Raw genomic sequence first — 144,179 nt, 5'->3', positions numbered from 1 at the left:
GCATTCCCTATCATGGAGTCCCCAGGACCTGGGGGCACAGGGACCCCCAGCAGGAGATCATGGCCACTGCACCTAGAGAGCCCCAAACTGGAGAGGGGTGCATGCAGGGCACAAAGAGGAAGTCCTCAGTAACACAAAGCAAGGGAGCTATGCAGCCCAAAAGAACAGGATCTGTGCAAGCTGGCACCCCAGGTTTCCACAGGAAACAGTTGCTGGCAGCTACAAAACATTTACAGCTTCTTATCTGAAAGAAAAAAACATTTAATTAATTGAAATTTAATAGCCAAATGTGGCTAGTGCTTACACTAGTGAACACCAAAGACCTGGGATCTTGGATGAGGCAATTAAAAGCAATGAAATTTTTCTTTCATGTAAAAGTTGCATGTTTGAAATGTCTGCAGGTGGGTCCCACTATTGGATGGATTAGTTGGTGAATATATATTACAAAATAAGATCAGGGAGGATGTGGGGCTGCTGGAGAGGGAGATGCTTCCCAAAACGGGTTCTGTTCAGACATGGCCCATGCCTGCCCCTTCCCTGGCTTCACCCACACCTGCCAGGTAAGGGCTGACTATGTAAAGGGAACCAAATTATCTTGATAGTGCCTGTCTGTAGAGGGTGATTTTCATAATCTCCCCACCCCAGGCACCAAAGAATCAAACCACAGCCAGGGCTGCAGCACTGAGCCATGGAATGTGGCAACTCCTAGAGCCAAGAGGTGTCTTTTCAAGAGCAACAGGTGGGTAATCTCCTCAGCCATCAGTTAATGAACACATACTGCTTCTCACTCACCATCCTCCTGCAGTGAGGATGGTCTCCTGCCCCATCTGGGGTCTGCTCTGCTAGCAGTGGGCATTTCTGCTCAGACCACCACAAGCTCCTGGGATGGGGGGCCCAGCAGGCCAGGTGCCCTGGTGCTCTATGGGTGGGCACATGGGCTGTCCTGAACTAAGGAAAGGTCTGCAGCCTCCCCCACTGCTCCCTCCAGCTTATGGCTGATGATGACCTGTGGACAGACCTGATGACAGATGTGAACCTGCCTCCTGAACAGGTGCGAGTGGGCTATATTTTGGAAGTTAAAGGTAGCATTAGTATTTGCCTGTGCTACAGAGGAAGACACCTAGGGCTTCTCAGAAACAGAGAGAAACTTAGTTTGCACAAAGCTAGGGCCCTGTGTGCACAGTGGCACTTTGCATACATGCACATGCAGGCAAATGCACGCACAGTGGCATTCAGCAGAGGGGGGCAAAGATGGGAGGCAGGATGGGAAGGAAGAGAAAAAGCCTGAAATGAAGGAAATCACAAAAAAGCAATGAAATAAACTAACACCCCCCAGAGACAACACTGTGAGTAAACCAGCAACTCTACACACACTCTTTAATAAAGTGACACATTCTGGTCCACAGCTGGCAGGATGTACCAGAGAGGCATTCACCTGACATTTCACAGGTCTCCTCCCCTCCATATACAGTAAAAACAAAAGAGCAGGGAAAAGGGCCCACATTTTCTCCTTGATAAAACCTGGTTGAAAACCCATAATGGACTCAAAGTCACAAGGTTGTCTCTTTTAAAAAAAATCTGCTAGTGAAACATGTCTTGGATTGTCCATCTCAGCAGGGAGTGATTTTTAATAAGGATGGAAAGAGCATCTGCTCTTGAAGATGCTTCCCTAGAGGAGAAAGAAACTCTGTGGAGCAGGAAGAGAGCCACAACCTGTCCTCCAGGAGGTGCCTCTGCCCTCTGCACCCCAAGGGCCTCTGGGGGTCCTCCAGGGATGCTCCTGCCTGAGGGGAGCTGCCAGCACTGGCACGAAGGCCTGATGAGCCAGAGGAGGAGCTGACCTGGTCTCACCAGGTGGGGCAAAGCGGGAGGGAGGCCCCAAGCCTGGAGGGAACAGCAATGGCCTTTCAAGCACCCAGCGAGCAGCAAGAGCAACAGAGGGAGCTGCGAACCCCACCCAGGACAGGAAGCTCCTCCACTCTCCTCTCTCTGAATTAACACACCCAAAAGCTACTGCTGCCAGCTCAGGAAAGTTAAGACTCTCTTCCTCCGTCCTCCTCAGGGCACACAGGCATAAGAAGGGACACAAATGGAGCCCTGTAGGAAGGCCTCCCTGACCAGAGGCAGGTGCTGCCTTTACCCACAGCTGACAGGGGGCTGGGAAGGAGGCGGAGGTGTGTACCAGGTCTGGAGAACTTCAAAGGGAGCCCTAGAAATCAACAGCCCCAGGGAGTGCTTCCTACCATCCGTGAGCCTCAGGATGGCTGGTGTGGGTCAGGAGCAGAGCTCTGCGCCCTGAGAGGTGCTGGAGGGAGGGTGATGATGACAACCAGGATGTCAGACCTGCTGAGTGTCACACTACAGAGTGGGGGGATCTCACACATTGGGGTGCACAGAGCAATTTTAAATAGGATGTCAGAGAGGTCTAATGGGGAAGGGGTCCTGAATACAGAAGTGGGAAGGAGGTGGGGGTTGTGGGTAGCAGCCTGTTTGGGGTGCAACAGGAGAGAAGAGGCCCTGAGGACCAACTCAGGGGCTTGTTGGGAGGGAAGGGAGGAACCAGGTGCAGCCACGTGTCCAGGCCCAACGACTGCCACATAACCCCTGCATCCCAAGGTTTTTACCTGAGAGAAATGAGATCAAATGTGCTGCCTCCACTAATGTGTCCCTGGGTCATAGCAGCTTTATCTGCAAAGGCCCAAAGTTGGAGCCAACCCAGAGGCCTGACAGGGTATAGCATGAGCCACATGTGGTCTATCCACACTGTGGAATCCTACTTAGCAGTAAGGATACACACCCCATGATGGATCTCCAAATAATTATGCTGGGTTAATGAAGGCAGGCCAAGGGGGCAGGGAGAGAAGAGAGAGAGAGCAGTGCTGTGCAAATCCCTCCCATGCAATTCTAGAAGGTGCAGGGGAATCCATTGTGAAAGGAAGCACAGCAGTGATCCCTGGATAGGGGGCAGGGAATGAGGGTAGAGAACGGGCAAGTGGGGACTCCAGCGGTGGACATGTTCATTATTTTAGTCTTGGCTTCATAGGTGGACACGTGTCAACACAAACCATAACAGCTGTAGCCTCTAGACTTGCAGTTTAAGTAGGTCAGTATGCCCCCTAAGGAGGAGGTTTTTTTTTGTCTTTATTTTTTTAATGTTACATTAAAAAAATGAGGTCCTATATCCCCCCTCTCCCTTTATCCCACTCCTCCCCCCATAACAACAACCTCCATCATCATGAGACATTCATTGCATTTGGCAAATACATCTCTGAGCACCACTGCACCTCATGGTCAATGTCCATGTCATAGCCCACACTCTCCCACAGTCCACCCAGTGGGCCATGGGAGGACATACAATATCCAGTAACTGTCCCTGCAGCACCACCCAAGACAACTCCAAGTCCCAAAAACACCCCCACCTCACATCTTTTCCTCCCACTCCCTACCCCCAGCAGCCACCATGGCCACTTTCTCCACACCAATGCCACATTTTCTTCTATTACTAATCACAATAGTTCATGAATAGAGTATCAGTAAGTCCACTCTAATCCATACTCTATTCCTCCATCCTGTGGACCTTGGAATGGTTGTGTCCACTCCACATCTATATCAAGAGGGGGCTTAGATTCCACATGGATGCTGGATGCAATTCTCCTGCTTTCAGTTGTAGGCACACTTGGTTCCCTGGTGTGGTGGTTGACCTTCTTCACTTCCATGTTAGCTGAGTGGGGTAAGTCCAATAAACCAGAGTGTAGAAGTTGCAAGTCTGTTGAGTCTCAGGGCCTGGCTATCACATGGTCAATCCAGAGATTCAGGTCCCCTGGGTATACATTAAACCCCAGCACCAACTATAGTTCTGGTAAAAGTAACAGGAGAGGCTTGTGGACAAAGATCAGATCTGAGTCCAGCTCCATCACACAGAAACACAAACTCCAAAGTAGAGCCAACTGACATGGCACTGAGCTCCATCTGCCATGACCATAGAACCTGTGAGTCTCTGTAGCCCTCAGAAGAACCAATACCTGGGGTTTTATCTACTTTATCTGTCTCTGGGACTCTGCTGAGGCGTGTATAAGGGCAACCCCTCTGATAACCTCCTGTCTCTTTTTGGAGACTCATAGCCCATATAAATTCATTTGTCCTTTCCATTTCCCCCTTTTATTCAGGTCAAAAAGCATTTTTAACTCCTGGTATTATATGTAGACTGAGATATTCTGCTGGTCCGAGTTGACCCTTTTATTCAAGGTCATTTTCTAGTTACATCATCAGCTGGTACTTGGTAGTAATCCCTTGGCAACCGGAAGGCTCATCCTCAGGGGTCATGTCCCACGCTGGGGGGAAGGCAACACATCTACACGCTGAGTTTGGCTTTGAGACTGGCCACATTTGTGCAACACAGAGGCTCTTATGAGGTAACTCTTAGACACCCTGCAGCTCTAGGCCTTGTTCTTATTTCAGGTGCACAGTTTCACAGGCATAGTCATTAGTATCAAGAGCTCATTGTTGGACCTTCCTTCTTTTTTGGTCTTTACTCTTCACTTGGGGGATTGTTGCTGTTCCTTTAGGGACTGTGATAGAGCTCCCCTGGCTAGGAACTCAGCACTCCCTCATTGTTGTTTTTAATTGTAGCCACTATGAAAATATCCAACCATATTTATGTACCCTGGATATATGCCCTGTAGAACGCCCTACCAACTATGTGTCCCCTGTCAATAACATCCCATACCAGTATTCAAAGAAGGAGTTTTTAACAGAAATAAACAAGGTCATCAAGTAAGAGTGGGGGGAGGAAGCTAGGGGCTCTGAGGAATAAGAGGAGGTAAGGGTGGGTGCAGAGCACATGCAGGAATTGTCCACAGGACATGGGGCCCAGAGAGGCTGATGGGGACAGGTGAGGGGAGTGCAGGCCACAGGGTCCTGCTGGTCCCACAAATGGTTGCTCTTATCAAGAGCTTGTGATTTGGGGCCCACCCTCTCCCTCTCATGTCCCATCATCCTGCCCTCCCAGGGCAGTGCCCAGCAGTGGGGTCTTTGGTTCCACATTAGGGAGACCCTGCTCCTGGGGGACCTGGTCCTGCTGGCACCTGATGTGACCACAGGATGTGGTGTCCACTGTGGTTTGGGAGATGGGGCAAGGTCCCCAGCAGAGCCCCTTGGCACTCTCAGCCCTCGGTGCCCTCTCCTCTGTCTCTCCTGCCTCCTGCCATGACCCCCAGCCCTGGGATCTTTGGTTATCTCCTCTCCATTTCCTACACCATCAACAACAAACTGTCACTTGGAATGTGCAAGACCCTCCAGAGCCTTTCAAACTACAAATGGGAATGTAAAATAAGGAGGTCATGCTGCTTAGGAACCCTGGGAGCAATTTATCTTGTGTAAAGAAAATGCCAGATAGAAGCTTCAGGGATTCAGGGTGATCGCAGGGAAGAGAAAACTCTTGAGCTTAGTTCCCAGTTCTGGTTCAAACATAGAAGAATGTATTGTATCTATTCCTTCCAAGAGAAAGCAAGCACACAGCCATGAACCCACAACTGAGAGGTGAGGTGTGAGATGAGCAGCAGGTGGGAGATGTCCGCAGTTCTGTAGACTCAGGAAGCAAGCGGAAGGGCCATGGCCAATGGGCATCTGAAATAGAGCTTCAGGACAGGGCAGGGGACAGGTTGGGGCAAGAGTGGGGTAACTGGCTTTTGTGGTTTGGAGATACATTCACCAGAAAAGCATGTTCTTAAACCTAATCCATCATGTGGGTCTACTGACAAGGTTACACCAGCTGAGGCCTGGTCCAGCTAAAGCAGGATGGGTCTCAATCCTGTTATTGAAGGTCTTATAGGGAAGATCACGTGGAAAGAGAAAGCCAGGAGCAGCCAAAGGTGAAAGTCAACAAAACCTGGAATAACAGAAATAAATCAGCAGAGGCTGCCATGTGCACTGGGATATGACAGAAGAGCTAGGACCAAGGGTCCCTGGCTACCAGCTCCAGGGTGCTTCAGTTTCTGGGAGAAAGCATCACTCTCATGACACTCTTGATTTTGGTATTCTCCTTGAAAAAACTATGAGTAAATAAATTCCCACTGTTCAAGCCAATCCACTGTTCAGCAGCCAGGAAACAGCCATTGTCCAAGGGTCCTTATTTATCACAGCGCTTGGGCAGTCAGCAGGAACACCTGGGCAGGGAATTCTACAAACCTGGCAAAAATAATATTGGAAGAACAAGAAAGCTACTGGTTTACCAGTGAAATCCCTCCTCACACTTGCTGGTCCCTGGCAGGTGGTAACAGGTGAGGCCAGATGGCCCTGGAGGGGTAAGTAGAGAGGCAGCAGCTCTTTCCTTTCATTTTAGTTCTTTCTACACTGCCTTACTCTTTAGCAATGTGCATATTTTCTGTCCAAAATAAATAAAATCTATTGGTAATAACTGTGGGAAGAGTGTCTGTTTCAGTGGCATAGGTTCTGGGTCTAATCAGATGACAATGGGGGAAGGTAAACATCCTGGTCCTTCCATCCTTCTGCCCCCTCAACAAAGAGGTGAGGAGGCCATGGCATCTGGTACAGAACTAATCACCCTGTTGAGAGGAGACCCACCTGTAGGGCTGGGATTGTCCAAGGCAATGATGGACACAGCTGCTTTGGCATCGAGATGGATCCAGATGGGGCATCATGAATTCCAGCTCCTGAGTGGAGACCAGCTGCCCACTTCCATGGATGACACCAGGACATAAGCCATGATCCTGATGTGGCCAGTGTGGGTCCACCAGGTTGCTGCCAGCTGTCAGTGGGCAGACGCCAGGCCCAGGCCAGATGGGGGTCCAGGAGGCAGCATGGAGGCCAGAACCCTCCACCAACATATTGGTGCCCTGAAGAGACTTGAAGGACAAGCAAACCCCACCCCTCAGTGGGCAGAGGCTCCTGCAGGCAGGGGCCTGGGAAGGGACTCCAGTTACTTTGGGAATCTGGGTTCCCATCTGGGCTCAGCCCTGACCACCTGTGGGACCCATGCAGGAGTCACACTCCCCTGTCCTCCTGCACATGTGAGATGAGGGGGCTAGAGGCTGGGCCTGAGGGGCTGGCCCCAGGGATACCTAATTGCAATTCATTAGCAGTTGTGTTTACAGTGGCTGCAATGGAAACCGGGTTCAAGACTGAAAACTGAAAAGGCTGAGCAAGGGCCTCAGAGTGGATCATGGCTTCCCACATCAAATAGTGGTGCACTGAAGGAACACCAGGCAGCAGTAACTAGTAATTTACAAATTAATATTCATCATACTTTCAGTGTCTCTCAGACTGAGCTCTGAGCCTTTGGTTAACCCCAGATAATCTCTGCAGCAACTCAACATGAAAGTCCTATCACTAGCCCCACTTCACAGATGGGAAAACTGAGGCACAGAGAGGTCAGGAGAACCTGCCCAGGGTCACACAGCAATGTGGGGCCAGGCCTGGAAGTGAACCAGCTGGGAGCCATGAGAGATTCGATGTCTGATCATTTAAAGGACAAGGAGGGACAGGTGCACTCAGGGTCAAGGGCAGGCCAGGATGGGCCTTGGCCCTGGCTTGGGCCCCAGCCCTGCCCCAGCCAGCCACATGGGCACCAGCAGCGTCCTTACAGCTCCAGGGGCTGTGAAGTTGAGAGGAGAAGCAGAGTGGCAGGGGCAGTGCTTAGAACAGCACCTGGGGCAGAGGAGGGACTCAGAAGGGGTTGGTTTAAGCAACCCAATGACATTTGAAAACTCAAAGTACTACAAAGAGATGAAGGGGACAGCAGCACATTATATTTCTAAGTCTGCCTCTCCTGCTGCCAGAAGGAAGCTGCCCCCACCTGTGGCCACGGGGGCTCCTTCCATCCCAGGACAGCTGTCTCTGCTCTCAGCCTCCAAGGACCACCCTCTCCAAGCCCCACTCTTTTGCCCTGAGAACAGAGCTGGGGCTAAACTGCTGATTGGTCACATTAGCCATCGAGATGACAGGACCTGGGCTCCAGTGGCTTTGAAAGGTTCTCATCTCCAGGAAATTCCAGGACCAGGGCCAGTGGTTCCCACAGTCCTTGAGTGGCCTCTGGGGACCACAGAGGGTCAGTTCCTTGACTTCCTGCTGAAAGCAGGGCAGAGTCAGAAGGAGAGGAGACTAGAAGCTCCATGGCCCTGCCTCTTTTCCCTGGCAGAGTTAGGTCATCTGAGCAGGGAAGAGCATCCACTGGTTGGAAAAGGGCGTTGCCACTGCTTCAATCCACTGTCCTTTACTGCTTGGTCTCTCTTCAGTCTTAACCAACAACCAGAATTATGAATCCTAGACACCCAAAACTAGGACCCATGGTTCACCAGCTCCCTACCTCTGACCACATGATGGCCCTTTTTCCACTTGACTCCCGGCCCTGGCTGCACATTAACCTCTAACCACAGAGTGGTTGCCACAGCCCCACCTGGCCAATACTTGGCCACATAGGAGCCTCAAAGCCCAATATCTTGCCAGCCTCAGCTGCATCATTCTCATTCCCTGATAACAAACTGACCCCACAACACCTGAGGGTGAGCTCTAGCCACCAGGAGAAGCTCTGAACCTGCAAATGGCACACTGCCCCTGCCTAACCAGAAGGGTGCAGGTGAATGTGAAGCTTACTGGAGGCCAGCAGCCACCCCAAGCCATAAGGAGTCTGGGCCCTCACACCACTCACCTGACAGCACAGGCCTGTCCCCAAACTGGGCATGAGCTTGGGTGCTGCCTGATGGCCCTGGCAGGCCTTGCATGGAACTCAGGAGGAGAGACCTTCAGCACCCCTGGAAGCTGGCACAACAGTTGTAGACATTTGACTGCCCAGCTCATCTCCAATGCCACATGCTCCTGCCCAGGAAAACAAGCCCCCCAGTCAGTCCAAGTCCACCCTCATCTCTCCAAGCATAGTCATGGATTATTCTGTGGTTAAGGTTTCAAATTTTGCTCATGACAGAGACAGAGTAGTGCCAAGTTGCTCAAGCAAGTACATCAAACACCCAGTTAAGTACAAAAAATATGCTTCAGAGTTAAGAACTGGATCATACAAAGCTCAGGATGTACTGAAAATTGCCAAAGAAAAGGCACAAAAGAAACAAATTGAGACCTGACTCTTCCAGTGTATCAGTTGTAGCACTGATTTGAAATCAACCCATGCAGACTCTAGTTCTCCTGAAAGCTTTGATTTTCCTCCAGGAAGCATGCATTCATCTGCTGCCTCCAGCAGGAATACTTGAAGGAAGTATTCTCTTCAAAGGGAGAGAAAAAGCTCAGGAATTCCTTGATAATGAAAGCCTGTTCCAAAATCATCTCTGAATCTTTCACACCAGATGGCAGGATCATATGTGTAGGGAACATTGTTTGCATCCAGATTTACAGCTTCCATTGGCCATTATTCATATCATAACTGTGGGACAGAAATTTATAATGGCCTTTCAATCCAACGGGAGACCCATATTTCATGGTTTGAGTCTCCAACATCTTTCCTTGCTCTCTTGCAACCCTCCCCCTTTATAGAAAACTTCCAGTAACACTTTAGTAAGAGAAAGGGCCTGTGTCACAAACCTGTCACAAAGGCAGCTAAGACTGCCAAGCAGCCAACCCCTGAAATGTGGGCTATGTTGGTGCAGTTTGAAATATGAACATGGACAGTAAGGTAGGTGAGAAAAATTGGAAAGCACTGCAGATTTTCTAATCTAGTTAGCAATGACTTCCACAAATTGCCTGTTCAAATTGTAGAGAGAAATTGTACTGAATTGGCTGGTTTATTTGTTTGTATGTTTTGGTTGGGCTTGGTTTTTTACTTCCATATAGCCATTTTTTGACTGGGCAACTTATTGAACAAGCAATGAAATTTTGTCTTAAGGAAGTGAAATGTTAGTAGTATTTTTCAGTTGTGAAGTAAAAAAACCCCAAGGCATAGGAACCAAAGCCTCAATTGAAAGTGAATTTTTGCACTTAAAAATTTTCTTCTTTATTTTCTTTTAAATGTTACATTAAAAAAATGAGGTCCCCATATACCCCTCACCCCACCCACCCCACCCCTTCCATATCAACAGACTCATTGTGGCACATCCACTGCACTCGGCGAATACATTCTGGAGAACCACTGCAGCACATGGACAGTGGTCTAGATTGTAGTCCATACTCTTCCCCAGTCCACACAGTGGGCCACGACAGGACACACAATGTCCAGCATCCATCCCTGCAGCACCACCTAGGACAACTCCAAATCCTGAAAATTCCCCCACACCATATCTCTTCTTTCCTCTCCCAACCATCAGCAGCCACCGTGGCCACCCTCTCCACGTCACTACTACAGTTTTTTTCCCTTACTTATCACAATAGTTCCCCAGCAGAACACCAGTACGTCCACTCTAATCCATACTCTGTTCCTGTGTCTTGTGGACCTGGGATGGCTATGTCCAGTCCCCTCTACCTCAAGAGGAGGTTTAGATTCCACATGGATGATGGATGCAATTCTCCTGCTTGCAGCTGTAGGCACTCTTGGCTCCCTGGTGTGGTGGTTGACCCTCTTTACCTCCCTGTCAGCTGGCTAGGGTAAGTCCAAGAAACCAGAGGGTAGGAGCTGCAAGTCTCCTGAGGCCCAGGGCCTGGCCATCACATGGACAGTTCAGAGTTTCAGGTCTCCTGAGTATACACCAACCCAAGTCCCAACCACAGGTCCAGTAAAAGTAACAGAAGAGGCATGAGTAGAAAGGTTATATCTGAGTCCAACTCCATCACACTCAGGAACACAAACTCCAAAGTCAGGCCAACTAACATGGTCCTGAACTCCAGAGCCATCTGCCTTGACCATAGAACTGTGAGTTGCTGCAGCTCTCAGGAGAACCAGCACCTGGGTTTCCATCTACCTTGGCTGTCTCTGGTACCCTGCTGAGGCATGCATAAGCATCACCCCCGATGACCTCCTGACTCTTTTTTGGAGACTCTTAGCCATATAAACTCACTTGTCCTTTCCATTCCCCCCTTTTTTATCCAAAGTAAAAAAGCAGTTTTTAACACCTGATATTACATGTAGGCTGAGATATTCTGCCGGTCTGAGTTGACCTCTTTGTTCAAGGTCTTTTGGTAGTTACATCATCAGCTGGTGCTTGGTAGTAACCCCTCAATGCCAGGGAGCCTCATCCCCAGGAGTCATGTCCCATGCTGGGGGGAAGGCAATGCATCTACATGCTGAGTTTGGCTTACAGAGTGGCCACATCTGAGCAACATGGAGGCTCTCAGGAGGTAACTCTTAGGTACCCCACAGCTATAGTTCTAGTTCATATTTCAGGCACATAGGCTCATAGTCAGAGCCATCAGTATCAAGGGCTCATCGTTGGACCTTCCATCTTTATTGGTCTTTGCCATTGCACTTGGGGGATTGTTTTTGTTCCACTGGGGAGTGTGATAGAGCTCCCCTGGTCAGAAAGTCAGCACTCTCTCATCTGTAGTTTCCAACTGAAACCACTATGAAAATATCCAAACCTTTCTATGTACCCTGTAGACATGCCCTGGAGAACTCCCTCCCAACTGTGTGCAGCGCTCCAGTGACACCCCGCATGAATGCTCCTCTCCCACCATAGTTGAACCTCTCTGTATTCTAAAACTTATTCAAAAAGGAAGCCCAATATATTGCCAGGCTCCATTAATAAGAAAATGGAATATAGTGATGGGCTTAAAGGTTAGGTATAGAATATATAGAAATTTAGAAAAATTAAATAAAGGAAAAATAAATTGGGGCATCAAAAAAATGAAAAAGCTTTGTTTTTGACATTTTGCCTTTCATCACTGCTATAGCTGTTACCTTGTATGTACAGTGGCAAGGCAATTTCCTCCATTTCTTCCTCAGTATCTACCTCCTTTTTTTTTTTTCCTGATTATTAATTTTCTCTTGATGTAAGTTTTAGGTCACAGTAATTCACATATACAATATATGGTAACCCACATATCCAACGTCAAACCCTTTGTCCTTCCTCAACAGTGATCTTTTTACAAGTTCATATTATATTTGCTGCAGCTAATGTACAGATATTGAAATGAGAGCTTTCAAACATGGTTTCATTTGGGTTTACATCATGGTTTATATTTTAGACTATACACTTTCCTAAATTTTTAGTTATCTTATGTTTTACATTATGGTTTACATTTTAGCCTATAGACTTTTATACATTTTTGGTATAATTTAACATGACCTATATCCATCATGGCATGATCTTGTGGAACACTTCCATTGCCCCACAGTTACCCTGATTCCATGTATTCAACACCTCTTTCCCCCTCCCCTTAGGGCCCACCATGACAACCAATCTTCATTACTTGAGGGACCATATTCAGAGATACATGCAAAAATGTTGAGGGCTTGATCTACTTGACTGCCCTAACCTATTGGGAGCCACCGATTCTCTCAAGAGTTACAATTCCCTTTGTTTGAGAACATCAGTCCTCCCCAGGATGTGGGTATACCTTCACTCTCATTGTATGGGTCTCCACCCAATGATATAATCCACTATGACAAAATGTACACTCACACACTCCCCAGAAGCTTGCCCTGTGTCAGATGCCCCCTGCCCTTAAGCATCCAAAACAGGCAACCTTCCATATTACATTCTCTAAAGAGTTTTCTCTGCACCACAATTTCAACTACATACCTGACAATCTCCCATGATCAAATGTTCCCCTCACCCTCTGCCCAATTTCTTGGGCAATCTGACCCATCCTCCCATCCCTAGTGCCTCTAAAGCCCATGCAGCACCACCCTAAGTTACCCCTATGCCCCCATTTTATCCCTTCCCTGTACAAATACTTACCTCCAGCTTATCATAGATTTCACCCAAGTAGCTGTCAGCTCAAAACCTTCCTCTACCCTCCAACTACCTTAAAGTTTATCATCCAGTCTCTAGCTCTCTGAGACAGCTTGGTTTACTTATTTCATATCAGAGAGGTCATGTAGTATTTGTCCTTCAATGCCTGGGTTGCTTCACTCAACATAAGGTTCTCAGGATTCATCCATGTTATCACGTGTTTGTACTCTATTTGTTCTTATAGCTGAGTAGTATTCCATTGTATGTATATACCACATTTTATTTATCCATTCATCTGTTGATGGGCATTTGGGTTGATTCCAACTTTTGGCAGTAGTGAACAATGCTGCTATGAACATTGATGTGCATATATCGGTTTGTGTCCTTGTTTTCATATCTTCTGGGTATATACCCAGCAGTGGAATTTCTGGGTCATATGGCAAATCCATAGCTAGTTTTTAGAGAAACCACCAAACTGTCCTCCAGAATGGCTGGATCCTTCTGCATTCCCACCAGCAGTGGATGAGTGTTCCTATTCCTCCACATCCTCTCCAACAATTGTAGTTTTCTGATTTTTTGATAGCTGCCAGTCTTATGGGGGTAAGATGGTATCTCATTGTTGTTTTGATTTGCATTTCCCTAATAGCTAGGGATTTTGAGCATTTTTTCATGTGTTTTTTAGCCATTTGTATATCATCTTTGGAAAAGTGTCTGTTCAAATCTTTTTCCCATTTTTTAAATGGGCTGTTTGTCTTTTCATTTTCAAGATATAGGAGTTCTTTATATATGCAAGATATAAGTCTCCTATCAGATATATGGTTACCAAATATTTTCTCCCATTGTGTAGGCTCTCTTTTCACTTTCCTGAAAAACTCCTTTGAGATGCAGAGGAAGTCCCATTTATTTATTTGTTCTTTTGCTGCGTGTGCTTTTGGTGTGAAGTTCATAAAGCCCTTTCCTATTACAATATCCTGTAGATGCTTTCCAATTGCAGAGAGTTTTAATAGCCAGTTTGTACATAGTATCTTTGTGTGCATGTGTACACATACATACTCACAGGTAACATAAATATATGTAATAGAAAATGTAGCTTGTCACTAAGTGACACATGTTGCAGACTTGGAATTGCAGATGAGCTGGAAGAATAGTACAGACATTTAATGAATTTTTGTTTTGCTTTTTAATTAATGATCACTTAACCTTTCTATGCACCCAATAGTGTAAGAGTTTGATACATGGGGTCAGACAAACTGAGATGCTCATTATTCAGTGGCAGACTGGAAATAGCCTAGTATTTGGGATTAGCACTGTTAAGGCTGGATATAGGTTTAAATGATCACTTCCTATCTTCCAATGTGGATTTAACAAAAAGTTTCAAGCTTCTTGTTTGGAAGATTAGTTAGGTTTGTTTTTAAATATATAAATAGCTGATTGCTAAATTTGGTCAGAATTTTCCTGATTGCCAAATTTAGTCAGATTTCTACTGATTGGCTGCTCTAAATTCTTAGTACATGTCCTAGTAAATTCCACTTTGTGAATTGTCTTATATGTAGTTGTTGCATTTTGGAAATACCTAATTTGTAATATTAAAAAAATATATTTCCACATAAGGTATCTGTTTGCAGGTCAGAAAATGAAAAAAAAAGTAATTGTGTGATGCTCTGTAAGGTGTAAGAACAAAAATGGTGAAATAAAATGGACTAAATCTAACCAAAAAACTCTAAATGCTTACATTTAAAATTGGCATGAAGCTGTAAATGCTTATATTAAAAATGAGGAAAGATTTTGTATTAGAGACTTAACCTCAAACCTGGAAGAACCAGAGAAAAAGAAGATCAAGCTAAACCAAAGCAAGTCGAAGGAAGTATATAACAAGGTTTAGAGCAGAGATTAATGAAATAGAATACAATAAAACAATAGAATCAGTGAAACTAAAACTTGGGTCTTTGAAAAGGTTAATAAAACAGGCACACCTTTCTTTCAGCTTCTGACTACTCCATCTTTGGCTGTTCTCTCTGCTGGGCATTGGTTTTAGCTTCTGGAGTCATTTCCCTGTCTCTGCAGTTTTTTCCTCCATCAGTGACCTTTTATTCCTCCATATATAAAGGACTCCAGTAGGAGGATTAAGACACACCCTGGGTCACACAATCTAATCAAAGGCCCTTAATGGAGTAATTTAATCAAAAGATCCCACCAACAATTGGTTTCCACACAGGGAATTAATTAGCTCTAAGGACATGATTTTCTAGGGTTTAAAAATTCTCAAACTACCATGCCCCATAGTCCAACTATTAGATATAAATCCAAATGAATGGAATTGCACAATGATATTCATAGCAGCATTATGCAAAATTGCAAAAAGTTGGAAGTAACCCAAGTGTCCATCAACTGGTGAATGGAAAAAAAATGTGATATATTCATACCATGGAATATTATTCAGTCATAAAAAGAAATGCAGATTTGATACATGCATTGTGAAGATTTGAAGCTGTACATACCTCAGAAAAAGAAGCTCTTAAAAGCAATCTGTTCCTATGGATGCATATCCATAGTAAGTAGGGCCTTTTGATGAGGTTCTTTCAGTTAACGGTGTGATGCATCTCTATCAGGGTGGAACTTACTCCTATTTCTGCAGTCCATTCTAAACAGAACACATTATGGAGAGAAAAAAAGCCATGGTAGGAAGAAGCTGGAGTCATGAAACCTAGAAGAAAAAGAAGAGATTGGGAGAGGCCACCATATGCCTTTCCATGGGTAGAGGAGCCAAGAATCACTGTAGTAGTCTTAATGAAGAAATCATAGCCTTGATGGATTACATGAGTTGAACATATTCCTATAACCATGAACAAATAGATTCCCATTGTTTAAGCCAAACCCACTTCATGATATTTGCACTAAGTAGTCTAGGAAAATAAAACAGATTTTTGTACCAGGATAGTGGAGTGCTGCTATTGGAAGCTCTAAAAATGTGGAAATGGCATTGGAATTGAGTAATGGTTAGAGGCTCATACAACTGTGCAGCACTTGCTAGAAAAAGTTTAAAGATTACTTTCTAGTGTCTGTTCCTAGAAATATGGACACTAAATACACTTCCATTGAGGCCTTAGATGGAAATTTGAAAATGTTATTAGAAACTGGAGTTATAGTGATCCTTGTTCAAAATGGCCAAGAACTTGGCAAAATTAAGTTCTGATGTTGGTGGAAGGCAGAACTTGAAAGTACTGAGCTGGGATATTTAGCTGAAGAGTTTTCCAAGGTAACTATAGAAAGGACAGTTTACCCTTCATTGCAGCTTATAGTAAAATATAAGAGGAAATGGAAAAGCTAATAACCAAATTCTTAAGCATAAAGGAACCAGAAATTGATGGCTTGGAAAAGCCTGGGCTTCCATAAAGCAAGTCCCTAGAGAACAGAGTCCATGTGAGGGTTTAACTGAACATGAATCCAATTAGACAGACATTCCAGGGCAAGTCAGGACTTGCAGTGTAGTTACTCGGGAAAAAACTGTGAAAAGACTTGTTTGATGGATTCAACCCTGTTTACTACATGCAGACCAGCAAGATTTTTTGCAAGATCTGTATAAGTGGAGCCACTGCCAGCCTGGATTAAAAGGGAGACATTGAAGACTAAAATCACTTCAAGGGCAGAACCATGGAAGCTGAGTTCTGGACCAAACACAATTCAGGCCAAGAGTGTGGACACACCATGTGTGCAGAAAATGTGCATCTGCCACAGCATTGGAGAGGGCAGGCCTTCCAGCCCACTGTTCAGGAAAAGTGTTATCGCCCCAGTGTTCTAGGAAGTTGGAACCTATGTCCCAAGATTGCTGACAGCCTAGATGCCATCTCAGTGGTGGAGAGGGTGGTGTCTTCACCACTAGTATTTGGGTAGAGCATTTTCACTGCGCACACACTTGGAAGGGTTGTCCTCCACTCCATCAGGCCCATAGAACAAGACATCTTTCCATAGAGGACTCTCAGAGTGTGCCCTTCAGGGTTTCATAATTGCTTGGAAACTCTAATCCCTATTTTCCTTCCAACTTCTCCCTGTGGGAGTGGGAATGTTTATCCTATGCCTGTCTCTCAATTGTATATTGGAAGCAGATAACTTTTTAATTAGGATTCCCAGGTCAACTGAAGGAGGGGAACTGTGCCATAGGACAGACCACACCCAGAACCAATTCTGATGAGACTTTGTAATAAGCATTGTTTCTGAAATGATTTCAAGTCTTTGGGATATTGGGATGGAATAAATGTATTTTGCATATGGGGAGAACATGTCTTTAGCAGATCCAGAGGATGGGCTGTGGTGGTGCAATGCTGTATATGCCCCTGAAAAACACATTCTTAAATCTAATTCACTCCTGTGGGTGTGAGCCCACTGTAATTATGGATTTGTGTTAAGGTTACTTCATTTAGGGTGTCACCAACATCAATCAGGATGGGTATTAATGAACAGAATGAATACAGAGAGAGAGAGAGAAAGCCATGGAAGCAAAAAGCTGAAATCAACAAAAACTGGAAGAAGGGAGAGACCAGCAGATGCCACCATATTCCATGTGGTAGAGGAGTCAATGATTGCCAGAAGCTGCTCTTCAGGAAGAAAGCATCACCTTGATGATGCCTTGATTCAGACATTTTTCTGAACTCTAACCATGAGTGAATAAGTTCCCATTGTTTAAGCAAACTCATTTCATGGTATTTGGTTTGAGCAGTCTAGGGAACTAAAACATGAGACAGTGTGGATGAAGCTTGAAGACATGTTAAATGAAATAAACCAGACAGAAAAGGGCAAATGTTGTATGATTTCATGGATATGAAACTAGAATAAGTAAACTTACAGAGTCAGAATCTAGAATATAGGATACCAGAAGATGAGGTGTGGAGAGGGAATGGGAAATTGTGGGTTAAAATGTACATGGCTCTTATTTGGAAATGATATAACTGTTTTGGTGGTGGATGGTGTTGATGGTGGCACAACATTGTGAAGGTAATTAAGAACCCTGAAATAGCCATCTGAATGTGGCTAGAAGAAGAAATGTAAAGTTTTGTATATGGTAAAAAAATAAAACTTTTACAAAACTCCAGGGAACTGCACTACATAAACAACAAACCCGACCTTAAACCATAGACTATAGTTCATAGTACAATTACAAAAATGTGCTCTTATCAATTGTAATATATTTTCCACACCAATGCTTGGTGTTAATATTTGGATGGTATATGGGAATCTTGTATATCATGTATGATTTCTCTGTAAACCCACAACTTCTCTCAGAAAGAAAAATAAAATGGTATTGACATCTGATAGAAGAAAAATTTGTAATGAAAAAATATTAATTAATTTTAAAAGTAGCCCCAATAGGATGATCATGTCTTTTTTAAATATAATTTTTAGATTAAATTGTCTATTTTTAAAAGACACATAGATCACAGAAAATGTTACATTAAAAAATGTAAGAGCTTCCCATAACCCCCCACATACACGCTCCTCCCACACCAACAACCTCTTCCATCATCGTGGCACATTCATTGAATTTGGTGAATACATTTTGGAGCACTGCTGCACCACATGAATAGTGGTTTACATTGTAGTTCATACTCTCCCCCAGTACCTTCAGTGGGTTATGGCCCATGGTTCCTGGCTTCCTCCTTCAAGATAATCCCTCTCCCACTTCCTGTCTTGGGCCCTGTCTCCAAAAGGTTTGCAGACTCAAGCTGGAATTACCTTGCATGCTCTTCTCTGTCTTCCTCCCTTGATGATGTCATGGGGTCCAGAACAGGTCACTGCACCCACTTGTAAATAAGCCAGCCTAAGGGACAATGGGGCAGGGGAGTGGAGGTAGGGGTGGTAAGGGTGTGGGGGACATATTTTTGCTGCATCCCATGACACGAGCAGCCCCATGAAGCTTTGGTGTAGGACTTTTATGTGGTGCAGTAAACTCACTAGGGCCCAAACAGACTCCCAGGACTGATGGTTTCTGAAGTTCTGCAGATAAAAGGCAAAACACTACAGTGATGCTTTGTAGCATGATTTGCAGGCTTCAGAGACTATCTTTCAGCTTTCCCCAAAGCAAGAGTTCTTTACAGATATATGTGCACTCTTTCTCCTCCTATCAGGGAGAAGTCCAAGGAGTTTTCACCCTTTCTTTGGACCTCAATGTTGAGCTCCACCAACACTGTGCACCACTAGAGCTACTCCTCACTGCAGGTGAGCAGCGGACTGCCACCCCATAAATACAGGCGTGGGCAGATGCAGCCTCATAGCCTCAAGGACAAGCTTCAAGAAATGCTCTGAATTGCTGGACTACTGAGATTAAGCATGTTTAGGGTGCCCAAGGGTATTACTTAATCTCAACCAGGTGTTATGGAGAAGAGAGGAAAAATAAAGTGGGAGGCACATGATTTGTCACTGTGGCCATGTATGTGTGTGAGAGAGAAACAGGGACAGAAGTGGGTGTAATGGAGTCACAGGTCACAGATTCCCTTCAGCACAGTGTGCTGGCCACTGCTCTGGCTTTGGAAGGCACCACACATCAAGGGGTAGATGGGTTACATGACAAGGACACAGGAGTCTAAGAGGTGGATCTAGGACTGTTTTCTCCATGATCTTTTCAATTTTTCTGTTTGAAATTTTCCATAATGAAATGATGGGAGAATTCCTGTGTGTGGAAAACAGATGGGTAGTAAAGACAGTGTATGTGAATGTGAGCAGCTGAATTTTAAGTCATGGGGTGTGACCAGTTGCCCCACAGAGGGACAAATGAGAAGGGTCCCAGGTGGAACCCGAGGCAGGATGATGGTTAGGGTAGGAGAAGCAGATGACAGTAGAGACCTGGGGAGCGGACAGCAGACAGTTACCTCAGGCCTAAGGTCCCATGGGAGACCCAGGTCTAGGTGCTCCCTCTGAAGTGATCTCTTGGCCAGGCTGAAGCTGCAGATCTTGAGCAAGATTCCCTTCAGGCACTGGGGCCTGGGTGTAGCTTCTCCAGCAACAGATCTGAATTCTTCTGAATCATGAAATCATGTATCTCTTTATTGTGGACCTCTTTTAATTTCCCTTATTAAAGTATTACATTTTTTTACCTTCGATCTTGCACACCTGCGGTTAGATTGATCTGTTGTGTCATTAGGATATAGAAAAACATAATTTTCTATATTATTCTTTCATTCAACTACCTTGTATCTCATACTTTTCCTGTAGATTTTTTTCATGGTTCTATGTAAATCAACAAATAATATACAAGCAATTTTATTTTTTCCTTTCTAAATCTTATGCCCTTAAATTCTTTTTCTCATATTTTTTGCAAATATAATGTTGACTAGAAGCGTTAGTGAGTATTCTATTCTCATCCTTGTCCCCCATTTTAAGGAGAATATGTTCAATGTTTTAGGAAGATGTTTCCATAGGTATGGCTTTTGGGGAGAGCGTGACCATCAGCCAGTGTTCTGACAGCACTGATCCTGTGCTCTGGGATTGCAGTGTCTGGACACAACCATGATGCTTCAAGTGTGTAGCCTCCTCCCCAGTGTTTGGGGAGAGCATGGGAAAGGGTGGGACTGCTGCTCCATTAGGCCCAGAGGCCAAACATCATTCCATAGAAAACCCTCAGACCACAAAATCTGATGAAGGAGTCCCTGCTGTGTCTCAGAATTGTTTGGGACCCATGAACCCTGTGTTTTCCTTCCAGTTTCTCCCTGTGGGAATAGGAATGCATATCCTATGCCTGTCCTTCCATTGTGTACTGGAAGCAGATACCTTGTTCTCAGATTCACAGGTCCACAGACAGAGAATTATGCCCCAGGACAGAACACACCTATAACTGATTTTTTTTAAACAAGGCAATTTTATGGATAAAGCAACAATTCATCCAGTGTACAAGCAATGGTATTTGATATAATAACAGGTGTGCATTCATCACCTCAATCGTCACTAGAGCATTTTCATTCTTTCGATAATGATAATAAACAAAAGACAAACTAACAAATTCTTCACCCCTTTATCTCTCTATGCTTCCCCTGTTGTGTACATAGCTGCTATTTCTGGTTATTCTTGCACAATTAATTATTTATTAAGCAGCTATAACCAGTTTTGATGAGACTTTGTACTTAATGCTGACACTGAAATGACTAAAGGCCTTGGGGATATTTTGATGAAATGGATGTATTTTGCATATGGAAAATAACATCTTTGGGGGCCCTAAGGGTGGGGTGTGGTGTTTTGAAGCTGTATGTACCCCAGAAAAACATGTTCTTTAATCTGCATCATTGATACGGAGGTAAACCCATTGTAAGTAGGATCTTTTGAGGAGACTGCTTTAATTAAGACATTCATTCAGGATCAGGCTTAATCCTATTATTGGAGTCCTTTATAAGAGAATGAAATTCAGACAAAGAGAGAAAGCCATGGAAACAAGAAGCTGAAATCAATGAAACCTAGCAAAGAAGGGAGAGACTGGCAGATGCACCGTGGGCCTTGCCAAGTGGCAGAGGAGCCAAAGATTGCTGGCAGCAGGTCTTCAGAGGAAAGCATCACTTTGAGATACTTGGATTTGGATATTGTCTCAGGCTCAAAACTGTAATCTAATTCCCACTGATGAAGTCTAAACCATTTCATGGTATAAGCTTTAAGTAGCTTAGGAACCTAAAGCAATGTTCTTTTCTACTACAATCATATTGTTATGTTTAGGTTGCAAAGTATATTATGCTTGAAGGTTCATTTGTAAATGTTTTGGGGAAAGGAACTCCTTTTCATGGCAGATCATTTGCTTTTGGCAGTTTTTAATTCCAAAGATGGATTGCTTTTCTGGCAGGTCACTGTCCCTTTGTCTTTTTTACAAACATATTCCAAATCAATTATTTTTCACTGTTGACTATGAATTTAGAATTGCTTTGCTTTGATTCTATAGGATGTTGTATCTTGGAAATAATTCAATTCTGTAGGCTGAAGGGAATTCTTTCATGAGAAAGTCTCAAAGAGAACAATCTATAATGTCTTAAGACCAGTGGAAATGAATGGTTTAAAAAGCAGTAGCTTCCTCTTAAATTTGCATTTATTCCTTGAATCCAATTCTGTTAAGGTACAAATGTCTATTTATCCCTTCAAATCTGTCAGTATTTGCTTTATATATTATGGGGCTCTGCCATTAGATGCATATATATATGATTATGTCTCTTTGTTGATTATGCCTCCTTGTTAATTGCCCCCTTTATCAGTATATAATGGCTGTCTTTGTCCCTCTTAACAGTTGTTCACTTTAAGTCTATTTTACAGGCAATTAGTTTGACAACTCCCAGCTGTCTTTTGGTTACTATGCAGATGTAGGAGAACTTCTAGGAAAGTAAATGTCCATGAAGCCATTTTAAGTTCATGTTCCAAACTTTAAGGTGATAATGTGATGTGAGGTGGTGATCTGTAGTAGGATGCATGAAATCGGTATTGGGGAGAGACTGCAGCTACCAATGAGAGGATTTGAGAGAGGATCATGCAATGCCTGGCTGCAGAGTGTGGAGACAAGATCACAGGAGGAGAAGAGTAAAGAATTGAGAGGACAGTGTATTGGCCAGTTGAGATGTGAGGGGTATTGGAGAGAGTAACAGAGTGTCAGTACTGGAAACTCAGAAATGAGGGGGAAGCAGATTTAGCTCAACTGATAGAGCATCTGCCTACCACTTGGGAGGTCCAGCATTCAAACCAGGGCCTCCTGGCCTGTGTGATGAGCTGGCCCATGTGCAGTGCTGATGCATGCAAAGAGTGCTGTACCAAGCACATAGGGGAGCTCCATGCACAAAGAGTGTACCCCTCAAGGAGAGCTGCCCCATGCAAAAAAGGCACAGCCTGCCCAGGAGTGGTGCCACACACACCAAGGGCTGATGTAGCAAGATGTTGCAATAAAAAATGACATAGATTCCCAGTGCCACTGACAAGAATGTAAGCAGACAAAGAAGAACACACAGCGAATGGACACAGAGCGCAGACAATGGGGGGGGCAGGTGGAAAGGGGGAAAGAAATAAAAAATGAGGGGCCTACAGTCAACAGCAAGTGAGGGCAGTGTATGATATCATCTGGTGACATGAGATTCAAACATTGGTCTGTGCCTCTGTTTAGGAAATAGGAAAGAATAATTATCTGAAAAGAACAAGGTGGATAACCCCCCACTCTAGGCCAGAGGTAAGGGGTGTATGCAGAAACAGCAGCCATCCTTGTGGTGGATGCTTGGACAAGAGGGAGAGTTGGGTTTCCCATACAGCAGGCTTTTTCACTCTCAGCACTGTTGGCACCCTGAACCAGAAAATTCCTGGTTGTGGGGCATGTGCAGAGTGCTTTAGGGTGTTTCCTGGCATCCCTGACCTCTGACCACCCACTAGATGCCAGTAGTAGCTCCTCCCACCAGCCCAGCATTATGTCAACTAAAAGTGCCTCCACAAATGGCTAAATGGCCCCTGGGGGGGCCAAAAATTGTTGAGAACCACTACATTAGAACACTATGGTGATGGAACTTTCAAAGGAGCAGTTGAAGATACAGCATATTTTGCTGTTGATGCACCACAAATCCAGGGGACTCCAATCTGTGCCATGATATGAACAGTGTTGGGAAACACTATATTAAGACTGCAGTCATTGGGAGAATGAGAAAGACAGAGCAAAACCCAGGAAGTGAGGAACAAAGGAATTGAGAATAAAGGAATATCAGGATCCTAAGCTCATGTGGTTCTGACCTGCAGATTGCTGCCACTCCTTCATTATCAAAAAGACTGGGCCAAGAGCCTGGCAGAGATCAGACTACAGTTACAGGCCAAGTACAGCAGGTTTCCAAATAAAGAAAAGAACTGGTCAGAACATTACATCAAGAGAAATATATGTCATTGCAAGCAGAATGAGTTAACTCTGACCTGAAAATGTCTGTTTTTATTTACAGCATTTGAAAGCAGACAATTCAGTCAATATTCTCTGATTTCAGAGAACTGCCTATACAATTCCTGTTAATGAGATATTGACTAAGGGAGACAAATTTAATGTAATCAGGGCAAGTACACTGAAAGGTCATTTGCACCAAACAGAGAAGTGAGAAAGAGCACAATGTGAAATAGAGGTAGATGAAAAATATAGCAGTTTTAGAGTGAAACTGATAGTAATAATAAAATGTGTATGTGTTATGAACTCTTGAGTGACCAAAATAATGGGGAAAGAACCACAGATTACCCAATTTAATCATAACAGATTAATGCAATATATACTTAAATTCTGCACAAAATTTAACTCAAAGGATCATTGAGCTAAACATGAAACAAAAACATAAAATGCAAAAAAATATATGAAATAACTAGGTGAAACATGATTGGAAATATGTGTTTTTTGGCTTTTTGTTCATTTAAATTTTTATTTAGATAAGTAGGTTGTCAGAAAAATCATGTAACAAATACAGTCTTCCCTTATACCCCCTCTATTATTAGCACATTGCATTAGTGTGGTACTTTGTTACAATTGATAGAAGAGTATTATAACTGTAGTATTAACAATAGTCCATATTTTATATTAGAGTTTTTTTTTTCCAGTATATCACCCTCTTTTTAACACCTTGCATTTGGGTGTATATGTACATGCCACATTTTGTTTATCCATACATTGGTTGATGGACAGTTGGTTGATAGCATCATCTGGCAATTGTGAACACACTAGTGTGAAGATATCAGTTTGAGTCCCTGCTTTCAATACTGTTGCATATATGCCTATTGGAGGGATTGCTGGGTCATACTGTAATTCTATACTTAAAAACTGATAAGGACCAGACACTAAGAGATTCATTTGTTCCACCTCCCCTCCCGACACCCTCCACTGGACTCAGTGAAAGTAGTTGCTTTTTGTGAGCAATCTCAGTAAGTATTCTATTGATTGGTGAACTCTGTTTTAAAGGATATAAATTGTAGGTCATTTGTAAATGGCATGTCTAGGTAACAATTACAGTGTCCATTTATCCACTATAATCTTAGGTAGTATAGCAGTTTGATATTGTTTATGAATTTAAAAAATAGATATTGGATTATGTTTGTGAACTGGTCTGTTTCTCTAGGCATATTAGATTGGATTGGATTCAGAGGTTTTGCTGTTACTTGATTAAGTAATAATTAAGGCTTTGATTGTCAGTACAACATTGAGTCCCACCCTCTTGGTGGGTAGGGACTCACAGAGAAAATGACATGGCAGAAGAGAAAGTTGGAGTTTTGAGCTGGAGCCTGGGAAGTAAGCACACAGAAGAGTAGAGCAGCTGAGCCCAGAGAGAAATGAGCCCAGGAAGAGAGGAACCCAGGAAGCCTGAACCCTGGCAGATGTCAGCAGCCTTCTTGCTCCAACATGTGGGAATAGACTTTGGTGAGGGAAGTAACTTATGCTGACAATTCCTAAAATGCTCAGTCAGTACCACCTATATTCTCCCATTGAGGAAGCTGACACAACAGGATGAAGAGGTTTCAAAATCAGTGGAACTAACATCTGAATCCTAAAATTATCTCCTATTACTTGGTTTAATGTTGTAGAAATTCCTGAACAAAGGCAATGTCAGAAGGTCCAGGAAAGCATGCAAGGATGGGATCTTAAGCACCAGGGCTCCCTGAAGGGCCCTTTCCAATCTGAAATGCTGATTCTTCTCCCAGCATTTATTTTTAGGCCAGTAAAAAGAATTTATTGGGAGATTGGGGGAAAAAAGAGAACTTGCTGAGAAATGGGAGAGAAGGATGGAAATACATCAAGCTTTGGTGTGGGCTCCTCTTAGGAAGAGAGCCTCCTGGACTTTTGAGGAAGCCTGCCCTCTCCTTCTCCATGGGGCTGAGTAGCTGCACACTGAGGAGCACCACACACCCATGAAGAATTGGAAGCCCTTGTAATCCTGTCACTTCAGCATGTGAAAACTCACCCATATGTGCACCTGGCTGCCTGCCCAGAGAGCACAGAAACATCCTTGGGCTCAGGGTCTCCTGTACCACTATCAGGAGCAACTCAGAGTGATGCATTCAGGAGGCACTGAGGAGCAAGCTGAAACCTGACTGCCTGGATTCAAGTCCCAGCTCCTACACCCACTAGCCATGTGACCTTGAATGACTTACAACTCCTGTGCCTCAATTTCCTCAACCACAAAGTGACAGGAGTAGAGTAAGCACACACTAAATGATGGATAGCTACTATTGTTGTTGCTATTGTTCAGAAAGCTTTGTCCAATCCAGGGCACTTCTCCTTCTCACAATGTCCTTACATCACAGTGTATATGAAAGTATTCTCCTTCTTCACTCCAATTATAAAACTATGCTTTCCACCAAGCTCATAAAAATAAAAATAAGAAACTAGACTTCTCAAACCAAAGTACTTACATTAACTATTTCCTACCATGATGATGGGAGCAAAAAATCAATAAGCTCTCACAGAATTCATACTCATGAATAGGAGGAAGCTAATTTAAATAAGAAGTTTAAATGAACTCATTTCCACACACAAAATATGTATTCTTATTGTTTGACATAAGCATGGTAAACATTCTCCCAAATATGAGATAGGCATGGGTTTCACTTTTTAAAGATATAATTTATGCAATTCCACTGATTAGTTTCATAATATTTCAGATTAGTTTTACTGTCAAAAAACATCCCATTTAAAATATTTCAACTTTTAAATCATTAGGGAGCAAATTATCATTGATTTAAATATACATTCATGATTGGGGATTTTCACCAAATTTCTTTAGAGACAGAGAATATTAATTAGCAATAGGGATAGCTAATATTTATTACACACCAATTAAGTATTTAAGAAGCTAGATGCTATTTTTATATGCTAGCTCATCCTCTTCATCCTTTGATGGAGGTTGTTAGAGAAAAAATGGTGCTCAGTGAGACATGAAGACTGAAAGGATTGCAGGCAGGAAGTTGATTGGGAAGCTCTCCCAATGGAGGGGACTGGAGAGAGACTTCAGCCTGCATTTGGCAGAGGGTGTCATGAATCTCTGCAGTACATCTATAGGCAGGAACATGTTTAGCCAATGGGAGGGGTGGGGCTTGGGTAAGACCGAGGGCCAATAGGGATGGCCAGGGGTGTGGTGTGCTAGTGGTAGTGAATTCTAGGAGTGTGGGAGGGGTTGGTGGTGTTACGTGGCTCCTTTGTCTATTCTGGTGGGTAATTGAACTGTATCTGAACACGTAGGCTCTGGATGGGGGCTGTTCTAGGTCACAGGAATTGAAGTCACTGTTAACCATTGTAAACAGTGTGATCAGTTCATTATTAAACACCTTGTAAGGGAGAAATCTCTAACAGAGGTTCAGGCCCCTTTTATACAAAAATCTCAGCCTTGAGGTGGATTGTTAAATGCTTCTGGGGGCTGATGGATAGCACCCATGTGAGATTTTTAGCACAAAAACATAGAGGACTGTGCTTCTCAAATTTTAATGTGCACGTGAATCATGTAGGGGTCCCTGAAGTAATGTGCGGGGCTCAAGCCACGTTGTGAGGGAGGATCAATGTGTGCAGAGAGGTGGGGGTGTGGTCAAACATGTCTGTACCTGCAAGGAAGCAGAAAGGAACTGATGTTCTGATAAGAAGGAACTCTAAGAATAATACCCTCCTCAAAGAACTTCGTGCCTGATAGCCCCTCCTCTGAGAACAATGGCCTAGTTAACTGCTTTATTATTTTTTAAAAGATTTATTTATTTTATTTTATTTCTCTCCCCTTCGTCCCCCACCCCAGTTGTCTGTTCTCTATGTCTATTTGCTGCTTGTTCTCCTTTGTCCGCTTCTGTTGTTGTCAGCAGCACAGGAATCTGTGTTTCTTTTTGTTGTGTCATCTTGTGTCAGCTCTCTGTGTGTGCAGTGCAGTTCCTGGGCAGGCTGAACTTTCTTTTGCACTGGGCAGCTCTCCTTACAGGGTGCACTCCTTGCATGTGGGGCTCCCCTATGCAGGGACATCCCTGCATGCCACGGCACTCCTTGCACGCATCACCACTACACATGGGCCAGCTCCATATGGGTCAAGGAGGGCCAGGGTTTGAACCGTGGACCTCCCATGTGGTAGATGCATTCCCTAACCACTGGGCCAAGTTTGCTTCCCTTAACTGCTTTAAATAAAGCTTGTGGTGCCAGCTCAGGTCCTTGACTTTGCCATCAGCTAGCCATGGCCCACCTGATCTCCTCTAATCTTGTCTTTGTCTCTATGTCTCTTTCTTCAGCTCCTGTTGCCTGCCCTCAGATTCTCAGTTCACCCACACAGGTTGCAGCAAATCACCTGGGGAAACTTCCTATTATGATTCAAAAGTCTGGGGTGAGGTGTTTCTACAATCTCTCAGAACTTGGTGAGGCTTCTGGTCTATGGAACACATTGTGAACAAGGATCAACTGGTTGTAATAGGCCACAAGTCATATGTGCAAAAAATCTTTTTAAAAATTCAAATTTTAAATATTAAGAGTTTTCAAAAAATCACAGGATTAGAATTAGAAATATTCATATTTCTTGTTGGGATTCTGAAATATATAACACCATAGAACAATTTTATAGCAACTTTTTGTTTTCTTTTCCAGTTTAAATTTAGAATCCAATTTCTTGCTGTTTTCCTGGGGGTGGGGGTGGGGTGTCCCCTAAAGCCCTGATTTTTATCAAGGCTGAAAGGCCAAGTACATGCTGCCATACCCTGATACAGGTCCCTTTTCTTCTCTCACCCATGCATAACAGCTCACTTTTAAAGTTCTAGAGATTAGACAACTGGCAGAGTCAGGTTGTATCTAAGGAGCTGGGCCTAGAAGTTCTCCCAGATGAAAGGGAAGCTCTACAACAAAACAATACCTTACCAAAAGGCAAGAATAAAACCACTGGCTTCCATCCCTGACCTTAGGTGACACACTCCCAGCAATAAGATGATAACATTTGGTTGTACAATATTTTGCATGATAGTTTGGTTCAACTTTGCCAGTGCCAGGTTCAATTTACTTTTAAAAGGCCACTGGCTAAACAAAGCAAGTTTACTGAAGGACCTGTGGTCCACCTGGGCCCCTCATCCACATTCTTTTTGCTAACAGCAACACCTAACTACCAAAGCAATACACAGTTAAGAGCATTCCAACTTATTGTAAAGGGTCAGTTAAAAATTTACACCTGCCCTTTTGTCTTTCCTCAGAGTCCTTCAAAACTACTCTCCAGTCACTGGCAGAACAAGACTTTCACCCAGGAAAGAGATAAAACGTCTATGATTCTGCAAGCTACAAATCCTGAGATCTTTATTTAAAAGGTGTTGGTGCATCACATTATTCCCAAGGATTGTTCATTTGTGCACTCACATCAGCTGTTGATGGCCTACCTGTGAGTTGGAACATAGGGGCACTTTTTTTTTTTTTAAGTTTAAGGTAGGTATTCATCACAATTCATTTGAAGATTCCTCTTTAGATGTGGCAAAATGGAGTCAGGCTGGCCCTTAAGCCACAAGACTGGAGTCCTTACAAGCAAAGGAAACTCAGACACAGAAGATCAGTAGAAGCCCCAAATCAGGGAAGCCAGAAGTCACAAAAGAGAAAAGGTGGAACCATGTGATAGAGGCAGAGATTCCAGATAAGGAACCCCACGTACTGCAGCAAGCAGCAGCAGAATATTGCAATGTCAGGGAGAAGGTGTGTTCTGTTGAGATCTTTATTTTGGAAATCTAGCTTCCAAACCTGAGGCAGTAAGTTTACAATCCTTAAAACAATCAGTTTTGAAGTATTTATAGTATCAGCCTTGGCATATTTGATACCAGAAAGTGCTGTGCCTTTGTTACAGATACCTAAAACTGTGGAAGTTATTTAGGAATTCAGTAACTGATAGATCCTGAATTTTTCACAAGTTGTGGGTTTATAGAACCATCATGAATAAAATAAAGGATTCCCCATTCTGTGTTCCCTTATTCTAATTATTTCATATTAGTAAGATCATATAAGATTTGTCCACCTGTTTCTGGCTTAATTCTCTCAACATGCTGTCTTCAAGGTTCTCTCTGCTGTCACATGCATCAGGACTTTTTTTTTTTTATGACGGAATAATAGTCCATTTGATGTTTTCTTTTTTTTTTTTAATTTGTTTCTCTCTCCTTCCCCCCCCCAGTTGTCTGTTCTCTGTGTCTGTTTGCTGCATATTCTTCGTCTGCTTCTGTTGTCAGTGGCACAGGAATCTGTGTCTCTTTTTGTTGTGTCATCTTGCTGCATCAGTTCTCCATGTGTGTGGTGCCATTTCTGAGCAGGCTGCACTTTTCTTTCACACTGGGTGACTCTCCTTACAGGGCACACTCCTTGCACATGGGGTGCTCTCCTTGTGCATGGGGCTCCCCTACATGGGGCGGCACCCCTGCATGGCAGGGCACTCCTTGCACACATCAGCACTGCATGTGGGCCAGCTCCACATGGGTCAAGGAGGCCCAGGGTTTGAACTGCCGACCTCCCATGTGGTAGATGGATGCCCTATCCATTGGGCCAAGTCTGCTTCCCTATATTCAACTTCTTTAGGAACTGCCAAGCAGTCCTCCACAGTGACTGTACCACTCTGTATTCCCACTGATGAATAAGTGTTCCTATCTTCACATCCTCTCCATGACTTTAGTTCTTTGTCTTTTTAATACTGGCCATTCTGATAGGTGTGAAATGATACCTTATTGTAGTTTTTAGTTGCATTTTCCTAATTATTAGTGACGTTGAGCATTTTTTCATGTGTGTGTGGTTTTTTTTTTTGCCATTTGTATTTCTTTTTTGGACACATGTCAATTCAAATCTTTTGCCCATTTTTTAATTGGGTCATTTGTCTTTTAATTGTTGAGTTGTAACACCTCTTTATATATCCTGGAGACTAAATGCTTATCAGACATATGATTTCCAAATATTTTCTCCCATTAAGTCAGCTGCCTTTTCACCCTTTTGACAAAGTGCTTTGAGGTGCAAAAGTGTTTAATGTTGAGGAGGTCCTATTTATCTATGATTTCTTTTGTTTGTGTGCTTTGGATGTGAGGTCCAAGAAACTACCACTGATCACTAGGTCTTGAAGATGTTTCCTTACATTTTCTTCTAGTAGTTTTATGGTCCTATCTTTTATATTTAGGTCTTTAATCCATTTTGAGTTGATTCTTGTATAGGGAGTGAGATAGGTGTCCTCTTTCATTCTTTTCATTATAGATTTCCAGTTCTCCCAGCATCATTTGTTGCTGAGACTGTTTTGTTTCATTAACATGGATTTGGTAGGTTTGTCAAAAACCATTTGGCCATAGAGATGATGGTTTATTTCTGGACTTTCAATTCTATTCCACTGATTGATGTGTCTACCTTTAAGCCAGTATCATGCTGTTTGACAACTGTAGCTCTGTAATGTTTCAAGGTCAAGCAGAGTAATTCCTCCCTGTCTCTCTTCTTTTTTAGAATGCTTTTGGTTTCTCACATATACTTTCCCTTCAAATTGAATTAGGTAATTGCCTTTTCTAGTTCTGTAAAGTAGGCTGTTGGAATTTTGATTGGTATTGAATGAACAATGGACTAAAATAGACTCATTATTATTCTAAGACTTATTATTCTAGCAATTGAAGAACTGTTTTCATTGATGTAAAGGCAATGGCCACCAAAGGTTCTGAAGAGGGGAGAGGGAAGAATAGGTGGAATTTAGGGGCATTTTTGGGACATTGGTATTATCCTACATGGCATTGCAGTGATGAATACAGGCCATTGTATATTTTGTCATAACCTACAAAATTATGCAGGACAAAGTGTAAACTATATTGTAAACTTCAGCGCATGGTTAGCAGCAATTCTTCAGTATGGGTTCATCAATTTTAACAAATGTACCACACTAGTGAAGGATGCTGTTAATGTGGGAAAATATGGGAGGTGAACAGAGTGGGGCATATTGGAATTCCTTACATTTTTATGTAACATTTATGTAATCTAAAGCTTCTTTAAAAACTAAAAAAAAATTATAAAGAAATAGTCCCTGTGCATAAAAAATGTTTCAGATTTCTGTGGAATTAGGGACATCTCACTAACATAGAATAATTGAATAATGTTGACGATGACCCAAACTGAATCTGAAAACACTGCTACGATATACTGAACACGGCTGTGTTTTGTCATGTGACAATGAATATGGGGAAGTAAGTCAAAACTTTTTCTCCTTTCTTCTCTGTTCACATAGTCATTTTACCATGTAACACTCTTTATCCAAAATCTATGCTAACCAGCACTGCTTCTGAAACACAGTTGGTTCCCTCTGAGTTAGGGCTTCAGTATGGCTTATGGCTCCTTGGCTTTAAGGCTGCACATGTGGCAATCTGAGGCAGTCTAGTGAAACAGGGAATTAATAGTGGATCTGGAACCTGGAAGAAAGCTGCCACCATTAAACACGTGTCCTTCGGTGCCCCCAAAATGGCTGCTGGAAGACCCTGGCTAGAAACTCCCATTCAGAACGAGATTTCCTCTGGAAGCCAGGAGAAGCCCCAGTAATTCACCTCTTTGGCTGACTAATACTGTGGGTATGTGCATACTTAAAGAAAGTACCAAGAAGGACTGCGGGCAGTGGTGTGAACCACATCTGCACACCTATATTCATAGAGGCATTATCCAAACTTGCCAGAAGTTGGAAACAAACCCAATATCTATCTACCTATGAATGGCTAAAGAAACTGTGGTATATACACACGATGGAATATTATGCAGCTGCAAGGAGAAATGAAGTTATAAAATATTTGACAACATGGAGGAACCTGGAGGACATGTTGAGTGTAGCATGCCAGACACAAAAGGACAAATACTGTATGATTGCATTATTAAGAACTAAATACATCGTGTAACATATTATATGATTCAAAAAAAATTTATATGTATTCAGGACACTTGAGAAAATTATGCTTTTATTCAAATGTACTTTCTTTTAATTATTTATTGTTTATATTTTCAATTATTAAATGTACAAAATAAAGGTAAAAAGATATTTCATGATTCCATTGATATAAAATGTAAATATAAATCAATTTATAAAGGTGACCTTTGATTAGTGGTTATGGATGGCTAGGGAAGGTATGCTAAGGGGTGTGGAGTAATGAAATAATTCTAAAAGTTTTTGTGATGATGAATGCACAACATTGGGATTATACTAAAAGCCACTTACTCTACACTTAAGATAGATGTTATGGTATGTGAGTATGTCTGAATAAAACGACTAAATAAATAAATAATTGTGCTAGAATGGCCAGAAATAGCAGCTCTGTAAGGCAGGGGAACAGAGAGAGTGAGGGGTGAAGAAGTTTGTTTCTTTTTAGCTTATTCTTATTGATATAATGATAATGCACTCCCAATGATGAAATGATGCCCGCACAACTCTGATATACCAAATACCGTTGCTTGTATTCTTTGGATGTATTGTATGATTTATTAACATGTACGAATAAAATAAATTTGGGAAATAAATTCTCCCCAGAACGCAGGCCAGGGGCCAGCACTCCTCAAGCTCCTCAGAGGAGCCAGCCCCCAGCTCCGGGAGAAAGGAGCAGGGACGACAGCCTCGCTCGGGGCCGGGCTCGGCTGCACCGGGCCAGAGGCCCCTCACACCGCGCTTCCAGCAGCTCCAAGCAGCCGGCCTCGGTGACCCACGCCCGGGCCCAGGCCGCCTCTGGTGCACTGTGGGTGGGGACACCCCCACTTCCGGGGATCCCCTGCCCAGCAGTCAGGAGCCGCCCTCACGGCGTAGGGGGAGATCGCCCTCCTTAGCGCCAGTCGGACCGCGCGTCCACTGGCTGCTGGGCGCTGTCCGTCAGGGAGACGGCCACGCCCCCTCGGGGGCGGAGTCGGGGAACCGGTCCAGACCTGATTGGCCCTCGGGCTCTCAGGCTCTCTAGTCCCGCCCGCCCCCGCGCGGCGGCCCCTTTAACAGCTGGCGGCGGTTGGGAGCGCGCCCCGCGGACCTGCTGCGCGCTCCCGCGGCACCCCTGCGAGCCCGAGGGCAGGAGGGACGCGGTGTCGGGGCGCACGGGGCGCTGCGGGGAGCGCTCGCCCGCCCTCGGGACCCCCGTGTCCCGCCCGCGCAGCGGTAAGTCTGGGCCCCACGTGGCGTCGGGCGGGCGCAGGCGGGGCCCCTAGGCGCAGACGAGGGCGAGCGAGCCCCCTTGCCGCGTGAGGGGCGCCCGTCCCGCGCCCACGGAGGTCCTGCTGCCTCGCCTGCGGGGGGCGGGGTCCTTCGGGGCCGGGGGGGACCAGACGGGCGGGCCGTGTGGGGGCTGTTTCCGCGGGCGGCGCGGGGCGGGCGGGGGCCTTTCGGGGGTCCACCGCGGCGGGACTGGGGGGGGGCCGAGTCAGAATAAGAGTCCCGCGGCCCAGGGGGTAGGCGGCCCATACTTCCCCCACGGGCCCTCCTCCCCCTCTTTCCCTACCCCCATGGTCCCTCCCCCCCCACTATTCCTTCCCCCAGGGGCCCTCTGTCCCCATGGCCCCTCCCCCTCACTATTCCTCCCCCCAGGGGCCCTCTGCCCACGGTCCCTCCTCCCCCCAAACGGACCTGTCCCCAGTCTTGGTCCCTTCCCACCCCCCACTATCCCCCCAACACGTTTCCTCATCCCCTTCAAAATTTACCCCCCCACTGTCCCTCCTCCCCCATCCTTTGCCCCAGGGTCCCTCCCCCCGCAGTCCCTCCTTCCCACCATGGTCCCTCCCCCATGGCCCCTCCCCCTCAGTCCCGCCTCCTCCTGGTCCCTCCTTCCACACTATCCCTTTCCTCCCCATCCCTCTTCCCCCCATGGCCCCTCCTCTGCCCACAGCCCCCCTCCCTCCCCACAACCCCCCTCCCTCCCCACATTCCCCTTGTTTCCCCGTGTCCAACCTGCAGCCCTGCCCCCTGCCCTCCCTGCCTACCCTCCCAGGTTCCTGGGGGCCTCCCCTTTCAGCTCTCCCTTCCCAGGCCCTCCACTTCACATTTGCCTCCAGGCCCAGGCTGCTTCTCTTTCTTCTCCGCCCCGCCCCCCTTCCGGAATAGGGCCAGCTGGTGCCTGCCCACAGCGTGATATTTACAGGGGAACTGATCTGCCTCCCTGGGGAGGGGCCCTGGGAAGGCCCAGGGGGCGGGGAGCAGGGCTGACACCAGGTGTGTGCCCTCAGGGAGCACAAGGAATGGGCCCTCTCCTGGGAGGGGCTTGGGGGCAGGTTTCTGCCCAGCCCGGGAGTTTTGCAGGGACCTCAACAGTTTACTACTAAAAGTGTGAATCCAACCCAGAGGTCTGCGGGTGGCGCCCTTCCTCATCATAGGCTTTTGCATTCTTTGGATCCAAGCCCTGGTGAGCCACTTGAGACTTTCATTTTCTCTCTTCCTCCCGTTTTACTCCTTTCTGCTTTCCGGGAGTACACGCGGCAGGCGAGGTCTGTGGTCTAGGAGCCCACTTCCACCGCACCCCTCCTGGCTGTGCTGCCCTGGACGCCCTGGGACAGCCTGAGCCAGGGCCTTCCTCAGAGCTCCATATGGCCCCAGGGAGGCTTTTCCTTTTGGTAGTGGTTAAAGCTTTTCTTAAAACTTTCATTTGTTGGAGTGATGCTGGGTGGAAATGGTTTGTGTGTCTTGCTAAGATGCTAGCTTGCGAGGGCCGGAGGAGGTTGGCTGGCCAACAGGGGCCACCGGATTTGGGTGCCTGCTAGGGTGCACTGCACAGAGTGGGAAAGGGCACCTACTAGGGGCTGCTGAGGGAGCCCAGGGCTGTGCTGAGCATTTCAGGAGCTCCAGGGCACCTCTGCTTGGCAGAGGGGGTGACCCAGGTGCCTTGGGGACACCATTCTAGCCCTGCTGTGTCTGCCAAGAGCCGTCACCCAGCTGACCTTAAAGGAGCCGGCTGCAGAGGAAGCCTCTGCGCTTACTGTTCTCAGCCTCTTAGAAGAGTTGGTTCCATTCCAGGGAAGCAGTTCAGAGCTGGGGAGCAGCTGCTCTAGTTAAGACAGATGTGCTGGACCTCCTCACCCCCACCCCCTTCTTTTGACCCCTGCGCTTCCCCCTGAGCTTCTGAAGGTGGTTTTCACAGGATTGCCACCCTGGAAGGGGGAAAGCCAGACAGAGCTGCTGGGCACAGATGACTGTGCCATTCTCCTAACGCACTGTCACTCAGCCGATCCTAAGTGTGACGAGGAGGAATACAATGTTGCTCAGTGGAAAAATCTGGGGAGGTTTTATATCAAAACCTTAACAATGAAATCTTTGGATGAGGATTAGAAGTGTTTTTCTTTTTTAAAAAAAAACAAATTAATTTTATTGATACATGCTTATATGTTTTTAACAAATCAACTTTATTGGTATACATTAATAAAACAACAATTCGTTTTAAAATGTACAACCAAAAAAAGTGCACAACCAGTGGTATTTGGTATAATCACATAGTTGTGTATTCATTACCTCAACCATCATTAGAATATTTTCATTATTTGAATAATAATAAATAAAAATTAATTAATAAGGAAATTCCTCACCCCTTGATCTTTGTTTCCCCTGCTGAACCGCTGCTATTTTTTTTTTGCTGTTCTTACACAATTATCTACTTAAGTTTTACTGAGATATATTCATATACCATACTATCTATCTGAAGTGTATAATCAGTGACTTTTAGTATTATCACAATATTATGCATTCCTCACCATCAAAAATTTTAGAACATTTCCAGTACTCTAGAAAAAATGCATACCCCTTAGCAGTCCTCCCCAGCCCTATATAACTACTAACTGAACTTCAACTTTATAAATTAATTTATATTCACCTTTTATATAAATGGGATCACAATATGTAGTACTTTGTGTCAGGCTTCTTCACTTAGCATAAGTGATATTATATTACCATCTTTTGTTAACATACATTTGTTCAATTTCAAAGAAAATAGGCATATATTCAACTTTATCCATATTCATATATTTCACACACGGTTTTATTATGCTAAAAAAAGCTTGGTTTCTATGTCTCTTTTTTTTGGTGTTTATTTTTCTTGAGTAAAGGATCACATTTTAAAGTCTCTGATTTTCAACTCTTAGTGTAACCTCACTTTTTTAAAAACTTTATTTTGTACATTTAATAATTGAATATGTAAACAATAATTTAAAAAGAAAAAGAAAACACTGTTGGATAAAGATACCATTTCTCAAATAAATGTACTGGATACATATAAATTTTTTTGAATCAAACAATATGTTACACAATATAGTTGGTTCATAGTCACACAATCATACAGTATTTGTCCTTTTGTGTCTGGCTTGCTTCACTCAACATAATGTCCTCTAGATTCATGCTTGTCATATGCTTTACAACTTCACTTTTTACAGCTATGTAATATTCCATTATGTGAATACACCACAATTTATTTACCCATTCATCAGTTGATGGACGCTTGGGTTTTTCCCAACTTTTGGAATCGTGAATACTGCTGTAGTGAACTTTGGTGTACAGAAGTCTGTTGGTGTTAGTGCTCTTAGTTTTTCTGGATATATACCTAGTAGTGATATTGCAGGGTCATGTAGCAAGTTTATATTCAACTTCTTTAGGAACTGCCAAGTGGTCCTCCACAGGGGCTGTACCATTCTGCATTCCCACCAACAGTGAATAACTAACTGTTCATTTCTCTCTACTTCCTGTCCAGCAGTTGTGGTTTTCTATCTGTGGCAGGGGGTGATCATTTGTATGGGGTGTCAGCGATGGGGAATAAATAGGAGGAAGCTCACCTGGGCATACATAAAAGGCATATAAATGTGTTCAGATGTTCATGGGGCATTGCCATGGTGGGTGGAGACTCATATAATTGAAGGAATATCCAATTCCCATCCTGGGGAGCTCTGCCACATTCTCTAATAGGAAAGCAAGAATCCCCCAAATACAGGGGCAATGACTAGTGAAGGAAGATGGTCTACTTATGGGTCTTTGATATTGATGACTGTAAGAACCTTTACTCTTTTTCTTTTTTTTTTTAAGATTTATTTATTTATTTATTTCTCTCCCCTCCCCCCCACCCCAATTGTCTCTTTTCTGTGTCTGTTTACTGCGTCTTGTTTCTTTGTCCACTTCTGTTGAGAGCGGCACTGGAATCTGTGTCTCTTTTTGTTGTGTCATCTTGTTGTGTCAGCTCTCTGTGTAGGTGGTGCCATTCTTAGACAGACTGCACTTTCTTTCATGCTGGGTGGCTCTCCTTACTACGCGGGGGGACACCCTTGCGTGGCACAGCACTCCTTGCTCGCATCAGCACTGCTCATGGGCCAGCTCCACATGGGTTAAGGAGGCCCAGGGTTTGAACCATGGACCTCCCATGTGGTAGATGGATGCCCTAACCACTGGGCCAAGTCCAGAACCTTTACTCTTAAAATTGAAACCTAGCCTAGTATTATAGGGTACTAAGAGTTGCCTTCTGGGAGCTTCCTTTTTGCTCAAATGTGGCCTCTCTCTAAGCCAAATTCAGTGTATAAATACATTATTTTCCCCCAGTGTAGGACATGAATCCTGGGGATGAGCCTGTCTGGCACCAAGGGATTATTACCAAGCACCAACTAGCAATGCAACTGGAAAAAGCCCTTGACCAAAAGGGGGTAAAGGTCAAGACAAATGAGTTTATAAAGCTAAGAAACTTCAAAGTGAGTTTCTGCACATCTCAGCAGGATCTTACTGCCTGCCAAAGTAGGTACTATCCCAAATTTCAGGGCTCCTGAGGATTCTGGAGATATCCAGACACTATAGTCATCATTAGAGCATTTTCATTATCTCAGTGATAATAATAAAAAACAAACAAAAAAATCCACCACCCCTCAATCTTTCTGTGCTTTCTTTGTTGTCCGCAGCTCCCCTTTCTGGCTTATTTTGCACAAATACTTTTTTTTTTCATCTATAAATTGATTTCTATTTACATTTTATATAAATGGAATCATACACTATATTACACAATACTTTAGTTCATTGTAATGCAATTTTCCTGTATTTGTCCTTTTCTGTCTGGCTTGCTTCACTCAACATACTGTCCTCCAGGTTCATCAATGTTGTCAATGTTATGACTTCATTTCTTCTTACAGATGCGTAATGTTCCATTGTGTGAATATACCACAGTTCGATTATCCATTTATCAGTTGATAAGTAAAGCTGGTTGTTTCCAGCTTCTGGCAATTGTGAATAATACCACTGTGAACATAGATGTGCAGATGTCTCTTCATGCCACTGCTCTCACAGCTCTCAGTTCCTCTGTGTATATACCCCATAGTGGTATTGCAAGGTCATGTGGGAAATATATATTCAACTTCTTTAGGAACTGCTGAACTCCACAGTGGCTCTACATTCTGCATTGCCAACAACAGTGAATAAGTGTTTCTATCCACATTCTTTCCAACATTTAGTTCTCTGACATTGAATACTTTTTCATATGTTTTTTTGCCATTTGTATTTCTTCTTTGGGCAAGTGTCTATTCATGTCTTTGGCCCATTTTTAATTGGGTCATTTGTCTTTATATATATATATTTTATTCATTTAAAAAAATATTACATTCAAAAAATATGAGGTCCCCATTCACCCCTACCACCCCCACCCCACCACTCCCCCCACAGCAACACTCTCCCCCATCATCATGACACATCCATTGCATTTGGTGAGTACATCTCTGGGCATCGCTGCACCTCATGGTCAATGGTCCACATCATAGCCCACACTCTCCCACGTTTCATCCTGTGGGCCATGGGAGGACATACAATGTCCGGTAATTTTCCCTGCAGCACCACCAAGAACAACTTCAAGTCCCGAAATGCCTCCACGTCTCATCTCTTCCTCCATTCCCCCACACCCAGCAGCCACCATGGCCACTTTCTCCACACCAATGCCACATTTTCTTTGATTCCTTATCACAATAGTTCATGAATAGATTATCAGTAAGTCCACTTTAATCCATATTCTATTCCTTCATCCTGTGGACCTTGGATTGGTTGTGTCCATTCCACATCTATATCAAGAGGGGGCTTAGATTCCACATGGATGCTGGATGCAATCCTGCTTTCAGTTGCAGGCACTCTTGGCTCTATGGTGTGGTGGTCGACCTTCTTCAACTCCATTTTGGCTGAGTGGGGTAAGTCCAATAAACCAGAGTGTAGGAGCTAAAGTCTGTTGAGGCTCAGGGCCTGGCTATCATATGGTCAGTCCAGAGATTCAGATCCTCCGGGTATATATTAAACCCCAGCACCAACTACAGTTCTGGTAAACATAACAGGAAAGACTTGTGAAAAAAGATCACACCTTAGTCTAGCTCCATCACATAGAAACACCAACTCCAAAGAAGGGCCCACTAACATGGCACTGAACTCCATCTGCCATGACCATAGAACCTGTGGGTCTCTGTCATCCTCAGAAGAACCAGTACCTGGGGTTATATCTACTTTATCTGTCTCTGGGACTCTGCTCAGGTGTGCATAAGGGCAAACCCTCTGATAACCTCCCAGCTCTTTTTTGGAGACTCATAGCCATGTAAACTCATTTGTCCTTTCCATTTCCCCCTTGATTCAGGTCAAAAAGCATTTTTAACTCCTGGTATTATATGTAGACTGAGATATTCTGCTGGACCAAGTTGACCCTTGTATTCAGGGTCATTTTCTAGTTAAATCATTAGCTGGTACTTGGTAGTAATCCCTCGGTGCCAGGGAGGCTCATCCCTGGGAGTCATGTCTCACGCTGAGGCAAAGGCAACATATTTATATGCTGAGTTTGGCTTTGAGACTGGCCACCTTTGAACAACATGGAGGCTCTCAGGAGGTAACCCTTAGGCACCCTGCAGCTCTAGGCCTTTTTCTTATTTCAGGTACACATACTCACAAGCATATTCATTAGTATCAAGGGCTAATTGTTGGACCTTCCTTCTTTTTTGGTTTTGCCGTTCACTTAGGGGATTGTTGCTGTCCCTTTAGGGACTGTGATAGAGCTCCCCTGGCTAGGAACTCAGCACTCCCTCAGTTGTTTTTAATTGTATCCACTATGAAAATATCCAGACATTTTTGTGTACCCTGGATATATGCCCTCTAGAACTCCCTGCCAACCGTGTGTCCCTTGTCAATAACATCCCACACCAGTATTCCTCTGCTGCCATTGTTGAACCTCTCTGTGATCCAAAACTTCCTGAAAAGTGAAGCCCAATATGTTGCCAGGTTCGCTTATAAGTAAAATGGAATATAGCGATGAGTTTAAAGGTTAGATATAGGATACATATTAACTTGGAAAAATTAAGGTAAAAACAAATTGGGGTATCAAAAAATTTAAAAATGCAAAAGCTTTGTTTTTGATGTTTTGCCTTCCATCACTGCAATAAGTGTTGACCTGTATGCAGCTTGGCAAGGCAACTACTTGCATCTTTTCCTCAGTGTCTATGTCCTATCTTTTTCTTTTCTGTTTTCTAATTATTAAGCTTATATTCACAAGAGTTTTAGATCACAGTAATTCATATATACCATATACAGTACTCCCACATATCCAACATAAAACCTTTTCCCTTCCACAGCAATAATCTTTTTACATATTCATACTATATATTCTGAAACTGATGTACAGATATTGAGACAATAGCTTTCAAACAAGGTAACATTTGTGTTTACGTTGTGGTTTATATTTTATTCTACACCAATTCTCTAAATTTTTAGTTATCTTATGTTTTACATTATTATTTACATTTTAGCCTATCAGCCCCTATACATTTTTGGTGTAATTTTACATGTCTTATATCCATCCTTACATACCCTTGTGAAACACTTCTATTGCCCACACAGTTACATTAGCTCCATCTATTCAATACCCTTTTCCCCCTCCCCTTAAGGCCCACAGTGACAGACAATCTTCATTGCTTGAAGGGCCATGTTTAGAGATACTTGCAACACTGTTGAGGGCTTGACATGCTCAACTGCCCTAAGCCCAGGGAGCCACCATTTCTCTTGAGAGATACAGTTCCCTCTATTTGATGGCATCAGTCCTCCCCAGGATGTAGGTATACCTTCACTCTCATTATTTGGGTCTCTTTCCAATGATGTAACCCACTATAGCAAAATGAGCATTCACATATTCCCTAGGAGCCTGTCCTGCATCAGATTATCCCCTTGAAGCAACTTAAACAGGTAACGTTCCTTATTACATTTTTGAAAAGGTTTTCTCAGCATTATACTCTCAACCAAATACCTGACAATCTTCTATGTTCATATGTTGCCCCACCTCCCCCCAATTTCTTGGACAATATTACCCATCTGCCCATCCCTAGCCCCCCTTAAGCCTGCAAAGCCCCACCCAAAGGTAATCCTATGCCCCCATTTTATCCCTTACTTGTATAAATACTTACCTCCAGCTTATCATAGAGTTCACCCATGTAGGTGTCAGCTTACATCCTTCCTCTACCCCCCGATTTCCTGTAAGCCTATCATCCAGTCTCAAGCTCTCTGAGGCAGCTTTGTTTACTTATTTCATATCATTGAGGTCATGTAGTATTTGTCCTTCAATACCTGTGTTGCTTCACTCAACATAAGTTTCTCAAGATTCATACATGTTAACACGTGTGTTTGTACTGTATTCTTAAAGCTGAGTAGTATTCCATTGTATGCATGTACTGCATTTTATTTATCCATTCATCTGTTGATGTGCATTAGGGCTGACTCCAACTGTGGCGATAGTGGACATTGGTGTGCATGAATCGGTTTGTGTCCTTGTTTTCAGTTCTTCTGGATATATACCCAGCAGTGGAATTGCTGGGTCATATGGCAAATCTATGGTTAGTTTTTTGAGAAACCACCAAACTGTCCTCCAGAATGGTTGGATCCTTCTGCATTCCCACCAGCAGGGGATGAGTGTTTCCATTCCTCTGCATCCTCTGCAGCATTTGTAGTCTTCTGTTTTTTTCATAGCTGCCAATCCTATGGGAGTAAGATGGTATCTCATTGTAGTTTTGATTTGCATTTTGCTGATAGCTAGACATTTGGAGCATTTTTTCATGTGCTTTTTAGCCATTTCTATTTCTTCTTTGGAAAAGTGTCTCTTTAAATCTTTTTCACATTTTTTTAAATGTGTTGTTTATCTTTTTATTTTCAAGATATAGGAGTTCTTTATATATGCAAGTTAGGAAGGTATTAATTGAGATAAGACACCTGAAAATCACTCAAAACCAGAAATATATCATCTCTCCTCATGACCGACTGTCAAGAAATTCTGGAGACATTAGCCTGGGGTATCCATCCCTAGTCCTCTGTATCTGAATGGTGCAAAACAGATGTGTCTCCAAGAGGAAGCCACTCACATGAGAAAGCAGGAAAGAGCTTCAGCATCAGAACTTAGGTGAATGTGCCTCTGGGCCAGGGATTTGAAGCACTTCCAACATCAGAAGTTCTGGTAAACACTCTTGGGCTTACAGGAGTCATCCTTGGATTGGGTGGAAGGAGGACCTCTCTCCATGGAGGCCACCTCTGGCCTGATGAAAGCATTCCCTGGAGGAATACTGGGGGCCAACTGGGCAGCTGGTGGTGGAGCCTGAAGAGGAAGGCCTGGGGCCCAGCCTCCCTCAGCAGACTGGGTGCACCCCACAGCTGAGGCTGGGATCAAGGGCTCCAGAGAAGAGACCCTCAAGATCCCAGGAGGGGCATGCTGAGCACCCCCACAGAGGATCCTTGGGTCACTTGAAATGTGGGGCATCTGAGGAAGGAAAAAGGACTGAGTAGGAGGGGCCTCTGCTGGTCTCCCTAGTTTTGTGATTTGAAGAATGATCTTCTCACCTCCAGTCCCACTGGGGACAAGGCCCCCACTTCCTGTCACCAACTGTGGCCTGGGGAATGCAGGCAGCAGCAGAGAGCTGCCAGGAAGGAAAGATGGGGGTAGGTGCTGCCCCCAGGGAGGTGGGGGTGGTGGGCCAGGAATGGGTGAAGGGATTGGCAGGACAGTGCCAGGATACAGGGAAACTCCAGAGTTCATGGTCTTGTCTGGTCCCAGCACTGGAGATGCTGTAGAGACAAGGAAATGGGTGGATTTAGAGGCCACAAAGGCAACGCTCTTGAGGCTATCAGGAGCTGTCCTTTACTCATTAGGAAATTGAAAGGTGAAAAAAGTGCTTATTAAAAATTTCTTCACCTACGCAGCTCTAAATATACCCAGGCATAACTAAGATAGTTTTCTCTTAATCCAATCTAACTAGTTACTCTGTGTTCTTAGCTCCCAAAAGGACATCAACCAGACCTTCTCATTTCTGCTTACAGGAATAAGAATAAAATATCAACTGAAGGCAAAACCAGAGAATAGCATCAGAAGCACCAGTATCTGAATCTAAACTGTCACTGATAAATCACGGAAACTGGAACAACAGTTATGAGTTTAACGTGCTTGAGACGACACAGGACTGGAAAATTGCAGGTACCCTCCTCACAAGACCCCTGGAAGGTCTAAAGTCATCACTTGTTTCTTGTTTTGGACTTGCTTTTCTTTTCATCTCTCCCCTGGGTGTTTCCCTATACAAATTCAAGTTCCCATTCTCACTTTGAACTGGTTTTGGGAAGATTATCCCAGTTCCTTGCTTGTGTATTTGCAATAAATCACCTTCTCACTGAGAGACGTGTTTCTTCTTTGTGGTGCTGGAACAGGCATGCCGTTCTGTTGAAATGGCCATTCATATGTCAAGAGAACAGAGCTTTGAATTTCAAAAAGTGAGCAGGCACCTAGGTGGAGGAAATTCAGAATAGCACCTGTCCCTCTAGTGATTTTAGGTTCTAGAACTCCAGATCAGGGTTTTCCCATAAGAGAACTTGCTCCCATTCAGTGAGGCTCCCAGACCTCTGAGTGTGAAGGAGAAAGAAGCACGTGCTATCAGGACAGCCCCTCTCTGAGGAAATCGCTACCAGAAATTCAGCCAGACTCAATATTTGGTGGAGGCATTCAGTCAGCCTCTTGACCAAAGAGCTGTTGTCAAGGAATTCTTTGGAAAAAATACCCCTCAGCATGCTCACGAGCAAATAAGGGATGTTCTTTTGGGTAAGTTCTAGGAAGCACAAGGGCATCATGAAGGTGGTAAATTCTTAAGATTATGTTCTGCATCATCTCTTCAGACTGTTACCAATACTACTATTACTTCTAGCACTATTGGTGATAGAGTAACATATACCTAATTGTATCTCTTCTCCTTCCCCTCTTCAGAAAGAAACCACCCTTCATTGAGTGTTTTACTGAAAACAAATAGCAGCCACTATTCCATGACCATGAAGTATTCATGGACTATGAGCAACATCTTCACCTCAACTTTAAAATGAAGAGCTGAGGGTTCACCATGAGGAATTAGAGAAGATGAATTGGTTGAGCATCTGAGTTTACACCGTTTAAGAAAAAGTCATAAAATCCAGGTAAACCCAATCTCTAAAACCAGCTGAAGTTACCACAAGTGCCCTGGAAACATTGAATCAAGGAGTGAATGCAAAAGGCCTCTGGGCTGGGACCATTAGAGTAACTTCCAGGCTGCCTTGCAGACAGGCTATTTCACTGCTGACTTGGCCATGATGAACTCTACCAAAAAGTTTTTTTACGTTAGACCATTGATTCTAACTGTCCCCATAGGATCTCATTTTTCTTCCAGTAAAATCATAAGTTCTCAGGTACATGAAGTAATGACAAAGGGTGGAGGCAAGCCTCTCTACACTACCACACAACATAAACCCACTACCATTTAATACTCTTGTTATGTGGTTTTTTTCTAGAGAGAAATTCTTCCTGCATCCAAACTTTCTCATACCTATTGTAGCCCTCTCACATATCTAGATGTACCTCTAAGAAGACCCCTTCCTCAACTTTCCAACCTACCCCACCAATTTCCAGGTGAGAGGTTCTTGGTGGAGTCCAGTGATTTCTCCTTCCTCGAGATTCATCTCAAATCTTGTTCCAAGAAGATGGGTCAAATGTGAATTTCTATGGATTTGAAGGATATCAGGGACCCTGATAACACACCACCTTATCCTAAGTGCTTACCTTTTTTTTTTTAAGATTTATTTATTTATTTAACTCCCCCCTCCCCTGGTTTTCTGTTCTCTGTCTATTTTGCTGCATCTTGTTTGTCCGCTTCTATTGTCTTCAGTGGCACGGATGTGGGTGGTGCCATTCCTGGGCAGGCTGCACTCTCTTTCGCACTGGGTGGCTTTCCTCATGGGCACACTCCTTGTGTTTGGGGATCCCCTTCATGGGGGACACCCCTGGGTGGCATGGCACTCCTTGCGTGCGTCAGCACTGCGCATGGGCCAGCTCCACATGGGTCGAGGAGGTCTGGGGTTTGAACCATGGACCTCCCATGTGGTAGACAGATGCCCTAACCACTGGGTCAAGTCCACCACCCCTAAGTGCTTACCTTTTGAAGTCACCTCGGTACACTTGGACATGGACCACTGCTATCTGACAACCTCTAGCAAAGATTCAATTCTACGCCCTGAGAGTGAACCGCTGCCAACAGATTCTCAGGAATCCACGGAAAGGGTGGAGAAGTTTGAAATTCAACAGGACTAAAATGGAGCACTCAGACATTCTATGGGGGGGGCAGAGGGCAGTTGGGCTTGAAGTGGGGGAGGATAGAACTTCATCCAGGACTCTGACAGGGGAATTGCAGGTGGTCCCTTCAAAGTATACTGGGACAGCACAATTATTAGGGACTTTGTTAGAGCAATTTAGTGATTCTTCCTAATTCATAGCACAAAGACTTCTTCCTAGGTTCTATACTTAAATTATTTATAAATAAACATTGGTTTGTGCTGGAAGACCCCTCCACATCAAAGAACTCCAGGCTTGTAGGCTTACAGGAAAAATCTATGCTTTTTTTCTCATTCATTGGTAGTTAAGTATTTAAAATTTTCATTTCAATGATTTTGATTGCTTTTAACAGGTAAACATTGCATGGTGCGAAAGTCAAATTTGGCACAATGGAATATGTAGTGAGAAGTCTTCCACCCACCCACTTCCCCTGGCATCCCAGTCCACATCAGCAGAGGACGCTAATGTTTTTGCTCTTTTTGCATCTTTCCAGGAAAATATCATGCAACTAAAAGCAAATGTGATGTAAATTCGTTATAAACATTTTATGTTTATTTCTGATTTTAAACAGTTTATACAAGAGTATATATTTGTTATCTAGTGTCAGTTTTACTGCAATTACTGTCTTTCAGCTGGTAGCTTGTTTTCAAGTCTTCTTTCCTTAGCATATGCTACAAGGAGAAGTTCTTCAATTAATAAAACCTTTAAAATATCCCTAAGAATAATGTTCCCAGTTTTAGCAAATAAAAAAATAAACCCCGGTAAATTTTGAAATTCAGTAAACAATGAATTATATTCTAGCATAAGTATGTCTCAAATTGTATATGACATATATGCTAATTCACATTGTTTTTATGAGATTTAAGTTTAAGTTAGGTGTCCTCTATTTCATCTGGCAATGCTACATAAGAAGTGTAACCCATTATGTTTTTAATGTTTACCCCATAAAGAAAAAGAAAGCACTGAACCTACAGTAAAGACAACTGAATTTGTATCTATGCTCCCCCCAAACACACAATTTTTACATTTCTACTGAATCAGAAAACAGTCACAGGAAGTATTACAAAGTCTGGATTTTTATTCTACTTCATTGTTAAGAAGCCTGCTAAGAATTTTGCCTCAAGTTTAAGGACTCAAGAAAGCCATGAGCTAGTTTCTGGACTCAGATTATCAAATGTCCTGATGAAAGCTATTAAAAAAAAAACCTTCAAACAAAATCTTACTGAGTCCACATTTACTGTACATATTAAATAAACTCACTAAAATATATTCTAATATGGGAAAAGTCCTAGGATACAACCAGCAATGGAGTTCAGAGAAAGCATAGCTTTGAAGGAGTTTCCAGATCCCAAATACTTTGCCAGGATGGTTCTATAAGGAACCCTGCTTCTGAATAGGAAAAAGGGCATATTCTTTGAAAGGCCATGAGCCAGAAGAAAACAAATGCAGCCAAGGCATGCATAAGCAATCCTTCCAATCTGAGGACATGGCCCTAGGCTAGACCTCTTCTAAAACACTTCACGGAGGACCCTATCTCAGGGCATGGGACTGTCCTCCACATCTGTGAGTCTAAACATCATGAGTGGTCCTTTCCCACATGCTTTCTCCCAGAGCCAGGGATGGCTGCTCGGGTTCCTGGAGAAGAGGCATGGCCTGAACACGCATCACAGAGACTTAGGTGGCTCCACCTCCTGCCTCTCCTCCATGGCCCTCCCAGGACCTGGTCCCTGCGGGACCTGGAAGCTTGGTGCTTGCACATGTGGCTGTGGGGGCAGGGCTCTGTCACCTGTTTTCTGGTCCTCCAACCACCTCTGATGTCAGTTGGGAACCGGTTCCAGAAGGGAAATGTATGTGCACAGGGAGATGGACGAGTCCATAACTGTGAACCCCAGGGCCTGTGGGGGAGGGGTTGTCCCATCACCCTAGTCCCACCACTTCCACCTGCTTTTCTATGTCAGTTGTATAAAAAATAAAGGTGAAGAGTGTGCCAACTCATGACTTCCTAGTGGTGTCTCTGGGCTCAGGACTGTGTGTGCTCCTGTGAATCAGGAGCTGCTCCCTAAGGCTGTGGCTCTGCCCTCACTTGTCCCTTCCACTGTGGGGGGAGCATCTATACTGTGGGAGGGTGAGGGTGAAGCACTGTAGATCAGACCGGCTACATTTGTTCAACTAGATGGTATAGAGTTAAATTAACTTTAAATTGTTAATAATGTGACCTAAGTCTATATCTGTTACATTGTAATAATACAAAAAATGAGGGAAAATATTTCAGTGTATAAAATACCTTCTATTGAGGAAAGAGGGAACACTAAACATTAAGTGCAAATCAGCATATCTTGGATATTTCACTATATTACTTTTTAAGGTAGAAATATTAACCAGTGTTCATGATGAAACCATTATTTTATCATGAATGCGAGAGTCTTTGCTTCATGGAATAATAAACAGTTTTTCAAGGTCTGGTGTCAATTGTGATGGATTTTCAAGCTCAGGTTATATATAATATAAGATTTGGGCAAAATGGACAAAAGTATGTGAGAGTCAATCGACTAAATCCAATTTACAAAAGATAATGTATATTTTCTAACTACTTGTAAAATTTGTTCTGCACATGTCGTATGCTATTAAATGATTGAAATGTATTCTCTATATATATACATGCACAGAATTATTTTAGAGAGAGTTGGTTCACAGTGTTAAACCTGGCTACATACCACTACTTTCATAACTGGGGCTTTAACTACTTTTATGATTGTATCCAGGAGCTGAGTTCCTCCGGGTGGAAGTGTTTCGTGGGGTTGTTAGCAGGTCAGTTAGTGTATCTGAGGATAGAAGGATGTTTTGTACCTGATTGTGGGTATGCAGAGAAGAGGTTGATTGTGTATCTGAAAATGTGATATTCTCTACATGTATTGGTGGGCCTCTTATGGACTGTAGAAATTCAGGGTATGTGAGCTCTATTGTGCATGTCTTTGGGAACTGTGTTCCTATGAATTGAAAGTTTGACACTCGTATTTGCATTTCATAGGTTGGTTGGAATGTGATAGATACCTTGAGATCTGTGAATCAGTGGTGTCTGTGTGGATATTTGGGGTTAAGTGGAGGACCTATTTTTTCAGTGAGCCTGAGGCTTTGGATTCTTGGATCCTGTGAGATGCAGTGCATGTATATCAAGGAATAGGTGTTATGTATTTGCAGTTTGAGGCTATGGAAACATTATATGCTGTGTGTGCTTTCCCCATGACTCTGGGAATTTTGTGTGTTTAAGTTTGGAATTGCCTCTGCATATGCATATGGGCAATGCTAGGGAACATGTCAGTATATTAGTTGGTAGGGACTGTGTATCTTCTGTATATTGGTTGGATGTGTGGAATCATTGAAATGTACTCAGGGTATGTTGAGTGGTGATGTATGTTTGGGTGACTTTCAGGAGTTGTGCGTAGATATTTTGGTGTTGAAGGGAAACTGTATAATAGTGTGTGAAGCTGGCAGATGTATATGTTCAGATGGAAGGATTGTTGTGTTTCATGTGCCTATTCTGAAAGATGCTGGAGATAGGTTGATGATCATTAGCAAGTGTAGGGACTAAGTAAATGCCAGAGCTGTATTTGTATTTGGTGATACAGGGTGGTATTTTTTCATATTTGTATTGTATAGGGGAATGGTGGGTAAAATTGAGGCATGTGGTACATTTTACGTGTAATGAGTGTGTACTCTGGGTCACAGTGATTTGGATATATATTTCCCAGTAGTATGTTATTGAAGCTTTCAGTAGAGAGTTATTAGTATGTCTTGTGGGCACTTAGTATGTGTATATATATCTCATTGAATGGTGGGGTTGTGTGTTTATACATGGAAGTGAACATCTTAGTGTGCTTGAGCTGATCTCACAAATCCCACACCATGGTTTTGCTTAAACAGCTTATGTTGATGTCTCATTTGAGACTGGAGTCCAGGTCAAAGTGTGGGGAAAGCTTGCTTCCTCTGAAAGCCTGTAACATTCTGGTTCATCTTCTGGGAATCCTTGCAGTTCCTTGGATTGTTTCTCAGCCTCTGGTCAGTTGGTGATATCCTTTCCTTCCTAGCTTCTGTGACTTCTTGCTTCTCTTCCTAAGGCCTACAGCCATGTGGAGCAGGACCCACCCACAATTTTAGATGGGCCACGCATGACCTGAAAATGAAAACCAGAGGAAATCCTGTTAACACTGGGTTGACAGCCACAGGAAAGTGGATTAAGGTTAAACACAGGTCTAAATTGCAGTGCCTAATTCAATCTACCACAGTGGGATGATTATATGTATTGGAAGTATGTCTAAAATTTTGAGTTGTGGGAGTGGGGGTATCTAAAACCCCCACATAAAAACCACAAAGACACAATGTGGGGAGAGACAGAGGGTGTGCCTTGACCTGGGAGGATGGAGCGTGGTCTGAGGGCTGCAGACCACATCCTGGCATTGCAGCCCACATGTTGGATGTGAAGATTGAGGCCTGGAGGCAACAGCCCTCAACCTGGGGGCAGGACATGTCTTACCCTCCTCTTCCCATCTCAGGTCTTCACTGAGTGGCCCTTATGGCCAGGCTCCCTGATGCCTCAGACTCTTCTACTCTCCAAAGGCTGGTGACAGGCCCTTTTCCCTTCAAATTCTACACCAGGGCATGGGGTCACATGGGCCCTGCCATAATGCACTAGTAAGGTCTGAGGAGACTCTGAAGGTTATTTTGCCACCACTGGGAAACTGCCCCTAAAAGGAAGTCTTCCTGATTTCTGTTGCAGGAATGTGGGACTGAAGGTGGAGGTTTGTTCCAAAGGCCAAGGAAGGAGGCTGAGGACCTGCAGATGTGGAAAGCAGAGCATGCTGCATGGAGCCCAGACAAGGCCTGAAAGAGGCCAGGTATCAGGGGTGAGGTCAGAAAAAGGATTGGTTCTGCAGTAGCAGGTGGAGAGAGCATGTGAGGGATGAGAAGACCCCCAACCCCAACCCTAACCCTAATACCCACACCTCCCCTTTTCCCAGACTCACCTTCTGGCTGCTGCTTCCTCAAGCTGAAAGCCCTGTGGTATCATCAGCCCAGAGCTTACCAATCTAGGTTCTGGCTGCAGGCCAAGTTCCCTGTTTACCCATCCTTCCATCAGCAAACATGTCTTAATAGGAAGGCCCCAGATGAGAAATGGGTATTAAAGCAAACCCAGTATCTCATCATTGGGCATCTAGAAACCATAAGGTTGAGAAACCTGCTCAAACATTGGGACAGATGTGGCTGGAGGCAGCCCTAACATGAACTAGCCATAGCAGCAGGGGAAGCAGCAGTGGGAGATGAGAATATCCTCTGGGTGAGGAAACTGCTGCCCCTGTTGAGAGGGGTCACCTGGAAAAGGCCTCGATGGAGAGGTCCTGACCTTGGAGGGCCAGCATTGTTGGAGGTAGGTCCATCCCAGGGAGGTACCTGAGCTGTCCTCCCTGTGGTGGGTGCCTTCTCTGCATTCTGCCCTTCCCTAGCTTCAGGGAACATAATCAAGAGGGAGCCTGGGGTCAGGGCTAGAGCAGAGCCTCTGCTTCCAGAAAGCCTAGCTCAAATTTGGTTCCTGCATGTTGATTCCATGCCCTTTGCACCTGTTTCAGTAGTCTTCCCCCTCTGAGCCAGGTCTCACTTCTTTGTGAAATGAGGATAACACTGCTAGCTCTGTAGAGCTGTAAATATTATGGTGAGTACATTCAATTTATAGGAGCTGTGATTGGCATATTGTGAGTTCTCATAAAAATGTTCCTTCTTACTTTTACTAGGTAGAACCCAACTGCCCAGTCCCCTAATGCACTACACTCCACTCTGATTCCAAACAAAATTAATTACAAAACCCTCTGTGATTTCTATCCTTTAGCACTGGGACCTGACCCATTCAGCTCTGAATTCTGCACAGCAGCCTTCACAGTGTTTGCACAAAGGACACCACAAGGAATTGTTTGCTGAATAAGGATTCAATGACCTGAGAATGGTTTTAGCTGCCCCCGAGGGTCAGAGTGCAGTAACATGCAGTAACAGTCTCTTCTAAACTTGGTGATTTAGAAGTCACTGCTACCTGTGGCAGAAGGCAAAATGACAGAGTGCTTCCCTCCAGGCCTCCTTACCCTTCCCCTTGTCACACTGCAGTGCCTCCCACTCTGCCTCTGGGACCTGGTTCTGGGACTTCCCCTTGAACGTCAGTCAGTGACAGGTGCATGTGCTCATGCTCTCCTCCTGAGGGTGAGATGTCGGCCAGACTGCTTTTCTTTAGTCTACCCTGACATGTGAAGGAGTCTAGATCAGAGGAGAACTTCCAGAAGAGCCAATCTGCAAACCCCCACCCTCAGACACCTGCAGGAAATCTACACCTATGGCTGTAATCAGTTGAGCTTTGCAGTAGATTGTTTATCTGAACAATTGTGGCAATGGATAAGTGGTATACCTGGAAAATATCTTGAACCTCAGTGCCCAGATGCAGATATCCCAGGAAGAGGATTCCAGTGTAGGGTAAATATTTTTATGTGAGGAAATTGACTCTCTCTTTGAGCATTTAATTCTTCTCTTCCATTTTCAATCACGGGTTTTTTGTTAACACTCAACCTTATTTTCATTCCCCTGTTTCTATCTGCAGAGTCCACTAGGATTATAGCACTAAATCTCATTGCTGAGTGTACATTTCAGAATTAGTTTGCATGTGAGTCCAGGCTAGAGATATTTGTTTATATCTGGTTTCCTGCACTTTATGTAAGACCTGCATGAGGCATCTTTACCATGACATTGATGCTCCATAAACAGTTGTTGAGTGAAGAAATGGGATATATCTGTTTGAATCTCTAAAATGCAAACTGGAATTCAGAGGTTATTGAACAAGATGGTTAGTAAAGAACCTCTGTAAAAGGATAGGTAAATGGGTATGGGCAGAGGGAGTAGTCAAATTGTGACATAGACCCCAAAACTGTCTCAGCTGGCCAGGTGGACTGTGGCTCTAGAAAGTCTGCCATTTCCTCAGTTGAACTGAGTTATCCAGATGTTTCTCACATGCTTCCATCAGGAAATGGATTATGAGCCTCCTGGGAAAGGGCAAGGCCTGGAGAAAGTGGCTCCCAGTCCTGACAATCTCTGCAAGTGCTGCCATCTAGGCTGTCTCCCACATACATTCCCATCTACTAGAGACTGGAGGCCTTCCATGCAGATGCAGAGAGATCTGTGGCCCTTGACACTCTCCACAAAACTCATCCCTTTTTAGGCTCAGAACCATTGCTTGATATGCATTATTTTTTTATTGTATTTTCTTGAAGATACATATATTATGAATAATATTACATCTAAAAACATAAGAGGGTCTCATTAACAACAGCCCACCCCTCCATGCATTCTGAGTGTGTGTGTGTGTTCTGCAGGTTGTGTGCATGTTGGTGTGTTTATGGATATGGGGGTTTCTGTGTATGTAAGCTGTGCTAGTACATGTGAATTCAAAAGGTGGGGACCACGGGTGTGTCAAAGTGAACTTTAGATGGTAAATACATGTGTGGGGTTGTGCTGGAGGTTTCTGTATATACATGAAGACTTGTGAGCTGGTTGTCCTAGGGCTGTGGACAACTTATGTGAAAATTCATGGAGTTTGTAGGTAGATTCTACAGGTTTGGAGAATGCAGGAAGCTCAGGCAAACTCTGGAGTGTGTGTTAATTCACAAGGCTATGTTTACTCTTCTAATGCATTCATTGGAGGATTGGCCATTAGTAATTTGTGGGTATTCATGGAACAAAGCAAGTCAAGTGGCCTCCTCTGGGTTGAACAGGGAGGAGATTGTAGTATTTTCTCATCAAAGACACTGTAGAAAGGAACAGCAAATATTCTGCCTAGCAGCACAGTGGACCACTTTCGAAACTTTTGCATGTGTGTGTTTTGGGGTGGCTCTGTTTATTTTGAGGGTAAAGTGGGATATTGTATATGTGTCTCTTTGTGAGGTGCGAATTGGGTCTGTGTCTATTCAGAGTGTAGGCATTAAATACGTGCTCACACTGCCTGGGTGGGAGTTCAGGGCATTTGTTTTTGGTGTGGACCAAATTTGGAGAGGAGTGACTGGATTTTGTGGGGGGCTGGGTTTGTGAAGGTGAACATAATAGCGGGGCCTATGGGCACATTCTGTTCATAGTTTGTCAAGATGGAGGTTTGTGTGAGTTTTGTATTTGGGGTGTGAGGTTATTGTGTCCATTTAGGTGAAAGAGGGGGTGTTGTGTGTGAGATTTAGGAGAATGTGGAAAAGTTGCTCTTTGTCTTCAGGTTCTGAGGCATCATACCTAGATGTGTGTTCACGGGATTTGGGGGACTGACTGTTCCTTAAGTACTTGGTAATATCTGAGTTTATCTTGAATGCATTTGGTTGTTGTCAGAGTCTATGGGATTGATTTTGGGGTTTTGTGAGTTTTGGTTTATTTTTTATGGGATATGAGGATATGTTTACTACTAAGTGCTTGTTTGTCCATAGATGTTTAGAGATTGTGTTTTTGTACTAAAGATTATTTTTTACTGGGAATTGTGGGGTTTATATAAATATATTTTTTAAGTTACATTCAAAAAATATGGGGTGCCCATATAGTCCCCACCCCCTCACCCCACTGCTCCCACATCAACACCTCTTTCATCATCAAAGCACATTCAGTGCACTTGGTGAATACATTTTGCAGCACTGCTGCACCACATGGACAGTGGTTTGCATAGTAGTTTACACTCTAACCCAGTCCACCCAGTGGGCCAGGGCAGGACCTACAATGTCCAGCCACTGTCCCTGCAGTACCACCCAGCACAACTCCAAGTTGTGAAACTGCACCCACATCATATCTCTTCTTCCCTCTCCCTACCCTCAGCAGCTACCATGGCCATTTCCTCCACATTAATGGTACATTTTCCTCCATTACTAATCACAACAGTTCCAGAATAGAATATCAGTAAGTCCACTCGAATGCATACTCTATTCCTCCATCCTGTGGACCCTGGGATGGTTATGTTCACTCCACCTCTTTATTGAGAGGGGGCTTAGATTCCACATGGATGATGGATGCAATTCTCCTGCTTGCAGTTGTAGGCCCTCTTGGCTCCCTGGTGTGGTGCTTGACCTTCTTCACCTCCCTGTTTGCTGGCTGGTGTAAGTTCATTAAAATAGAGGGTAGGAGCTGCAGATCTGTTGAGGTTCAGGGCCTGGCTATCACATGGACAATCCAGAGATTCAGGTCCCCTTAGCATACACCAAATCCCAGTGCCAACCACAGGTCCAGTAAAAGAAACAGGATTGGCTTCTGAACTCAGGTTCAACTCCATCCCACTCAGGAACACCAACTCCAAAGTAGGGCCAAGAGACTTGGCACTGAACTCCATCTGCCATGACCACAGAACCTCAAGGTCTCTAGAGCCCTCAGAAGAACCAATACCTGGGGTTGTATCTACTTTGGCTGTCTCTGGGACCCTGCTGAGGCATGCATAAGAGTGACCCCTTTGATGAACTCCTGACTCTGTTTTGGGGACTCATAACCATATAAACTCATATTTTTTGTACAAGGGACTCATTGGAAGGTCTGGCAAATATATAATTAGTGTCAGAGGTTCTTCAGGCTTCCGTGCATTTGTGTGATTGTTACCATGTATATCCATTAGGCAAGGGAATGTCTTGCATGTGTCTGGTTGTTGTGGGACTGTGGTTTGTGTGTCTGCAGATTGTAGGTAGATGGTTGCTATGTAGTTGCTGGCACAGGGTGTCTTTTTTGTTTAATATTATTACTATTTTTTTTAAAGATTTATTTATTTATTTAATTTCCCCCCTCCCCTGGTTGTCTGTTCTTGGTGTCTATTTGCTGCATCTTGTTTCTTTGTCCGCTTCTGTTGTCGTCAGCGGCACGGGAAGTGTGGGCTGCACCATTCCTGGGCAGGCTGCACTTTCTTTTCACGCTGGGCGGCTTTCCTCACAGGCGCACTCCTTGCGCGTGGGGCTCCCCCACGCAGGGGACACCCTTGCGTGGCTCGGCACTCCTTGCGCGCATCAGCACTGCGCATGACCAGCTCCACATGGGTCAAGGAGGCCCGGGGTTTGAACCGCGGACCTCCCATATGGTAGACAGATGCCCTAACCACTGGGCCAAAGTCCATTTCCCAATATTATTACTATTGAAATCATGGAAATGCTTTAATAATGATCGAAGTGATGAATGTACAACTTTGTGATTGTACCAAATACCACTATTTGTATGTTTTGGATTAATTGAATGATTTGTTAATATGTAATAATACAATTAACTCATTTTAAAAATAAGTATTATCAATGTATGATTCCCTGCTATATAAATAGAAGTAAAAACACATTTTTCTGAAAACTGCTTTAATATAAGTTAGAGAGTTGCATGTGGAAGAAAGGGATCCCTCATTAGCTGATGGTGTGAGTGGAGAATGGTGGAGCCCTGTGGAGGACAGTTTGGCATTTCCTCAGCAAGCTAATGACAGAACTGCCATTTTCTCCAGCAATCCCACTTCTGGGTATATAACAGGAAGAATTGAAAGAAGGGACACGAACGGATCTATGAACACCAATGTTCATAGCAGCATTATTCGCTATTGCCAAAAGATGGAAGCAACCCAAGTGCACATGAATAGAAGGATGGATAAGCAACAGTGGTGTATACATACCATGGAACATTACTGAGGTATAAGAAGCAATGCAGTATTAACACACAGGATAACCTGGATGAATCTTGAAGACCTCATGTTAAGGGAAGTGGGCCAGGCACTGAAGGGCAAATATTACATGACCTCACTCATTTGATTAAGCCATTTGAGCAGTCTCATAGAGCGAGTGTCTCCAGGGGACACAGAGGGAATAGGGGTTGTGAGCCTATGCCCATATGGGCAGTAACTAGGATAAGGTGGAAGGGTGTCGTTGTGTAGTGTATGAGGAAGACAGTGGTGCGGCGATGATATTGAGATCAGCAGTGCTGGTCTGTGAGTCGGGTAGAGTGGGGGTTTGGACTATCCATGGGTTGGGAGGAGGGTCGAGGGAAGGAACAGATGAACTGGGGATTTGCAGATCTGTGCTTAAAACTACAATGTTAGGAATATTCTTTTAGCAAATATGGCAGGGGAAGATTACTGGTGTAGGTATTGGATGGGAGTGGTATACAGGAGAGGTTGTACCTGGGGCAGGTTTCTCTGGAATATGTAAGTGCTCATCTTGTCATTATGTGTTATCTCAGTGGGTAGAGACCCACACAATAAGCAAGAAAATATTAAATCCCAATCCAGGGGAGTCATGCTATGTTCTCAAATAGAGGGGCAAGAGTCTCTCAAGAACATAGGCAGTGTTTAATAAAAGAAAAGACACTCAATATTATTTGCAAGTAATTATGAGTCATACTCTTCAGAAAGTGAAACAGATGGTACCATAAGTGCTGGGGGTGGGGGAAGAAAGAATAAATAGAAGGAACACAGGACAGTTTTAGGGCATTAGAATTGTTCTGCCTGATCTTTTATAATGGGAGACTGGAAATTTAGTGTACTAAATAGTAGAAGACTTTAGAAAACAGAAAAATATTTATTATTGTGTTTTGAATTTTGATTCCCAATACAAATAACTTTTAATGAATTTGAGTACATTTTGGTCAAAATATGCCAAAACCCAGAGGCTAAATCACAGAAATATTCCATACACTGAAATATCCTCATACTAAATTACTCTTTATGCCTGCAAAGTATTTTGGTTAATTGATGTTTTAACAGACAGACTTACCCCCTCATTGATTCTCATAATTCACTGGTAGATTCCAGATGGTTTCTTTGGCTATATGATGATTGTGCACATGATTTCCAAGCTTTAAAACACATTTCTTTTTTAACTTTTTAATCGCCCTTGTAAAGACTGTTGAATAGAAATGGTAATGACTGCTCTTCTTTGTCTTTTTCCTAGTGTTAGGGATATGGTGCTAGCATGCAGCTGGTACTTGTGATGTTTGCTCTAAATCTGTTGGATGTATTTCTTTTAGGTTATGGAAGTTCTATTGATAATAAGTGGAAACTGTTACCACAGGCTATTTTCATCTGTTTATGTTTTCATAAACATTTTGTTTTTGATAAGTGTTCTGTAAGGATAATATTTTTTAAAATTTCATCAGAAGTATGAGGGATTTGCTTATAACTCACCCCTCCCCCTCCCACAAGTTTCCCTCTGAGTAGCGTCTTACAATTGTGTGGTACATTTATTACAATTGATGAATAAAACATTAAAGCATTACTACTAACCAAGGTCAATAGTTTACACTGCAGTTTACACTGAATTCCAATGCCTTAAAAATGCCCTATTTTCTACCTAGTATTCCCAGCCCCTCCCCTCAGAACCTCTGCTAAGCACTATCTTTGCATCAATGTTACATGTTCTTCCATTGTTACAATATTAATGTTTACTTTGTCCATGGTTGTTGACCACCTTAATTGGTTCTTTCCTACACCGTACTTTTTTTGGGTTTTGATGCCCACTCTGTCTCAGATTCAGAGGGGGTTTAGATATAATGGGGCAGATGGAAAGGGCTGTTTTGCTTGCAGTTGTAGATACTCTGTTTCAGATGACAGTTGTCCTTCATCATCATTTCGCCCAGTGTCTTTGGCAGATGCCTACAGGTGAAACACAACACTGACCTTAGGATTTTGGAGCAAAACCCTGCCATCCTCTGCAGATAACTACTCCCCTTTTGAGAAACAGCTTTTGGCCTGCTGCTGGGCCTTAGTAGAGACTGAATGCTTAACTATGGGCCATCAAGTTACCATGAGACCTGAGTTGCCTATCACGACCCACCAAACCATTAAGTCAAGAGGGCATAGTAGCACTCCATAATAAAGTGGAAGTGGTATATATGAGAAGGGCTTGAGTGGGTCGTGAATGCATGAGAAAGTTACATGGGGAAGTAGCCCAAATGCCCATGATCACCACCACTGCCATGTCACTTTCTCCTTCCCAGCCCACAGCTTTGGCCTCTTGGTGAGTCCCTTACAATTATTTGACTGAGAAAGAGAAAACTCAGGCCTGGCTTACAGATGGTTCTACATGATATGCAGGTACCACCCAAAAGTGGACAGCTGAGCATTGCAGCCCCTTTCTGGGACATTGCTGAAGGACAGTGGTGAGGCAAATCCTCCCAGTGGGCAGAACTTTGAGCAGTGCACCTGGTTGTTCATTTTGCTTGGAAGGAGAAACGGCCAGAAGTGCATTTGTACACTGATTCATGAACTGTTGCCAATGGCTTGGCTGGATGGTCAGGGACTTAAAAGAAGCATGATTGGAAAATTGGTGAGAAGGAGGTCTGGGGAAGAGTTATGTGAATTGACCTTTTTCAGTGTGCAAAACACATGAAAATTTTTTGTCCCATATGAATGCTACCAGAGGGTAACTTCGGCAGAGAAAGATTATAATAATCAAGTGGAAAAGATGGCCCAGTCTGTGACTAATGCTCAGCCTCTTTCTCCAGCCACTCCTGTCATTGCCCAGTGGGCTCATGAACAAAGTGGCCATGGAGGTAGGGATGGAGGTTATGCACGGGCTCAGCAACACGCACTTCCTCTTACCAAGGCTGACTTGACTACATCCACTGCTGAGTGCCCAGTCTGCCAGCAGCAGAGACCCACACTCAGCCCCCAATAGGGCAACATTCCTTGAGGTGACCAGCCTGACACCTGGTGGCAGGTTGACTCTATTGGACTACTTCCACCATGCAAGGGGCAGTGATTTGTTTTAACTGGAATAGACACATACTCTGTATATGAGTTTGCATTTCCTACATGCAATGGCTCTTCCCAAACTAGCATCCGTTGACTTACTAAATGTCTTATCTACCGCCATGGCATTCCACACAGCATTGCATCTGCTCAAGGAACTAATTTCCCAGCAAATGATGTGCAGGAATGGGCACATGCCTATGGAATTCCGTAGTCTTACCATGTTCCCCAGCAGCTGAAGCAGCTGGATTGATAGAATGGTGGAATGGCCTGTCAAAGACTCATTAACAGTGCCAACTAGCTGGCAATACCTTGCACGGCTGGGGCAATGTTCTCCAGGAGGCTGTGTATGCTTTAAATCAGCATCCACTTAATTGTGCTGTTTCTCCCACAGCCAGAATCCATGGGTCCAGGAGTCAAGGGGTGAAAATGGGAGGGCACTGCTTGCTCTTACTCCTAGTGACCCATGAGGACAATTTTTGCTTATAATCTTTTTGCTTCCATAGTCTTAGTAGTGATGTTCCCATCCTTTCTCCTGGTTTTGGTAATTTAGTCCTCTTTTACTTCAGTTGAGCTCAAGATTTGACTATTTTATTGATCTTTTCAACATAATATTGCTTTTTATTGGTTTTCTCATATTTCATTGGTTTCCTTTCTGTTGTTTATTATTTCCTTTCTTCTCTTTGCTTTGGACTTAGTTTGCTTTTCTCTACTATCTTAAGATGAAGTTTAACTTACTGATTTGAGGAGCTTATTTTCTGATTTGAGCATTCAAGCAATAATGTTCACTCTGAGCATTACTATAATGTGTTACACGTGTTACTCTCAACCCTGTTCATTTCCACTCTATTACAATTAACCAAATTATATCACTACATACATGTCATCAGCTCTCATTCTGAACCCTCATTCCATTTCTTAGTAACCCATACTCCAGAGTTTATTTCTATGAGTTTACTCATCCCCAGGAGTCATAAAGCATGCTGGGGTGAAGTTATTGCATTTATATGCTGAGTTTGGCTTAGAGACAGGCCACCTTTGAGCACAGGGTGGTTCCCACTAGCTAACTCTTAGGCATTGTACAAGAGTAGGCTAAGTTTCAATTTCAAGAGTGAAGGCTCACAAGCATACTCATCAATATCAAGGGCCCATCAATGGACCATCCTCCTTCACTAGTCATTGCCTCTGTGACTAGTTGGGGGATTCTTGCTGTTCCATTAGAGAAAGTGGCAGAGCTCCCCACAATGGGAATTTGATATTCTTGAGTTATTGTGTGAATCTCCACTCACTGTAAAAATGCCCCATGAACACTAAAATACATTTTATGCCTTATATGTATGCCTGGGTGAGCTTCCTCCCATATATCCCCCACACTGACACCCCACACCAATGCTCCTTCCCTACCATATTTGAAACCCTTCTGTGACCCAAAACTTCCTTAAAAATGAAGCCAAGGATAGCACCAAGTATAATTAACAGGAAAATGAAATAATGATAGGTTTCAATGTAAGAAATAAAATACATGATAATTTAGAGAAATTAAAATTTTAAAATTGGGATATTAAAAATATAATGAAAACTATTTTTTAAAAACTTTTGTATGTTTTTCCTTTCATCACTGTAATATATCATCCTGCATGTACAGTGATCTTATTTTCTGTAAGATCATTCCTGGACATTCCTCCAGTGTCTTTCTTTTTTTATTTTGTCTTCAAAGAAGTTTTAGGTCACAGTAAAGTCACATACAGAATACAGGTGTATTAGTCAGCGAAAGGGGTGCTGATGCAAAATACCGGAAATCTGCTGGGAATTATAGCGGGTATTTATTTGGGGTAGGCACTTACAGACCATAAAGCATAAATTACTTCCCTCACTAAAGTCTATTGGAGCAAGATGTCTCACAATGTCTGTGAGGGTTTTGGCTTCCGGGTTTCCTGTGTTCCTGGGGTGTGCTTTTCTCTGGGTTCAAGGTTCCCTCCTGGTGCTGGCTTCCCTTTCCTCTGGGTGCTGACTTCCCAGGTCTTCAGCATCGAACTCTAACATCAGAAATCCTGAACTCTATTCTTCACCATGCCTTTTATCTGTGAGTCTCCACCCACCAAGGGGTGGGGACTCAATGCCCTAATCATAATTCAATCATGCCCATGTACACATTAGATTCCAAGCATAATCCAATATTTCTTTTTGGAATCCATCAATTATATCAAACTACTACAACAGGGGACTCCCATATAACCATCATCTTTCCCCCTTTACCCCTTCCCATATTAATAACTTTTTTATATGTGGATGGTGCATTTTTTACACCTAATGTACCAATATTGAAATGTAGCTACTAAGGGTGGTCCACGGTTTACATTATGGTTTACATTTTGGACCATACATTTTATAAATATTTGATGAAATTAAACATGGCCTGTATCCATCATTGCAATATCATGTAGAATGCTTCCATTGCTCCCCAAATGCCCCCTGTTTCTTCTCTTCTTCCCTCCCCCTCCCCTTGGGGCCAATGGTGAACACCAGGCTTTACTTCTTGAAAGACAAGATTCTGTTACTTGGCAATAACACTGAGGGCTTGACACACTGGTCTGTCCTTCCCTATAAGGCACCACCCATACTCTCAAGGGACTCCCACCCATCTGTTTGAAAACATAGCAGGCCTTCCTGTGATGGGAATCCAACAACATCCTGTGGATCTTTACCCATTGATAGAACACACTATGGCAAAATGATCTCTTGAACACTCCCAAAAAGCCTGTCCCAGGTATGCCTTGCCCCAAATGCCCTTCCATCCAACACACTAAATTAGCAATCTTCCTTGTAAAATTGACAAAAGAGCTTTCCCAACATTGTACTTTTAATCACATCCCTGCCAGTCCCCAGTATTTACCTGCTCCCTTCTTCAGCCATGCCCCAGTTCCAAGGATTGTCTACCTCTCCCTCCCCATCCTACCCCCTGTCAGATCTGCACCAAACCCAATAGTATCACTACACCCCTGCCATGTCATTTCACTGCACAGCTACACATTTCCACCTCGTCAGAGATTTCACCCATATAGGTTTTGGCTGACCATCTTCTTATCCATTTCTATTTCCTGTACACCTATCTTCCAGACGCTTGCTCTGTGAGTCAGCTCAGATTGCATAATTTTTATCAGTAAAGTCATGAAATATTTGTCCTTCAAAGCCCGACTTGCTTCACTCAACATAAGATCCTCAAGATTCACCCATGTTGTATTATCCGTTGTGTTAGTGCTATATTCTTTCTTCCAGCTGAGCAATATTCCAATGTATGTATGTACCACATTGTTTTTATCCATTTATCTCTTGATGGGCATTTCAGTTGATTTCAACTTTTGGCAATAGTAAATAATGCCACAATGAACATTGGTGTTTATGTATCTGATGTGTCCTTGCTTTCAATTCTTCTGGGTATGTATTCAGCAGTGGATTTGCTGTATCATGTGGCAGACCTCTAGTTAGTTTTTTGAGAATCTATTGAACTATCATCGAAATGACTGCACCTTTCTACATTCCCACCAGTAGTGGATGAGGGTTCCCATTCCCCCACATCCTCCCCAATACTTGTAGTCTTCTGTTTTTTTTTTTTATGTTTGCAAGTCTAATGGATGTAAGATGACATCTTGTAGTTCTGATATTCATTTCCCTAATAACTAGTGATGTTGAGCATCTTTTCATGTGCTTTCCAGTCATTTGTATTTGATTTTGGAGAAGTATCTATCCAAAGCACTTGCCCATTTTTGGAATGGGTTTTTGCCTTTTCATTTTCAAAGTGTAGGATTTCTTGATCTATGCTGGATATTAGGCTCCTATCAGATATATGGTTTCTGAATTTTATTCTCCAAAAGGTAGGTTGCCTTTTCACTTTCTTGACAAACTCCTTTGAGGTGCAAAATTTTAATTTTGAAGAGGTCCCATTTATCTATTTTTTCTTCCTTGCTTGTGCTTTGGGTGTGAAGTTCATAAAACCATTTCCTAATACAAGCTCCTTTAGAGGCTTCCCTACATTATGTCCCAAGGTCTTTATGGTGCTGGCTCTAATATTTGGATATTTGATCAATCTTATCTTGATTTTTGTATAATATGTGAGATGGCGTTCCAATCTCCTTCTTTTGAATATGGAAACCCAGTTCTCCAGGTAGCATTTGTGGAAGAGGCCATTCTCTCCCAGTTGAGTGGGCTTGGTGACCTTGTTGAATATCAGATGAGTGTATATGGAAGGATCTATATTTGAACTCTCAATATGGTTACATTGATCAGTTTGTCTTTGTGCCGATACCAGGCAGTTTTGGCCACTGTAGATTCATAGTATGTTTTAAAGCCAGGTAGGGTGAGAATTCGGATTTCTGTTCTCTTTTCCATATGTCACTGGTTATTCAGGGCCTCTTGCACTTTGAAATAAATTTTTTTAATTTTTCCAATTCAGAAAAAAAAAAAAATGCTGTGATGATGTTTATTGGGATTGTGGTAATTCTGTGGATCAGTGTGGGTAGGATAGACATCTTAATGATGTTTACTCTTCCTATCCATGAACAGGGAATATTCTGCCATTAATTTAAGCATTCTTTGATTTCCTTTACAGTGTTGTGTAGTTTTCTGCATAAAAGTCATTTACATCTTTAGTTAAATTTATTCCTGGGTGTTTGATTCTTTTAGTTGCTATTTTATTTTATTTTTTTTTAATTTTTTTATTTTTTATTGACTTTGTAATAATATTACATTAAAAATATATATGTGAGGTCCCATTCAACCCCACCCCCCCATCCCCCCTCTCCCCCCCCCCCCAACAACACTCGTTCCCATCATCATGACACATCCATTGGATTTGGTAAGTACATCTTTGGGCACCTCTGCACCTCATATACATTGGTTCACATCATGGCCCATACTCTCCTCTATTCCATCAAGTGGGCCCTGTGAGGATTTACAATGTCCGGTGATTACCTCTGAAGCACCATCCAGGGCAGCTCCATGTCCCGAAGATGCCTCCACCTCTCATCTCTTCCTGCCTTTCCCCATACCCTTTGTCCATTATGTCCACTTTTCCCAATCCAATGCCACCTCTTCTATGTGGACATTGGATTGGTTGTGTCCATTGCACCTCTATGTCAAGAGGAGGCTCAGATTCCACCTGGATGCTGGATGCAATCCTCCCATTTTCAGTTGTAATCACTCTAGGCTCCATGGTGTGGTGGTTGTCCTTCTTCAACTCCATCTTAGCTGAGTGTGGTAAGTCCAATAAATCAGATTGTAGGTGCTGGAGTCTGTTGAGGCTCAGGATCTGGCTATCACATTGTCAGTCCAGAGATTCAAATCCCCTAAATATATCTTAAACCCCAAAATTAACTGCACCTCCAGCACATTAGCATGAAAGTTTTATGAAGGGAGATCCCATCTGAGTCCAGATTCATCACACATAAACACCATTTCCAAAGAGGGTCCATCTGCCCTGGTAGTTAACCCCATCGGCCATGACCATAACTCCCATGGGTCTCTTTAGCCCTCAAAGGAACCAATATCTGGGGGTTGTATCTGCTTTATCTGTCTCTCTGACTCTGCTCAGTTGTGCATGAGGGCAAACCTTCTGCCAGCCTCCAGACTCTTTTTTAGAAACTCGTAGCCATATAAACTCATTTCTCCTTTCCATTTCCCCCTTACTTTAGGTCAAACAGCATTTTAAAGTCATGGTATTTTATGTAGACATGGATATTCTGCTGATCCGCATTGAACCTTCCGTATAAGGTCATTTTCCAGTTGCATCATCAGTTGGTAGTTGATAGTGGTCCCTCGTTGCCAGGGAGGCTCATCCCCGGGTGTCATGTCCCACGCTGGGGGGAAGGCATTGCATTTACATGCTGAGTTTGGCTTCGAGACTGGCCACATTTGAGTAACATGAAGGCTGACAGAAGGAAATTCCCAGGCACAAAGTTGCTCTAGGCCTTGTTCTTATTTTGGGTTTATCAGCTCACAAGCATAGTCATTAGCATCTGGGGCTCACTGTTGAACCCTCACTCCCTCCCGGTCCCCACCACTGTACCTGGGAGACTGTCGCTGCTCCCCTAGGGACCACGACAGAGCACCACTGGCCAGGAACCCAGTACCCCCCCTACTGTGGTTTTTAATTGTTGCCACTATGAGTACATCCAAACATTACCATGCACCCTGGACATATGTTCTGTACAGCTCCCTGTCAGTCATATATCACCTGTCATTGGTATCCCATACCAGTATCCCTCCATTGCCATTGTTGAAACACTCTGTGATCCAGAACTCCCCAAAATTTGAAGCCCAATATAATGTCATGGTCCCTTACTAGGGAATGGCATATAGCGATGAGTTTAAAGGATAGATAAAGAACTTGGATAAAGTTAGATAAAGAACTTAGATAAAGAATGTTGACTTGAAAAAATTCCACATCCTATTTTTTTCTTTTTTTTTTTTTTTTCCCCCACCCCTAATTATTCAGCTTTTCTTCACAGGAGTCCTAGACCACAGCAATGTATATATATAATATACAGCACTCCCACACATCCACCAGAAAACCTTCTCCCTTCCACAGTGATACTCTTACGCCCTATTCATATCATATTTACTTAAAGTGATGTACAGAGTCTGAGACATTAGCTTTCTAACAAGGTGACATCTGTGCTTACATTATGGTGCATACTTTAGGATACACAGTTCTTTACATTTTTAGTTATCCTATGTTTTACATTATGGTTTACATTATCAGTCTGTCATCTCCTATATGTTATGGTGTAATATTACATGTTTTATATCCATCCTTGTGTACTCTCAAGAAACTCCTCTCTTACCCCCCATTTACTTTGGTTCCACACATTTAACGTCCATTTTCCCTTCCACCTTGGTGCCCTCAGTGATAGCCAACCTCCGTTTCCTGAGGAGCCACTTCCAGAGATAGATGGAATAGTGTTCAGGGCCTAACTTGCTCAACTGCCCCAATGCCCTGGGAGCCACCCTTTCTCTCGAGGGATACAGTTCCCTCTATTGGATGGCATTAGTCCTCCCCAGGATGTGGGTCCACCCCCACTCTCACTACTTGGGTTTCTACCCCATGGTGTCACCCACTCTGGCAGAATGAGCATTTAGACATTCCCCAGGAGCCCGTCCTGCATCAGACCCTCCCCTCCGAGCATTCTAAACAGGTAACCCTCTTTATTATATTTTGATATGATTTTCTCGGCATTTTACTCTCCACCAACACCTGACCCTCTCCTGGTTCGTATGCTACCCCTCCCTCCCCCCACTTTTGGGCAACGTTACCCATCCGTCCCTCCCCAGCCACCCTCAAACCCGCAAAGCCCCAAGCAAAGGCAACCCCTTGACCCCTTTTATCTCTTCTTTGTGTTCATACTTACCACCATCTCGTCTTAAATTCCACCCCTGCAGACATCGGCTCATATCCTTCCTCCACCCTCCGATTTCCTGCAAGCCTATCGTTCAGTCTCTTGCTATCTAGGGCAGCTTGTTTATTTCATATCATTGAGGTCATGTAGTATTTGTCCTTCAATGTCTGGGTTGCTTCACTCAACATAAGGTTCTCAAGATTCATCCATGTTATCACATGTGTTTGTAGTGTGTTTGTTCTTACAGCCGAGTAGTATTCCATTGTGTGTATATACCACATTTTATTGATCCACTTGTCTGTTGATGGGCATTTGGGTTGATTCCAACTTTTGGCAATAGTGAACAATGCTGCTATGAACATTGGTGTACATATATTGGTTTGTGTTCTTGTTTTCAGTTCTGCTGGGTATATTCCCAGCAGTGGTATTGCTGGGTCATATGGCAAATCTATGGCTAGTTTTTTGAGAAACCGCCATACTGTTCTCCAGAATGGTTGGATCCTTCTGCATTCCCACCAGCAGTGGATGAGTGTTCCCCTTTCTTCACATCCTCTCCAGCACTTGTATTCTTCTGTTTTTTTCATAGCTGCCAATCTTATGGGTGTAAGATGGTATCTCATTGTGGTTTTGATTTGCATTTCCCTGATAGCTAGAGATTTGGGACATTTTTTCATGTGCTTTCTTGCCATTTGTATTTCTTCTTCAGAGAAGTGTCTGTTTAAGTCTTTTTCCCATTTTTTAAATGGGTTGTTTATCTTTTTATTTTCAAGATATAGGAGTTCTTTATATATGCAAGTTATAAGTTTCTTATCAGATATATGATTGCCAAATATTTTCTCCCACTGTGTGGGCTCCCTTTTTACTTTCTTGACAAACTCCTTTGAGGTGCAGAAGGCTTTAATTTTGAGGAAGTTCCATTTATCTATTAGTTCTTTTGCTGCTCGTGCTTTTGGTGAGATATTCATAAATCCATTACCTATTACAAGGTCCTGTAGATGTTTCCCTACACTGCTTTCTAAGGTTTTTATGGTCTTGGTTCTTATATTTAGGTCTTTGATCCATCTTGAGTTGATCTTTGTATAAGGTGTGAGATGGTAATCCTCTTTCATTCTTCTACATATGGCTATCCAGTTCTCCAGACACCATTTGTTGAATAGGCCACTCTCTCCCAGTTGAGAGGGTTTGGTGGCTTTATCGAATATTATGTGGTTGTATATGTGAGGTTCTATATCAGAGCTTTCAATTCGATTCCATTGGTCTATATGTCTCTCCTTATGCCAATACCATGCTGTTTTCACCACCGTAGCTTTATAGTATGTTTTGAAGTCAGGTAGTGTGATTCCTCCAATTTCGTTTTTCTTTTTCAGTATGTCTTTGGCTATTCGGGGTCTCTTTCCTTTCCAAATAAATTTCATAGTTAGTTTTTCTAGTTCCTTAAAGAAGGCTGCATTGATTTTTATTGGGATTGCATTGAATGTGTAGATCAATTTTGGTAGGATAGACATCTTAATAATGTTCAGTCTTCCTATCCATGAACAAGGAATAGTCTTCCATTTATTTAGGTCTTCTTTGATTTCCTTGAACAATCTTGTATAGTTCTCAGTGTATAAGTTCTTTACCTCTTTAGTTAAATTTATTCCTAAGTATTTGATTTTTTTATTTACTATTGTGAATGGTATTTGTTTCTTGATTTCCTCCTGATCTTGCTCATTATTGGTGTACAGAAATGCTACTGATTTTTGCGCATTGATCTTATAACCTGCGACTTTACTAAACTCATTTATGAGTTCTAGAATCTTCGTTGTAGATCTCTCAGGGTTTTCTATGTATAGGATCATGTCATCTGCAAATAATGAAATTTTGACTTCTTCCTTTCCAATTTGAATGCCTTTTATTTCTGGTTCTTGCCTCAGTGCTCGAGCAAGTACTTCTAAGACAATGTTAAATAGGAGCGGCGACAGTGGGCATCCTTGTCTTGTTCCTGAGTTTAGAGGGAAGGAGTCTAGGATTTCTCCATTATAAACAATATTGGCTTTAGGTTTTTCATATATACTCTTTATCATGTTCAAAAAATTTCCTTGTATTCCAATCATTTGGAGTGTTTTTATCAAGAAAGGGTGCTGTATTTTGTCAAATGCTTTTTCTGCATCAATAGATATAATCATGTGATTTTTTTCCTTCAATCTGTTTATATGGTGTATTACGTTGATTGATTTTCTTATGTTGAACCATCCTTGCATACCTGGGATGAATCCCACTTGGTTGTGGTGTATAATTCATTTAATGTGTTGTTGAATACGATTAGCAAGTATTTTGTTAAGTATTTTTGCGTCTAGGTTCATTAGAGAAATTGGTCTGTAATTTTCCTTTCTTGTGATGTCTTTGTTTGGCTTTGGTACTAGGGTAATGTTGGCATCATAGAAGGAGTTGGGTAATGTTCTTTCTGTTTCGATGGTTTGGAATAGTTTCAGCAGGATTGGTGTCAGTTCTTTCCGGAATGTTTTGTAGAATTCACCTGTGAAGCCATCTGGCCCTGGGCTCTTCTTAGTTGGGAGATTTTTAATAACTGATTCTATCTCTCTGCTTGTGATTGGTTTGTTAAGATCATCAATTTCTTCTTTTGTCAATATGGGCTGTTTATGTGTTTCTAGGAATTTGTCCATTTCCTCTAGATTGTCATTTTTGTTGGAATATAGTTTTTCAAAATATCCTCTTATGATAGTCTTTATTTCTGTGGGGTCAGTGGTGATATCGCCTTTCTCATTTCTTATTTTGTGTATTTGCATCTTCTCTCTTTTTTTCTTTGTTAGTGTTGCTAAAGGTTTGTCAATTTTGTTAATCTTCTCAAAAAACCAGCTCTTGGTCTTGTTTATCTGTTCAAGTGCTTTCTTATTTTCTATTTCGTTTAGTTCTGCTCTTATCTTTGTTATTTCCTTCCTTCTTCTTCCTGTTGGGTTACTTTGTTGTTGTTTTTCTAATTCCTTCAAATGTGCAGTTAGTTCTTCAATTTTTGCTCTTCTTTTTTGATATATGAATTTATGGCTATAAACTTCCCTCTCAGTACTGCTTTTGCTGCATCCCATAAATTTTGGTATGTTGTGTTATCATTATCATTTGTTTCAAGGTAGTCATTGATTTCTTTTGAGATTTCCTCTTTGACCCACTGTTTTTCTAAGAGTGTGTTGTTTAATTTCCAAATCGTGGTGTGAAATCTGGGCTTCTTTCCTTTGCAAATCTCCAGCTTGACTCCACTGTGGTCAGAGATAATGTTTTGTATGATTTCAATCTTTCTGAATTCGTTCAGCCTTTCTTTGTGGCCTAGCATATGATCTATCTTGGAGAATGATCCATGTGCGCTTGAGAAAAATGTATATCCTGCTGTGTTTGGGTGTAGCGATCTATATATGTCTATTAGATCGAGCTCCTCTAATATACTATTCAGATGTTTTGTTTCTTTGGTGATTCTCTTTTGAGATGTTCTTTCCAGAGTTGATAGTGGTGTATTAAAATCCCCCACTATAATTGTAGATGTATCTATTCTTTCACTTAGTTTTTCCAGCGTTTGCCTGACGTATTTAGAGGCACCCTTGTTAGGGGCATAGATATTTATGATTGTTCGATCTTCTTGACAGATTTTCCCTTGGACTAAAATGTAGTATCCTTCTTTGTCTCTCACAATTGTTTCACATTTAAAGTCTATTTTGTCTGATATTAATATAGCTACTCCTGCCTTTTTTTGGTTATTGTTAGCTTGTATGATTGTTTTCCAGCCTTTCACTTTCAATCTCCATGCGTCTCTGGGTCTAAGATGTGTCTCTTGTAGACAGCATATGGATGGGTCATATTTCCTTATCCAATGTCCCAGTCTGAATCTTTTGATAGGTGAGTTTAATCCGTTGACATTCAGTATTATTACTATCAAGGAATTATTTGTGTTAGCCATACTTTGATTGGATTTGTGTTTGTCATATTTTGTTTGTATATTTTTTTTTGTCTTTTTTGTTGTTGTTGTTGGTCTTATACTCTCCTCCAACTTTGCCTTTCCTGTTTTTTCCTTTCTTCCTGCAGCACTCCCTTTAGAATTTCTTGAAGGGGAGGTTTCTTGTTGGTATACTCTTTCAGTTTCTGTTTGTCTGCAAATATTTTGAACTCTCCATCATATTTGAATGCTAGTTTAGCTGGATAAAGTATTCTTGGTTGGAAATTTCTTTCCCTTAGTACCTTGACTATATCATACCACTGTTTTCTTGCCTCCATGGTTTCAGAAGAGAAATCAGCACTTAATCTAATTGAGCTTCCCTTGTATGTGATGGTTTTCTTTTCTCTTGCTGCTTTTAGGATTTTCTCTTTGTCTTGAGCATTGGATAATTTGACAAGTATATGTCTTGGGGTGGGCCTGTTGGGGTTTATGACTTGTGGAGTGCGCTGTGCTTCTTGGATATGTACATCTGTCTCTTTCAGTAGATTTGGGAAGTTTTCAGCCATTATTTCCTGCAACACTCTTTCTGACCCCTTTCCCTTCTCTTCACCTTCTGGAATGCCTATAATACGTATGTTTGAGCGTTTTGCATTGTCATTCAGGTCCCTAAATCCTAATTGGATTTTTTCTATCTTCTTATTGACCCCTTCTACTATCTGTTTGATTTCTGATGTACTGTCTTCCACATCACTAATTCTCTGCTCTGTCTCTTCTAGTCTGCTGATATTTGCTGCAAGCGTATTTTTGATTTCTTGAACTGTGGTGTTCATTCCCATCATATCTGTTATGTTTTTGCGTATGTCTGCAATTTCCCCTCCAAGTGATGTCTTCATGTTGTTAACCTCTTTCATTACTGCATCAAATTTGTCGGTGATAAATGTTCTGAGATCTTTCATTGCTTGTGCCAAGTTTTGCTCCCCTTCGTGATTATTGGTTTGTTGATTGGATTCAGCCATGTTTTCCTGATTATTGGTTTGGTTCGTAGATTTTTGTTGCTTTCTGGTCATCTCTTTATTTTGACGAATTTAATCAGTTCCTTAGCTTCTTTGTCTGCTCTTGGAGGTTAATTAGTTGTTATTTTTGCACAGGTGTTATATCTTCTCTTTGTCACTTTTTTCTTCTTATTCTAGTTACTTGTTGTTGGTTAAGTTCACTTTAGAGGAAAGTATTAGTGTTGGGGAAAGGCAATTGTGTAAGCAAGGGAAAAGTGTAAAGTTGTATTGGTGATGTATGTTAATAAAGCAAGAATATGAGATCTGGAAGGATGGAGGTTAGATTCATGTAGATTGTATAGAGTTATAGCTGTAGGTAGAGTACCTTTTATGAAGTAGATGACTGAATTTGGGAGGAATATGGTATGAACTACACAGCTATTGTTTTCATGAGAGAGGGAAAAAGAAAAGAAAGGTAATAGTTTCAAGAGTGGATAATAGACAGAAAACAGAACAAAGGTATTAGAAATTAAGAGTCAGACACTTTGTGGATCAAAGAACGGGAGGTGGGGGGTGGAATATAGGAGAGACAGTAGATGATAGTGGATATCAAGATGCAGGGGAAGGGGGATAGTGTAGGTAGCCTAAATCAGTTCACACAGAAATGAGGCAGTGGAGGATGGGAAAACCCAGCAAATGTGAGGTGTTCCCTGTAGCACCTTTTGTATACTTGAATTAAAGTAAAAATAAGTGGAAGATGAGGGACAAGAGGGAAAGAGAAAACCGAAAAAAAAAAAACTAATTATAATAAAGAAAAAAGAAAGGCAAGAAGAAAGGAAGAAAGAAAAAGAGGATGGGCAAATGGTGGGGAACGGATAGGGAGAAGAGAGATACAGGTACACACGTGTCACAATTGCAACACTATCTAAAACAACAACTTCCCCCCGCTTTGCCCTAAAAACCCTGTCTGTCTGCCCAAATGGGTCTGCAAGCACCTCCCTTCCCACAAACCCCCAATAGGCCGCCCAGGGCCCACGAACTCCCCAGTACTGCAGATGCTCAAAAAAAAAAAAAAAAAAAATTAAGTAAAATAAATTAAAAACAAAAAACAAAAAACAAAAAAAAAAAAAACAAACAAAAAAAACAGAAACCCCTCCGCAGGCCCGGCTCCGCCCGCCGCGGAGGCTTGGACCGGCTCTGCCAGGCTCCTCACGCCGCCTTGGCCTGGCCTGGCTCCGCCCAGCTCCGCTCGCTACAGCGGCCCAGCCGGCTCCGGCGTCCACCTCCCGCCACCGCGGCCTGGACCGGCCCTGCCCGGCTCCGTACCCGCCGCGGCCTGACCCGGCCCCGCCCGGCTCCAAACGCTACCGCGGCCCGGCTCGGCCTGGCTCGGCCCCGCCCGGCCCCGCTCGCTGCCGGCGCAGCCCGGCCCGGCTCCGGCGTCCGCCGCTGCGGCCCGGCCTGGCTCAGCCCCACCAAGCGGGGCTAGATGCCTCGTCTCCGCCTACCCAAGGAGGGAATCCTCTACAGGTAGCTGGGATCTCCGTGTATATTTCACAGACGAATCCTCTCTGTTACCTTCCCTCCAAATCGATGTCCAGACACCTCCGGACCAGCAAAAATCCCGAAACAATCCGGTCCCAAAGAGTCTCCAACGCCGCCCAGCCGATTCCCTGCAGAAGACCCTAACAGGGATGTTCACTCAGCCGCCATCTTGCCCCCTCCAGTTGCTATTTTAAATGGTATTTTTTTCTTGATTTTCTCCTCAGATTGCTCATTTTGGTGTGCAGAAATATTGAGTTTTGCACATTGATCTTCTAACCTGTGGCATTACTAAACTCATTTATAAGCTCTAGAGGCTTTGTTGTCAATTTCTCAGGGCCTTCTCTATATAGGATCATATCATCTGCAAATAGTGAAATTTTTACTTCTTCTTTTCTAATTTGAATGAATTTTATAGGTTTTTCTTGCCCAAGTGCTTGAACAGGTACTTGTGAAACAGTGTTAAATAGGAACAGTGATAGTGGGCATCCTAGTCTTGTTCCTGATCTTAGAGGAAAAACTTTTAGAATTTCAGCATTTTATATTAGGATAGTTGTGGGTTTTCATATATACCCTTTATCATGTTGAGATAGTTTCTTTCTATTTCTATCCTTTATAGAGTTTTGATCAGGAAAGAGTGCTGTATCTTGTCAAATGCTTTTTCTGCATCTGTAGAGATGATGATGTGATTTTTTCCCTTTTGATCTGTTTATATGCTGTAAAACATTGGTTGATTTTCTTACATTGAACCATCCTTGCATTCCAGGGATGAAGCTCACCTGGTTATGGGGTCTAATTCATTTGATGTGTTCTTGAATATGATTAGCATGTATTTTGTTAAGGAATTTAGCATGTGGGTTCATTACAGAGATTGGTGTGTAGTTTTCCTTTCTTGTGGCATCTTTGGCTTTGGTATTCAGGTGATGTTGGCATCACTGAATAAGTTAGGTTGTATTCCTTTTGCTTCTATTTTTTGGAAGCAGGATTAGTGTTCTTTCCAGCATATTTGGTAGAATCCACCTATGAAGCCATCTATTCCTGGGCTTTTCTTAATTGGTAAGTTTTTGATGACTGATGCTATCTCATTGCTTGTGATTTGTCTGTTGAGTTCATCAATTTATTTATCAATGTAGGCTGCTTGTGTGTTTCTAAGAATTTGTGTATTTCCTCAAATTATCCATCTTGTTGGCATATAATTTTTCAAATTTTCCTCTTATAGTACTCTTAGTCTGTGGGATCAGTGTTGATATTCCCTTCCTTATTTCTTGTTTTGCATATTTGCATCTTCCCTTTTATTTTTCCTGGTCTATTTAAGGGCTTGGTCTTCTTGAAGAACCAGATTTTGTTTCATTTTGCTTTTTTCTACTGCTTTTTAAATTTTGATTTTATTTAGAGCTGTTCTAATCTTTGTTATTTCCTTTATATTTCCTTTGGAGTTAGTTTGTTGTTCTTTTCCTAATTCCTTCTGGTGTGCAATTAGGTCTTTAATTTTAGCTCTTCTTTTTTGAAATATGCATTTATGTCTCCGAATTTCCCTCTCAGCACAGCTATTGCTGCATTCCATAGGTTTTGATATGTAGTGTTGTCATTTTCATTCATTCCAAGGTAGTTACTGATTTCTTTTGAGATTCCATGCCTAATCCACTGTATGTCTAAGAGTGCATTGTTTAACTTCCATATCTTTGTGCCTAATCTGGTTCTCTGGTCCCTACTGATTTCCAGCTTCATTTCATTGTAGTCAGAGAGATTACTTTGTGAAGCACTGTCCTGGTCTGCTGTACCCCAATGCAGGTCAGCAAGACAACCTTGACTCCCTCTTGGTTGTACCAGTGAGAGCTAAGTTTTATCTGCCTAATTGGCCATGTTCATATCACCCTCTTGTTCTTCTTTTTAAATATTATTTTTTTGGTCTATTCATGCCCTCTTACCCTTCCAAATTAGCTAGATGTTCTAGCACAATATTAAATAACAGTGGTGACAAGGAGCATTCTTGTCTTGCTCCCGATCTCAGCAGGTAATGTCTCAGTATTTCACTGTTCAGTACAGTGCTGGTTTTGAGGTTCTCATGTTGGAACTTTACCATATTGAGAAAGATTCCTTCTATTCCTATGTTTTGAAGATTATTTTTTAATCAAGAAAGGGTGCTGTTCTATGTCAAATGCTTTTATACAGCAATCAGGAGGATCATATGACTTTTCTTCCTCAAATTGTTTTGTGGTATATAAAGGGAATTGATTTTCTTGTGTTAAAACACCCTTCAAGCCCTGGGATAAAACCCACTTGATTGTGGTGTATAATTCTTTTTTTTTTTTTTTTACTTTTGTATTGAAGTTCATCATTCATACATGAACATCCAGAAACAAAAAGTGTATAGTATAAGTTGTGAACTACAAAAAATATGCATACCATCATAGAGGGCTCCCATACATTACCAACGCCTTGCATTTTTGTAAAAGAATCATTACAAACTATGTAGAGCATCATCAAAATATTGCAGTAACTATAGCCTATATCTTACATTTGGTGTATTTTCCTCCAACCTATCTGGTAAATTGCAACCTGTATTATAGCATTATATACTTGTCATAGATCATGAGAAAATGTTCTTCTATGTGTTCTGTTACCCACAGTCCACCTTCCACCATAGGATTCATTGTGATTTATAGTCTCATGCATTGTACAATGTTTTTTTGTTTGTTTTCATTATCTTTTTTTAAAGAAACATAGATTACAGAAAATGTTACATTAATAAATATAAGAGGTTCCCATTTACCCAGTCACCACACCCCCCCTCCCACTCCTCCTACATCAAAAACCTCTTTCATTAGTGTGGCACATTCATTGCATTTGATGAATACATTTTGTAGCACTGCTACACAGCATGAATTATAGTTTACATTGTAGAGTACACTCTCTCCCAGTCCGTTCAGTGCATTTTGGCAGGATATTTAATGTCCTGCATGTCCTTGCTATATCATTCAGGACAACTTCAAGTTCGAAATATACCCCCATATCACTCCTTTTCTGTCCTCTCCCTTCCCTCAGAACTCCCGTGGTCACTGTCTCTACAAAAGTGATACAGTTTCTTCCATTGCTAGGGTCACAACAATTGTATACTAGAACAATTGTATACCGGTAAGTCCACTGTAATTCATAATTTATTCCTCCATCCTGAAGTTCCTGGGATGATGATGTCCACTCCACCTCAAAATTGAGAAGTGTTTCAATCCCACATGACTAGTAGATGGGATTCTCCCACTTGCCATTGTAGACTCTCTCGTTTCCATGGTGTGGTGGTTGACCATCCTCACCTCCCTGCCAGCTGACCGGCATAAGTCCAACAAACTGGAGAGTAGGTGTTGAAACTCTGCTGAAGCTCAGGTCCCAGCTGTCACATGTGCAGTCCTGAGATTCAAGTCTCCTGAGAATACACCAACCCCAGCACGAACCTCAGCTTCAGGAAAAGTGACATAAGAGGCATGCACAGAGAAGTCACATCTGAGTCCAACTCCATCACACTCAGGATTGTAAGTTCCACAGTGGGGTCCACTGACAAGGCACTGAAGTCCCAAGTCATCTGTCATGACCACAGGTCCTGGGTGTCCTCCTAGTTGGGCCCTTTTTAAAATTGGGTTGCTTTTCCTTACATTGTTGAATTGTGTGATCTCTTTATATGACATGGATATCAAACCCTTGTTGGATATGGGATTTTCAATATTTTTCAATATTTTCTCCCATTGAGTAGGCTGCCTGTGTATAACTTTTTTTTTTGTGTGTATAATTTTTAATGTGCTTTTGGATTCTGTTTGGAAGTATTTTTGGAATGTTGCTACATATATATTCATTATAAGTATTGGTCTGTAATTTTATTTTTTGTAGCATCTTTATCTGGTTCTGATATTAGAGTGATGTTGGCTTCATAGAATGTGTTTGTGTTCTCTCCTGTTTGATTTTTTGAATCACCTTGAGGAAGATTGGTATTAGATCATCTTTGAATGACTGCTTGTTCTATCACAATGCCCCTTTGAGTTTTGGTTCACCTCATTCTGAGGCTTTTAAATTGCCAACATTATGTAACCAAAACCAGACCAGGGATCCACTAATGGGGTACAGATTTTTTTTTTCCCCAGGGTTTTGGGAAAAAAAGTGTCCTAAAAGCAGTTTTTCTCATTGCTGTTATCCAACTCGCTAGCAGATGGCACTCACTGGCAAACACTTCCAAGGAAGTGCCACAATCCCCAGCCTACCCTTGCTTCCGGTCTGGCTCTGCTGGTCAAATTCACAGAAGAGAAACCACTCTGTTCTGCCACATCCTCCCTCTTCCCTCTCAGTCAGCTGCACTTAGCCATGGGCTTTATCAGGCTTCATGCCTTGAGAATGGGTGCTGGGAGCCCTTTCCTCCTGCCAGGGGTGTTTAGAACCTGACATTTTGGGCTCTTTGGCTCTCTGTCCCTTGCCCTCCTGGGCCTTGGGCAGTACTGTCCGGGTTAGCTAACCCCCAACGCAAGTCCCTCTGACATCTCCTTGCACTTCTCCATTGCTTTTGTGAGAGTTGAGCCCTGCTTGTGTACTCTGATGCCATCTTCCCCATAGTCTGTAAGCTTTGCTCTTTGATGCAGCCCATAAGTTGTGATATGGTGTGTTATTTTTTAGATCAGATTAAGGTATTTAGCAATTTCCCTGTAATGTCTTCAGTGACCCATGGGTTATTCCAATGGTCATTAACTAACTTCCAAATATCGGGAGGTTTTCCGGACTCCTTTCAATTGTTGATTCTAATTTCATTTCATTGCAGTTGGAGAAAATACTTTGCATAATTTTAAAGTTATACAGTCTTTAGGTTTTTGCTTTGTTGTTTTTTCCATTTGAACAGCAGAGTTTCTATTCTGGAGAACATTTCCTGTGACCTTGAAAAGAGTGTGATACTGCTGCCAATGGATGGAATATTTTGTTCATGTCAGTTAGGCAGAGTTGGTTGATAATGTTGTACAAATCTTCTATACCTTGCTGAATTTATGTCTAGTAGTTCTATCAATTATTGGAAGTGGGTATGGAAAACAGACTCTGACAGTTCAATGATCTCTTTCTCCTTTCAAATCTCTCAGATTATTTCTTCAGGCATTTGAAGTGTCCATTGTTAGGCATGAACATATTTTACAATTGTCATGTCTTTAAGATGTAATAACATTTTAATCATTATGAAATATTTCTCTTTGTCTTTATAACATTTATCGGCTTAAAGCATACTGCCTTAGTTTGCTAAATCTGCCAATGCAAAGTTACCAGGAATGGGTTAGTTTTTACAAAGGGACTTGAAATGTCCAAATCAAGGTACCAGCAGAGATGTTTTATCAACAAATGTCATCTGCTGGCAGATCCTGGAGTCTTGCCATGTGACAAGGCAAGATGGAAGCTAATCACTGCCATTCCTGAAGTCTTCTCTCTCAGATGGCATGGTCAAAGTGGTGGCTCTCTTTCTGAGTATCTCTTCTTTCAGTTCTCAGTTTAAATAAGACCCAACAAATGGGTTGAGACCCAACCTGGGTCACGCTGCACTGATGTAGCCCAATCAAATGGCCCCACACTCCTGGCAATGGATGAGTTCAAGAACATAACCTTTCCTAGCCTTCACAATATTTAAACTTGTGCACTTAGTATATCGGAAAGCAAGAGACACCTCTTTTATGATTGCTGTCACATGATAATCCTTTTTCATCCTTTTACTTCCCATCTATATCTTCCTTTGAATCTAAGGCATGCCTTTGCAGATTACACTTTTAAGGATCTGGCCGCTTTATTGAATGTATCAATCAGACCAATGCCTATTCAAATAGACACAGCTCTCCATTTATTCTGAATATGAATTTTTCTTCCCTGAAAACATCAACCTGACAAAACTACCATCTGTGGACTTACAGAACATCTTATCATTCATCTCGATATTCCACACAGCTTTGCTTCTGATCATGGAACCCGCTTCATGGTTAATGAAATGCAGTACTGGGCATACGCTAATGGAATTCCCTCATCTCTCATTTTCATACTGGAGCAGCTGAATTGACACATCAGTGGAATGACCTTTGGAAGATTCAATTATGGAGTTAGCTGGGTGGCTATACCTTGCAGATCTAGATAAATGTCCTCCAGGAAGCTGTATATACACTCAATTACACTCTAATATATGGTTCTGCTTCTCCCAAAGCTGTGATTTGTGAGTCCAGAAATCAAGGGCTGGCAATAGAGATAACTCACTAGTGATCCTCTGCCAAGTGTTTTGCTTCTTATCACCAAAACTTATGCTTTTCCTCCAGAAAAGAGAAAAATTGATTTCATTGACCTGGAAGTCAAAATTGCTGTGGACACTTTGGTTTCCTCATGCCTCTGAATCAACAAGCAAAGACAGAATTGAATGTACTAGCTGAGGTTATTGATCCCGATTACCTAGGGGAAATTAGACTGCTACTTCAAAATGGAAGTAAGGAAGAGAATTCCAGAATACAGAATATTCCTTAGGGTATCTATTTGTATTTCCATTCCCTGTGATTAAAGTCAAAGGAGAACTCTAACAATCAATTTGCACAGGGCTACCAATAGCCCATACCATTCATTAAAAAGGTATGTGTTACTGCACTAGGGAAAGAACAATAACCAGCTATTTCATTTGTTGAGGGGAAATGAATTATGCATACATAATAGAAGTAGGTGGTTGTAATTACCAGTTATGATCATGTGACTATTTGCCACAACAAGGACTATAATTGCTATTAATATTTATTTTGTTAGAAGCATTTTTGCATATGAATATGTTTGTGTATAAAGCAAACATCTTTCTTTTCATCCCTCTCCTATCCCCGTATAAGATAAGTTGTATTAACTTTGCATCATAGTATTTATGTTACAGGATAGTAAGGGTAAGAGTGAATATCGGTCACCCAAGTGCCTGCATCCTATTTTGAGGGAACATTAGTGAAATTTCAGTAGTACATAGGATAGTTATATCATGTCAGATGGAAATGTGGTTTTGTTATTGTCTTTATTTGGAGATAAAGTATAGTTTATCTGAGATGTCAGTGGGTGTCCAATTGGCAATTGATAGACCGTTATGATTAGTTTTATGTGTCAACGTGTCTAATTTGTATGTTCAGTTGTTTGTCAAAACTGCCCTAGTTGTCCCTGCAAAGTTACTTCATAGATGGGATTAGTGCCTAAAATGATTTGACTCTAAGCAAAGAAAGTTAAGATGAACAACGTGATTTGGACTAATGCAAACAGTGAGAGGTCTCAGAAGGGAGAAGTGGGTATTCCAGGTATCATAAGGAATACTTCCACAAGACTACACCTTCCACTGCCTCGCCTAGTTCCAGCATAAGGAATACAGACAGAAGATTTCAGCTACCCTCATACTGGAATTTCCAGGCTCTGCACCTTCCTTCAATCAAAGGAATCAATTCCCTAAAAGGAATCTCTTCCTGTATATATAGTTCTGTCACTGTGACCCCAGATTGATCCTGATTCTCTATAGAGCTTCCAAAGAAGAGGATGGGAGTGTGGAACTCTCTTATTTTTCCATTTTTAAAACAATTTATTGAAGTATATCATTCGTACATGAACATACATAAACAATAAGTGTATAGTAAATTTGTGGACTTAAAAAACAAATATGGGGAAACGGACTTTGGCCCAGTGGTTAGGGCGTCCGTCTACCACATGGGAGGTCCGCGGTTCAAACCCCGGGCCTCCTCGACCCGTGTGGAGCTGGCCACGCGCAGTGCTGATGCGCGCAAGGAGTGCCGTGCCACGCAAGGGTGTCCCCCGCGTGCCCCACGCGCAAGGAGTGCGCCCGTGAGGAAAGCCGCCCAGCGTGAAAAGAAAGTGCAGCCTGCCCAGGAATGGTGCCGCCCACACTTCCCGTGCGGCTGAGGACAACAGAAGCCGACAAAGAAACAAAAGCAGACAAAGAAACAAGACGCAACAAATAGACACCAAGAACAGACAACCAGGGGAGGGGGGGAAATTAAATAAATAAATAAATCTTTAAAAAAAAAACAAAAACAAATATGCATAACATGACACAGGACTCCCATAGGTCATGTATCGCAAACACATTGCATTGTTGTGAAATGTAATAAATTATGTAAGAGTATGGTCTAAGTAAAATTATACTAAGGATAATTTAAGTATAATTATAGTAAGTATAATTTGGAAGATTTTCAGTGGTATAATAACTGAAGGAAGAGAAGATATTTGAAGAGGGTTGAACTAGTTTTGGGAAAAGTTCCAAGTTGTGGTCACATATTTGAAAAATACTGCAATTTTAGTTTCCCAGCTACTAAAAAAAATATCATTCAATGGAATGGCTTCAACAATGGAAACTTACTGGATCATGGATCTCAGGCTAGAAGTCAAAAATTAAGGTGTTAGCAAGGTGATGCTCTCCCATAAAGACTTTTGCCTTCTGAGGCAGGCTGCCAGGGACCCTTGGTCATTGGCTTATCTGTCACATGACAATGCAAAGCACATCACATTCCCTTTTTTTGTTGTTGTTGTTGTTTTTTTAAAAAAGATTTATTTTTATTTATTTAATTCCCCTCCCCTCCCCTGGTTGTCTGTTTTCTGTGTCTTTTTGCTGCGTCTTGTTTCTTTGTCTGCTTCTGTTGTCGTCAGCGGCACAGGAAGTGTGGGCAGTGCCATTTCTCGGCAGGCCGCTCCCTCCTTTGCGCTGGGCGGCTCTCCTTACGGGGCGCACTCCTTGCGTGTGGGGCTCCCCTACACAGGGGACACCCCTGTGTAGCACGGCACTCCTTGTGCGCCTCAGCACTGCGCATGGGCCAGCTCCACACGGGTCAAGGAGGCCCAGGCCTTGAACCATGGACCTCCCATGTGGTAGACGGATGCCGTAACCACTGGGCCAAAGTCCATTTCCCCCCTTTTGTTTTTTGAGTTCAATGGACTTGCAGCTTCTGGCTGTTGGCCATGGCTACTTCTTCTGTGTCCATTTCCCTTTGCTTGTAAGGACTTCAGCTATTTTGGAATAAGTCCCACTCACATTCACTTTGTATTCCATTTGGGCATACCTTTACTCATACCATCTTCAAATATCTTAATTCCAAATGGGTCCACACCCATGGGACCAGGGTTTGTGGTCCCATTTGTGGGGCACATGATTCAGTCCCCAATACCTGCCTTGAGAAGGAAGTGTCCACCCCATATGGACAAGAATTCTATGGGAACCTGTGATAAGCAAAATTTTAAGATATCCCCAGGACTTCCCACCCTCTCATGTCTAGTGTGTGTATAAGTCCAAGCTCTGTGGATGAGATGAACTTCACTCCCTTGATTATGTATTACATCAGGACAAGAACCAGGGACTCAAGGCTCCTGGAGGAATTGCTACACCTCTATGTGGTCAGCTTGTAGCTTCATATCTGCTCCATAATGACATGCATCATGCAAGTGCTCTTTGGTAGAATGCCACCTGCTATAAAATCTGCCCATTCTGAACTTGTGGTAGTTTGGTCAGTAGGACAGAGAATCTTGTGGAGGTATTTTCCTGGGATCCTGTAACCATCAATACCTACCTGTGTTCTGAGATGGTTCAGCTAATCATGGAGAAATGAAGAGATGCAATGAAGGATGCATTGACACAAGTGTCAATGACTTTGCTTATCCTTTTGTAATTGCCAGTGGCTTTGCAGCTTTTGTCAGCCTTCATGGTGAAGAGGCTGTAAAAGGGATATTGTAACATCGATTGCAAGATGACTCCACCACAAAAGAGTTATACTCAAAAAGCCAGTAGCAGGGACCTTGAATGTTTCCTTTAACAGGTTTATTCTCTTACCAGAGCTGTCCCAGGCCCACCAATCCCCAATGCACAGCAGGTCGTCAGAGTGACCAACACCATGGCTTTCCTTGAAAACTGATGGGGCATTCTGACTTCAAGATCCACCTTCAGAGTCCTGAATACTAACAAATAAAAAAATGTAAATCTTTTATTTTCAATTTACTGGGTGCATTATACATGTCAGCCTTCCTTCCTAAGTATGTGATAAAGTAAATAAATAGCATGAAGTATATTATATATATAATATATAATATAATAATATAATATAATATAATATATATTCCCTAAAAAGTATGCTGAATATTTTGAAACAATTCTTGCTTTGTATTATTTAACCATTTGGATGGGCCACATTGGTGTTATGTGGTTAGTTTGTATTTCCTGTTGACTTAAAATATAGCTCTCCTGTTTAATGTAGAGCATTGGTGGTTGGCTGTGTTTTCCTTGCTCTTTTCCCAAAACACACATGTCAATCCCATCTATACCACTGATTGATAGTTGTAGTGATTCATTTAGAAATTGAGGACACCATCCCACAGAAGGAAATGCACAATTGCTGGGTATTTGACTCATCCTCTTTGGAGAATTTGCTCTCTATGTCTTCCCACCTCCTGAGAATTATTGATGTGATATACTAAAACATAGCTGAGGAAACAGTGTTTTAGTCTGCTAAGCTACAACAATGCAACATACCAGAAATGGACTAGATCTTACAATGAAAATTTATTATCTTACAAGCTTAGAGATTTGGGACTGAGAAAAATGTCCAAATCAATGTGCCATCAGCTGAGAGAATGTCCCTAAAGACCGGCTGCCAATGACCTTCGCTTCTTTTGTCATATAGCAAGGCAATGGTGGTATGTGCTGGGCTTTCCTTCTTCTCTGGTTTTCATTGCTTCAGCTTCTTGCTTCTGGCTTTCTCTCTTAGCTTCTTGGTCTTTCTCTTTATTTCTCTCAGTGTATTCACCCCATTTATAAAGGACTCCATTAAGAGGATTAGGAACCAGCCTGGGTCACAACTTAACTGAAGTAACCTAATCAAAAGGGCCCACCCTCTCTAAGTTCACACCCACAGGAATGGACAGCTTTAAGAACATGATTTTCTGGGGTACATGCAGTCTCAGACAACCACAAACCGTTTGTTAGCTTTAGACTTTTTTCTGATGCTGTGAATGCATTCTCTGTTGGCAGTAGATGACTTGGATGTAAAAGAAAAAAAAAATTAAGATTTATTTATTTCTCTCCCCTTGCTCCCCACCCCAGATGTCTGTTCTCTGTTTTCTGTGTCAATTTGCTGCATATTCTTCTTTATCTCCCCTTTTGTTGTTGTCAGCAGCACAGGAATCTGTGTTTATTATTTGTTGTTGTTGTGTCGTCTTGCTGCATCAGCTCTCCGTGTCTGTGGCACTATTCCTGGGCAGGCTGAACTTTCTTTTGCACTTGGTGGCTCTACTAATGGGACACACTCCTTGTGCATGGGGCTCCCCTATGCGGGGGACAACTCTGCGTGGCAAGGCACTCCTTGAGGGCATCAGCACTCTGCATGGGCCAGCATGCAGATGTCTAGGAGAAGTGTTAAGTTACTCCTTCCTTCAGCAGAAGGTAAAAGTAAGTGCAAAGTGCATGATATTGGAAAAGAAACTATTAGATCAGTGATATGCTTGTACAACCATCCTGCCTCCTGTTGTTTGCTAATATTTATTCCTTAGTTTAAGTTCTGCCTTTTGAAGAAATTCTGAATAGCCAAACTCGCACTTTTTTGTATGACAGCCTTCAGAATATTTGGACTTGCTCATTTATCTTAAGTTTAAACATTCTCTACTTTGTCACTCTGCATGTGCTCAATAAATATGGTTTCTTTTTTTAAAGTTTTTTTTGAAGATACATAGATCACACAAAATGTTACATTAAAAAATAGGTTCCCATATACGCCATTGTCCACAACCCCTACTCATCCCACATTGACAACTTCTTTCATTAATGTGGTACACTCATTGCAGTTGATGAGTACATTTTGGAGCACTGCTACACAGCATGGATTATAGTTTATGTTGTAGTTTACACTCTCTCCCAGTCCATTCATTGGGTTTTGACAGGATATATAATTTCCTGCATCTGTCCCTGCAATATCATCAAGAACAGCTCCAAGTCCCCAAAATGCCACAGTATCACACCTCTTTTTCCCTCTCCCTGCCTTCAGCAACTCCCATGACCAATGTCCCCACATCAATGATATAATTTCCATTGCTAGAGTCACAATAATTCTGCAGTAGAATATAGTAGAATACCTCTCCATTATGAATTAAGCAAATCAAACTCTCAGAGAGTTAGAGACTGGAAGATAGGCTTACAGAAAATAGTTGGTGAGAGAAAGGTTGTGAGTTGACACCCACATGGGGGAAACCTATGATAAATTAGAGGTAAGTAGTTGTGCATGAAGGGATACAACAGGGGCATAGGGACACTACTGGGTCTGGCTTTGGATGCTTGAGGTGAGGATGGGTCAGATGGTCCAAGGAATTGGGGGGAGGGTTGGGCAGAGCAGGAGAACAGAATAGATTGTCAGGTAGTGGTTGAAACTGTAATCATGAGAAACCTCTTTAGAAAATATAATAAGGAAGGGTTACTGGTTTAAGGTGTTTGATGCATCTTCTGGTACAGTGTGCACCTGGGTCAGGCTTCTAGGGAATGTGTAAGTGCTCATCATGTCATAGTGTGTTATATAAGTGAATGTAGACCCATACAATGAGTGGGAAGGCTTCATGACCGCATCCTGGGGAGGCCTGATATTCTCCCACAGAGGGGAGGGTGTCTCTCGAGCATAGGTGGCTCCCAGTGGGGGAGGGCAGACCAGTGTGTCAAGCCCTCAGCATTCTTGCAAGTATCTACAAATCTTGTCCTTCAAGAAGTGAAGCTTGGGTGTCAGTGTGGGCCCTAAGGGCAGGGGGAGAGAGGAATAGAGTAATTGGGAGAGGAGATCACTTGGGGGCAAGGGAAGTGTTCTGCATGATCCTGAAATGATGGATACAGGCTATGTTAGATATCACCAAAAATTTATAAAGGGTTTATAGCCTAAAATGTAAACCATAATGGAACCATGGCTGATACCTAATCTTTCAACATATGTAATTGGATTCTTAAAAAAAAAAAAAAAAAAGGAGCACGCTATTGATGTATGCAATAGTTTGGATGTAACTTAAGGGCTTTATCCTGAGTGGAAAAAAATTGAGTTCTATACCTGTATATTTACATACAACTCTGGAGTAAACAATTGCAAGCATTGTTTACTATGAAATATAAACCCTGGGGAGGACACTGATAGTGTACAGTGAGGTGGCTGTGGACAGTGGAATGTGTGTGTGTGTGTGTGTGTGTGTGTGTGTGTGTGTGTGTGTGTGTGTGAAGATGTGTGGTTGGGGCGTGTGTGAATTTGTAAACATCAAGCAGACATGAGGGCAGCAAATTGGACTTCTCCTCCAAAGGCTTCCTCCATTACTGACCATCTTGGGAGAATATACAACACTTCAAATCACAAACTCTGCCCTTCCAAATGTTCCCAAAGAAGAGATAGAAACCAGGAGAAGAAGTAAAAATTCAGTGGAATAAAGCCTAGTATGTGCCAAGCCTTCTGGTGGGCTTTGGTAAATGGTTGTCAGATGGTGGTCAATGAGGAAGTTCAGGCAGGATGACCCTTCAGGCAGTCCTCACTCTGCAGGCTCAGGGACACATTTTAGGAATAGGGCAAGGAACAGTGTTTGGACAACACCAGACTCTCCCACCTGCTGTCAACTGTTTAACCAAAACAAGGATGGGAGATGGAGAGACACCCAGGTATGTGAAAACATGAGAGCAAAACCAAAAAGCCCTGGACTAAATGTGATGGTGAAATCTGTCCCCGACTGAGAAGAGAGACCACAGGACAGTTGAACTAGTTTCTTACAAACAGGATTCATTTACTATTTCAAACATTTTGAGCTGAACTATGTTAAATCCATTTTCCAATAAAGAACTTGGAGTGGAAAGGACTTGGTGACTTTCCCAAAGTCATACAGCAGTGAATGATGGAGCAAGGGCTCTCTCTTTTGTTCCCTCAATATATTATCAATTAGTGACTGATGTGGTCACTGATTTACACACCAGGAAGAAGCAGTATGGGAACACATGATGAGGATGCTCTACCCAAGTGGAGCCTGCATGACATGGTGCTTAGGAATCTTCTAGACATTTGTTGCTTGGTGCCCAGCCCTTATCATACTGCCTCTGTGATATACAGCCTATGAGTCCCACATCACTTTCGTGAGGTCCAGCTTGGAACAGAGAGAGGGCATCAGCTGGGGAAAGCATGGCCAAGTATAAAATTCCATTACAGAAAGGACAGTAGAGGGCAGACAGCCCCTGGATGCTGCTTTCTTTGGAAAAAGAAGTAGAGGTGAAGGAGAAATTGTGGGCAGAATTATGGGTAATATGTGAAGATGACAAGAGGAGAGGGTCCTGATATGTGACTATTTCTATCCCAAGCTCTTTGCCAGCAGCAAGCATGGGTGCCGGAACCCTTGGTAAAAGGGCAACCTTATCGCCTATGTGATGGGACACCACCCTGCAATGCAACCCCAGCTGTGTGTGCTGAGCTGTCCCAGAGGACACACCCTGGAAGTCATGGATTGCCTGAAACCACAAAGTCAATGGGGAAGGAATCAGAACTTAGAATTTGGAGAAGGCAGCACTGGCCAGGAACAAGGGTTTGTGTCAAGGAATCTCAGAGTCTGTCAGGGCTGACAGAATGAGTCGAGAGACTGAACCATGGACACCTCAATTTGAGAGGTTAATTAGAGATTGGAGGGTGACAAAAAAACTTTCAGTACAAAGAGGGTGTGCACCGTATCTCCTTGATCTCAAGTTTTTTTCCTGACTGTATCCTCATAGGACACTTACCGCTTAATTCAGGTCCAGAACATGTCCACCCAGTGCTCAGCTAAATTCTCCACACACCCCCAGAATCAAATCCTAGTCACTAAATCCCAGATCCCCAGGCTGTCTAACTGCTCTAACCATGGGCCCGGACAAGAGCCCAGGTAGGGGGGTGATTGAGTGCCTCAGCCCTTCTCCACCTTCCTCCCAGCTTAAATATACCCTGCACATGCAGGGCAGCCCACGGCATGCTAAACAAATCAAACCATTTATTTTTCTGTTTCTTTTTTTACAATGAAGTTGGTTTGACTTTCATTGGAAAGAAACAATTTTAGACATGAGTGTAATTTTCTACCTGTGTTCCATATAAAAATTTCAGTCATTATTTGGGGAGGAGAGGGAGCAATGTTTGTGGAGTGATCCTCAGAAGAGCCCAAAAATTCCTGATGTCAGTCCCCTTGGCCACAAAAATGAATCTCTCCCCAGCTACTTGGACAAGACTCATTCTTGTACCGAAATACACAAAGCAACTTCATATCCTCCATCCCTATATCATATTGCATACAAATACATTTTGATGGACTTGTGAATCTTCTTTTACCCCACATTCTTTTTCTGTCCTTATTAGCATTAAGAAATAGGCCAAGTCTAATAACACATTTAGTAATCCTGAGTCTTAATGTCCCTGGGAAGCAGGCTTGGAGGTGTCTACTCAAGCCAACCACACAACACATGGCCTGCATGTACTGAGGACCATGGAAGCACCAACGTCTACATCCTTTAGGTAAGGAAAGCACAAGAACACTTGGGGAAGGTGTTGACTCACATATCAATTATAGAAAATTAGCTGATATTCCAGAAACCAAAAAGGTAGAAGAGCAACTTTCCATGAGGAAAGTATTAGGAGATACAGATAATATATCCTGATGGCCATCCACTGATGGCCACCCACAATGGAGCCAGAGCTTGTGAGAAGGCATAAGGAAAGACCAATGGGAACTTGTCACTAAACAGGAAGACCATGAAATTTCTCTTTTCCCAGGAGCAGGCTGAAAGAATATAGACTGAAGCAGGAGGGCAGAACTAGGCCAGTCACCTGTGGATCCACCGAGACTGCAGCCATCCATATTTCTCCACCTTCAACACCCCACCATCCCTGAAGTAGCAATGTTGGACATATGCAATAATGCAGAACTGAGAGCATTTTAAATAAAAATTAAGTTTATATAAAATTTCTATAAAACTCCCAAAACCCCCACTCCTCCTACCCTACCAAGGGTATCATAGTCATATTGGAAAGTCTTTGAAGGCACTCACTGTCCTCCCCACAGTCTCTAGAAATGCCAAGGAATAACAGTAGGACCAGGAAGCAGCATGTAGAGTCATTTGGTTTAAGCAAGAGGAAATCTACTGTGGGGGTCCACAATGAAAGGTCTGTTATGAGGAGAGTTTGGCCCCTGCTCCCTACTCTCCACATCGGGGCTTCTTTCTAGGATCCAAAAGTTGGTCACACCTTCTTTTTTGAGAGTGAGAGGATTGACTGGCACCCAGCACCAACATTTGCCCCTGCGAAGCCCCAAAGTCAGCTATGAGGTGGGATTTTCTTCCAGCAGAAGATGGACCTTCAACTAAAGCTGTGTCTGGAGACTTGGCATCAGGATGAGGAGTTTGATTGTGACCTCTTTTCAGAGATGATACAGACAGGGATTCTCCACGTGCTCTCTTGATTCCAGAGGTGTGATGGCCTGAGTGAGCAAGGGGACTCTTGACAAGTCCCCATGACAGCAGTTGATGTGGTGGTTTCAAGAGGAATGCAAGGCTGGGGAGCTCCTCATCCTCCTCTTCACTGGACCCATCTGCAGGCTTGGATTTGGTACTTATTGGAAAGGTTTCTTGCAGAGCCATCTCATCTCTGCTTCCAAATCTAAGGGAAGAGTGTCTTTGGTGTTGGTGATGATAAGACATTTGTTTCTTTATGATTTGTGGATCGTCTTGACACCTTGGAGAGACAGCAATGTCTTTAGGGAGGTCCAGGCTGTTGTCTGCTCTGCCATCTCAATGTAGGGCATCAGTACTGACTTGAATCCCCAGAAGTTGGCCATGGTCAGCTTTACTCTCTGCACCATTGCTAGACTTGCATGTGGAAGCAACTGTGTCCAATTCAGGTATATCATAATTTGGAGGTGCTTTCCTCTACATCTTTCAAGGACAGCAGATGCTTTTCAACCAACTGTTGTCAAGGAAATAGACAATTAATAACTGCAGATGTTTCTCATATGAGGTGGCTGAATGTGTGGTGAAGATGACTGCACTTGAGCAGAAGGGAGGTAGGTTTTGTAGACATATATTATAGCTTATTCTGCCCATCTTCCTATGCATTGTTCCCAAACTTTCAGTCCTAACCACACCTACCCCATACCTCTCCATAATTTCCTCCCTACTGGTTCTCCATTTGCCCCCACACCTTCCGCTATTTTTCTCCAGAAGCCATGCCGCCCAAGACAAAGTAGGTTAGACAAGGTCATGTAGATTACATGTTGTGAGGCCGTCCCACCCTTGGTTTACCTGGGTGGGCGTGAGTCCTTCCTCTCGCTGCAGCTCCTCTGTTAGGGACAAGAATTCTACATGTGCTCCTGGGGAAAGCAATTCTGCTAGGAATCGAGGGTGAATGACAGCCTCCACCTGGGAACAGTAATAAAAGGGGATTGAGCACACTTGAGAAGGAGCCACCTGTCGGTTTTGGAAGCAGGAGGGAAAGCACTGACACTGCACCTCAATCTGCAATCTGTGGATGTTTTGGATGATGACCTCCACCAGGTACACATAGAGACAATCACACATGCACACACACACAAAGACTCAAAAATACATACATGTACCCACTGCACACTGCTCAGGAGATAAGGAATAGGCCCAAGTATCAACAGACTGGGAAAGAAGCACAGGCCTGAACATCTGACAGTGCTCTAACAAGGACTCTGCTAGACACCTCTCCTAAAATCCACCCACCTTGGTGATGAAGTCTTCCTCTGCACACAGCTGGTGGATGTAGTTGAGGAGATCCGGGTTTGCATGGATTCCATCACATTCTTGCTGTCCATGTTCTTCCTCTTCCCATTCTCCATCTTCCCCCTCAGAGGCTGAGTGCAAAGGCCCCACCAGCCCATCCATGAGGTCAATGTACTCTTTTATGGCATTGGGTGGGATCTCCTTGGGGGCCTTTGTCTTCAGAGCCCACTGCTGTCTGCATTGCCTCTGGCTGGAAACCTTGGCCTTGGGCCCAGACTTTTTTGGATTGGACACTAAAGGTAGGGACAGAGGTCAAGAAGTAAAAGTGGAATGAATCTCCAGCTTTTACTTTCCAACCATATATTGGTTAGAGTAATATTTGAGGGATAGAAAATACTTCCACTTGGTTCAGGCTAATCTGAAACTACATGAACATTTATAGGATAAAATTTAAAAGATGAATGATCTTAGAGAAAGTTTCTCTTCAAGAAAAAGAGGAACTTGTGATATTGAAAGCTATCTCTTCATCCATCCCCTCATCATCAGGAATATTATATAAATATGTCCCTTTTGACAGTCAAGATGAGAGTGTAGGTATGACAGCTGACAAAATTGACCTAGCCCATGACAAAGGGTAACTGAGAAACTAGGTTCTCGATGGATTTCTCCTTTGGAAATACAGAAGGCAAATCTTGAAAGAAATGTAGCTCATGAGTCTTATTGCCTTCTCTCAGTCCCCTTTGCACCTAGTCTTCTGTTGGAATGTGACAAGCCATACCTGGCTTCTGGCCTTCCATAGTGCCTGGGGGCACCTGTGGATGAAGATTTGGAGGGGCTGGAGGTGGAGGGCACTGGAAACCATTCCTCTCCTCCAACATCTGAATCTGCCTCTCTTCTTCAATTTCAAACTCCCTGAACCTAGCATGGGAGGAAGGCACAGGCAGTGTTGACAAGGTGGCCTGGCCCACTGCGATGCCTACAAAAAGAGATCATCACCAACAATAGGGGAAACTAAGTGTCTTGGGAGAGCTATCAGGGTCTTGGATAAGTGCTTTTCCAAGAGGGGTTTTACTCCTGGCAGTACAACCACAGTTTGGGGGTACTTCATGAGGTCCCCACATCATCCATTCACCTACAGCAAAGCATCATCACTTAAGGGGAATGTGAAAAAAATGAATCAATTTGGTACTTGGCAGATTTTCAAAATTGGGTCTACAAGTTGTAATTGCTTGACTATACACTCTTTTAACTAGGATTGAATGGGCTTCAACAATCTTGATATAGGTTCTTGAATTAAATTTGTCATTGTGGTACATGACAGGATCACAAAGGTGGCCATCATCCCCAAGTCAAGGATGTCAGCAAAAACTATGCTGATGAGCTGACAGTAATGACGTGCTGGTATCTGGGATGTTAATATAAATAAAGGAGGGGTCAGTGCCCAGGTCTAAGAATCCTAGAGCCTTGGACCAGTAAACTGAATGAAGACATGGGGTGAAATAATGCTTGGAAAGAAAGTAGAAGGAAACATTATGGAGGGGATTCAATTTCCAATGCTGTCCTGTTTAATTTTTTTTGTTATTACTTTGTGTTTTCGCCAAGAGTTTAACATGCAGTTGAACAAATTGTTCACAGGATATCTGAGATCCTGGCTTCCCCTAACCAACCTCATCCAACATAACTCATCTGGAATGACAGGGAACCATTTGGACATGATCTTGTGAGGAGAGGTGGTCCCAAAGTTCTATGCCAATAGGCTCCAGCTGCCCAGACACCCAGACAGGCAGAAACATGCCTTGTAAAGCATGTCACCTCTGCAAAGTACCTACAACCTAGAGGCTTAAAGTCATCAGAATCTGTAGGAATTACCCTCAACCCCATCCTAAGACCTTCAATTTCATGACATCTGCAGACGCAGTGTCAGAGAAGGGTTGAGCATCCTATGAAAGAAAGGTGAAAAAACGTCCAGTACTAAAGGTGAAAGTGACTGCACAGAGGAGTTGGTCCTTCAATTTCCAGGGAAGAGTGACCTAGTTGACACCCCCTCTCTAAGTATCCCTTCTATTGACCAGCAACAAAGCAAGACCCCTGCCTGGCTTCATCCTCCCCAATCACACCCAGCCACAAAACCTCGCAAATTAACAAGGATCCCTGGATCACTTTGAGGCCATGTCGTAGTAGATCATCCAATCAAATTTGCTTGTGTGCCACCACTCCTGCACGGCCCTCTGTGGTCCCTCTTCCAGGATCATGGTAGGCTTCGAATGGGCCAGTGGTCGAAGCACTGGGCTAAAATCCCCCTTGTCAGTAATATTCTACATGCACCTTCTCCTACCCCTTCCTGATACTACCCAGCCAACATCACCTGAACCCCATCCCATCTATCCACCATCTGCCCCTTCATGATCTCCTTTCTATGTGTACCCTGTGATTTTTTTTTAAAGATTTATTTATTTATTTAATTCCCCCCCCCCCCCGGTTGTCTGTTCTTGGTGTCTATTTGCTGTGTCTTGTTTCTTTGTCCGCTTCTGTTGTCGTCAGCAGTACGGGAAGTGTGGGCGGCGCCATTCCTGGGCAGGCTGCACTTTCTTTTCACGCTGGGCAGCTCTTCTCACGGGCGCACTCCTTGCGCGTGGGGCTCCTTGCGCAAGGGGGACACCCTTGCGTGGCACGGCACTCCTTGCGCGCATCAGCACTGCGCATGGCCAGCTCCACATGGGTCAAGGAGGCCCGGGGTTTGAACCGTGGACCTCCCATATGGTAGACGGATGCCCTAACCACTGGGCCAAAGTCCGTTTCCCACCCTGTGATTTTAAGTACATCTGCCTTGTATGATCCCTGACCGAATATTGAATATCAATACAAGGAACAACAATGAAATGATTGTTTTGGAATCTCTGACTTCCCTCTGTATCTTCAATGGCATTGTGTAGTGAATGAACTGGGAGAGCACTTTACAAGGAGATTCCGGGCCTATTCCCAGGGGCCAAAGCTAAGTAAACAACTTCCCAGGTGACTATTAGGTGATGAGTGCTTTGGAAAACAGAGTGTTGCTGTGGGGGGAGTGGGGGGTGGGGGCGGTGGGGTTGATTGGGACCTCATATTTTTTTAATGTAATTTTTAAAAATAAATAATTAAAAAAAAAAGAATATGAAGAGGAGTTAGTATGCAAAGCCAAGAGTTGTTAAAGCCCATGCCCATGGACAGCCACGGGCTGCCTCAAGATACAGAAGATCATGCTGCTGCCTGCATTTGAGAGTTTGCTCCAAGAGTGTTCAAGAATGTGGGAGAATCATTAAGACTCTTCAGCTGGAAATTTGGGGGACTTCCTTGAATTCTTCCCTGGGGCAGGAGATACTTTTGGGAGTTCAAAAATCGAAAAGCATTGTGTAAATAAAAATTAAGTGTCTTGTTATTTGATATAGGCTCTATTGCGGTTGACACAATTTTACTGGGGGCAGTGCAGAGCAGAGACGGATGGCAGTTCACGGTGTGAAAAGAGGAAAATATTACCATCACGGTTTCTGCCTCACAGTCACAACAGCCCATGGACTTGGGCCACATTGCTAATCATTCATTCACACTCTTTAGTTAGGATAATTTTGCCTTTTGTGAGCTCTTTTGCTCTTCTTGTCCTTTCAAAATCCTAAAATAATATAACAATTTAAAAAAGTAAGAATTACAATAAAAAGAAAAAAGACTAGTTATCATGTAAGGTAGGAAAGCATGAGAAATTGTGTCTATGAAGTAGTTTGTCTATTAGCTCAGGTAAACATCTAAGCAATACTCTGAAATAAATGGAATAAACCCTTACAGATAAGGTTACCAAGTGAGGTAACCTCTCCAGGATTACAAATCAAGTTGGAGCCAAGTACTTCACAACTCTACAGTTTTTACCACCTCCCAGTTCTAACTGGGATTCTCCAGAACAATGTGTATGGGGGAAAAACTAGACTTATTTGCCTGATTGCTGTGGATTTTGCTTTCTCTAGACAACAGATGCTCAAATCTTGTGCTGGAAGGTAGAGTGCAAGGGGAAGAGTGTGGTGTTTGTAGTCACACCTCAATTCAAATCATGGCTCCTCACTCAATGTCAGGACACCCCTTGGATTGTTAGTTTTTATATAAATGGTTACTAGGATAATGATACCAAAGTAGAGAATGGCTGGACCCCCAATAGAGGGAGGTATCAATTGAGATAAGACACCTGAAAATCAATCATAAACCAGAAATAGATCTTCTCTCCTCATGACCTACTGTCAAGAAATTCTGGAGACATTAACCTGGGGTATCCATCCCCTAGTCCTCTGTATCTGAATGGTGCAAAACAGTCAAATGTGTCTCCAAAAGGAAGCCACTCACATGAGAAAGCAGGAAAGAGCTTCAGCATCAGGACTTAGGCGAATGTGCCTCCAGGCCAGGGACTTGAAGCACTGCCAACATTGGAAGTTCTGGGTAACACTCTTGGGGTTACAGGAGTCATCCTTGGATTGGTTGGAGGGAGGACCTCTCTCCATGGAGGCCTCCTGTGGCCTGAAGAAAGCATTCCCTGGAGGAATACTGGGGTCATCTGGGCAGCTGGTGGTGGAGCTTGAGGAGGAAGGCCTGGGGTCCAGCCTCCCTCAGCAGACTGGGTGCACCCCACAGCTGAGGCTGGGATCAAGGACTCCAGAGAAGAGACCCTCAAGATCCCAGGAGGGGCATGCTGAGCACCCCCACAGAGGATCCTTGGGTCACTTGAAATGTGGGGCATCTGAGGAAGGACAAAGGGCTGAGTAGGAGGGGGCTCTGCTGGTCCCTGTAGTTTTGTGATTTGAAGAATGATCTTCTCACCTCCAGTCCCACTGGGGACAAGGCCCCCACTTCCTGTCACCAACTGTGGCCTGGGGAATGCAGGCAGCAGCAGAGAGCTGCCAGGAAGGAAAGATGGGGGTAGGTGCTGCCCCCAGGGAGGTGGGGGCGGTGGGCCAGGAATGGGTGAAGGGATTGGCAGGGCAGTGCCAGGATACAGGGAGACTCCAGAGTTCATGGTCTTGTCTGGTCCCAGCACTGGAGATGCTGTCGAGACAAGAAAATGAGTGGATTTAGAGGCCACAAAGGCAACACTCTTGAGGCTATCTGGAGCTGTCCTTTATTCACTAGGAAATTGAGAGCTGGAAAAAGTGCTTATTAAAAATTTCTTCACCTACGCAGCTCTGGATCTATGCAGACATAACTAAGATAGCTTTCTCTTAATCCAATCTTAATAGTTACTCTTTCTCCTTAGCTCCTAAGAGGACATCAACCAGACCTTCCCAGTTCCGGTTACAGGAACAAGAAGAATGAAATATCAACTGAAGGCAAAACCAGAGAATAGCATCAGAAGCACCAGTACCTGAATCTAAACTGTCACTGATAAATCACAGAAACTGAGTGATTGTGAGTTTAACATGCTTGAGATAAAACACAGGACTGGAAAATTGCAGGTACCCTCCTCACAAGACCCCTGGAAGGTCTAAAGTCATCACTTGTTTCTTGTTTTGGACTTGCTTTTCTTTTCATCTCTCCCCTGGGTGTTTCCCTATACAAATTCAAGTTCCCATTCTCACTTTGAACTGGTTTTGGGAAGATTATCCCAGTTCCTTGCTTGTGCATTTGCAATAAATCACCTTCTCACTGAGAGACGTGTTTCTTCTTTGTGGTGCTGGAACAGGCATGCCGTTCTGTTGAAATGGCCATGCATATGTCAAGAGAGCAGAGCTTTGAATTTCAAAAAGTGAACAGGCACCTAGGTGGAGGAAATTCAGAATAGCACCTGTCCCTCTAGTGATTTTAGGTTCTAGAACTCCAGATCAGGGTTTTCCCATAAGAGAACTTGCTCCCATTCAGTGAGGCTCCCAGACCTCTGAGTGTGAAGGAGAAAGAAGCACGTGCTATCAGGACAGCCCCTCTCTGAGGAAATCGCTACCAGAAATTCAGCCAGACTCAATATTTGGTGAAGGCATTCAGTCAGCCTCTTGACCAAAGAGCTGTTGTCAAGGAATTCTTTGGGAAAAATACCCCTCAGCATGCTCATGAGCAGATAAGGGATGTTCTTTTGGGTAAGTTCTAGGCAGCACAAGGTAGTTATGAAGGTGGAAAATTCTTAAGATTATGTTCTGCATCATCTCTTCAGACTGTTACCAATACTACTATTACTTCTAGCACTATTGGTGATAGAGTAACATATACCTAATTGTATCTCTTCTCCTTCCCCTCTTCAGAAAGAAACCACCCTTCATTGAGTGTTTTACTGAAAACAAATAGCAGCCACTATCTATTCCATGACCATGAATTATTCATGGACTATGAGCAACATCTTCACCTCAACTTTAAAATGAAGAGCTGAGGGTTCACCGTGAGGAATTAGAGAAGATGAATTGGTTGAACACCTGAGTTTACACAGTTTAAGAAAAAGTCATAAAATCCAGGTAAACCCGATCTGTAAAACTAGCTAAAGTTACCACAAGTGCCCTGGACACATTGAATCAAAGAAAACATTTGCCAGGAGTGAAAGCAAAAGGCCTCTGGGCTGGTAGGAGCTTAGAGGCTCTGGGCTGGGACAGTTAGAGTAACTTCCAGGCTGCCTGGATATATCCAGACAGACAGGATATTTCTCTGCTAACTTGGCCACGATGAACTCTACCAAAAAGTTTTTTTACGTTAGACCATTGATTCTAACTGTCCCCATAGGATCTCATTTACCCCAGGTCATATTCTTCCAGTAAAATCATACATTCTCAGGTGCGTGAAGTAATGACAAAGGGTGGAGACAAGCCTCTCTACACTACCACACAACATAAACCCACTACCATTTAATGAACTTGTTATGTGGTTTTTTTCTAGAGAGAAACTCTTCCTGCATCCAAACTTTCTCATACCTATTGTAGCCCTCTCACATATCTAAATGTACCTCTAAGGAGACCCCTTCCTCAACTCTAAGTCTTGGCTTTCTAACCTACCCCACCAATTTCCAGGTGAGAGGTTCTTGGTGGAGTCCAGTGATTTCTCCTTCCTCAAGATTCATCTCAAATCTTGTTCCAAGAAGATGGGTCAAATGTGAATTTATATGGATTTGAAGGATATCAGGGACCCTGATAACACAACACCTTATCCTAAGTGCTTACCTTTTGAAGTCACCTCGGTATGCTTGGACATGGACCACCACTATCTGACAACCTCTAGCAAAGATTCATTTCTTTTTTTTTTTTATATTGACTTTGTAATAATATTACATTAAAAATATATATGTGAGGTCCCATTCAGCCCCACCCCCCCACCCCCCCTCTCCCCCCCCAACAACACTCGTTCCCATCATCATGACACATCCATTGGATTTGGTAAGTACATCTTTGGGCACCTCTGCACCTCATAGACAATGGTCCACATCATGGCCCATACTCTCCTCCATTCCATCCAGTGGGCCCTGTGAGGATTTACAATGTCCGGTGATTACCTCTGAAGCACCATCCAGGGCAGCTCCATGTCCCAAAGACGCCTCCACCTCTCATCTCTTCCTGCCTTTCCCCATACCCATCGTCCACCATGTCCACTTTTCCCAATCCAATGCCACCTCTTCTATGTGGACATTGGATTGGTTGTGTCCATTGCACCTCTATGTCAAGAGGAGGCTCAGATTCCACATGGATGCTGGATGCAATCCTCCCATTTTCAGTTGTAATCACTCTAGGCTCCATGGTGTGGTGGTTGTCCTTCTTCAACTCCATCTTAGCTGAGTGTGGTAAGTCCAATAAATCAGATTGTAGGTGCTGGAGTCTGTTGAGGCTCAGGACCTGGCTATCACATTGTCAGTCCAGAGATTCAAATCCCCTAAGTATATCTTAAACCCCAACATTAACTGCACCTCCAGCACATTAGCATGAAAGTCTTATGAAGGGAGATCCCATCTGAGTCCAGATTCATCACACATAAACAAGATTCATTTCTACGCCCTGAGAGTGAACCGCTGCCAACAGATTCTCAGGACTCCACGGAAAGGGTGGAGAAGTTTGAATCTCAACAGGACTAGAACGGAGCACTCAGACATTCTACAGGGGGGAGGGGCAGAGGGCAGTTGGGCTTGAAGTGGGGGAGGGTAGAACTTCATCCAGGACTCTGACAGGGGAAATTGCAGGTGGTCCCTTCAATGTATACTGAGACAGCACAATTGTTATGGACTTTGTTAGAGCAATTTATTGGTTTGTGGTAAAATTCAGGTAGAAGGAAGAGGTTGATTTTATTTAAAAGAGCAGAACCAATTATATTATTTCCATAAGAAACCCACTTTACATTTATAAACACAGGTTTTCATGTAAAGATCTAAAAACAGAAATTTGGAATGACTGTGTTAACATTAGAAAAATCATATTTTGGAGCAAAGAAAATTACAAGGGATAAAGTGAAACACTTCAATATAAAAAAGAGTTCAATTCATCAAGACTATATATTGTTTAATTCAAACTACATGAAAAACTGTTGCTACTACTGAATGAAAAAACAGAAAAATCAACAATTTTATTTGGCTATTTCAAAACTCACCCTAAAAAATAATAGAATGTAAGCAGAAAGTCATTAAAAATATAGAGAAGACTTGACCTATCTAATCAACAGCAGAACCAAAAGATATTTATAAAACACTCTACCAAAGAACTGCAGAATAAAATGTCTGCATGTGTGTATGAAATATTTGAAAAGAGTATATTCTGAGTCATAAGACAAATTTCAAAAATTATAAGTTATTGAAATCAGGCAAAATATATTATTTTAACCTACAGAAATAAACAAGAAAACTATATGGACCTACTTCAGAGTGGCAGGAAGCTCAGATCATAGACAGTGGTTTCATTTCATTCTTGTACTTCTTGATATCTTGTATACCAGTAGTATGTAGCAGCAGGGTCACTTTAGAACAATTAAAATGGGCAGCACTCCCTCTGTTATCATGTGAAACTCTACCCATTATGTCAATACCCAACAAACATCCAAACATATGTTTATAACTTATATGCATGTCCTGGAAAACTCCCTCCCACCCATGCATCCTCCTTAAATGACATCCTACATAGTGTTCCTCCTCTGCCATAGTTGAACCCCTCTGTGATTCAAAACTTTTTTTTACTTTTTGCCTTTCATCACTGTATTAGGTGTTGCTCTATATGTAGAGTGGCAAGGCAATCTTTTCCATTTATTCCTGTGTCTGCATCCTTTTTTAAAATGATGTTTTCAAAAAAGTTTTAGATCACAGTAAAGTCACATTTAGAATATATAGAACTCCCATATACACAACATCAAACCCTTTTCCCCCTTCCCTAGCAATGATCTTTTTAAACGTGGATGTCACATTTGCTGCAACTGATGTACAAATATTGATACATAGCTACTAACCATGGTTTCATTATGGTTTACATTTTAGACCATACACTTTTATAAAATTTTGGTGAAATTTAACATGGTCTGTATCCATCATTGCAGGATCATGCAGAACACTTCCATTGCCACCAGTTAAACCCTCTTCATTCCATTCTATTCCTCTCTCCCTTTCCATTGGGGCCCACAGTGACAACCAAGTTTTATTGCTTGAAAGACAAAATTCATAGATACTTGCACCAATGCTGAGAGCTTGACACACTAGTTGTCCTCCCCCATTGGGAGCCACCCAGCTCTCAAGAGATACGCTCCCCTCTATTTGAGAATGTCAGGCCTACTTTTTGGCCTGGTATAACACCTTCTCACTCATTGTGCTGGTCTCCACCCACTGATATAACACAGTATGGCAAAATAAGCACTCACATACTCCCTAGAAGCCTGCCCCAGGTGAACCCTGTGCCAGTTGCCCCTATCAAGCATATAAAAAGAAATCCTGTGTCTTGAAAATAAAAAGACAATCCATTTTAAAAATGGGCAAGAGATTTGAACAGACGCTTTTCCAAAGAAGAAATACAAATGGCTAAAAAGCAAATGAAAAGGTGCTCAACATCACTAGCTGTTAGGGAAATGCAAATCAAAAGTACAATGAGATACCATCTTGCACTCATTAGATTGGCAGCTGTTAAAAAAACAGAAGATTATAAGTGCTGGAGAGGATGTGAAGAAAGGGGAACACTCATCCACTGCTGGTGGTAATACAGAAGGATCCAACCTTTCTGGAGGACAGTTTGGCGGTTTCTCAAAAAACTAACCATAGATTTGCCATATGACCCAGCAATACCACTGCTGGGTATATACCCAGCAGAACTGAAAACAAGGACACAAACTGATATATGCACACCAATGTTCATAGCAGCATTGTTCACTATCGCCAAAAGTTGGAATCAACCCAAATGCCCATCAACAGATGAGTGGATCAATAAAATGTGATAAATACATACAATGGAATACTACTCGGCTGTAAGAACAAATACACTACAAACACGTGATAACATGGATGAATCTTGAGAACCTTATGTTGAGTGAAGCAACCCAGGCATTGAAGGACAAATACTACATGACCTCAATGATATGAAATAAGCAAACTGCCTCAGAGAGCTAGAGACTGGAAGATAGGCTTACAGGAAATCGGGGGTAGAGGAAGGATTTGAGTCGACGTCTGCAGGGGTGGAATCTATGATGAGCTGGCAGTAAGTATGAACACAAGGAAGAGATAAAATGGGGGCAAGGGGTTGCCTTTGGGTGGGGCTTTGAGGGTTTGAGGGGGGCTGGGGCTGGGCGGATGGGTAATATTGCCCAAAAATTGGGGGTAGGGAGGGGCAACATACGAACATAGGAGAGTGTCAGGTGTTGGTTGAGAGTAAAATGTTGAGAAAATCGTATCAAAATATAACTAGGAGGGTTACCTGTATAGGATGCTCGGAGGGGATGGTCTGATGCGGGACGGACTCCTGGGGAATGTCTGAATACTCATTTTGCCAGAGTGGGTTGTACCATTGGGTAGAGACCCAAGTAGTGAGAGTGGGGGTGGACCCACATCCTGGGGAGGACTGATGCCATCAGATAGAGGGAACTGTATCTCTTGAGAGAAAGGGTGGCTCCCAGGGCATTAGGGCAGTTGAGCAAGTCAGGCCCTGAACACTGTTGCAAGTATCTCTGGACGTGGCTCCTCGGGAAATGGAGGTTGGCTGTCACTGTGGGCCCCAAGGGGAGAGGAAAATGGATGTTGAATGGATGGAACCAAGGTAAATGTGGGGGTAAGAGAGGAGTTTCACGAGAGTACACAAGGATGGATAGAAAACATGTAATATTACACCATAAACATATAGGGGATGACAGACTAATAATGTAAACTATAATGTAAAACATAGGATAACTAAAAATTTAGAAAACTGTATATCCTAAAGTATGGACCACAATGTAAGCACAATGGGCCACAATGTAAGCACAGATGTCACCTTGTTTGAAAGCTATTGTCTCAGAGTCTGTACATCAGTTTAAGTAAATATGATATGAATAAGTTATAAGAATATTGCTGTGGAAGGGAAAAGGTTTTATGGTGGATGTGTGGGAGTACTGTATATTGTATATATGAATTACTGTGATCTAGGGCTCTTGTGAAGAGAAGCTCAATCATTAGGAAAAAAGAAAAGAAAAAGATAGGATGTAGAATTTTTCCAAATCAGTACGTATATCTATATCTAACCTTTAAACCCATCGCTATATTCCATTTTACTAGTAAGGGATCCTGACATTATATTGGGCTTCACTTTTCAGGAAGTTTTGGATCACAGAGTGGCTCAACAATGGCAGCGCAGGAATACTGGTATAGGATGTTATTGACAGGTGATATATTGTTGACAGGGAGTTATACAGGGCATATGTCCAGGGTGCATGGTAATGTTTGGATATACTCATAGTGGAAACAATTAAAAACTACAGCTGGGGGGGTACTGGGTTACTGGCTGGGGGGGGCTCTTTCATGGTCCCTAGGGGAGCAGTGGCAGTCCCCCAGGTGCAACAGTAAGGACCAGGAAGGAATGAGGGTCCAACAGTGAGCCCCTGATACTAATGACTATGCTTGTGAGCCTATATGCCTGAAATAAGAACAAGGCCTAGAGCAGCACTGTGCCTAGGAGTTTCCTCCTGACAGCCTTCATGTTACTCAAGTGTGGCCAGTCTCAAAGCCAAACTCAGCATGTAAATGCAATGCCTTCCCCCCAGCGTGGGACATGACACCTGGGAATGAGCCTCCCTGGCACTGAGGGATCACTACCAAGTACCAACTGATGATGAAACTAGAAAATGACCTTGAATTAAAGGTTCAATGTGGACCAGCAGAATATCCCTGTCTACATACAATAACAGGAGTTAAAAATGCTGTTTGACCTAAAGTAAGGGGGAAATGGGAAGGACAAATGAGTTTATACGGCTATGAGTCTCTAAAAAAGTCTGGAGGATGTCAGAAGGATTGCCCTTATGTACACCTGAGTAGAGTCTCAGAGACACATAAAGTAGATACAACCCCAGGTATTGGTTCTTTTGAGGGCTAAAGAGACCCACAGGTTCTATGGTCATGGCAGATGGGGTTCACTGCCATGCCAGTTGGCCCTTCTTTGGAGCTGGTGTTTCTGCGTGATGGAGCTGGACTCAGATGTGATCTCTTTTCACAAGCCTTTCATGCTACTTTACTGGAATTGTAGTTTGTGCTGGGGTTTAAGATATATCTAGGGGATTTGAATCTCTGGACTGACAATATGATAGCCAGACCCTGAGCCTCAACAGACTTCAACTCCTACACTCTGATTTATTGGACTTACCCCACTCAGCTAACAGGGAGTTGAAGAATGTCACCACACCTTGGAGCCTAGAGTTCCTACAGCTCAAAGCAGGAGGATTGCATCCAGTATCCATGTGGAATCTAAGCCTCCTCTTGACATAGAGGTGTAATGGACACAACCAATCCAAGGTCCACAGAGAAAATGTGGCATTGGTGTTGGAATAGTGGCCATGGTGGCTGCTGGGTGCAGGGAATGGGAGGAAGAGATGAGATGTGGAGGCGTTTTTAGGACTTGGAGTTGTCCTGGGTGGTGCTTCAGGGACAATTACCAGACATTGTAGATCCTCCCAGGGCCCACTGGATGGAACGTGGGAGAGTATGGGCTATGAGGTGGACCATTGACCATGAGGTGCAGCGATGCCCAGAGATATACTTACCAAATGCAATGGATATGTCATGATGATGGGATAGAGTGTTGCTGGGGGGGGGGGAATGGTGGGGTGAGAGTGGGGGGGTTGAATGGGACCTCATATTTTTTGAATGTAATATTTTTACAAAATGAATTAAAAAAATGAAAAAAAAAAACCAAACAGAAGACTATAAGTGCTGTAGAGGATGTGGAGGAATGGAAACCCTCATCCACTGCTGGTAGGAATGTAGAAGTATCCAGCCATTCTGGAAGACAGTTTGGTAGTTACTCAAAAAACTAGCTATAGATTTGCCATATGACCCAGTAATTCCACTGCTGGGTATATACCTAGCACTGAAAACAAGGACACGAACTGATGCATGCACACCAGTGTTCATAGTGGCATTATTCACTATTTGCCAAAAGTTTGAATCAATCCAAATGCCCATCAAACAGATGAATGGATAAACAAAATGTGATATATACATACAATGGAATACTACTCAACTGTAAGGAGGAATACAGTACTAACACATGGGATAACATGGATGAACCCTGAGGACCTTATGTTAAGTGAAGCAAGCCAGGCACTGAAGGACAAATACTACATGATGTACCTGATAAGAATTAAGCAAATCAAGCTGTCTCAGAGAGCTAGAGACTGGAAGATAGGCTTACAGAAAATATGGGAAGAGAGAAAGTTTGTCAGCCAATGCCCACACAGGCAAAATCTATGATAAAGTGGAGATAAGTAGTTGTGCAATGAAGGAATAAGACAGAGGCATAGGGATACTATTGGGTTGGGCTTTGCAGGCTTCAGGGGGCCTAGGGTTGGGAGGATGGGTCAGATGGTCCATGGAATTGCGGGAAGGATTAAGGGGTATCATGTGAACACAGGAAATTGTCAGGTATGTTGTTGAAACTATGATGTTGAAAAATCTCTTTAGAAAATATAATAAGGAAGTGTTACTGGTTTAAGGCATGTCCTATCTCTATTTTAGCATCTCCTGGGAACTCATCAAAGACCTTCACTGGAACCCCTGGTTTGCTGCCTGCCCTGAAGAATTTGGACTTATGCATTGCCATGGTTGCATGAGGCAATTTTATAAAACTTCAAACTATTTACAGATATCCTCTGTTGGTTTTGTTTCCCTAGAGAATCTGACTAATACAGACCTTTATAAAATTTTCATTTTTGGAACCTTTATTTGATCATGGGGACTTCATAATCTAAATTGTCGGAGTTGCCAACCTGAAGGGTATCAGGAATGAATGACAAAGAGAGATTGGGATCAGGGAATCAGAGAGCATTGTAGCCTCAAGCTCATCAAACAACTTTATTGTTTACAAGGGGCTCTTTATATACCCCAGTGTATGTGCCAAGAAGCAGGCATAGGTAGCCTACATGCCAATAAGCACAAACATAGCATACATGACATTAAGAAGCAACATGTATTAACTATCAGCATTACCCATAGTCTAAGGAATTTTTAAAAATCTTATCTCAAGGCACAAAGTCTAAGTGTTCCATTCACTACAAAAGGTATGTGCTTATCTTTTCTTTCAGCCTTTAACAGTTTCATCCCATTTGCCAGGACTCTTAATTACTACATTCCTTAGGTTGCAAGCATAGCCATGGAGACAGCACATCTCTTCTTGAGAGGCCACTGTGCCTCAGTTTCCAACATCTCCCCCTTTTTGTTTTAGTCGAGGTGACCATTCCTATCTTAGGTTGCTCTCCTCTGAGAGTCTTACCTGTCATTGAATACCAGTCAAGCTCTTCAACTTGGGGATATTATTGAAGTGCCTTTGCTAGCACCTGATTATTTGCATGTCCCATGGCTGTTACACTTTGCAATTTTCTTTGAAAGCACTGTCTGGCACAGGCGAGAATCATGAGCAACAGAACAAATATGATTAACCCTATTCCTAAAGCTGACAGGAATGCTGTGATTTCCACCAATTAACTGGGTTAAATTTTGTAATATGTGAAATCAAATCTGAGAAAATATCCTTATCATTGGTTACATGAATTTGATTTTGAGACATTTCTAATATTTTCCTTTGTAATTCAATTATTTTCAGAGAGATAATACTTTTATGGCCTAATAAATGAGTCTTAATTTTTTCCATTCTATATCAGATGAATTATAGGCAAGTGGAGTTATACAGAAACTACTTTCATTCCAATTACATTTCAATCACCTTAAGTTTAAATTATACAATTGATCTCCAATATGCAAAACAGCAGATTCTAAATATTAACCTGATTATGTAAAGCTACCACAGCAGTAGCAGCAGCTGTAATGATTCCAATCAGTTCCAAAATACTTATAATAAGCAGCCCAATAAAGCATTTAGTCCATTTCAAGAATTCTTATGTAGCAATAATTGACTTTCAGAAGATAACTGCCAAATCTGCATCATTCTCACTGGTATCCAGATGCATTTTCTTCTTCTGGCCATTACTATTGTTTCTTCATCCTGCAACACACTTTCTGATAGACTATACAAATGCACCATTTTCATAAAACACTGAGTCATTCTTAAGAGTTATCTTATCAGTTATGAAAACAAATAGATCTCTAACACAGGCTTTAAAATGATATGTCTGTTTAAGCATCAAATACTGTCTTGTCTTATTTATATTTCCAAACCATTCATAAGTAGGGGCAATTCCAAGAAATATTTTCCACAAATTCTTTTGTAGGTTATGACTATGAGTGTCATTAGTCCAAGGGACTGGTATCTATTCTCTTTTGTAATGTTAGCATAAGGAGAGAGCACAAAGGCCCAAAGTCACAAAGTCCATAGGCAGACACAAGCTGTAAGTTCATAGTTCCAGAATTTGTAAAGTTAATGTGATGCATGGTAGCAATTGCCACATGTTATCTAAGGGCTGATTCCTCTCAAGAGCAGGAGGGATCTGATGTAAGTCATTGGCTGTAACATGAAGGAACTTATGGGTGATGTCTATGAGCTGTTGGCAAGTAACAGGCAGCTGGAACTGCTGGGTTAGTCACCATAAGGTTTGGTACTCATGATGTTAATCTTTCTGGTAGAGTCACTCTCCCTTTTTTCAGGTTTCAGTGGTAGGGCCTAGATTTTTATAAAGGCATTTGTGTTAACAGTCCTAAAAGGGATGTTAGAGGAGTGGCAGGGACATGACAGTCACCTGGATGTTTTTTCATAATCTGAGGGTGATTTATAACAGTCCATCATTTCTGTTTTGTTTTTAGTATTTGCAATCTACCCCTGGATAGGGATGGCAGTCTTTAGAGTGACCAGACACTATTGGGTTAAGTCTTTCACTTTTAGCAGGACTTCCTATGCTGCACACAATTTCCTTTTTATGTTTTGCTTTTGACATCTTTCCAGAATTGTGATTAAAACCCAAGGGGTACTTGTTTAGAATTTTGCTTTTGCCACAAACACCACCCAAAGCCACTATGGGTGCTTGCTACATCCAATTCATAGGCTAAGTTAATGTCCACAATTTACCTTCCTTTTATTATTATTAAAAGCAGCTTGCTGGAGGTATTCCTACTTTCATGAAGGATTTTTCTCAATTATTACATACAATGGTTTTAATATTTGAGACTAAGAGATGAAAGATTTTCAGTATTCTAACAATATTACAAACTAAGTTAACGTGAGAAAACATTGTACTTTATCAATTACAGCAGGCTATAGTTTTGTTTTACCAAACTAAACATCATTGAAGAATTTGATAGAGCATCAGGGACCCTGCAGCCTGTCCCAATTGTTTGCTTAGTTCAGGCTCTTAAGATAAGATACTATTGTCTCTGATGTTTTTTTTTCATTCTGAAAAAAGGATTACTGGTTAACATAATGTCATCAGTAGAGTTTCAGCCACTGATTTTACACAGCTGGATTATTATCACCTGCCAGGACAGATGGTTGGGATATACACACAGCCTTGTAGAGGTACTGCAAAAGTCCATTGTTGACTTTTCTACAGGTAGGAGAATGCAGACTGGCTTGACTTGCCTAAGGAATTACTAAAGAAAGTCTTAGCACGTTTTAAAACAAAGTGATAATGACACAGCTGGACCTTAACTTCTTGCAACAAACTAGCAATATTTGAGACTGCTGCATACTACAATGTTATTATTTTAATTTATAGGAGGTTGTTTCTGTGACACACACCTTTTTATAATAATTAAAACCATAATTAACCACATTGTACTTCTGTTTAATGCTGAAATACTGGTAAATTTATATGCTCTTAAGTACTCACTTGAAACTTTTACTCATACAACTTTAACAGGGGGTTAAAAACTCTTGTTAATTTTATAACACTTTAAAACACTCAACTTATAACATATTAAATGAACTTAACTGTTACTTTAATTTTTCTTTCAAGGTAAAAGAACAAATCTCTTGTAATTAGTTTGAAAAAGAAAGCTACTTTTCAAGATCTGATTTTTAGAAAGCAGGTTTAAACATTATTTTCCTTTAAAAGCGATAAGACCCTTCTTTAAACACTGAGGAAATGATGAGGTTAAAGCACAAGAAGCTATTTTTTTAATGATTTATTTTATTTTTTATTTATTTAATTCCCCTCTCCTCCCCTGGTTGTCTGTTTTCTGTGTCTTTTTACTGCGTCTTGTTTCTTTGTCCAAAGAAGCTATTTTGATAAAACACTTTCTTTGTATACTGATTATTCAGGAAACTTTTACCAAAACAGACTAATAATGAGAGACTTTGAAAAAGGACAAAATTTTTATCTTTGCCTAAACCCTTTAAAACTTTATAGACAGACCCATCAAATTTTATTTAACTTTAATCATAAAAATTTCTTTTCCACAAACCTTTTGCACTTTCTGTATTTATTCAGGTTTATTTCCACATTTTACATTTTCTTAGTAACCAGTTATTTTATTTTAGGACAAAATCATCTCCTTTTTCCTTAACAATAAAAATACATTCCATATATTCTACATATTAAGTTACCAGGCAAACTTCTTACAACATATAATCACCATCAACACCAAACAAGCTTGTTAAAATAATGAACGTTCCTTCACTTTAAATACTCAGTAATATGCAATACTAGAAACAGTCCCCTGGAAGCAAGTTGGCAGGGGAGGCTGGCTGCTGACAAGTTTTCCTGTTGTAAAATTATTTTTTATTATTATTATCAATTCAGTTTTTATTTAATAATTACTTTTTGGAATTAGCCATTTAAATACCTTAATTTAAACAATGCTTCATTAAACTTCTTATAATTATTTATAACCATATAGACTGTAATTATATTATTTGAAGACAAATTTTACCTTCACAGAACACATTCCCTTACTTAAAATTACCACAATACCTTCTACAACTTGCCACATGAATTTAAGTTCCAAGAGTTTATGAAAATTAGCCATTCTGTTTAGGACAAAACACACCTTTTAGGAAAAAATTTATTAAATTTCAGGCAGCATTCCCACAAACTTTTAACCTTTTAAATATTCATTTAAGTTTTATATACTTCATTTTATCCTGTGAAGAAAAATAAACTTTTCATTTCAATCTAGGTGAAAGCTATTTTTTAAAAGACTTATAGTAATTTTGTTAATAGACTTACAATTTTTATCAATGTATAGATCTTATTAACATTTAAATTTATGTATTAATATAAGTGCTTATTTAATAATATTTGGCCATTTGAATAGAGCTCTTTACATTAATTTATATCACCATCTGGAGGTATCAAAATATACACTGACATTGAACAAACAAACACAAAACTATTACAACACATTAACAGAAACATACAGTTTACAATTGACTCATAATTCTTACTTTCTTGGTATAGTTGTTTTTAAGTTTTCTGTTATATAACATCTTAGATTTTACTTTTTAAGAGGTAAGATTTCTTCTGGAATCCATGTTGCCTGTAACATGCAACCTTGTGCTTGGAAACATTTTTATTAGTTATCAGCAATCAGTTAAGATACTTGAGTAGCATAAATGTAGTTAAGCTCTTATTTAGAAGTTTAGACAGACCATTAACACACATTTTTGAATTACTACTAAGACTATACTGAGCACCTCAAGCTCCGGTTCTTGTCCCAATTTACTTTCTTTCATTTCAAATTTAATTATGGGCTTAGAAAATACAGTAATTTCATTTTTCTCTCCTTCTTCAGACTGTAAAGGATCTAAAGTTGCCTCTATCTGATGGCATAAGGCCCATACTGATAATGGAATGAATTCCCTTTTTTGATATGCTCTTCATAAAGTTTTCATTACACATCTCCACTGTTTCAAATTTAAAACATTTTGCTGAGGCTGAAGCCAGTAACAATGCTTTTGTTTTAAAGCTAACAATTCTAGTAATTCATAGCTTTTTACAGGCACCCCATTAACTTTCCCTAACACTTGTGACTATGCTTCCACACATCCCGTTTGATTACCCATTACCCTGATGACTTTGCAGAAAATGTTACTTAAAAGAAGACAACTCACTCGGTTTTGGATGTCACATGACCCTTGATGAGGTCTTTTCTGTGGTTCCCGATACTGATTTGGAAGACTCACTGACTTCTTCAGGCCCCATGTTGGGCACCAGTTGTTGAAGTCATGGACCCAAAGGGTATTGGGAATGAAAGACAAAGAGAGATTGGGATCAGGGGATCTGAGAGCATTGAAGCCTCAAGCTCATCAGACAACTTTATTGTATGTGCCAGGAAGCAGGCAAAGGTAGCCTATGTGCCAATAAGCACAAACAAAGCATATGTGACATTAAGGAGCAACACTATAGTGTTAACTAACACTGATAGTGTTAACTATCAGCATTACCCATAGTCTAAGGAATTTTAAAAATCTTATCTCAAGGTACAAAGTCCAAGTGTTCTATTCACTACAAAAGGTATGTGCTCATCTTTTCTTTCAGCCTTTAACAGCTTCATCCCATTTGCCAGGAACTCTTAATTACCACATTTCTTAGGTTGCAACCATAGCCATGGAGACAGCACTAGCATGGAGACAGCACATCTCTCCTTGAGAGGCCACTGTGCCTCAGTTTCCAACACTAAATCTCTATTCTTTCCTGAAAAATTCTCTCATATCCCTTTTCTCACTGTGGCACCAGTTCATATTTGTTTCTGAATACATGGGTGAATCTCCCCAAGGATGACTTGAGTTTGCAGTGGCTACTTGGGGAATGTTTGAATTAACCAAGGACAACCATTTGAGGTGTGCACTTGAAAAAGAAACTCCTGGTCTTCAACAAATTAGGGAGTGTATCATTTGATTGATCTTCAGAAGTCCTAAAAGGCTTAATGATTCAAAAACAGCATCTTTAAAGGATTCCTTATAGTGTGCTCCTAGATGTTTATGGTAGAAAAAAATAAGTTTTAACCTAATGAAAGGAAATCAAACTTTGATTTCAACAGTACTTGAGTTTTGTATAAATTGCCAACTTTAGGATAGAGCCTAAGATCTGTTGATACCTTAAAACCTTAGGCTTATGCTAAATTGAGCTTGCATGATGTAGCAGTTTGATTTAATTGATGAATTCAAAAAAGAAATATTGTATTATGCTTGTAATCTCATCTGTACATGGGCATGATTGAGTTATGATTAGGGCTTTGATTGGGCCACATCATTAGGGCATTGGGTCTCCACCCATTGGTGGGTGGGGATTCACAGATAAAGGGTATGGCAAAGGACAGAGTTGGAGTTTTGATATGAGGGTGTCAGAGTCATGGACCTGAAAGGTATTGGGAATGAAAGACAAAGAGAGATTGGGATCAGGGGATCTGAGAGCATTGAAGTGTCAAGCTCATCAGACAAGTTTATTAATCTCAGGGGCTTCTTTATATACCCCAAGCAATCCTGAGAACCAGCAACTATTCTTGCTAACTATTCTCATTACCTCAACCTGTGTAATGCAATGGATCAAATGCTATGATTATAATTCAAAGGACAAAATTTCAATGTTCTATTATATTGTTGAGAAAATGCATAAATCTTGTTGCCCAGGTTGTTCCATTCTACCTAGTCCTCATTCCACCTGAATGTACACATCTCCTTGCTAGATTTATGACCTGCATGTATAGCAATGGAGACAGCATGACTCAGTGGTCAAGGAAGTAACTTGCTTCCATGGAAACAACATGCCTTTGTTTCCCACATTTCCCCCTTTTTGTTTTAGTCAGGGTGGCTGTGCCTGTCTTAGGTTGCCCTTCTCTGAGAGTCTTACCCATCATTGACTACCAGCCAAGCCCACTGACCATGGGGGACTCATTGCAAGGTTCTTGCAAGTACAAAATTATTGGCTTGTCCCATAGCATTCACATGGTGCAGTCTTCGGCAAACACCTCATCCCAGGCAGACAACAACAATGAGCAACAAGATTAACACACAAAGTCCTATTCCTAATGCTGATAAAAAATGTTGAGACTTCCCCAATTTACAGGATTAAACTTATTGAAATGAGAAATTGAATCATTAAAGATATCCTTATCAGCTACATAAATCTGATTATGAGATATTTCCAAAATCTTTTTCTATAATTCTTCTATTTCTAATGACATATTACCCTTATGACCTACCAAATGATTTTTAATCTTTTCCCAGTCAAACATAGAATTATTATAAGCAAGCAGAGTAATACAAAAATTACTCTCATTCCAATCACATTTTAAACCCCTAAGTAAATTTAAGTTATATACTTGATCTCCAAGATGTAAAACTGCTGATTCTAGATCATTAACTCTATCATTTAATTCTTTATCTATATGTTCTTGACTATGCCATAAGTCACTAGCATTCTTATGCCAATCATGCACATATTGCTGAGTCTGCACAGTCTCATGCAAGTTCATGGTAGCTGTAGCAGCAGCTGCAATAACACCAATCAGTCCCAATATGCCAGCTATTAACAGTCCCACAAATTGCTTTGAGCGCTTCAGGATTTCTTGAGCCATATGGAACAGCAGTTGATGCTCAGGTGACGATTGCCAAATTCGGTTTAGTTGCACTGGAATCCACACTCTCCACTGCCTTCAAGCCATTGTAATGAAATCTCCATTCTGTAAAATATTCTGAGACAAACAGGTATAAAACGCCCCACTTTCATAAAATAGAGCATTCTTAGTTATAGTTTTCCAACCACAAACACATAAGGATCTCTTACACACGACTGAAAATGATAAGTTTGATCTAAATGCAAATATTGACCATCCTCACTATTACTCCCAATCCATTCTATAGTAGGTGCTATTCCCAGAAAAACTTTCCACAAATTCTTTTGACTATGCATAGATGTAATATTACACCATGGAGAAGGGATCCCTTTTCCTTTATATTTCCAAACACTATTATTTTTGGTAAAAATTATTTTTTCATCCAATTCAAGGGATTCATGAAAGGGATATTGCATATTACTAATTTACTGTCCTTTACTATTTAGACCATACCAAATAAATCTGCCATTATATTTGGTGGGACTCCCCATAGGGGCACTTTCCCACACTATTCCATAGGAATCATTAAAAACGACAGATCCTCTTCCTATATGGCATTCTTGCCATCCTTCTTTATCCCCAATATCTCTTTGCAGACAATTATAGGTAGGTTTTTTAGTCACCATATAATTATAAGAAGGAAATAATGTCACTAAAGCTTTAGTATTATTATTTTTGAAGATAATCATAGTCCAATTTTTAACATACATACATGGAGGATAGTTACCAATGCATAGGGGTTGAGAATCAAATGGTAATATGAGATTATAGATTTTTCATCCTTCCTCATGGGACTTAATTGGTAACCTATCATCAGTTGGTCCAGGGAATATATGGGTCTTATTCAGATAAATAGGAAAGGATGGATCTTTCCAGGTTAACACTCTGAGTAAAGCGGGGTTAGATATATAGGCCCAATAGGTGTAATTACCCATGACTTCCTCATTACTTATGATCACCATCATCAAAAGTTGTAGGAGACCCCATCTCTTCATTCCATGGTTTAATCCTCTTTGCAGGTAGCCAAATTTTTTCTCCATTTTCTGAAATACAAGAGCATAGCCTCACCCCCATACTTTAATCCTGCCTTTTTTCCATTCATTGCTTAAAATATCTTTCCAGAATATTGGTTGGTCTTCATTTCCAGTGTCCACTGTAGATGTTTGACATTTTCCAAAGTGACATTCTGCAGGTGTCAGTGAATTATAAACATTAAGAAAATTTAAAGTAAATAAAGCTTTTGCCAATTAATCTTTTGGTGTTATAATTACATCATCTCCCCCTTTTTGTTTTAAAAGCATAGTTTTCAGGGTATGATGGCTGCGTTCAACTATAACTTGACCTGTAGGATGGTAAGGAATACTAGTAACATGCTCAACAGCATACATAGAACAAAAGGAAGCACAAGGCTTACTGGTGTAAGAAGGGCCATTATCAGTTTTAATTTTCAAGGGTCATCCCATCACAGCAAAAGCAGACCGCAAATGGGAACAAACGTGATGAAAACGTTCACCACCTTGTGCAGTGGCCCAGAAAAAATGAGAGTAAGCGTCAATACAGACATGGACTTATTGTAATTTACCAAATGATGGTATGTGAGTAACATCCATCTGCCACAGTTGATTAGGAACCAGGCCTCTGGGATTAGTTCCAGCCTGATAGGGCACTGTGGCCAAGGGTCCACAGGAGGGATGGGAGTGAATAATCTCTTGAGCTTGATGTTTTGTCAATTGAGGAAATTTATGTCTAAGTCCCTTAGTATTAATATGAGTCAATGCATGATATTTAGTTGCATCCTGCAAATATCCCACTAACAGATCACCTTGGGTATTTTGGGTAGCTAGAGGACCAGGAAGGGAAGAATGAGACTGGATATGAGTAATATATATGAGCTGACTTCTTTGCCGAATGAGGGCTTAAAGGTCGGCAAAAAGTTGAGACAATTCATCAGTAATAAAAATATGAACTGTTTCAATATGAGCTACAGTTAAACACACATATTCAGAATCAGAGACCATATTCAAGTGCTCCTGAAACGTTTGTAAAACCTTAATGATGACTGAAAGCTCTGTGCATTCAGCAGATGAATAAGGAGTCTGCCAGACCTGTTCCTTTTGAGAGGTAACGTATGCTGCTTTTCTATTACTACTACCGTCAGTAAATACTGTACATGCATTTTCAATAGGAACAGTTTTCACATTTTTTGGTAAAATCCAAGTGGTTCTTCATAAGATTGTTAACAATTTGGAAGTAGGCTAATGATTATCAATAATGCCTTGAAAAATACTGCGGTCACCCCTCGGGCTGAAGTGTGGTTTGCTGGCCTGGCGGGGGAGCGGCCGCGGTAGGCCAAGCCGCTGCCCCCATAAAAGGGTGGCTGGTCGGACTCACCGCCACCCCTGAAGGAAGCTCGGCATGGGCGCAGAGTGCCCTCGGGTCTCCCCTTCTCAGCAGCCGTGCTTCCATGGCCGCCCCTCCTCCCAGATGGCACCACACGATGCCTGTGGGGCGGCACCCTTCTTCTTCCTTCTCCCTGCGCAGGCGCAGGGCAGAAAATTCCAGTCTGCCCTTTTCCCCTCCCCCAACAGCAGCAACAGCCAGGTGTGGGCGGAAAAATCCAGCCCGCCCTTTTCCCTTCCCCCAACAGCAGCAACAGCCAGGCATGGGTGGGAAACTCAAGTCTGCCCTCCACCCCAGCAACAGCAGCCACCAATCCCTAAACCCTGCCCCTTCCCCCAGCAACAGCGACAGCCAATCCCTAACCACCACCCCTCCCCCATCCAGTACCGCCCACTGACCTTTCACTGGCAACCAATCAGAACAGGGCGTGGCTTCGACCAATCGGCCTTCCCCAGCCCCTATAAAACTGTTGCCTCTCCCTCAATAAAGTGGACTTGCGTGTTTACCTTGTCTCTGCGGTAGTTCTTCTGCCGTGCGCCCTCCAGTCCTGAGAGCCCCCAACAAGGGCCTGGCCTCCCTTGTCCCCAGTTCGTCGCCTGCTTCTCCGGGCGACCCCTTCGTCACCTGCTTCTCCGGGCGACCCCTTCGTCGCCGGCTTCGCCGGGCGACCCCGTCAGCCGAACCGTGCAACCCCTTGTGAGACCGATCCCTCATCTGCTGCCGGACCGACCCCTCGTCCCAGGTGGGACCGACCCCTCGTCCCAAGCGGGACCGACCCCTCGTCCAGAGCTGGACCGACCCCTCGTCCGCAGCCAGACCCCACCTCTACCGACCGAGCAAGCCACCGCAGTTGGCGCCCAACGTGGGGCAAGGCAACCCCACCACAGCACAACGTGGGGCAAGGCAACCCCACCACAGCCTCACTCCATAACCTGGCAGCCCTACCCCCTCCTCTCTTCTCACCTTGGGACTTCTCTCGTGCAACATTGCTGCTACCTGAGCCTTAGCTACCTCATACGATCCACGGCGGTCTGGGAGAATCGCTGGATGGCTTTCTCCTTCCATGTCGGGGGCTTATACCGACCCGCTATGATTAAGAGGAGCCTTGGATTTCTCGGGAGCACGCGCTTGCACGTCTGAAGTAACCCTACCACAGCCCTACGCCCTCCTCTCTTCTCACCCCTATCTTTTCGCTCTGCATTGCTGCTCCTGAACCTTGGTGACCTCATATGATCCACGGCGGTCTGGGAGAATCGCTGGATGGCTTTCTCCTTCCATGTCGGGGGCTTATACCGACCCGCTATGATTAAGAGGCACCAATAAAACTCTCAGGAGCGCGTGCCTGAGCACCTCCACCCCTGCCTTCACCTCTGCCTCCTCCCCTCCATGCTTGCTCCCCTTTGCCTTGCTCCACTGCTCGTCATCCCGCCCTCCCCTCGTCGGGGCCTTCTCTTGGCCCGCGACCACCGTCGGAGCCCCACCGGCTCCAACCCCTCGTCTCACCGCGCACCTCGGCTCCCATCGCCGCGCTCTCAAGGTAAGGGCCCCTTTTCTTATCGGCTCCAAAAGGCCATTAGCAATGGGTAACATCCTATCTGCTAAGCAAGCCCCACAAGTTCGGGCCCTCGCCGGTCTCCTAGACACTCACCGGTGTAAGATCTCTTTCAAACAGCTTCAAGTATATTGGGACCTTCTTCTCCTCTTTAATCCATGGCTTACCACATGTCAGCTTTGGGACCCAGACACCTATACTCGCCTTATAGATAGGGTCACTTTTGCTGTGGAGCAGGAAGATAAAAGATTCCCTCCTGGCTTATTACAGGCAACATGAAGTCCAGAAGAAATCTTGAAGGGTATAATCTATGATATGCTATATAAAAAAGGATTTAAAAGCAGCTATACCAAGAAAGTAAGAATTATGAGTCAACTGTAAATAAATTATATATTTCTGTTAATGTGTTGTAATTGTTCTGTGTTTGTCTGTCTGTTCATTCAATGTCAACATATATTGTGATACTTCCGGATGGTAAATATAAATTACTAGAAATCTTTAAAAGAGCTCTATTCAAATGGCCAAAAATTAAATAAGTGCTTATATTAATACTTAAGTTTATTATATTAATACATAAGTTTAAATGTTAATAAGATATCTACAATTAAAAAAAATTGTAAGTCTTAATTAACAAAATTAACTGTACGTCTTCATAAAAAGTTGTTCTTGCCTAGATTAAAATGAATAACTTATTTTTCTTCACAGGATAATATAAAGAATGTAAAACTTATATGAATATTAAAAAGGTTAAAAGTTTGTAAAAATGCTAACAGAAATGTAATAAGTTTTGCAAAAAGACGCATTTTGTCCTAAAGTAAGATGGCTAATTTTTCATAAACTCTTGAAACTTAATTTGCATGCGGCAAGTGTAAAAGGTATTGTGATAACTTTATGTGGGACAATGTATTCTGTAAAGATAAAATTTATCTTCAATAGTTTACATTAAGGTATTAAATGGCTAATTCCAAAAGGTCATTCTTAAATATATATAAAACTAAATTGATGATAATAATAATAAAAGGTAATTTTATAACAGGAAAGATTAACAGCAACCAAGCTCCCCTGCCAACTTGCTTTTAGGAAACGGTTTCTAATATTGCATGCTACTAAGTATTTAAAGAAAAGTTATTCTTAAGGAAACAGAAGATGATTTTGTCTTTGCAGCCATTGTCTATTTAGCAACACCCCTCGCTATCGGCCTAGCCACTGTTGCGCCAGACGATTGGAACCTTAAACAAAGACTCCTCCTCACTGTCATCTTCCTATCTATCGTTACTATATTTACTGCCCTCATTCTCCTTCGTTTATAAAGCAGTCTCCTACAAACCACAAAGCTTCTGTCTTAAACATACCATTCTCAACCCTATCCTCTAAATGATCTTCTCACTTCCCCCACAGCCTTTAATACTTTATTTCTTCCTCATAACCTTTGCTTTCTTAATAATATTTTCCGCCATCTGTCTAGCCGCTACCGCCCCGGAAGATTGGAACCTCGGCCAACGAATTCTACTCTCCATCGCCTTTCTGTTTATTATCCTCTTTTATGCTTTACTCCTTATCTTCCTCCCATAATGACTTCACCAAGCCTCCTCTTGTCCAAAACCATCACCCTTCTTTTCCTCACACTCCCCATTGCACTCACCAACCCCAGCCATCAGCCTTTTAATTGGACAGTAAGCCTCTGGCAGGAAGAAGTAATCCTCTCCTACAATGTCTTCGCTGCCAAGGAGAGATCAACTACCTGCAACGCACTGTCATCCTGGACTTTTAACAACAGATGGATCTTATAGCCGCCGAGATCAACAAGAATTGGACATTGGCCACCCTTGCTTGCAACGGCAAGATACCACCCCCTAAATTGTACATTTATATCCCCGTCATACTCACCTCCCTCTTCAGCCCCGCTTCCCTCATTGCTTACTGCCTCTTGGGCCTCAGCTACTTGTTGCTGCTGCCATCCTGGTCCTTATTTGAAAAGAAGGGGGAAATGTGGTCACCCCTCGGGCTGAAGTGTGGTTTGCTGGCCTGGCGGGGGAGCGGCCGCGGTAGGCCAAGCCGCTGCCCCCATAAAAGGGTGGCTGGTCGGACTCACCGCCACCCCTGAAGGAAGCTCGGCATGGGCACAGAGTGCCCTCGGGTCTCCCCTTCTCGGCAGCCGTGCTTCCGTGGCCGCCCCTCCTCCCAGATGGCACCACACGATGCCTGTGGGGCGGCACCCTTCTTCTTCCTTCTCCCTGCGCAGGCACAGGGCAGAAAATTCCAGTCTGCCCTTTTCCCCTCCCCCAACAGCAGCAACAGCCAGGTGTGGGCGGAAAAATCCAGCCCGCCCTTTTCCCTTCCCCCGACAGCAGCAACAGCCAGGCGTGGGTGGGAAACTCAAGTCTGCCCTCCACCCCAGCAACAGCAGCCACCAATCCCTAAACCCTGCCCCTTCCCCCAGCAACAGCAACAGCCAATCCCTAACCACCACCCCTCCCCCATCCAGTACCGCCCACTGACCTTTCGCTGGCAACCAATCAGAACAGGGCATGGCTTCAACCAATCAGCCTTCCCCAGCCCCTATAAAACTGTTGCCTCTCCCTCAATAAAGTGGACTTGCGTGTTTACCTTGTCTCCGCGGTAGTTCTCCTGCCGTGCGCCCTCCAGTCCTGAGAGCCCCCAACAAGGGCCTGGCCTCCCTTGTCCCCAGTTCGTCGCCTGCTTCTCCGGGCGACCCCTTCGTCGCCGGCTTCGCCGGGCGACCCCGTCAGCCAAACCGCGCAACCCCTTGTGAGACCGATCCCTCGTCTGCTGCCGGACCGACCCCTCGTCCCAGGTGGGACCGACCCCTCATCCCAAGCGGGACTGACCCCTCGTCCAGAGCTGGACCGACCCCTCGTCCGCAGCCAGACCCCACCTCTACCGACCGAGCAAGCCACCGCAAATTACTAAATAGCGATTTGCCATTGAGGATTAGTTATATAAAAGTGTTGAATTTCTTCATGAGAAGGAACACAAATAATCCTGTCTGGATCAGACCCCTTTAATTTTAACAATCTAACACGGCCTTTTGCTAGAATGGAAATAATTTTTTGGAGATATATTTGCAATCTCTTTTGTTTATTATTAGGTAAAAAAAAAAACAAAAAAAAACCTATTCCAATATACCTTCTTGCCAAAATAAAGCTTTAAGAGATTGAGGGGTTGAGAAAATAATCAAATCAATAGCTTTGTCAGGTTCTATTTGTGTTAATTGCCTTTGAGAGATTTGATCCTCTATCAATGCCAATTCTTTTTCAGCCTCTACAGACAATGTTCTAGTGCTAGAAAGATCTACATTCTTTCTGATAGTGACCAGGCTTCCCACATTTAAAATAATTTCCTTTCTTTTTCTCCTCCTTCGAGCTACCTTTAAAGGCTGCAGCCAAGACAGCCTTTTTACATTCACTGTTAGCCTGATCAAAAGCAAGCGTTAACAAAATTAACTTTCTTGTATCTGGTATCTCAATTGTTTTCATCAAAATGTCAGAATCCAGCTACAAATTCCACATTTGGTTCATTAACTCCCTGGATCACTTAGGCAAAAGATTGGGTAAGTTTCCAGGTAACACAAATCCATTTCCAAGCTGCCAAATGTGAATTGCACACTTGTGTTATGGCCTGATCATTGTATTGGCACTCTCTTTGAATTCCACACCAATCACCAATATCCAGTAATTGTTCAGCAGAAGTAAGAATGGGAGGATTCTGTCCTGCATTACAGTGCACAATCATATTGGCTTCATCTGTCCACCAGGTTTTAAATTGCAGAAACTCAGCTGAGCTTAAAACAGTTCTAGCCAGCATGTCCCAATCCCAGGGGATAAGTTTGTCAGCTTGAGCCAGCCCCTGCACTAAGCCAAAAGATTCCAAATTGTGCACAGGCTTGTTTAAGTTCTTTCAGAATTTTAAATAGCAAGGGTTCATGATGAAAATCATATCCTCCTTGAGGGTTGTTTGCATCTGGGGGAACTTGTCGAATATTTTCCGGGAAAGCTGTTAGTAATCGCATTCCTTCAGGATCCCCCTGTCGAGATCCTTGCAGCAAGCAATGCATTAAGGGAGTAGTTGGAACTGGATTAGGTACAAAATACGTTGTTAGTGTAGGGCTTGGTGTCAATGGCATAAGTAAATATTCCTGGGGCTGTAGGCATTGTAACCGGGGGGACCGTAGGGACTACATTACACAAATTAAGGTAAATGCTGGCTTTAGAAATATTCAATTTGGACATCTGCTTAGGCAGAAAGGGGTTAGTTTCCTTTTCATTGGGGGGCTCATCCTCATCCTTTTCCTCTATTTCCTCCCTGTCCTCACTCTGATGGCCAGTGTCATGGGTCTCCCTGGAAAAGATGGTAATTTCTTCCTCCTCCGCTTCAGACTGTGGCGGATCTAAGGCTGCTGCAATCTGTTGCTCTAAAGCCCACACTGACAGTGGTATAGTCTCTCCTTTTTGGTATGCTCTATGTAGCACCTTCATTACCTGTTTCTACTGTTTAAATTTTAAAGGATTTTTTCCTTGTGGCTGAAACCAATAACAGTGTTTTTGTACTAGAGCAAAAAGTTCAAGTAAATCAGCAGTTTTCACTGAGAATCCAACAGTATTTAAAAGAGTTTTTAGTACCTGTGAATACTCTTCCAGGCGTCCTGGTTGATTTCCCATACTCTGATGGTAGCGGAAAGCAAAATTAATTAAGATTCTTACCACTTTATTGTCAAAGTTGAGTCACCTTTCAATGGACACCTCAACCTTTCAGGAAGGTTTTCAGTTTCTGCATTCCCAATACTGTCATGGAAGAATCTCTGCTGCAGTCACTGCTTCGGGCCCCCATTGGGTGCCAGATGTCAGAGTCATGGACCCAAAGGGTATCAGGAATGAAAGATAAAGAGAGACTGGGATCAGGAGATCTGAGAGCATCGAAGCCTCAAGCTCATCAGACAAGTTCATTAATCTCAGGGCCTTCTTTATATACTCCAAGCAATCATGAGAACCAGCAACTATTCTAGCTAACCATTCCCATTACCTCAACCTACGTAACACAATGGATCAAAATCTATGATTATAAATCAAAGTTCAAAATTTTAATGTTCTATTATATTGTTGAGAAAACATACCCATAAATCTTGTTGCCCAGGTTGTCCCATTCTACTTAGTTCTTGTTCCACCTGAATGTACACATCTCCTTGCTAGATTTATGACCTGCATGTATAGCTATGGAGACAGCATGACTCAGTGATCAAGGAGGTAACTTGCTTCCATGGAAACAACATGCCTTTGTTTCCCACAGTTGGAAGAAGATTAAAGGGCTTAATAACTAAAGCCAAGATAATTCTCTTCTTATGTTAAACAATACTGAGACCAAGCCAAAGTACTGTAAATGGATGCTCCATGAATACTTGGCTCTTGGAAATTAAAACTGTGAAAGATCTAAATGGCTTAAGAATCAAGACAAAGAGCATGCCCCTCAAGACTCTCTTCAAGAAAGTGTCTTTGCTATGTTTCTGAAGCTAAATAATTTCTGCCCACATCCACACACTCTTCTGCCTTGTAAGAGCTGTCTTAAAATCATTCAAACCATGCCCTATAATTCTATAAATATTTTTCTACCAAATACCTCATGTTGTATTATTTTATTATATGAATTGTCCAAAAGAGGTATAGTTATGGGGGTAGAAAGCACTAAAGTTTACATAGGACTAGGGGACTTGGAGAGAAATGGGGAGGGACTGCTAATTTATAGAGTTTCTTTTAGTGATGAGAATGTTCTAAAATTGACAGTGATAATGGTTGCACACCTCTGTGACTGTTTTAAAAAGAATGAATTTTACAATTTAAATGAATTGTATGGTATGTGTCTTAGTTTTTACAGCTGCTATGACAAATACCACACAATAGGTTGACTTAACAACAGGAATTTACTGGCTGAATGTTTCATAGGCTTAGAAGGCTTGCCTCCTCCCAGAGTTTGTAGCATTCTGGCTGGCTGGCAATCTGAAAATTCTTGGGTTCCTTGGCTTTCCAAGCCCATGGGTATACTCTCTCTTTTCATATCTGGGTGTTCCTGCTGACTTTCTGCTTCTCCCCATGACTGTCTTTATAAGTGGGATTAAGACACATCATGATTCAGTGGGCCACATCTTAATAAAAAATAACATCTTCAAAAGGTGCTATTTACAATAGGTTCATGTCAACAGGACAAGTATTAGGAATGTGGTTTTGTTTTTCTGGGGTAGATAATTCAATCTATGACAGTATGTGAATCATAAATAAATATAAATAATAATAAAGCTGTTATACATATTTTAGAGAAAGGAAATGAATGGGTTCAGAAAGATTAAAGTATTGCACACTTAAAAAACTGATTCCTGTCATTTACTTAACAATTATTTATGGGTCCTTGCTCCTATCAGGAACTACTCTTGATGCTGGGTAAACAGGGATAAATAAGGCAGGTGGTTCTCTGAAATCACAGGACCTAAATACAGAACAAATATGTGGTCTATGTGGAAGCATTTTTCATGTGCCTTATAGACTTCTTACAGAATATCTTTTAAGAAAATGCAATCTGGGACTTCCGGCAAGATGGTGGCTGAGTGAGCTTGCCTTGCCATCTCTCCTGGGAAGAGGCAGCTGGGCGCCGCTGGAGGTTCTCCGGGATCAGGCTTTTTCGGGATTTTTTCAGGGCAGGAAGTGTCTGGACATCGATTTGGTGGGAAGGTAATGGAAAGGACTGGTCTATAAGATATAATTTGGGACTTTTCAGGAGGGGGAGGCAAGATGGCAGCTGAGTGAACTTCCCGGTTACTAGCTCCTGGGGGTAATCGGCTGGGAGGCGTCGGAGACTCTTTGGGACCGGCTGTTTCGGGATTTTTCCTGGTCCGGAGGTGTCTGGACATCGATTTGGAGGGAAGGTAACAGAGAGGATCCATCTGTGAAATATACATGGAGATCCCAGCTACGTGTGGAGGACTCCCTCCTTGGGTAGGCGGAGCCGAGTCAGCTAGCACCGCGGCGGGTGGCGGGCGGGAGAGCCGAGCCGCGCTGTGCCGCGGCGGGCGGCGGGCGAAGGAGCCGAGCCCAGCCAAGCCTAGCTGCGCCGCGGCGGGCGGTGGGCCGGGAAGCCGAGTCCGGCTGAGCCCCGCTGAGCCGTGGCGGGCGGGGGGGCCGAGCCCAGCTGAGCTCGGCCGAGCCCAGCCGCGCCGCGCCGGGCGGCGAGCAGGAGAGCCGAGCCGCGCTGCGCCACGCTGGGCGGCGGGCGGGAAAGCCCAGCCGAGCCGCGGCGGGAGGGGAAGCCGAGCCCAGCCGAGCCGCGGCGGGCGGCAGGCGGGGGACCCGAGCCCAGCCGAGCCCAGCCGAGCTGCGGCGGGCAGCGGGAGGGGGACCGGAGTCCAGCTGAGCCCAGCCGAGCCTGGCGGCGGGGTTTCTGTTCTTTGGTTTTTTTTGTTTGTTTGTTTGTTTGTTTTTTGTTGTTGTTGTTCTTTTTTTTTTTTCTTTTCAATCCTCTCTTTTTTGTCCCCAATATTCTTCTTATACTATTTTACCTTAACAATACAATAGGTCCTACAGGAAATACCTCACATTTGCTGGGTTTCCTCATCCTCCACTGCCTCATTTCTCTGTGAATAGATTTAGCCTATCTACACTATCCCCTTTTCCCTACAACTTGATATCCTCCACCATCTGCTATCTCTCCTATATTCCATCTCCCTTTCTTTGATCCACCAAGTGTCTAACTCTTAATTTCTAATACCTTTGTTTAGTTTTCCATCTGGTATTCATCCCTGAAACTATTACCTTTCTTTTCTCTTTCCCTCTCTCACGAAAACAATAGCCTCTTAGTACGTACCACATTCCTCCCATATTCAGTCATCTACCTCATTATAGGTACTTTCCTACTACTATAACTCTACACAATTTACATGATCTAACCTCCATCCTCCCAGAACTCATATTGTTGCTTTGTAAACATATATCACCAATACTACTTCACACTTTTTCCTTCCTTACACAATTGACTTTCCCCAGCACTAATACTTTCCTTTAAAGTGAGCTTAACTAGCAATAAGAAATTGGAATAAGAAGAACAAAGTGACAAAGAGAAGATATAACACTTACGCAAAAACAACAGCTAATTAATCTCCAAGACTAGACAAAGAAGCTAAGGAACTGATTAAACCCGTCAAGAAAAAATGTTGACAAGACAGCAACAAAAATCTACAAATCAAACCAGTAATCAGGAAAACATGGCTGAATCCAATCAACAAACTGACAATCAGGAAGGGGGGCAGGACTTCGCACAAGCAATGAAAGATCTCAGAACATTTATCACCGACAAATTTGATGAAGTAATGAAAGAGGTTAACAGCGTGAAGACAACACTTGGAGGGGAAATTGCAGACATGCGCAAAAAAATAACAGATATGATGGAAATGAACACCACAATTCAAGAAATCAAAAATACACTTGCAGCAAATATCAGCAGACTAGAAGAGGCAGAGCAGAGAATTAGTGATGTGGAAGACAGTGCATTGGAAATCAAACAGATAGTAGAAGTGGTCAATAAAAAGGTAGAAAAAATCCAGATAGGACTTAGGGACCTGAATGATAATGCAAAACGCTCAAACATACGTATTATAGGCATTCCAGAAGGAGAAGAGAAGGGAAAGGGGTCAGAAGGAGTGTTGCAGGAAATAATGAACGAAAACTTCCCAAATCTACTGAAAGAGACAGATGTACATATCCAAGAAGCACAGCGCACTCCACTGGTCATAAACCCCAACAGGCCCACCCCAAGACACATACTTGTCAAATTATCCAATGCTCAAGACAAAGAAAAAATTCTAAAAGCAGCAAGAGAAAAGAAAACCATCACATACAAGGGAAACTCCATAAGATTAAGTGCTGATTTCTCATCTGAAACGATGGAGGCAAGAAGGCAGTGGTATGATATAGTCAAGGTACTAAAGGAAAAAAATCTCCAACCAAGAATACTCTATCCAGCTAAACTAGCATTCAAAAATGATGGAGAGTTCAAAATATTCACAGATAAACAGAAACTGAAAGAGTATATCAACAAGAAACCTCCCCTTCAAGAAATTCTTAAGGGAATTCTGCAGGAAGAAAGGAAAAAACAGGACAGTCAGAGATGGAGGAGAGTGTAAAAGCAACAAGAAAGACAAAAATAGAAGGGGAAAATAAAATAATACAAACAAAATATAACAAACACAAATCCAACCAAAATATGGCTACCATAAATAACTCTCTAAACGTAATAACACTGAATGTCAACGGATTAAACTCACCTATCAAAAGATTCAGACTGGGACACTGGATAAGGAAATGCGACCCATCTATATGCTGCCTACAAGAGACACATCTTAGACCCAGAGACTCAAGGAGGTTGAAAGTGAATGGCTGGAAAACAATCATACAAGCAAACAACAGCCAAAAAAAGGCAGGAGTAGCTATATTAATATCAGACAAAATAGACTTTAAATGCGAAACAATTGTGAGAGACAAAGAAGGATACTATATTTTAGTGAAAGGGACAATTTGTCAAGAAGATCGAACAATCATAAATATTTATGCTCCTAACAAGGGCGCCTCTAAATATGTGAGGCAAACGCTGGAAAAACTAAGTGAAAGAATACATTTATAGTGGGGGATTTTAATACACCACTATCAACTCTGGACAGAACATCTCAAAAGAGAATCACTAAAGAAACAAAACATTTGAACAGTATATTAGAAGAGCTGGATCTAATAGACATATATAGATCATTACACCCAAACACAGCAGGATATACATTTTTCTCAAGCGCACATGGAACATTCTCCAAGATTGACCATATGCTAGGCCACAAAGAAAGGCTTAATGAAATCAGAAAGATTGAAATCATACAAAACAATATCTCTGACCACAGTGGAGTCAAGCTGGAAATTTGCAAGGGACAGAGACCCAGACTTCACACGACAATTTGGAAATTAAACAGCACACTCTTAGAAAAACAGTGGGTCAAAGAGGAAATCTCAAAAGAAATCAATGACTACCTTGAAACAAATGATAATGATAACACAACATACCAAAATTTATGGGGTGCAGCAAAAGCGGTACTGAGAGGGAAATTTATAGCCATAAATTCATATATCAAAAAAGAAGAAAGAGCAGAAATTGAAGAATTAACTGCACATTTGAAGGAATTAGAAAAACAACAACAAAGTAACCCAACAGGAAGAAGAAGGAAGGAAATAACAAAGATAAGAGCAGAACTAAATGAAATAGAAAATAAGAAAGCACTTGAAAAAATAAACAAGACCAAGAGCTGGTTTTTTGAGAAGATCAACAAAATTGACAAACCTTTAGCGAGACTAACAAAGAAAAAAAGAGAAAAGATGCAAATACACAAAATAAGAAATGAGAAAGGTGATATCACCACTGACCCCACAGAAATAAAGACTATCATAAGAGGATACTTTGAAAAACTATATTCCAACAAAAATGACAATTTAGAGGAAGTGGACAAATTCCTAGAAATACATAAGCAGCCCATACTGACGAAAGAAGAAATTGATGATCTTAACAAACCAATCACAAGCAAAGAGATAGAATCAGTCATTAAAAATCTCCCAACTAAGAAGAGCCCAGGGCCAGATGGCTTCACAGGTGAATTCTACAAAACATTCTGGAAAGAACTAACACCAATCCTGTTGAAACTATTCCAAAAAATTGAAACAGAAGGAACATTGCCTAATTCCTTCTATGATGCCAACATTACCCTAGTACCAAAGCCAAACAAAGACACCACAAGAAAGGAAAATTACAGACCAATTTCTCTAATGAACCTAGACGCAAAAATACTTAACAAAATACTTGCTAATCATATTCAACAACACATTAAACGAATTATACACCATGACCAAGTGGGATTTATCCCAAGTATGCAAGGATGGTTCAACATAAGAAAATCAATCAATGTAATACACCATATAAACAGATTGAGAGAAAAAAACCACATGATTATATCTATAGATGCAGAAAAGGCATTTGACAAAATACAGCACCCCTTCCTGATAAAAACGCTCCAAAAGATTGGAATAAAAGGAAACTTTTTGAACATGATAAAGAGTATATATGAAAAACCTAAAGCCAACATTGTTTACAATAGCGAAATCCTGAAACCCTTCCCTCTAAAATCAGGAACAAGACAAGGATGCCCATTGTCTCCGCTCCTATTTAACATTGGCTTGGAAGTACTGGCTCGAGCACTGAGACAAGAACCAGATATAAAAGGCATTCAAATTGGAAGGGAGGAAGTAAAAATTTCATTATTTGCAGATGACATGATCCTATATATAGAAAACCCTGAGAGATCTTCACAAAGCTCCTAGAACTCATAAATGAGTTTAGCAAAGTCGCAGGTTATAAGATCAATGCGCAAAAATCAGTAGCATTTCTATACACCAATAATGAGCAAGATCAGGAGGAAATCAAGAAACAAATACCATTCACAATAGTAAATAAAAAAATCAAATATTTAGGAATAAATTTAACTAAAGAGGTAAAAAACTTATACATCGAGAACTATACAAGATTGTTCAAGGAAATCAAAGAAGACCTAAATAAATGGAAGAATATTCCCTGTTCATGGATTGGAAGACTGAATATTATTAAGATGTCTATCCTACCAAAACTGATCTACACATTCAATGCAATCCCAATAAAAATCAACACAGCTTTCTTTAAGGAACTAGAAAAACTAACTATGAAATTTATTTGGAATAAAAAGAGGCCCCGAATAGCCAAAGACATATTGAAAAAGAAAAACGAAATAGGAGGAATCACACTTCCTGACTTCAAAACATACTACAAAGCTACAGTAGTGAAAACAGCATGGTACTGGCATAAGGAGAGACACACAGACCAATGGAATTGAATTGAAAGTTCAGATATGGAACCTCATGTATATAGCCATATAATATTCGATAAAGCCACCAAACACTCTCAACTGGGAGAGAATGGCCTATTCAACAAATGGTGCCTGGAGAACTGGATAGCCATATGTAGAAGAATGAAAGAGGATTACCATCTCACACCTTATACAAAGATCAACTCAAGATGGATCAAAGACCTAAATATAAGAGCCAAGACCATAAAGCCCTTAGAAAGCAGTGTAGGGAAACATCTACAGGACCTTGTAATAGGAAATGGCTTCATGAATATCACACCAAAAGCACGAGCAGCAAAAGAACAAATAGATAAATGGGACTACCTCAAAATTAAAGCCTTCTGAGCCTCAAAGGAGTTTGTCAAGAAAGTAAAAAGGGAACCCACACAATGGGAGAAAATATTTGGCAACCATATATCTGATAAGAGACTTATAACTTGCATATATAAAGAACTCATATATCTCGAAAACAAAAAGATAAACAACCCATTTAAAAAATGGGAAAAAGATTTAAACAGACACTTCTCCAAAGAAGAAATACAAATGGCTAAAAAGCACATGAAAAACTGCTCCAAATCCCTAGCTATCAGGGAAATGCAAATCAAAACTACAATGAGATACCATCTTACTCCCATAAGATTGGCAGCCATGAAAAAAACAGTAGAATACAAATGCTGGAGAGGATGTGAAGAAAGGGGAACACTCATCCATTGCTGGAGGGAATGCAGAAGGATCCAACCATTCTGGAGGACAGTTTGGCAGTTTCTCAAAAAATTATCCATAGATTTGCCATATGACCCAACAATACCACTGCTGGGTATATACCCATCAGATCTGAAAACAAGGACACAAACCGATATATGTACACCAATGTTCATAGCAGCATTGTTCACCATCGCCAAAAATTGGAATCAATCCAAAAGTCCATCAACAGATGAGTGGATCAATAAAATGTGGTATATACACACAATGGAATACTACTCAGCTGTAAGAACCAATACACTACAATCGCACGTGATAACATGGATGAACCTTGAGAATCTTATGTTAAGTGAAGCAACCCAGGCATTGAAGGACAAATACTATATGACCTCAATGATATGAAATAAGTTAACTGCCTCAGAGAGCTAGAGTCTGGAAAACTGGCTTACTGGAAATCGGGGGGTGGAGGAAGGATGTGAGTTAATGTCTGTAGGGGTGGAATCTGTGATGAGCTGGGGGTAAGTATGAGCACAAAGAAGGGACAAAATGGGGGCAAGGGGTTACCTTCGGGTGGGGTTTTCTGGGTTTGAGGGGGGCTGGGGATGGGAAGAGGGGTAATATGGTCCAAGAAATAGGTGGGAGGGAGGGGCAACATACAAACATGGGGGAGTGCCAGAAGTTCATTGAGAACTAAATGCTGAGTAAAAAGTATCAAAGTATAAGTAGGAGGGTCACCTGGTTAGGACGCTCAGGGGGTATGGTCTGATGTGGGACGGACTCCGGAGGGAATAGCTGAAGGCTCATTTTGCCAAGGTGGGTTCTACCATTGGGTGGGGTGGACCCATATCCTGGGGAAGACTAATGCCGTCGAATAGAGAGAACTGTATCTCTCGTGAGAAAGGACGGCTCCCAGGGCATTAGATTGGCAGGCGTTGTGGGCCCTAAGGGGAGGGGAAAATGGACGTGCAATGGATAGAACAAAGGTAAATAAGGGGGCAAAAGAGGAATTATGTGAGAGTACACGAGGATGAATATAAAACAGCTAATATTACACCAAAAACATATAGGGGACGACAGACTAATAATGAAAACCATAAGACAAAACATAGGATAACTAAAAAATTTAGAAAACTGTACAACCTAAAGTATGGACCACATAGTAAGCACAAATGTTACCTTGTTTGAAAACGATAGTTTCGGAATCTGTATATCAGTTTCAGGAAATATGATATGAATAAGTTAAAAGATTATTGCTGTGGAAGGGAAAAGGTTTTATGGTGGATCTGGGGAAATACTGTATATTGTATATATGAATTTTGGTGATCTAAGACTCTTCTGAAGCTGACATTATGTTGGGATTCACTGTACGGGAAGTTTTGGATCACAGAGTGGTTCAACAATGGCAGCGGAGGAATACTGATATGGGATGTTATTGACAGGATATATATGGTTGACAGGAAGTTATACAGGGCATATGCCCAGGGTATATGGTAATGTCTATATATACTCATAGTGGAAACAATTAAAAACAACAGCTGGGGGGGTACTGGGCTCCTGGCCGGGGGGTCACTGTTGTGGGCCCTGGGAGAGCAGCGGCAATCCTCCAGGTGCAACGGCAAGAACCAGGAAGGAAGAAGGGCCCAACAGTGGGCTCTTGATACTAATGGCTACACTTTTGAGCCTATGCACCTGCAATAAGAACAAGACCTAGAGTAGCATTGTGCCTGGGGGTTTCCTCCTGACAGCCTTCATGTTACTCAAATGTGGCCACTCTCACAGCCAAACTCAGCGTGTAGATGTGATGCATTCCCCCCAGCGTGGGACACGACACCCGGGGATGAGCCTCCCTGGCACCGAGGGATCACTACCACATACCAGCTGAAGAAGCAACTAGAAAATGACCTTGAATTAAAGATTCAATGCGGAACAGCAGAATATACCTGTCTACATATAATAACATGACTTCGGGAAGCGGTTTGACCTAATGTAAGGGGGAAATGGAAAGAAGAAATGAGATTATAAGGCTGTGAGTCTCTAAAAAAGAGTCTGGAGGTTGTCAGAAGGAATACCCCTATGTACAACTGAACAGAGTCTAAGAGACAGATAAGGTAGATACAACCCCAGGTATTGGTTCTTTTGAGGGATAAAGAGACCCACAGGTTCTATGGTCATGGCAGAAGGGGTTCACTGCCATGACAGATGGCCCTTCTTTGGAGCTGGTGTTTCTGCGTGATGGAAATGGACTCAGAGGGGATCTCTTTTCACAAGACTTGCATGCTACTTTATTGAAATTGTAGTTGGTGCTGAGTTTAAGATTTATGTAGGGGATTTGAATCTCTGGACTGATAATATGACACCCAGGCCCAGAGCCTCAACAGACTTCAGCTCCTACACTTTGACTTATTGGACTTACTCCACTCAGCTAACATGGAGTTGAAGAAGGTCAACCACCACAACATGGAGCCTAGAGTGTCTACAACTAGAAGCGGGAAGAGTGCATCCAGTACCCATGTGGAATCTAAGCCCTCACTTGACATAGGTGTGCAATGGACACAACCAATCCAATGTCCACAGAGAAAATGTGGAATGGGTGTGGGAATGGTAGCCATGGGGGCTGCTGGGTGTGGGGAACGGGAGGAAGAGATGAGATGTGGAGGCGTTTTCGGGACGTGGAGTTGTCCTGGATAGTGCTTCACGGACAATTACGGGACACTGTAGATCCCCCCAGGGCCCACTGGATGGAACGTGAGAGAGTCTGGGCTATGATGTGGACCATTGACTATGGGGTGCAGTGATGCTCAGAGATGAACTTACCAGGTGCAATGGATGTATCACGATGATGGGAGAGAGTGTTGCCGTGGGAGGAGTGGGGGGCAGGGGCGGTGGGGTTGAATGGGACCTCATATATATTTTTTAATGTAATTAAAAAAAATAATAATAAATAAATATTAAAAAAATAAATAAATAATTAAAAAAAAAAAGAAATGCAGACATACAGAAATATGACAAATAAATAAAGGTCACCACATGATGAATTACTGTTCAGGAAACATAGGCCTTTCTTTTTTTTTTTTTTTTTTTTTGCTTTTTATTTTATTTTATTTTTTTAATTGATTTTGTAAAAATATTACTTTAAAAAAAATATGAGGACCCCTTCAACCCCACCACCCCCACCCCACCACTCCCCCCCCAGCAACACTCATTCCCATCATCATGACACATCCATTGCATTTGGTAAGTACATCTCTGGGCACCTCTGCTCCTCATGGTCAATGGTCCACATCATGGCCCATACTCTCCCCCATTCCATCCAGTGGGCCCTGTGAGGATTTACAATGTCCGGTGATTGTCCCTGAAGCACCATCCAGGGCAGCTCCATGTCCCTAAGGCACCTCCACATCTCGTCTCTTCCTGCCATTCCCCATACCCATTAGCCACCTGTCCACTTTTCCCACTCCAATGCCACCTTTTCTCTGTGGACATTGGATTGGTTGTGTCCGTTGCACCTCTATGTCAAGAGGAGACTCAGATTCCACATGGATACTGGATGCAATCCTCCCGCTTTCAGTTGTAGGCACTCTAGGCTCCATGGTGTGGTGGTTGTCCTTCTAGTAAGTAAAATGGATTAAATTGTATATTATTGATAAACACATCCCATGTTCTGATTTTTTATCAAAACAGGACACAGAAGCTATATGAACTTTGTTTTATTAATTATACAAATTTGATCATGGTAAATTTCATTAATGTTATAACCAGAGGGTATTGACCCCTTGATATATAGAAATAAACATTCTCATATGAAACTCTACTACAGTTGATGTTACAAATGACAAGCTAAACCTATCTATAAATATAAGTAAAATTAAATAGAATAAATAAATATATAAACAATAATTAAATAGAATAGAATAAACTTATAGATTCATATTATGTAATATACAGTTATGAAATATACTAACAGCTATAACTTATCAAATATCTAATTAAGCCATTTTTATAATCTCTTAATAGAATACGACTAAATGAGAAAAAATAAAATGTATCAGCTGAGACAAAAAGATCTTGCTGTTATGGGTCATCAAAGTAGACTCATTGGAATCAGGATCCACACAGCAGATGCTACATTTGTTTCCAGGTTACATAAACAGATGCTGGAGTCAAGAGGTTGGTGTTGATGCATTTTTGTTACCAGTGGAGATTAGTGTTGAGTCAAGGAATTCCTTTAGCAAATGGATTCTTGGGGAGCTTCCTCCTCACTTTCCAGAATAAGGGGAAGCACAGCATATCATCTTCACAGAACATTCCTCCTGGGACTCCTTAACCTCTGACTTTTGACAGGAGGGCAGTGTGGAAGAACAGAGCCTGGGTTGGCTGCTCCCCTATCAGGTGAGAGGATTGAAGAAGATTCTATTGAGTTGCTTCTGCTTGTGAGAGGAGTTCCAAGATAAGATCTGTGGCACCTGCTGACTCTGGATGGGGTTGACTCAACTTCAGGGACCCCAGGGTGTAGTAACTGGTTGATACAGGACATGGCTTTACCATTTCAGCCAGATGTTCCTCCTTCCTTGGGGAACTGTTGATCCAGAGGGTTCCTGGTTGTGGTTCCAGGAATCTGCCAAATGTTCCACTTGAAACATGAGGGGTGGAATGATAATTTTCAGAAACTTTATGTTCTTCCTCAATTAGTTTTTGTGCCATTGATGTTTTCTTTTCTCTGTTGAAATAGGTTTCTCTCAGGTATCACAGCTCTTATTTCTATATCATGAGCTTTATGCCTCTGGGAAATAAGAAGGCTTTCATAATACTCAATGATTCTATCAACTTTTTCTGCAATGATTTCTGCTTGAATTTTATAAGTTTTCAGCTTTTCACATCCATTGCTGATGTCTTTATTTGCTTTGGAAAAATCCTCCTCCATCTTTATGGGGTAAATTCTCTTTACCTTGACAAGTCGATTAAAACTTGTCTCCTTTTCTTCATGGGGATGGACTTGAAGTTTTGCTGGAGCTTTTGCTTCTTCTTTTCCAGTTGGGAGAGTTCTAACTGGAGCAAGGGCTTTTCAGTTTGGAATCTTTCTACATGATTTTCAAGTTAACTGATTATTTTAATTTCTTCTTCTAATTTTGCATGCAATTCTTATCTTTTTTCCTTAAGACTTTGTAAGTAAGTATTTAACTCCACAGCATTGATCAACACTCATTGGATTCTCCCACTATGAGGTCTCCATTTCCTGATGTCTTCAGTATATCTAATTCCATGTTCCCAAGATCTATACTGTTTTCCTCAAGAACAGCAGCTGAATCACAAATCTTAAGCAAATGCTCATCTGGAGGTTTGATTTGAACCACTTTATTACTAAGAACTGGTTCCATAGGTAGTTTAGAGTTTCCTGAGATTTTTCTCTCTTTAGTAAATGTGCTCAGCTTACACTTCGGTTTTTGAAATTCCTGTGAAGAGAGTTTTATGCTTCTTTCAAACCTGGAATTTTCCTCCAAAGCTCCTGTCACAGATGTGGGAAGCTGTTCTATATTTGCCTGAGAGAGTTTGAAGGATGATTTGGTTGGAACTACCTGATGTTGGATTTGCCTTGTTGAGTCTTCTAAGGTCAGAATTTTGCTTGAGGGGTCAAACCTCAGGTGAACCTCTTGTAAACTTTTAGATGTCTTTCCTTTTCATGATTTTCTAGACTCATCTACTTTAAGTCCAAGTAAAGAGTTGTAGCTTTCCAGTTCTTTATTCATGGTGTTCACATGAAAAATTTCTGATACTTCGTTCTTGAGTTTTTCTTCTGTCATAGTTGAGTTAAGGTCTCCAAATTATTTTTCAATGTGGTGAAACTTATCAACAATTTGTCGTGTTCCATCTAGAAGAGCAGAAATGTCAGTGGCCAGTTTTTTGTTTCTCCTCCCATCATAATAAGATTTAATAATAAAAATCCCCACTATAACTATCCAAGCCACCAATTTCCACAGCATTCCCTGGACATCTAGGCTTTGAATAAAGTCCTCTAGCAGAGCTGCCAACACCAGGCACATGGTCACCAAGATCAGGATTGCACAGAGCATCATGACTATCAGCAGACCATGCAAGGCTCCCAATGCCTCTGCTGAGTCACCTCAGGTTGCCAGGAACCTGTTCCCACAACAAAAGATAGAACCCCAGGGTGAGCATCCTGCCCAGAACCTCCAACTGCCTGGCAACCAAGGCAGACCTCAGTGGAGGTGGGGGAGGGGTATAGAAAACCAATGTCTCCATCTTTCCCAAACCTTGGCCCACAAATCAGTGATCACATCTAATGACCCAGGAGATATGGACTAAGCTCTGTAGGCTGGCAGGGATAGCCACCCTAGATTTTTCCCGACTGCCTTAGGAAAGAAAGAGATAAGTGTATTCACATACCTGTAACCTTCTGGATTATTTTTTGGGAGGCTTCATGGTAGAGGACTAGCAGACCCCCAATACTGGCACATAAACTTTTCATTTTGTGCCCTAGGACACCTAAGCCAGCCCATGGTGATCAGATGAGACTCCAACTGTCAGTGCCATCCTTAATTTGTGTCTGCCTGGCCTTGAATGTGTGTTATGAGTTTGAGAGGGGTTATGACAGGCCCTGCACAGAGATTCAACTCATTCTACTAATTTCATCTTTAAAAACTGAGAAATATTGGAATATTAAAGTCTTTAGATTTCAAGAATGAACATTCTGTGTGAACTTTGGATTCACTCTCATCTTTCTCTTGACTTCACACAAGGGCTACACTGATCACAAGGATTGCTAGCTGGCATCTGACTCTTTAGCAACGTACTATTTTTTTAACTTTTCATTTTGAAATAATTTCAAATCTACAGGATGGTTGCAGAAATAATACAAACCCCATACAGAGAAATCCAACATAATCCCACACTCAAGGTACCCAGATACCCAGATCCAAAAATTTTAGCATTTTTTCCATTTTGGCTATATCATTATGTTATCTATCTATCTATTTATCTATCTATCTTCTAAACATTTGAAAGCAGGTTGTACATGTAATCCTCAAACACAATACTTCCTTTTATGTCTCTTAGGAGGATATTCACTTATTTAATCACCTTAAGTGCAGTTATCGGACTCAAGAAATTTTACAGTGAATTAAACCTCACACATTAAATCTAAATGCTTTCATTGAAAAAGAAAAAATACTTCAAGTCAGTGACCTAACCTCAAAACTACAAGAAGTAGGGAAAAAAGAGCAAAATAAACCCAAAATAAGCAGAAGAAAGAAACTAAACATGAGAACAGAGATAAATGAAACAGAAAATAAGAGATAGACTCAACAAAATCAAAAGTTGGTTCTTCAACAGGAAGTAACTACAGAAGAATAACCAATGCTCCTCAGAGTTCCTTTAGGAATAAGAGCATGGACTGTCTGAGGAAGGAGTTGAGGCAAGTTAGTATAGTGAAAGGGCAAAGGCAGCAGGCCCAGCAGACAACCTGGCTGACAGACAACATGGCAGTGAGAACCTGCCAAGACCTTGACCTTGACCTTATGGCCTAAGAATTGAGGGGGGTCCTGGATATTCCAAACAGGCCACACCATTGGCCCCCACATTGCTGGGGTAGTCAATAACATCTGGGCCCCTCCCCTTAGCATTAGCATAGCTTAAAAGGTGACCATGCATGTCAAAACCCACTCTCTCTGCCTAGAAGATCCTGCATCAAATCTTGATGAATATTTCCATCCTTCTTTTCCATTTCTCAGCAAGCTTTGTTTTTTCCTCCCATTTCCCAATAAAGTCTTTTTACTAATAAAATAAGTTGGTTCTTTGAAAATATCAATAAAATCAATAAACATTTAGGTAGACTGACAAAGAAAAAAGGGAGAAGATACAAATAATGAAAGCCAGAAATGAAAAGGGGAACAACACTTCCAACCCCACTGAAATAAAAAAAGGACTACAAATGGATACTATAAATAACTGTATGCAATAAATTAGATAAAATAGATGAAATGGAAAATTCTTAGAAACATGCAAACTACCTACATTGACTTAAGAAGAAATAGAAGATCTCAACAAATCAGTAATTAGTAAAGCAACTGAAACAGTAAACCTCCCAACAAAGAGAAGCCCAGGACCAGATGGCTTCACAGAGGTATTCTACCAAAGATTCCAAGAAGATTTAATACCCATTCTGCACAAATTCTCTCAAGAAATTCAAGAGAGAACAGCCCTTAACTAATTCTACAAGGCAAACTTCACCTTCACACTGAAGTCAGATAAAGATACAAGAAAAGAAAACTAAAGAAGATGTCTTATGAATATAGATGCAAAAATTGTCAATATACTAGCAAACTGAGCCCAACAGCATATCAAAAAGAATTATACACCACGATCAAGTAGGATTTATGCCTCATATGCAAGGTTGGTTCAACATAAGAATATCAAATAATGTAATACACCACATTAAAAGAATGAAGGGAAAAACACATAATTATCTCAATTGATGCAGAAAAGGCACTTGACCAAAATCTAGCACCTTTTCTTGATAAAACCATTTACGACAATAAGAATAAAAGGACACTTCCCCAGCATGATACAGGGCATATATGAAAAGCTGACAACCAACATCCTGGTTAATGGTTTGAAAGACTGATAACTTTCCCTCTAAGATAAGGAACAAAACAAGGATGACCACTGTTACTGTTATTACTTAACATTGTACTGGAAGTTCTTGTCAGAGCAATTAGGCAAGGAAAAGCAATAAAATTCATCCAAACTGGAAAGGAAGGAGTAAATCTTTCCCTATATGCAGATGCTGTGATCCTATATACAGGAATTCCTGAAAACATCCACAGTAAATCTCCTACTGCTAATAAATGAATGAATTCAAAGTGGTGGGGTACAACATCAACACTCAAAATCAGTAGTATTTCTATACACTAGCAATGAAAAATCAGAAGAAATCAAGAAAAAAACCCATTCCTAATAACAACTAAAAGAATTAAATATCTAGGAGTTAATCTGAAAAAAATATAAAGGACTTGCATGTAGAAAACTATAAAGGCTAAAAGAAATAAAAGAAAACCTAAATCAATGGAAGTGTATTTCCTATTCATGGATTTGGAGACTGAATAAGTTATGTTGCCAAGACTACCCATAGCACTTATGGATTCCATGAAATCCCAATAAACTTCCCATAACTTTATTTGTAGAAATGGAAAAGCCAATCATCAAATTTATATGTAAGGATAAGTGTCCTAAATAGATAATGCCATCTTGAAAAAGAAGAATGATGTTGGAGGAGTCCCATTTCCTGACCTAAAGTAAGCCACAGTAATCAAAATATCCTGGTACTGGCATAAGGATAGGCATATAAACCAATGGAATAGAATTGAGAGTTCAGAAATCAATCCTCATATTTATGCCAACTTATTTTGAGATACGGGCAAAACCACACAATTGGAAAAGAATACTCTCTTCAAAAATTAAAAAAATTTAAAAAGAAGGAGAAGGAGAGCCCCTAGCTCACACCATATACAAAAATCAACTTAAAATGTATCAAAGACCTAAATATAAGAGCTACAGCTATGAAACTCCTATAAGGAAAGGTAAGGTAGCATCTTTAGGATCTTGTGTTAGGCAATGTTTTCTTATACTTTGTACCCAAAGCACAAGCAACAAAAAGGAAAAAAAATTGATATATGGAACTCATTAAAATAAAAGCCTTTTGTCCTCAAAGAACTTTATCATAAAAGAAGACGAGCTACACAATTGTAGAAAATATTTGGAAACCACATATTTGATAAATGATTAATATACAGCATGTATAAAGAAACCCTTCAACTTAACAACAAAAAGACAAACAACCCAATTTTAAAATGGACAAAATACTCTCTAAAGAAGATATAAAAACGATCAGAAAGCATATGGCAAGATGCTCAACATCATTAACCCTCAGAGAAATGCAAATCGAAACCATAAGATACATTTTCAGCAACATTGGAATGACTGCTTTTTTAAAAAAAAAAATGGGAATAAGTATTGAAGAGGATGCAGAGGAACAGGAACAGGCATTCATGATTGGTAGCAATGTAAAATGGTGCAGCCACTGTGGAACACAATTTGGCGGTTCCTCATAAAGCTAAATAAAGAATTACCACAGGAAATGGCAATCCCAGTACTAGATATATTTCTGAAAGAATTGAAAACTGGAACTTGAACAGATATTTGTAAACATATGTTCTTAGAGGTATTATTCACAATTGCCAGAAGACTGAAGCAACCCGTTACCATTAACTAATGAATGAATAAATAAAATGTGGTATATACATACAATGGAATATAATTCAGCAGCTAAAAGGAATGAAGTCTTGATACATGTGTTGACATGGGTTAGCCTTGAAGACCTCACATTGAATGAAGTAAGTCAGACTTAAAGGCCAAAATATTGTATGAGATATCTGATTTGAAATCACTAGAATAAGAAAGCTCCTAGAGTCAGAATCTAGAATATAGTTTACCAGGGGATACAATGTAATAGGGAATGGAAAGTTAAGGCTTAAACTGTACAAGATTCCTATTTGGAATGATGGAAATGTTTTGGTAATGCATAGTGGAGATGGTAGCACAATGATGTGAATGCAATTAACAGCATTGTTACATGTATATGAATATGATTAAAAGGGGAACTGTTAGATTGTATCTATGGTAACAGAAGAAAAAATATTTTAAAAATCTAAGGAAATACACTATACAGTGATCCCTAAGTTAAACAATGGTCTTTAATTAATAGTACAATTGTAAAAGTATACTAACATGAATTGTAACTGATATTGCTTAACATTTCCAGGTGGTAGTGGGGTGGTATACGAGAATCCTGCATTTTATGCATGATTGTTCTATGCACCCATATCTTCTCTAATAAATAAAAAAATAGTCATTACACAAATAAAATGATAGGAAAAAGTAGAACAAAGAAGAGGTAGGAAAAATAGAACACCAAAAGAATAGATTTAAACCCAACCATATCAATTTTTTGTATTAAAGAAAAATTGTCTAAACAACTCAGGTAAAAGGAAGAGGTTAATTTTATTTTAAAGAGCAGAACCAATTATATTATTTCCATAAGAAACCCACTTTACATTTATAAACACAGGTTATCATGTAAAGATCTATAAACAGAAATTTGGAATGGCTGTGTTAACATTAGAAAAATATTTTGGAGCAAAGAAAATTACAAGGGATAAAGAGCAATATTTCAATATAATAAAGAGTTCAATTCATCAAGACTATATATATATTTTTTAAAGATTTACTTATTTATTTCTCTCCCCTACCCCTCTCCCCAGTTGTCTTCTCTCTGTGTCCATTTGCTGTGTGTTCTTCTATGACCGCTTCTATCCTTATCAGTGGCACTGGGAATCTGTGTTTCTTTTTGTTGTGTCATCTTATTGTGTCAGCTCTCTGTGTGTGTGGCACCATTCTTGGGCAAGCTGCACTTTCCTTCACGCTGGGCAGCTCTCCTTATGGGGCACACTCCTTGCGTGTGGGGCTAACCTACGTCGGGGACACCCTGGCGTGTCAAGGCACTCCTTGGGCACATCAGCACTGGGCATGGGCCAGCTCCACATAGGTCAAAGGGGCCCAGGGTTTGAACTGTGGACTTCCCATGTGTTAGGTGGATGCCCTATCCACTGGACCAAGTCTGCTTCCCTAGACTATATATGGTTTAATTCAAAATACATGAAAAAATGTTGCTACTACTGAATGGAAAAACAGAAAAATCAACAATTTTATTTGGCTATTTCAAAACCCACCCTAAAAAATAACAGAAAGTAAGAAGAAAGTCATTAAAAATATAGAGAAGACTCAACCTATCTAATCAACAGCAGAACCAAAAGATATTTATAAAACACTCTACCAAAGAACTGCAGGATAAAATGTCTGCATGTGTCTTTGAAACATTTGAAAAGAGAGTATATTCTGAGTCATAAGACAAGTTTCAAAAATTATAAGTTATTGAAATCAGGCAAAATATATTATTTTAACCTACAAAAATAAACAAGAAAACTATATGGACCTACTTCAGAGTGGCAGGAAGCTCAGATCATAGACAGTGGTTTCATTTCATTCTTGTACTTCTTGATATCTTGTATACCAGTAGTATGTAGCAGCAGGGTTACTTTAGATAATTGTTCTAAAATGGGCAGCACTCCCTCTGTTATCATGTGAAACTCTACCCACTATGTCAATACCCAACAAACATCCAAACATATGTTTATAACTTATATGCATGTCCTGGAAAACTCCCACCCATGCATCCTCCTTAAATGACATCCTACATCAGTGCTCCTCCTCTGCCATAGTTGAACCCCTCTTTGATTCAAAACTTTTTTTTACTTTTTGCCTTTCATCACTATATTAGGTGTTGCCCTGTATGTACAGTGGCAAGGCAATCTTTTCCATTTTTTCCTGTGTCTGCATCCTTTTTTAAAATGATGTTTTCAAAAAAGCTTTAAATCACAGAAAAGTCACATTTAGAATATACAGAGCTCCCATATACACATCAAACCCTTTTTCCCCTTCCCTAGCACTGATCTTTTTACACATGGATGTCACATTTGCTGCAACTGATGTACAAATATTGATAGATAGCTATTAACCATGGTTTCATTATGGCTTACATTTTAGCTTATACACTTTTATAAATTTTTGGCAAAATTTAACATGGCCTGTAAACATCATTGCAGGATCATGCAGAACACTTCCATTGCCACCAGTTAACCCCTCTTCCATCCATTCTATTCCTTTCTCCATTTCCATTGGGGCCCACAGTGACAACCAAGCTTCACTGCTTGAAAGACAAGATTCATAATACTTGCACCAATGCTGAGAGCTTGACACACTAGTCTGTCCTCCCCCATTGGGAGCCACCCATGCTCTCAAGAGACATCCTTCCCTCTGAGAATATCAGGCCTACCCAGGATGGGGGTATAACACCTTCTCATTCATTGTACTGGTCTCCACCCACTGATATATGGCAAAATAAGCACTCACATACTCCCTAGAAGCCTGCCCCAGGTGAACCCTGTGCCAGTTGCCCCTATCAAGCATATAAAAAGAAATCCTGTGTCTTGAAAATAAAAAGACAACCCATTTTAAAAATGGGCAAGAGATTTGAACAGACACTTCTCCAAAGAAGAAATACCAATGGCTAAAAAGCAAATGAAAAGGTGCTCAACATCACTAGCTGTTAGGGAAATGCAAATCAAAAGTACAGTGAGATACCATCTTGCACTCATTAGACTGGCAGCTGTTAAAAAAAAGAAGACTATAAGTGCTGGAGAGGATGTGGAGGAATGGAAACTCTCATCCACTACTGGTGGGAATGTAGAAGGATCCAGCCATTCTGGAGGACAGTTTGGTAGTTACTCAAAAAACCAGCTATAGATTTGCCATATGACCCAGTAATTCCACTGCTGGGTATATACCTAGCACTGAAAACAAGGACACGAACTGATGCATGCACACCAGTGTTCATAGTGGCATTATTCACTATTTGCCAAAAGTTTGAATCAATCCAAATGCCCATCAAACAGATGAATGGATAAACAAAATGTGGTATATACATACAATGGAATACTACTCAACTGTAAGGAGGAATACAGTACTAACACATGGGATAACATGGATGAACCCTGAGGACCTTATGTTAAGTGAAGCAAACCAGGCACTGAAGGACAAATACTACATGACGTCTCTGATAAGAATTAAGCAAATCAAGCTGTCTCAGAGAGCTAGAG

The 144,179-nt window shown here is 42.1% G+C and overlaps 1 long non-coding RNA gene across 4 annotated transcripts; it reads left to right on the top strand.

The window, feature by feature from the left end:
* Window positions 1–33,741: 33,741 nt before the first annotated feature.
* LOC131277393 (uncharacterized) lies at window positions 33,742–105,912 on the top strand. Of its 4 annotated transcripts, XR_011648139.1 has the most exons (7): window positions 42,812–43,094; window positions 44,006–44,159; window positions 44,937–45,139; window positions 51,082–51,199; window positions 96,923–97,121; window positions 97,899–98,105; window positions 105,791–105,912. It is a non-coding gene; the product is annotated as an uncharacterized lncRNA (long non-coding RNA). The 4 variants fall into 4 exon arrangements; XR_011648137.1 differs by lacking the exons at window positions 42,812–43,094; window positions 97,899–98,105; window positions 105,791–105,912 and adding an exon at window positions 33,742–33,847 and having other exon boundaries at window positions 96,923–97,311; XR_011648138.1 differs by lacking the exons at window positions 97,899–98,105; window positions 105,791–105,912 and having other exon boundaries at window positions 42,820–43,148; window positions 96,923–97,311.
* Window positions 105,913–144,179: the final 38,267 nt, after the last annotated feature.

This window comes from Dasypus novemcinctus, assembly GCF_030445035.2.
Source record: "Dasypus novemcinctus isolate mDasNov1 chromosome 11 unlocalized genomic scaffold, mDasNov1.1.hap2 SUPER_11_unloc_4, whole genome shotgun sequence".
Classification (NCBI taxonomy): domain Eukaryota; kingdom Metazoa; phylum Chordata; class Mammalia; order Cingulata; family Dasypodidae; genus Dasypus; species Dasypus novemcinctus.
This window is presented reverse-complemented; position numbering and strand designations above follow the sequence as displayed.